This window comes from Rissa tridactyla, chromosome 7 (assembly GCF_028500815.1).
Source record: "Rissa tridactyla isolate bRisTri1 chromosome 7, bRisTri1.patW.cur.20221130, whole genome shotgun sequence".
Classification (NCBI taxonomy): Eukaryota; Metazoa; Chordata; class Aves; order Charadriiformes; family Laridae; genus Rissa; species Rissa tridactyla.
In genome coordinates this window covers 25670834-25815012 of record NC_071472.1, presented here as the reverse complement: position 1 = coordinate 25815012, position 144179 = coordinate 25670834, and the positions used below count along the sequence as shown (strand labels likewise).

The window sequence follows — 144179 nt, the reverse complement described above, 5'->3', positions numbered from 1 at the left end:
GGTCCCTCAGGCCCAGCTCTGCCCTGGAAGTCGTAACCTCTTGGCTCCCCTCGCTGCTGTGCGAACCCGCGGTACCTGCCGAGCGCCCGGGGCAGCCGCCCGTCCCCGTCCCCGTCCCTGTCCCTGTCCCCGTGGGGCGGCGGTGGCGGCGCGGCGAGGGGGGCCGGTGAGCGGGACGCGGCCGGAGCGGCGGCGCGTTCCCGGAGCCAGAGCGCCCCCTGCCGGCAGCTGCCCCCGCCGCCGCCCTGGCTGAGGTGCGGGCGGGCGCCGCCCGTTGCGGGCGCCGCCGACGGGGCGGGGGCGGGGGGATGGAGGGACGGACGGGGTCCGGGCGGCCCCGGCAACCTGGCCCGCGGAGAGAGGGAGGCCCTGCGGAGAAGGAGGCCTCGGGGGAGAGGGAGGCCCCGGGGGAAGAGGCGTGTGCCCTCCGGTTTTGACCCTGGCCGGGGCCGCGGGGCTGGGATGGGACGGCGGCGACCGCTGAGGAGGGTTTCGCCCGGAGATGGGGCGTACGCGGTTCCCCACGCCGGGTCGCACCCCGCCGGCACGGCCGCTGCCGCACACCCGGGGCCGGCGGGGAAACTTTCCCGTGGGCTCTAACCCGCCCCGCATCCCGGAGCCCCACCTCGGGCTCCCGCTTATCGCCAATACCGTCGAGGGTGGCCGGAGCAAAGTCAGCAAAATCAAGGCACGTACTGCACTTTCTCCCGTAGTTGCCATCCGGAGGACAGGGCTGTGGCACGAGCAGAAACCGGTCCCGGAGAGAGGTGACAGACCTGTGGGGCTGGAGGGGACGTGGCCGACTGCCACCGCCGGCGTCCGCCCGCTGAGCCGGGCTCTGTGTCTGGGGAAAGTAAAGGCAGGCATTAACGGGCATACTTCCGTACACTTTTAAATGGCCGCAAATGCACCACTCTTTTTGAGGAATTACATCTTTAGCTGTTTAATAACTCGGCCCCTGCCCCCACCTCCAGCGGTGACCTCTAATCCCGGGTTCCCTGCGAGGCCATGCCAGCGCAGCCGAGCGGCGACACCTCCCACGTGTTCGTGGGAGATAAAACTATTTTGGGTGTGGGGAGGCAAAAAAGCCCTCTCCCTCCCCGCTCTGTGGGGCAGCTTGTGGTTATCACCACCTGCAGCGGTGGCCGCAGCCAGAGGGACCCTTGCCGCCGGATGGAGATGGCAGGCAGGTAGCAGCCAGCACCTACATCTTCACTTCCCAGCCCACGCATGGCCGAGAGGGGTGGCTGGTAGCCCCCATCCTCACCTGAGAACACACTCGCCATCTCACCTCTACCTCCTCCTTCCCCTCAGCCCTGAGCAAGGCAGGCACAGAAAGCTCCCAGCGCCACATGCAGGGGCTTCATCCCCACCCTGTCCCCAAAGGCAGGAGTGAGACAGGCCCTGTACATACATGGCAGCAAACTGTGGGCTCCCCTCTTCCTTCTCCTGGGGCGCCGGTGTCCCTGGCCAGCAGTGGCTTACCTGCCGGCAAGCCCCACGCCGGCCTGCAGCCGTGGCTCTCCGTCCCTGGCTGCCAGCAGCTTCCCACTGTGAGGAGGAAAGGGAAGCATCTGAGGAGGGAAGGGGAACAAAAGGACAAGATCAGAAAAAGGAATAAAAGAAGGAAATGTAGTGAATAGTAAAAACAAGAGGAGGAATTTTCCGGGGCGAGGTGGAAGAGGGAAGTGCCATTTATAAGAGCTTTTTTTTTTTTCCTAAGATTTCTGCAGATATTCTGACAGTGCACGTGCTCGTTTTCCCTTTCCCATCCCACACAGACCTGTTGTTATTTTACTTTCATTATTCCACTTTGTTGCATCAGAAATGCTGAATCATAAAATGGGGGTTAAGGAAAATGGTATTTATCTTACAGGAACGAGCCCCACATTATTTTAAAGATCCCTGCACTGTCACTGTTATTATTATTATCATCATCATCATCATGCATCTTGTCAGGTTGAAAGGTATCTCAGAACAGTAAGAATTCAGCAGTAATTTAACATCCCACAGCAGTACTTTAAAAGCATCAAATAACATTTTGAATTTTAAGTCAGTACAAGTGTAAATAAATGGATGTACTCCCACATGTCTGTTGTTTTTAAACTTGTGATGATCCTAAAATATTTGCCTAACAGCTTCGAGTTGCAACAGAATTTCAGCTCATATATACACATGCCTGTGATATTGAATTAAACCATTTGTCATTCTTTTCCATAAAAGACACGATTTGGCTCTCAGCAAACCATTTGAAATAGAAATTATGATGATGATACCACAGCTCCATTTTATTTTATGGCAGTGTATTGATTGTCAAATAGACAATACATGTATTTTTGTAATGGTCTAAAAGAAGATATTCTGCCTTTTTATTTTACAGTCCTTATGCTATTACTCGCTTTCATTTCAATAAAGAATGGCATTTTTCAGAGATGCTACCATAAATTGCTTCATTTAATAAATTGCTACACAGAAGAATAATGTTACACCAGAGAGCAGCACTTTGTAATTTGGAAGAAATAACATTTTTCTTTTAAAATATTTCGGTCTCCTTATTTTTAAATTAAAATTATCTCTCTGCTGTTTTCTAACTGAAGAATAATTTGATTATTAGAAAATTCATTTATTTTTTTTCTTGCAAGCATCAGAACTTGAGTGTGACATAAAGAGGCTAATTAAAAGGAGAGCAAACTAGATTAATTTCCATGGCTATAAAAGTGTTATAAAAGTCTTGTTCTCAACAATGACTCCATAATAGGACAATTTCATTTATGCCTAAGCAGGTTCCTTATTCTGTCGAGCGAGGATTGCCACCAGTGTCTTGGTGACAGGGTTTTTATTATTTCTTTGACAGTTTGATAGGAAGTCAGTGCTTGCTTCTGGTTTTCCCAGTCTCTTCAAACCTGGATTATGAACGTTACCATAAAAATATGGATGAAATGCTGCCTCCCCAAAGCCCCGTCCATTACGGCCCGCACCCCAACGTGGAGATTGCTTTTGTAATAATAACCGCAACAACGTGCTCCATATGCTATTAGGGCTGCAATTCAAACACTCAGGCACTGGGGAAGGAGTCTCCCAAGCTGTGGAAGACAAGGTCAGTCAAAACATAGAGCAGGCTGCAAATTTGTCACAAGATGGTGTGATGTCTCTGGTTTTATGTTGCTTCCCCCCCCCGCCCCGGCCACCAATTTCAATAGAATTAGATATTTTCATACCTGTTTTTTTTTTTACAGGGGCTCAATCTGAAATTTGTAGTGAGGGATCTCTACGTGAGACAAATATACGCGTTATTTTGCACCTCACAGAAAAAAGATCTTGCTGGAGTGTTACGATATATTAATAGGGTTGGGCCATTTAGGATCCTTTGTCAGGTTGCAAAATGCCATTATTTGCAAACTACGAGGCAGAATTTGCTTTTCTTCCTAACAGCAGGGAATGTTGCTGCACAGGTCTCCCACTCCTTCTCCATTTCACAGGATAAATCCTCCACACCCTTCATCCTATGAGACGAAGGCAGTAGAACTGCTGTCATTGCATTAAGTTAAAATGCACAAAGTTTATAATTCCCTTTGCATTATCGCAGAAGTGGGTGCACGAGACGCCTCATGACAGCATGGTATCTCTGGAAGGTGAAGGCAGGGCCAGATGACATATAGAAAAAAAACCTTTCAGAATAAAGTAAGATCAGATATTTTATCCAAACACTAGCAGAATGCTACTCACATAAACTGATTTGTTTTCCAGAACATGAGAGGCTGGATCTGCTCATCTATGGGGTTCTCTTCAAGAACTTAATTTAGAAGAATTCAACTTCGTATGAGATATATGAAGTTCCCTTGAAGAACTTCATTTAGGACTGAAGATATGGGTGCTTTGCTTTACTAATCTCAGGGGATGCATGGGTTTAAACATAGCATCAGTTTAAACATGGCATCAGCGTAGACGGCAGTAACAGGCGGTTGTGAGTGATACTCGGGGGGCTTTTTTCTGGTTTCATTGATTAAAAAATTGTGCTTTCCTAAACTCCATACTCCAAACATGTAACTTGACTCCATATATCAAATGGTTTATTTTAATTTGTGTGAATAAAATTACCATGAAACTGCTCAGGAGATTAAAATCCTCTCTCTCTGTCTCGATATTAGGAAGCAAAACGCAAGGCCTCGCATTATGGTCTGACTCCTGTTTCAGTGCAGACCCGGAGGTAAAATAGGCACATTCTTCTCTTCTGACATTGCAGAAATTTGGCTCCTCTGTTCCAACTGCTGACAGATCGGGTCACTAGTTTCGGTGTGCGTTCACGCGTGTTTTAGGCAACCCACACGAGAGAACGGAGGCAGCTGCTTGGTACCTCAGGGAGGTGATGCTGAAAACGAACTCTACGTCATCTAGATCCCTGCTGGATAGGTTCAGATCATGTTAAATGATCGACATGTTCAAAGACATCGGTAAGTGGCATTTGAGCATCATTAGGAGATGGCCATTAACTGCGAGTAAAGGTGCAGGAACAGTAACACCCAAGTCCTGATCTCACTGCGCATCTAGTAAGCACAGTGAAGGTAGGTAAAAAGGACACAAGTCTCTCCTCACACATCTTTGTCACTTTTATATAATAATATGCCTCCCGATGCCGACCAAGTGCTGAATAGCAATGTGTAATGTCCTTCACCATACAGGGCCAAATTTTCGTAATATCTAGCAATCTCCAGCAGCGACGTACCTGCTGCACTAACATTTAATACATGTTAAAATCACGGAACTGGGAGACCAAGTAGCTTCTTAGGCATCGCCAGCAATTTACACTGACAATCACAGCATATGCACGCACAGCTGTAGTTAACGCACACCACTCCAAGACTCGACACTGAAAATCTAATTCATAGGGCTAGTTTTTTAGAGGGACCTCCTTTTTCGCCGCCTAGAATTACCTTCCTTTCGGTCTTTAATTCAGAGTAACAAAACATGGGCACTCAAATAGCCATTAGCGTGAGCAAGCCAGCAGAATGGTCGCTTGATTGCGTGTACAATTTTCTGTGGGATATCTGAAAGCAAGTTAGTAATTTGGCCCTTTATCATTTTCTCCCTGCACGTACGCGTAGGTGGGTGCTTCTGTGCGTATGTATATGAATTACTATATTGTATAATTACCTAATGCAATTAGGGTGAATTTAAGAAATACAGAAAACCCAGAACCTACACTCTTGTTTTTCTGACCATTTCCCCTTTTTTAAAAAATAAATGACTCACCCCAGTTGCAAAAGCCAAGATATTCTTTACACTTGACAATTTAGCTACCTTATGTGTTTTTACTGGGGAAAAAAAAGCCCTCTATCATTTATCATGTCATCTTATCACAGTCTCTTTGTGAGACGCAAATAGCACACTAATGTTTTCTTTTGTTAGGGTGAGTTGGCAATCTCCTCAGAGATGGAGCAACTACAGACAGCTCTTTTTTTTGATAATCTTCCTGACACTTGGATGAGACGGGCTTATCCATCAACATACAGTTGCTCAGTGGTAAGTCGCATGCCAACAGTCAATCAGTATGGATGGCGCTTCTCGTCCATCATAAAAAACAGAATAGAAACTAAAGAAATTTTTTGGCAAATATCTCACCTTCCTGTGTAACTCAGAATAGCTTTTTATCATAAACTGATATTACCAGTGTTATGAAAAGCAGAAAGAGCCTTGCATTTACCTTGCCAGTTACTGCAGACTTTGAAAGGTTTCCCTAAAATTTGCATTCCCACTTCTTCCTTGCTTTTTTCCCTCCATCTGCGTGTGCTGATCAAATAGGTTTGGCGACTGGCTCTAGTGCATAGTATCTCCAACTCAGAAGACTTGGTTTCTTGCATCTTTTGGGATGAGAATTTGTAACAATAGAAGGGCACCGCTCTGAGCTCAAGGGTGAAATGGTCACCAGAAGGAGCAGCAATTAACAAAGCAGCTTGCATTAAGAATTTAGAGAAAAGTTTCAGAGCAAGCAGTGAGGCCATCGTGTTTCTGTTCATCTTAATTGAACTCATTTTAAGATGTGTCCACCTGCCTGCTCTCTGTGGCTGCCTTGTAATACCAAAAGCAAAACTGAGAACAGAAAGTGAAAAGCCATCCAATGCCGGCAAATTATTTGCCGACACACATCCAGCTCTCATCGGGAGCCTCCTGAGTAAAGCAAAGAGCCTCTGGCTGATGGTGCTAACCAGGACTGGAGACCTGCCCAAAGGACGGGAAAGCTCTGCCCAACACAAAGACAGGTAGCGCTAGAAGGCAAAGCAAGCCCAGGCTTCTGAGATCAGTTCAGACATCTGAGAGATCAAGAGAGGAAGCAGAAATCTTGTTCAGCAGAGGAGACATTGAGAGAAGCACCAGAGGTACATTGTGGTGAAGATCAATCAGAGCTTTAGGGAATTAAATGCTCTTTTAGCTTCCCTTGATGGAAAACTAAAGCACCATAGAGATACTGCGATGTCTGTGATAAATATATGTCCTGAAGACAGAAAGCGTTGCCTAGGGGATATAATGCAGTAATGCTAAATTACAAGCTGTTTTCCTGAAGGACAACACAGCTGCTTTCTTTAAAAAAAAAACGTATGGGGGAGTCAAGCTGGACCTTATATTCATGTTTGGAGAAAAGAGGGTAAAAGTACCCACTGATTATATAAAAGCTGTCTTGCAGAACTCGTCGGATTTGAGGTGACAGATTATCTTCTGCCATCAGGTGCAAAAATGCAGTGAGTCACTCGGGAGCAAAAACATTGCCAGGAGATGCTGCGTTGTGCAGCTGGGCTGGGAGGCAGCCTCCCTGCCGGAGCAGAGCGGGGCTGGGGAGGGACTGGGGTGAAAGGCGGGGGGGCTGTGACGAGCACGGGAGAGGTTACACATGGACATGACCAGTGGAGCGGCCAGTTCTGCTTGGCCATCGGTCCCTTGGGTCCAGGGAGATAAAAAAAACCCAAAACACAACAAACGCAGACTGAAAACAAGACTTGAATCCCTGTCACATCTAAAAAGCCCGTAGTAATTGTTGTCAGGAGCCACGAGCTTCCCACAGGGAAGGACGTCCGTCGTCTCTCTGCCACCCTGTTCTGCACACCGCAAAGCACGAGAAGGCCTCAGTCATCCTGATAGTTTCATCCTCCCTATTTTTTAAATCCCTCTGTCTCTCATATACCTGCCTGACATGCCACTGTCTGAGACATCAGATAAAAACCTTTGATTTCTAAGCAGATGCCATTTCAAAGGAAGGTGAGATGAGGTGAGGAGGTGAAGGGAAAAAAAATATGCATACATGCACAGTTTAAACATCATGGGCTCAGCAAACGAGTCAGAAACAGCAAGTGCGAGTGATTAAATGAAGGAGATTATGTTAGATCACCTAATAATCTCAGATCTTCAATTTGTCTTCAGGATCCTTTTCCACGTCTCTGAAATGGACATGAATTCTGTTAATGCTTGCCTTTATAAGCTGGCCCTAGATGTCACCTAGTGTTTCACTTTTCTGTGTAGGAGTCGCCTCTTGCCCCTGAGCCAGCAGTCTCCCGTCTCTGGGTTACAGACAGTCAACTATCCCTGGGGCAGAAGATGTGTCTAGCATTTCTTAATAGCAGCTTGTTAGGAAGCAGGAAGCAACACTGAATAGCACCAAAAAAAAAAAAAAAAAAAAGAAGACCTCAGCTAGAAAGGTGGGGATGTGATGCCAGTGATGTTAAACAGGGTAAAAGGAAAAAAAACAAGCCGATGCTTTCTTTTTCAGGCCACAGGAATTCAGAGAAAAATCCAACAGATAGGGAAAAAGAGCGTGGATGGAAGAGAAAGATTGGGAGCTTGTGTCACAGGTCATCCGGCTTTCTGGAAATCTGCCAAAGACCAACAGTGGGATGTCTTAACAGAGGCAAATATGTTTGGGTTCTGGGCTGTGACTGCGTTGGCAGGCAAGTGCTGGACCAGGCTGAGGTGACAGCACGGTGACGGTACATGCCGAGGGGATGAAGTGCAGTGGCTTGTGAGGAGCGGAGGGTAACTGGGGGTGGGCAGGAGCTCACGAAACGTAGAAGCCGCCAGAAGAGGGGATGTTCATTCCCCCTTTGGAAGATATTCATAATACACAGATACAGGCTTAGAAACTCTTCCATGAAAGCTCAGGGTTATGGCACTGACTCCCTTGCAGGCTGGAAAAATACATGCTTGAAAGGAAAAGGCCTTCAGGGTAGGAGGGTTTGTTAGTTGGGGTTTTTAACCAACAGAATCTGCTGCTGACTTGTAAGGTGGGGAGGTATTAACTCCTGAGAAGGAGGAACAAACGGCAGGGATTGCAATCCTGCGAGAAAAAGCAAGGAGCACTGCAAGTAGAGGTGGGCTGGTCCAGAGGGGGGGTGAGGATATTCATCGAGTGCTCTGAGATGAAACATGCTGTGCGTTCGCAAAGGTGCCTGTCAGTCAAGTGGGGGAGCAACATTATGACAACCTCTCTTCCAGGAGCAGCAAAGACCAAGATTTTTTTTTTTTCCCCTGCAAAGCCAGCCAAGAAATTACCAAAACGGTTGTTTTTAACAATCAAAGCTAACTGGGGGAGAACAAAAGAGCTCCAGATGTATGTACACACACGTCCGTCCATCTGCCCATGTCCTCCTATGGCCCCCGATGAGCCAACTTCCACTTAAAGAAAGCCTCTCACATTGGTGAGAAAACAGGCAGCAAATTATTTTGCTGCTGTAAAACTTGAAATGACCTAGGTATCGGGGAGGAGAGTGAAATGGGTGTCACTCGCATGAAAATTTCTGAGGGTACCGTTCAGTCTAATGTGCGTGGAATAGCAGAAAAGCGGTCAGATTTCTTGTGAAGGAGCTGCCCTTGTCTCCTGAACAGCGGCTTTGCTGTCTCACTGGCTACCTCTGGAAGCGCGGCTGCTGCCAGGACTCCTGCAGAGAGGCTCAGGGTCCAGAGGGGCTGATCTCAAAGCCCGCAAGCACACGGCATCGCTGCGCTTGCTGCTATTCGCTTGTTAGTACTTAACTAACAAACACAAATGCAGAGCTGTGCTAAAATCCAAAAAAGATACTTTGGTATGGAAAAGAACTTAATATGAGGAAGTTGCTTGTTAAACAGAAAGGAATTTGTTGTTCAGCTGCACTCAAAACACAAGAAAAGGGGGAAAAAAAACATTAATGTGTGCCAGGGCAAAAGTACCACTGTTTTGGCAAGAAAAAGAAACATTTGCAAGCTTCTGAGCTGGTATTCGAACAATGGGGAAGAAAATGAACTAGAAAAACTGCTTGATGGGCTGCTGAGAAGAATCCTCCTTCCCCCCTACACATGCTGATTTTTGTGTTTTCTTACACCCAGATACGGTGGACTGATGGTACAACAAATAATATCTGACACACAAGTTACACAAAAAGCACGGTATCGAGAACAGAATTCAAAATGGGCTGGACTCCTTCAGTTCAAAGGCAATCAGATAAGTAGCACAAATATAATCAATTACCACTGTTCCTTTCTACCAGAAGCTGTTAAATACTGAAAACAAAACTCCACAAGCTTTTTCACACAGTTGCTATCCAAGTATAGGCTGATACAAAGCAAAAAACAAAACAAAACAAAACACCCAAACCAAACCCCGAATCCCAGGTTGAAGATCAAGGTGGGAAGAAACTGCAAGTCTGGCTGTCACACATCTGAATAACAGTATTTCCAGTGTTTGCTTTGGTCATTTTTCCCTGTAACCGTGATCTTTAGTAAATTACCCCTAATCCTTCATCAGAAGCCTGCCCTTCTCCAGTTTTATCCCTAGTCGGCAACTTCTCAAATGGCCATTAATGTTTTGGAGCTTTCTTCACAAATTGCAGATGAGGGCCAGAGCTCCCCATTGCTAAGCTATTCATTGGTATTTCTTTCTAATCCTATACAGAAGAGCTATCTAAATATTGCCTGTGTCAAAGTAAATATTTTAAAACATGTGTACTTGACTCGGGGCCGGTGGGAGGGGTGGGCTGCAATTGTTTGCAGTCCAGGAGCATCACGTCATTGGTCCAGGAGCATCACATTACTGGATCCCTCCTGGTGCGGCAGGTGCCGGGTCAGAGCGCGTGTGCTCACACCCAGCATCCCGGGAATACGGGGCATATCTAGGTCCCCCCCAGCACCTCTCATTCCTGAGCACCTACTCCCACTTTGCTTCCAAACACTTCCAAAGCAAGGGCACCCTGTTGAAATGCCTGGTGTTTCAGCCTTTGCTAAGCAGTACATTCTATTCGTGAAGGCTTTCGCTGCAGGTTAAAATTCTCAGCCGCAGATCATACAATGCGCTGAGAAGTATCGGCTGGGGGAAAAAAAAAAAAGCCTGTCATACATAGCAGGACTACCGATAATCTGCAGTATATCACACTCCAGCAAAAAAAATGACTAACATCAAAGCTTAACAGGAATGATTTGTATGGTTGAGACAAGCAGGATAAAATATGTATTTTAACTAAATCAGTTTTTAGGAATACAAGGCACAGGTTAATCCTTTATAAATATGTTCACAGAGTACATTAGACACCAGCCCGCCTCCAGAAAATGAATGCAGCACACACTCTGATGTGTTACAGAGGCAGGATAAATGAGGGAACTCTTCTCTGTTTGATCTGGTTCTGCTCTGTAATTCAGAGATACTGGAGATGGGTGGCGAGTTTCTCATTGATCCCAAAAGAACCAATACTGTTGAATCCTGTGAAATGGAAGCTTTGTAGAGGATTGGAGGCTACGCGCGAAGGACATTGTAGCTTTAGGGGCATGTTCTCTTCTCGGGAACGTGTGTAACTGGCATTCACAAGAGTCACACACATCCTGGGGAAACTAGACCCCGTAGCTTAACAACAGTGACAATGCATACCTAGCTCCACAGGCAATTATATCCCTCTCATCGCTACACCGGCACCCAGTTATCAAAGGATGGATTTCCAGCAGATAATAAATGAACCTGGAAACAAACGTCTTGAGAATTTTGAAACAATGCTAAATTTGACACACATCATCGTTTCAAAACGCAGCAAAGTGCATCAATCTAAGCCTAAGATATTTTAGGTAGAAAACACCAGGCTAGCACATAGATGGGGGAATAATCAATTCCAGGGGGCTTTTTTTCCCCATTCTTTCCAGCTTTTTAAACCACTTTCACCAGTCCTTGCTTCTCTGCACTGTATTTTGCATATGGTGGAGGTGTTAATGCACAGTTACTGCACAACGGGGTTGTGAATTTTAGTTAATGAAAGCTTTTAAAGGCGCAATGAAATCCTCGGATGAAAGGCAACAAAGAAGTGCAAAGTGTTATTATAGCCTAGCCTAAGTTTTACTGAGAGCATTCTTATACACGATGGACACAGCATAAATATGTATTATGGATGATAACCTCCCTGTAAATGCTAATTCCCACTCCCAAGGCTGCCAGAGGCAAGGGGTGGCAGTCTTATAAGACTTAATAAAGTCTCATAATGTTTTCATCCTATTCCTACCCCCAGGAGCTAGAAGAGGACGCCTGTATACGTTCTGAATCCTTAACAAATAGCACGGCCGTCCTGGCGTATTGCGTGCACAATTAGATCCCAAGGACTGCAGGCCAAGATGGTTCAGTGAACACTTAGAGGCAGAGGCAAAGATAGGAAGTACAGCAAACGCTGCAGTTGCAGTCACAGCAGCGTGGCACACAGTAAGTTTACAGCAGGTGTTTGGATGCTATCTATGGAAGGGAAGGGACAGAAATCTGCTCGTCATTTTCCTCGGTAATTTTTGCTATAATCCAAGTAATTGTTTGTGCATGGTAACAAAAAAGGAGCAATTAAGACAGTCTGTATTTTGCAAAGGTGAGAAAGGGATAGCTGTCAACGGGATGCAGACGAAAGCTCCAGCAACCCATTTGGAAATGATCTAGCACCAGAATAAATGTACAACGGCTTACCAGGCTGAGAGAGGAGGGGATCTGCTGGTCTGAACGGTGGTTTGATCTGTTACGACGGGAGTGAAGTCTTCGGTTAGAAAAATATTATTCTGCTTCCTGGGTCTGCAAGCGCTAACATTGCTCTAAAGCCTGCGTCCCTCTGATCAGCTGCCCTGTTTCACTGATCACAGTCTAAGTGATCTGCAGCATCCTTCTTTTTCTGCCTCTGTTCAGAGAAAAGATTGCAGCTTCGTTTCAGCTATTATTTGCATGCTTTTTCTTAACAGTTTACTCTCAGCAGCTTCTGATTTAACCTTCCGCGTTCTGAAGTCCAGGAAAATACTAAAAAGAGAATTTTTAGAGCGGCATCTAATATTTTCAAAGTGATAGCAGGCACCTCACGCATACATCTCATGTTCCACCCTTTTTGGTAAATGTATTCTAACACTCTTAACTTACCTGCTTTAAAAGGACTGGCATGTTGAACCAGCTGGCCTTTTTCCACTGCTAGTGCTTTTCATGTTATATTCTGCTGCTCCAATTTCTGTATTTTCCCTGCATTTTGCAAGACAGAATGCAGAAGTTTAAAGGCTCATAATGTTTACGTGACAAAAATCTTACTGCTAAGTACAGTATTACTGACGGATTAGTTTAATGCAATAGCATAATGTAATTTAATTATAGTAATAGTGCACAGCAACAATCTTACTACTTATGTCAGATTGTGAGACATTCTTTCTTAAAAGCTTCATCATTATTATTTAGTTTTTAGGCTTAGTTCCACAGTATCCCACACACGCACATATTAAATTAATTTCATAGGTGTAGAAGAAGAAACATTAGGTAAATTGCTCCCATTTTGCCCCTGTAAGATTCCAAAAGAATTCACACTACTAAATGAAAACCTGTTTTGCATGATGAGACAATAGTCAGCCAGCCTGTGGTGAGAGCTTGTAGCCTTCTGGGCACAAGTCCTCGGACCTGCATGCTGCAGTTCAAAAACTAAAAAAAAAAAAAAAAAGCCCAAGCCAAAAAAAAAAAAAAAGGATCATTCCACCAAATCTACCTTTTCTATTTACCAGACAGCTTTTAACATAGATTGATCTGAATTCCTGTGCCAGGCAGGAACTACCACATTCATGTAAACTATTGTAGTTCAGGGCTCCAGCTTTTTCAGCCCACGGCTTCCACTGATTTCAGCTGTGGCTGACGGCAGTTCAGAAAATCCAACCCACAATAACTCCTATTTCTAAAGTGTTTTCTATCTGAAGACCACAGAATTTTCTATCAGTGTTAATTCAGCCACACAACAGCTCCAGAAACACAGAAAAATGCATCTTCAGCCAGCACAGCTGTATGCAAAGTGAACATCTGTCCATTGCCAAATTCAGTTTAGCTAATAATAAAAAAACCCCACACTTTATTTTCTCTTCCAGACAGGACCAGACTGCAAGGGAAAGCCTGGAGAGGATTTCCATGCTTTAAAAAGGGAAACGGGGAGAGCCTGAATTTCCTAAGGTCACTGAGGAAACGCCTGCCAGCACTAGGAAAAGAACCCGGCACTCGAGCAGCCAAGGTACCATCCTCACAGCCAAAAATGGATGGTTTTAGTCTGCAGTGTGACTGCGTTACCTCTGTCGTGGTGACAGGATGGCACAGACAGAGCAGGCTCTGTGGATTTTGTGGCAATGAAGCTAGGTAAGGGTAATTGCTGGCCTTTCTGCAATTGCATCATGGCAAAAGCTCTTCTTGCCTTATTTCAACAAGAAGCAGCTAGGTAATGAGAATTAGCTAAATCACTGCCAACCACTGCTTTTTAGAGGGGTTAACAAAGGTGCGTACCCTATTTTCTTGAAACTATGGAAACTGCAAAATAGCCCTGCTGCGCGCTGACCTGTTGCTGTTCATTTACTAGCTCGCCCAAGGTTTTGTAGGACCCAATTGTATATATTTTTCAGCATATATATTTATTTAGGTGCGAGGCTAAAGCCACAGAGGGTTTTGGGCTCAGTACTGCAGTGCTTGACTCTTAGGGGCTCTTTCAGCTTTAGAAAGCCATAGCTCCGCAAAAGCCAGCATCTCCCTCTGCACAGAAGCCAGTTGTTTGCAAGGGACTGTCATTTCTGCTTCTTCCAAGCAGAAGGGGTTTGGAAGATGACTCAAGGGTGGATGGACACATTTCTCTCCCCTTTGACTTCACAACACGTACGAGTGCGTGGAAGCATCCGTACCCAATGGCACCTTTTGGTGCGACACACCAGCATAAGGAGGAGATAAATTGTGCTGGGCTTCCCATTTCTTTTCAAGTCTCAACAGTGTATTTAAGAGCAGTTCTGTGATGCGAAAGATTAAAATTCACAGCCATTTTCTGTTTGATGTTTGAACCCTGGATCAATCTTTTGAGCAAATATTTGCTAAAAGCTAGCCTATTCACTCTTTTACAATACCAAAAGCCACCTGTCAAATCTACGACATCTTTGCAAGCTACAGAAAGAAACATAATTATATGCCAATTCACTTCTGCATTAATTTTAGCGTGCAGCAGAACCCCTTTCTCTAGACAGCCCCTGCTACTGCAGCAACACCCTGTACTCAGCAGAAGCCTGGACTTTTGATAGAAGTGGCACCGTTTTTACACCTTTCTGCCTTGGTGTTATTCGTACTGTGTACCCATTTGCTACCAAAAGCCTCTGCATTCCTTAAAGCTTTGTCTCAGAAGAAGAAAGAAATCCGGGTCAAACTCCCTGCATCAAAGCGAGCTGGTGGGGGATTTCAACCTTTGTCTTAGCTCCGCGTCTTAGGTGACTGTTCTGAAGATTTAAGGGCACTAAGGAAACGTTGTCCTCTCTGCCGTGTTTTGCATGAAACTTTATAACAACCAGAAAGCAAGAAGTTGCTCCCAGCCTAAGATCTACTACAGTAAATTAGGTCACCTCAGCTGCTTTTGTAGACAAGAGGATGCACCTACGGCAAAGTCGTCTCTTCCTCCCATCGATAACATTGTTCCCTTGCCTATACGTGTTGGTTTGGAAACGAACCGAGTCTATTTAAAGTGAAACTCCTGATTATGAGTCTCCCTGCTATTCCCCCCCCTGCTTTTTTTTTTTTTTTACCATTCAGGTGCAGTGAACAACTTCCGCGCTGCTGCGAGCTTGACTCCTAGCCTCAAGATCTCACCCTCCCTAGTGTTGTCTGGATATCAGGTTTTTCAACCCCCAGTCCTTCCTCACAGGTAGGAAGCACATCACAACTCATTAGTAATTTACTGCTACAGTAATTTTTATAATTACTGCCAGGAGGCCTCATTAAATTTGATCTAATGAATAAATATTGTATTTTTCAACGTGATTACCAGAACAGCTTAAGCTGAGTGCCATAAACAATTATTTTCTTCAATACGCAGTATGTCAGTGAGTATTGATTTTTATTTTGTAAAGAATTTACTGTATTCCCATCCATGGCTAGTAAGTAATAAATAGCCAGCCCTCTGAGGTGTCAATTGCCACAGAGCAGATGGCAAAACAGAAATTGGGGTATCTGTTGCAAAAAGTAAAATAATGCACATTAGTGAAGATAAATGGTTTGTCTGGAGGTCAAGGAGGAGTGCTGCAATGTGAGTCTCTCCCAGCCCTCAAGAAAGCAGCCTGCTTTAGTCTGGTGTCTCTGATTTGTAATACCAAAAATTGCAATACCAAAAATTGAGTTGTGATACCAAAAAATTTAGGATGTATTAGCAGGATGCAACAAAGCATTTTATCTCAGAGAACCAACACGTGAGCAAACAACGATGCCTTATGTTTCATTTGCTTTTAGACTGATTGATCACATGAAGCATTCTTCTACCAGGTTTAAGAAAAATACAGAATAAAATACGCTGAACGTGAACCTACAGTTCAAATCAAGGCTGCAAATTATATTTACTTTCCAACATCATCTACATCTTTTTCAGCAATTGCAGACTTTAGCATAAAAACCTCTTTGAACTGTAACGAAAGGCATGCATTGGCAATGTCTTGGATATACATCAGAGGAGCCCAGCATCAGGAGAAAACCCTTGACATGTCTGTCATCTAAGAATGTTTCTGCACTCCAGCTATACGGTACCACATCAGATAGAACCAATTCCATAGCTCAAGCACTGCCTAAATAATTTTTAAGTAAATTCACCTACACCAACAAATAGCACTGCTGGCCTGTGCCATCAGGTTTTTTTGTTTCAGCAAGTCTTTCATTTAGGGCAAGTGTGGGTAAACCCTGGGACGCTGAGGGCAATTCATATACCCGAGAGGACTTTTTGCCTACTTAATGGACATTTTTGCATGAGCTGCATTTTCTCCCTTGGTTGTTTAGTTTAAGGAGACCTGGGGAGTCTTGGTAGTTAGCTCAATATCTCCCAGTCAGTCTCCTCGCTGTGGCCAAACCCAATTTCACATTCCAGGGTACACTGCAGTTACTGATTCGTAACCATATTTCATCAGAACAGCTTTTCTGACTCACCAACACGCAACTTTTCACCCTTACACATTACCTCTAAGCAAACAGCAGGCAATTAACTCTACAGAGGACCTTAGGACTAGATCCACTTTAGCTGCTGCTTCACTCCATAGCCTCTGTGTTCCATGAGACTTATCATTTGCTCTCGTGAAGTCCCTTTAGCACCCGAGTTTCTGTTGTGACAGATGCGATGCCACCTCAGTCTCACCAACGCTGGCTGATGAATACCTGTGCTTCCAGATCGGATGTGGAAGAAAACACAACCTCCCTCATCTTACTACCCATGGGATTTGGTGGCACTTCCTGAATGATCCTTGCATGAAGAGCAACTATAAGACAGCTTCTGTTCCTCCTTTGTATTTTTGGTGCTCCTTGTCCCAGAAACACACTAACCACAGCACTGCAGAGCTCGGTACAACTACAGGTAAAAGTAATAGTAACAGCGCCCTGCGCTGCTGTGGTCTGACACCTCCAGTACCTCGCTTCTACTCCAACGACTTTATTTTCTGAGGGATAAGGCCAACACGGTTTAGGTGCCAGGCAAACACCAAGAAAACATGCTCAGAAATTGAGGCAGAAAGAGGTTCAGGCGGTTTTTAACTGCAGGGAGGAGTTGAGTATTTCGTACAAACCAAGCCATTTATCATAGGGACTTCTGAGAATCGCTTTTACAAAATTCCGTGTCTTCTTACGTATTGTACAGCAAGCCATGGCATACCAGAAGGAGCACGGGAGCTCCATCAAGGCTGGCTGTTTCACTAGATAGCAGGGAACCCTAAGATCTGGTAGGAATCACATCTCCTTGTGGATCCCAACATGTTAGAAGCATAATGCCATAGTACAGGGGAAAACAGAAGCTAGATTTCAGCAGTCAGGCTTAATTAGAAAGTCAGCTAAGCCTGGTATCCTCAGAACTGAAAAAAAACCCCAGATGCTAGACATGAGCTTTTGGAAACTGGAAAAACAGGTAGGAAGAAAGAAAATGGTACCCAATAGATTGCAATACTCTCAACTCCCTTGCTTCAGCTATAATGCATAATATACTTAATAGCGAGTATGTCGACGAAATAGACTGACGGTGCTTGCAAGGAGAAAGAGTGTGTATCTCCAGTCTCTGCTTAGAAGGCACACAGGGAAAAAGGAAAAAAAAAAAAAGAAGAAAAAAGCATTATACCTTGCTGAGGGTAAGTCTGCAGGTCTCGATGAAAATTAATCGTAATCATGTTAAGCACATTCAATCGTTAATTTTTTCTAAAGCAGGCTCTAGCTATGTGGGTGAATGGGATTTTGGTCTTAGAGCTGCAGAAAGAGTGACTTGTTTAAGATCACACCAAAAGGCTTTGACAGAACGCCATATCTGTGTGCTGCAACGGGCACACAGATACCATGTACACTGGTATATTTTTATTTACTGGAGATACCTCAGAGCCTTGTAGTGCAGAGGCTGTTTTCTAGCCACAGCAACCATTTAAAAGCTAGAAGTTACTTCTGCCAGAGAAAACTGGGATTACATCAAAGCAGCTCAGTTCCTCACAACAAAACTCTGTGCTTGATTTCCAATCCCAAAATTGTAACATCGCAACTTTTTCGTAAGAATTAAATGGCAACAGAAATAAAGGGGGAAGAAAAGCTTTTACAGTGTTAACTCTCCACGGCAGGAGGAAGCCAGCATGGGCATTGAGCTCGGCACACTCATCCCCTTCTCCCTGCTGAAAGGGACACAAAAAGAACTCTGGCTAAGCATTTATTTTTCTGCTAATGTGAAAGTTTTCTTTTAAAGAGGAAGCAGATTGAACAGAGCACGAGAAAAGAATTTGACTCTGGCTTATTTCCAAAGGGTTTTTTTTTTTTCCTGATGATTCACTATTATCACTTGTATTCACATTACAACTATCCTCAAAAAGAAATACCCAAAACCAAAATGAACTCCCCCCTACACCCAACAACAAAAAACCTGTGCCACAAAAGCACTAAGAAATAGGATCTTTCCTACTGCTAAATTCTGCTAATAAGCTATAGAAGAAGAGACTCACATAAGATAAGAGTGCCTATGCTCATTCACGTTTGAGTAGTAACATAGCTAAGCCTCTAGATCTGGAACTTTAGAGCACATCTAAAGATGGCAAATCTCCGAGGTATTAAGCAAAATGGTTGACACTAATTGAACTTCAGGTTTTACTTCAGCTATATAATAAAATAGAAAACGCCTAAATATGTCTGAAGTCTAAAATGTTTAAATTTTTAGTATCGTCTTTCTAGTCGTTTTATTTTCAAACGGGAGTCTGGATGTTCAGAGAGGAGATATAACTGCCAATTCTCTGAAAACACGAACAAGACGAATTTTTATGTTTGTGGGAGCCCTCTCACCCTCAGCCCCGGTGGCAGTCAATTGTCAATGCCCAGTTTATGTAGCAATTCACCAACGTACCGCTTTTACATGGGCATTCAAGCTAAAAGGAGGTAAAGCACGGCCAAAAGGAGTGCTGGTAGGATTACCTTGTTAGTCTGTACGTGATTAAAAGAAAACGATGCTTGCCATATAGGCTTCTGTTACTTACACCTCGACGCAACCTAGCACACAATTTCATTCTCCCTGCCTGCAATGACATTAACAGACGGGTAAAAATACAAAGCTAACTTGAGCCCAAACACAAATCTATCATTTCAGTAAAGTTTTGTTGCCGTTTTCAGGAGCGGATGTAAGTTTTACCTGCAGACATACTCCGGGGGAAAGGTTGTACGAGTAGAGCTCAACCCAGCAGGATCTACAGTTCAACTGATTTTTTTTCTAGTTGAAGTGATCAGCACAATTACCGCTGCAGTACTACTAATAAAAGACAGTTGCAGTGCCTTCTTACCCCATCCTGATCGTACCATGATTTCTGGCTTATTTTTTTTTTTCACGTAACAGAACCGTCTGCCCTCCTTGCAACCACAGCTGGATCAATCCTAGCTGGAAGAAAGCCTGTACCAAAGAGCAGCAAGCAGATCTTGTTTAATATGACTGTAGCCCTATGCTCTAGACATATTTTCACAAAAAACACAACATCTACAACTTCTTATAAGTATCAGTCATAATAGGATTCCTAATTCCCCCTCACCTCTCAGGACTCCTACCACTAATCATTACATTTTTGGGTTCAAACGTACAATCCCCCTCCCATTTGCCACCCCTACCCCAAAGGGTTTGTGGTTTTTGACACCCATCTAGGAGCCCCAGGCTTATTAACTGGAAGAAGGGCGAGACCCAAGCATGAAAGGGTGATGCTGTCCTCAACATTCGGAGCCCACACACTCATGTACGCCTATGACACAGCCCAGCATTCCCTGATTGCTGGTGTTTAGGACCCCATAGACCGGCCAGCCTATACTTGAGAGAGAAAGGCATATCATTTCACTCACTTTCAGTTGCGAGGCCAAGAACCTGAAAGAACAGCAGGCAGCATTTCCAAAATCTCCACACCAGCTTATGCCATTAGCCATGCAAGAGCTGTGGTAGCAAAAAGCCGAAGAGAACAAACTGGCTTATGCCAGCAGAGGTCAGTGGGTGACTCTCTTGCCAAATGTTTCAGATGCACATTGTGCGTTACAGATAACATCTCAATGTCAGCTATATTCCCTCATCCTGGAACACTGAAAGCCATGCTTTGACCAGATGCAACCATTTTGCCCTTTTTGATCCCGTTAGCCTACCTGAGCAAATGATGCTGTTGCTTTGTTACGTTATTATCTCCTTGCTTTTCTCTTCAAAACAATGTTCTAGGTGTCTGGCAGACAAAATAAAGGTACATTAGCCCATAAGGTTAGGAAGGGAGAGGGGGAAATTCCCAAAGCTAATGCCTATTTTTAAAATTTCCATTGCAGCTCCCTACACTAGCGTAGCTGGTTAAGTGGCTGAGTGTTGCTCTGGAATGTCAACCTGTGAAGCCACACTTCAATGCTATTTTGTTTAGTGGCCAGCCCAGCCCAGCCCAAACCACAACACAGATAGAAGCCATGAGCTCTTTAAATACTTATCAAGTTAACATCAACAGTACTTAAGTAGCCACGGTACAGAGGCTCAGGGGAAAAAGGTGTATTGAGACACCTCAAAAATCATCATGTAAACCATGAACTAACACAGTACACTATTACGTACAAATTTATTCTCACATCGCCAGCACTGGGATGAAAGGCAACGCATCTAAACAAAGCTTTTAGGTGAGAGTAAGGACCTGAGGATTTTAGCAGCAGAGCGTACCTGGGGGCTGATCAGTCACTCTGCTCCATCACTTCTTTCCTGTTTCCTCTCTCGTTACAGGTTGTCTTTGTGTGATCTTCTGCCAGAGTCTCATCTAACTCCTCTCTCTCGACCCAGCTATGCTGATGCCAAAGCAAACAGCCCAAGTATCAAAAACAGTCTTCAGCACTGTCAGCCTGCAATCAGGGCCCCCCACCTAATTCTCTGCTCCAGCACAGAGCTCCCAACTTACAATACATATACAGTGGCAGGCACCTGACTTCAATTTGTCTCAAATGATAATATGCTCCTCATCCTTCTCAGCTCAAGATGTAGGCACCTAGTTTAAAAAAAACTTAGGAAAAAAAAAAAAGCAGAAAGGTAAGCACATAGAACATGCACTTATAGTGTGTATCTGGCCTGAACTCGGCACCTATATACTTCTACCCTCACAGGTTAGTCACCTGGTACCAAACAATTCAATGCAAGCAGCACGAACCTCAGAGCAAGGCTGGTTTGGGGACACACAGCTGGGGAGAGAACGATGTCCCGGTCCCACTGCTCCCCCAGGGAACAACCCGCTCCTTCACTTCACAACAGAAGTTTACCTGAAAGGTGGTAAGGTCAAAGTACAGCTCTAATGAGCTTTTTTAAAAAACAGTGAAGAGGCAGAAATTCTAACCCAGAACATTTTTATTTTCAAAATAAAAAAAAAACTTTATACAGAACATTGTAGATCTGAGTAAATCTAAATACAGCAGTCTCTGTGATAGGACGCGAGGGTTCACTGTTACCACAGTCCTTTCATGCTCTAGCAATCAGAAGGCAAGCCCAGCAATTTGAAAAAAAAATTTTATTTTTATTTTAAAAATTGTTCTTCTCTGTCAGAACATGTATTTCTAGAGTTCCTGCTTCATGAAATGTACCCAGAGGGTAGAACACCCTCCGCCTCACATTGCACAGCTATTCACACTGTAAAACCAGACAAAGAGAGGACAGGAGATTTTCAAGAGAATAGATGATTTATGAAACAGAACTGCAAGTCTGAGACATAAATATCTTTTGTTTCTAAACTCCTCTCTCCGCCCCTCCCACACACACTGATGTCATTCCCAGAAAGGTATAAACTGTGGATCGTTATGCATACACACAGTGCAAATACTGTGCAGAGAAGTCAATAAAATACCAGTGCTCAATAAAAGCAAGTTGATTCTTCTACTATTCAACTGTACATTATTTATAACATCGCATTCTAAATCCTATACAAAACTTATACAGTAGTTTCCATAACCAAACTAAGTGCATTTATACACTTTGTGGTTCGGTTCTCCAGGTGCAATTTTCATGGCACCTTTTTTTCTACAGCACTGAGTACACAAGACCCCATCCACAACACAGCACATTAGAATTCTTCTGCTCCATTTTTGCTGTATTCATGCTTCATTAATGACATCACGCGCAATATCCTTCTACAATCATGCGGAGCCAGATACAGAAATACGGCCGGACAGTTAAGGAGGAGACCACAGCACTAACCACATTTCTAAGTGCTCACAAACTGCTTGCAACCCATTACATCTCCCTTTTTATTTATTTTTAAAAGCCTTTTTGATGAGGCAATCGTTCTTCCTCATCTGTTACTACAACAGGGGTGTTTCTTGAGAACATTATCTATTTACATTTATGCTGCTCTATGCAACTGGAAGAATAATTCTCTTTAAGCTGAACTGGAGCTTAGAAAGCCCTTGTTTTTTTTTTTTTTTTTTTTAAAGTAAAAAAATTCAGGTTTCTGATTCCAGTGACTGTTTCTCATTGCCCTTTTTCTTGATAACCAAATTCAACAAGTTACCATCTTTCACCAACTTGTACTTGGCCAATAGCCACAGGAACTGCTACTCCTCTATGTAACCAGGCCCTGGTCTGGAGGCATCCCTCTTCCCCAGGACCAGCGCCGATTCTGCAAAGCAGCAGTTCTGCAGCTGCAGCAAGAGCAGGGAGAAGAGAACCCACAAAACTAGTAATTTAACAAAGGGTACATTCTGGTTTTGACAGAGTGGTCACTCCACAATGTATACCAGTACGTTCACATCAGTGGCATCACTACGCAATGCTAGTGCTGGTGCTGGGGAAGCTTTCAGCAGTGACCTCCTCATCTGAGAAAAAGTGCCACCCCCACCTGCTTCTGCTGCAGCTTTTAAGTCACTTGGAGAATCTCCCTTGAAATGGCCAATGCGCACTTTGAGTACTCTATAAAACCAAATATTAGTGCTTGGAGACTGCTCAGCTGCAACTAGGGCTTCCTTTTTGAACTTAAGAATGTGTTGTTGTCTTAGATAATTCTTAGCTTCTAAATGATCATTTATAGAAAGAGTCTATACTGCAGCAGAAGTCGGCCTGGAGTTAAGCACATACCTTTCCCTGCTTGGTTCTGCAGGGAACGCCACCTGAATTTTCAGAACTTCTATATCTTTTTGTGATCAACTTCAAACCATAAATACACCTGCAGCACAGATGAATAGAGCATGAATAGAGCATGAATAGAACTCTAATGGCTTAAAGCCCCATCTCCTTTCAGGAAAGAAAAAAAAGTTATTGGCATGAAAGCAAGGACTGATGCTATCTGATTTGCAAAGTTGTTTAAAAAGAAAACAATGGCCTGTGGGCAAAGACCTTCATTAAACAGCTTTCCCAAGTATGATTTGCACTGAGATAAGTGAAAGTTCTTTATCCTTTTTTACCCAAAAGGGGAGAGAAGGAAGGCACTGGCTTTGTGATCTCATTTGATTAAACAATCCACTGTAGGCAGTAATATGACATTAGTGAAAGAGTACGTAATCTAACGGCAGTCACGGCTTCAGTCTTCCATTCCGAGTTCTTGTTTCAGACTGAAAGACAAGTAGAAACACGAGTTAGCTTGTAGCAAAACACTCTTTGGAAACTCTTTAGATAAATTAGCGGAAGCCCTGACAATAAACACAGCTGAAGTTGAGAGCCAAAGACAGAATGGATGTGCCACTTGTTTTGGGCAAGAACCAACACGTCAGAAAAATCATACGGGAAAATCTCAGATTCTAAAGGCAACATGGACTGATCTTGAGATTTACCTGACAAACCCGGATGTGTAAAGCTCCCGTCTCCTAGTTTGGAGCTACTTATCCCCCTTACAGCAAAGCCATGCCACTGACACACCACCATACTTACCTTTTCAAGTAGGCATGGACATTGTCATAGCCATGGTACTTGGCCAGATAGACCAGGACACCTGTAGCACATCGGCCATCTCTCTGTCTGCAGAAGCTACAGTTGCAGATTCCACGACACGGTGGGCACCTCCAGGTCTAAACAAAAGACAGACAACAAGCCTTTGTAACTGAACTGGAATGCCACGTGATTCACACCTGCAACTTAAAAGAAGGTCTGGCTCCACACTGAGTTCTGCAGCAAACATCAGCGCTGCAGAAGCTATCTAAACTTCTGTACAAGAATCAGTACATGAGCACAAATTCTTCAGTCTGTAAGGGACTAAACTCTCCTTCACCTGCCTTGCACGTAGCCACAGGAAGCACTTCACTCTGCCCAACTCCCGCACCACTTCCACAGCCCACAACAGCAGCACTTTGTCCACAATACAGTTCCTTTCCATAGGGCATTAAGCACTAATGCAAGGCAAAAGAAAACACTATTCTGATGCTCAAGTCTGAAAATATTTTGGCAGCTGCTCTGCTCTCACATTTTACCCCTGCAAATAAAGCTCTAGAAGTAGTAACTACAACGAGCTGTACACAACACAAGGTTCTGCGATTCAGTTTGAATCAAACCAGGACTGCGTTATGTACTACAGCGCTGTAAGGAGTTCTGCTGCTAAAACTCTTTTGCTGTGAGTAACCAATGCACCTCTCTGCTCAAGTTAAGCACAATAAAGCCAATCCAGAATTTTCTTACCGGATCCAGCAGCGCCGTTCTGACATCTTCCCCGTACCTATTGCGGAGGCACGGCCCACAGAACTGGCCCCGTACTCCTATACAATCAGGGTTACGACAATTTGTCTTGGTGTCTATGGTTTTTTGGCGGCACTGATGACAGGTGGATCCCTAAAACACAGGGAAAGTAGTTCAGGAAACAGGACATTAAAGATGGCTCTTTAGTTACCAAGAGTGTTTTAACATTGCATCTTCAGTGTCTGTTAATCACTTTCCTCAGCCGGTATCACCTAGGTACTACAGCTGCTCCAGGGTGAAAGCAAGCTAACTGGCTTGGTAAAGACCATTCTATAAATTCAGGGAAACAGAAGAGATGACATTTCAAGATCTCAGGCGTACGTCTCGCCAAAATCACATCCTTCCTCCCAGTGAGAGGGAGTCTGCTCTATTTGATGTTAAACCACAGCCAAGGAATAACAAGAAAACGACTTCACAGAGTATGCATTTCACAAAGTTGGAATATACTTACCATGGCCCTGTTATATACTTTATCTCTTGCAGATCCACAAATATTATTCAGCTCTTCTACTGTTATTTCCCCAACTGGGCGCACAATGTGTGGAAAAGCCATGGCACCACGGTGACCCCTCCTGGGAGTTCGGGCTTCATGCTGAATAATGAAGACACAATACTGTTAGCATTAGTTTCAGCAAAAACTCTACACAAACAAGGTGGGGATCTTCAAAGCAATGCCAAAGTCTCAAATACCCATCACATATTTAAAGAAAAGATACAGATCTGTACAAAGACATACGATACGGATGCAGCTTTAGCATGTTCTCTTGGATCTGTCACCTTCAAGGTGCAGAAATGCTACTGGATCTTGCTTAATTCCTGGCGGAGTGCAAGGAAGTGATTTTTCAAGGATAAGGCGGGAGGAAATGAAGAACACATACAACACGCTATTTTCTGTACTTCTTCCCAGGCCATAGCATACTCAGAATCTCGATGAACTCTATGAATTGCCCTGTATGAATTGCTGTTTTCTTGATGGAATGCAAAAGCACCTCATGATCAACCTGTAACAGGAGAAGTAGAGCCTTAACATACCTCCAGGAGTTCATCAGATATCTTTCTTCTTCTCACTAAGACGTAGCGGTCATCCTCTTCCTCTTCTGGCAAAGGAGTAGGAGGACCTTCAATCAGGGACCTGGATCTTGTGTGAGGCCGAGAACTTTGGTCTGGGTTCCTCCTCAAAGCACTTCTGGGCAATGAACGCCTTGGAAGTCGCTTTGGTCCCTGGTAAAGTTTAAAAGCCCCTAATGAAAACAGGCAAAACCCCAGACAGCTCCTGTCCCTACTATGAATTCCTCTCCCAAAAGATACGCCTTTCTTATGTCTTTCCTCCCCCTGTCCCAAATCACAAAACACAAGGTAAAAACATCTTAGGCAAATTCATCTTGGGCATTCTGCTGGCTGCAGAGAAATAGTGAAAAGCACATTTGTGTCCATGAAGGTTTAAAATACAATAATTCCCCCACGCAGCAGCAGAACCTGCATCTAAGAGGAGTTGTAACTTCTGGTGTTGTTCCCATCTTCACACAGCTAACAGGTAAAGTGGTCGATTCACAACCCAACCTTCTTAAAGGACCTAGTTAGGGCACATGTCCCGGTTTTTTCAAGGCTCCAAACTGACAGAATATTTAGGGTTGCGCTTCAAAGCCTGAGCTGCCCCCTTATCTCCAGCCTTTGTATAAATACATATTTACACAGCACCTTGTTTAGTTTTATTGGCCTGTGGAGACACCTAACTTTTATGAATTAATCTGTTCTGCTTTATACAGTGGCAAATCAAAAGAGAACTGCACAATGAGGACGCCTGTTTTAGAAAGCAATAAAATTCTGAACTGGACTTTGATTTACACGGTTTATTAAGGTGGTTTTTTTTTAATTGAGAGATGTTTTGTAATGTCAGAATTTGACTCTGAGAAATCTGAAGGCAAATATAATAAGTTTATACTTACTTGACTCACAGTTGGCAATGATTTTCTCCCACCAAAGATACCGGAAACATTTTGCAACTCGGCCATTAGTTTTGCAAGCTAACAAGGGAAAGAAAAAGGAAGCAGAGCCTTAAGAGGGTGTTTATGTGCTATTACAGACTATTAGATTAGGGTAATTGGCTAGAAGTACAATTACTTATAGGAAATGCAGTCACTCTTCAACTTTTTACTTTGATGTCTTATTTATGTTCTAGTGACTGCAAGTAATTTGAAAATGCTCAAACTAATATGTTTAAGTCCTATCCTTTAGACTTGCAGCCTATGGATTTTCACATGCCACTGGACATAAAATATCGCATTTAAATATCAGGAATGTAAATTCCTCTTAACGCATTCACATAATTCCCATTAGAGTTAATTTCAACAGCCAAAGAGGTTCCTTAAGAGTCAAGAAGGGAAGAAAGGGGGAACCCCGGGGAAACACTGAGTACTTGCCATTGCTTTGTTTTCCTTTATGTTTAAAGCTCTTTTTTCTAAAAACATAGCACCCTTTTCTTCAGAGTCAGAGTCTGAATCTGGATCAGGCATCAGATTTTCGGGAAGAGGTTCTATCTCATGCTTCCTCCTCTCGGATCTTCGAGGCGGAAACTTCATGGCTACTTTTAGAGGAAGAGCATATTTCTGCCTTCTCTGAGCGGCCTCACTTTCAGCACGTGTATCATTCTCCTCTGAATCCGATTCCAATTTCTGTTAACAAACCAGAATGGAAGCATATAAATCCAAGTGAGTTGCTCTGCAATTAAATACAGTTCAACAATATTTTGTTTGTGAGTGGTTAAAGAGGCTATCTGGCTAAAATCTAGACATCTGAATCTCTGGTCCTAGTGCTCTCACGTATTTCAGAGGGGGTGGGGGGAACATGGTAGAATGAGAGGGGGGCACGGGGATAAAAAACTCTCAGAGAGCGCCACACTCTGTACTCCCGCTCAAAACTCCCGCTGTATTCCCAACACATGCAAGAAAGGAGCTTGGTTTCAGCTGCAGCAGTCTCAGCTGTCGCTTGCAGGTCTAATAGCAAAGCAAGTTTGTGTGCGAATGTGAGAGAGAATTGCCTTCGAAGGGCTTGATTTTGCAACATATTGCATTTGGCTGTAAAAACGCCACTACACAGTTCTCAGCACAGGGCCAAACCCACATCTGTAAGCGGTCAAGGAGAGCCATCTCACAGTATCAATGATACGAAATGAGAACCTCCTTCCTTCTAGAGTCAGTCAATGAAATAATTATGAGTAAAATCCCAATATTTTCTTATCTTTGAATTCGCATGCCTCGCTTACAACTTTCGCAAGAACCAAGGGTTCGGTGAGGACAGAAATTAATTTCTTTAGTTAGAAGCCCATTTTGCAATAGGGTACGACTTTTAGGTTTAGACTCAATGAGAGAGTCTTATTTTGGTCAAAGGTAACAACAGGCTTCCTGCTTCATATACACAGACCAATCTCAAACGGTAATCCTTATTTGCACAGGGCTTTTATTAAACCAGGTATGTGGTTCTGGCTGCCCATTATGTGTAGTTATTGATTCCTTTTTCTTACATATCTATCCAGCTTTGTCTCCTACTTAATCTTTTTACTGTTGGGTATTATTTAACTTGGACACCTCCTCTTCCTATCAGACTTTTTTTTTTTCCTAGTTATTCCTCAGCACGTTCTGAAGTTACAACAAACCTATTTATGCCAAACATGGTATTACTTCTGTTGGTCTTTTTAAGCAATAAAACTGCTCTTGCACTGATGTCAAGGAAAAGCAGGAAAGCAGATTTCACCACCTATCACTATTTCTTTACTGCTGAAGAAGTACAGCATTTCCTGTTACACTGTCAGAGGGCAGGTCTGACGGCATGTCAATATACACAGAAATTTTTCTCGGGTTTGCCGGAGTCCATGGGCTAGCGTAACATTTCATGTTAGAGTCTAACAGAGTACCATCCAGCAAGGACGGTTTTAAGAGGTATTATATTTCAAAATCCTTAAGGCAGATTTTATTCTCAACTTGTAAAGCTCAGGACCTTGGGGGCTTTTTACAGAGACAAAAAGAAAATGAAACTATGGCTACTTAGACTGTACATTAAATAGTGTGCTGTACGTTACTGTATATGTACTGTACATTAAATAATGGACCATACATAAAATGATGCTTCTTCCTGACAACATTCGACTGAAGCTGCCATTATTTTTCAATTAATAGTGTCTAAGAATTTAAACTTAAAATTGCAAACTAAAATCAACTGTCTTACCAATGCATCTTGAATCTCATTTTCTGAAAAGCCACAGAAGGACTCATCATCAGAGGCTTCGTGAAAAATTTTTGCCAGTTCTTCTCTAATATCCGACCTAAACTTGCATTTCTATGAAGAATAAAATATCCTTTAACTGAAGTTGTACAGAAAATGACTCACATTTACAAGTGCAGTATAAGCAAATAGCTTTTTTAATAAAGAAAAAAAAAATAGTTAAGGCATTTAACAAGGGGTTTCAGAACCGCAGTTGCAAATTATCAGGCATGTTAGGTTAGGTGACATTTCAAAGGCTAGAATAAATAGCTAATCTGTTTCCAACAATTACCACCTAGAAGCACAAGCAAAGAGTGAAATGAAATTACAGCATATAGCATAGATTTATAACTACTATACAAAAACACAAGCAGAGCGAGCAGTTTTAATCGTGCACAAAACATTTACTAGCTTTACATTTTTGCAAGCTCTACTAGCACTGCACATTCAGTTTTATTTGGTCTTGTACTGTACTTACTGTGTTTGCAAAATTATCAGAACCAAAACTGTCACAACTGTCATCGGAGGATGAGGATGTTTCCATAGGAATCAGTTTCGTATTTCGGAACGCTGTTAAGTTTTTCCTTCCTGAAGAAGCTCGGCGCTGCAAATAGGACAATGGCAACACCATTAATAAGAGACCTACTGCAGCATACTAGCCTGTAAGAACATGCCTAAATTGAAGTTTAGGAGGTTTGATCATTTTAGGATGTTTAACTCTCTTGAATACAAGTCAGCAGAATTATCATCAGCCTTGAAATAATTCCCAAAGTTAGAAATGGGAATAGTTTCTGCTCTGGTACATTTCTGATCATTGTTATAGGTGAGTTTTGTTCAGTATTTAGAAATACTTGTTTTATGGAAACAGCCAAGTGGAAATATACACAAAAATGGTATCCTTCCCCACTCATTATAGACAATGCTGGGAAAAAAAGTACAAGTTCACAAATAGTACTAAGAAATCTGCTTTGATTTATTAATTATTTTTAGTTTGAGGCAAACACTGAATACGCTGCAGCTGTTAGGGAAAGGACTAAGGATCATACCCACGCAAAAGAGGAGCTTTGAAACAACTGCTGCAGACACAACAGCTTGCTGCTTTGTTAATTTTATTACCAGGTTGATCTACCTTTGTCGATGGGCTTCGGGTTTTCATTTCCCAGGGAATGTCTCTACCGGCCACGGCCCGTTTTACCTCCCCGGGGTGCCCCGAGGGCCAGGCCCGCTGCACCCACACCGGGACACTGCCCAGGCCGGGCACTCTAACCGCTGCCACCTCACGGGCCGAGACAAACCTTTTATAAATACGGTTTAAACAGCAACTAGCCAGAGCAGTTTGAGGACCTCCTACCCCCCCGCCCCAGCACGGTTCACCTCGTCGCTTCCCGCTGGGGCGGCACGGCAGCGCCCCGGGCCTTACCCCGGCTCCGCGGCCGCTGGCGAGGAACAGAACAAACGGCCCGGCCCGGCCACAGACACAAAAGGGGCCGTTCCTGGCCGCGGCTGGGGGAGCGCCCGGCCGGAGGAAGCCCGCCAGCACTGGGAAGCCCAGGCCGACACACCCGGGCTCGCCATCGCCACGCCAACATGCCGTCGCCCCCCTCCTCGGAAGCGGCCTCCGGCGGGCCCCAAACCCGGCCCGGGGTGGCTCTCCCCGCCTCCCGCTGAGGTGGGGCCGCCCCCTCCCCTCCACACACACCCCCACGCCCCGCGGGGCCGCCCCGCGGCCACCCACCTCCGCCCCGCTCCCCCGGGCTCCACGGCCACCAACCCCCGGCCGCGAAGTACCTTCCTCCCGGCCCAACGGCCGCCCTCGCGCCCTCCCCCCGGTCCCAACGGCGGCCAAGGCAGCTGCCAGGTGGAGCGCGGGGGCGCTGGGAGGATGGCGCCGGGCCCCCCGCCGAGCGCGGCTCCGAAGCTGGGCCCCCTGTCCCAGACAGGCGGGCGCGGGGGAGACCCGCCACCGCGGCGGGGCAGGAAGCCCGGGGCTGCCGGCCCAAGTGGCGGGGCTGCCCCCACATCGCTCCCCCTGGGTCGCCCGGCGAACCGCAGCCCCAAAGACTCGCCACGCCCGATCCCACCGGCCTCCCCGCAGCCCGGCTTGCCCCGTCCGTGAGACCTCCGCCACCCGGGAAAGCGCAGCCGCCCCCCCCCATCCCTGGGTCGCCAGAAGCGACCCACGAGGGTGCCGCGCCCCCGGGGACCCCTCCGCCCACGGCGGGCAGCGCTCACCTGCGGGCGCGACAGACCCATGCTGGCGGCGGCGAGGCGAGCACCCGGGAACTGAAGGTTCGCGCCAAAGCGGCTGGGACAGCGGGGGGCGGGGCCCGGCGGCGCCTTTCCCGCGCTGGCGCCCGCGTCCTGGCAGATGCAGCTGACACCCCCGCGGGACCGGGCACCCACCGTGCCCGGCTGGCGCCCGCTCCCCCACCTCTGCTGAGGATCTCGATCTCTCTCCCATGTTTCCCCCGGAGGGCTAGTGCGGGGCCCCCATTTTTATTTTTATTTTTTTCCTTTTGGCGGTGCGGAGTTTGTGGAGCTGCAAGGGCCTGGCCCTGTGGCGCGAAAACCTCCCGGCCGGAACGCCGCGGGGCTCGCGTGCCAGAGGGGAGGGGCGTGCGGGGGGCGTGGGGGGGCAGGGACCCCCGAGCGGAGGAGCCCACGTAGTCGCTTAACTCCTTCTTTTTAATTTATTTTTTTTTTAATTTTACATGCCGATCCTGGATTTGCGTCCGCCCCTCTGAAGCAGAACCCCAAAACGTGCCGGTTTTCGGGGGCGGGGAGGAGGGGAAGGGCGAAGGGGGGTTCTCCACGAAGGAGAAGCCCCCCCGGTCTGGGGCAGCCCCCGCGTACCCCCGCGACACCCCGCGCCCCGTGGGACCCCGCGTTTAGCAGCGGCTGCCGCGCAGTGTAGTGAAAGTGCACTTCATTAAAAGGAGAGTGAAAGTGCGGTTCGTTACCAGCTCCCCCGCAGGCCGCTCCCGGCGCGGGGCCGGCAGCCGTGGGGCCGCAGGTGGCACCGGTGCCCGCCGCCCCCTCGGGGCGCCCGGCGGCGCGACGGGTTTCAGCGAGAAGTTGTGGCGCGTTGCTCGTCGCAGAACGAAATAGGACTCGAAGGGGGGCCAGAAGAAGACAGGTCGTCGGCCATTGTAAACCGTTTTATGTAACGTTGGTAATAACGCATTAAATCACATACAGCCATTAAACACAGCAAAATAACCGCTGCGCCACCAGCATTTGGCAGCAATAGGAGCGGGAGCAATAATTCGGCAGCACTAGGAACGGGAGAAGCTCTGAAGAAGCTATATGGGATTTGTGGCCGGGGCGTTTGCTACGATGGCCCCTTTATCCTGCGGTTCGAGGGCTCGGTACCAGTGCGACCGTAGCTGCTCAGCGTTCCCACATGCCTCCCCGACAGCCGGCCGGTCCCGGTTGTGATGGGCAGGAGGGAGAGAGGCCCCACACACGCAGCTGCCGGAGGACCCGCGCCCCTGTAAAGGAAACCACAAATCATCCCTAAGCCAAAGCCTGTGAACGTGCTGCAGCACAATACAGTACAAGAGGCCTCGTGGAGGTTTTCTGTTTTCGGTGGGCGTTATTCTTCCTGCACGTGCTGCAATCTGCCGTGTAAAAGAATCTCCATTTTAAATAAGCCCGTAATTACATACTTACCTGCACCACCGGCTTCTCGGCGCACACACAAAAGCAGATGAACTAAACCCGGTTCTCTGGAGGCCAGACCACACTCAATTCCTCTCAATCCGCATTAGTGGAGAATTGCCACCCAGATGGTTTCCCACTGAGACAGCTCAGTTGGGAAGAGGGGGATATTTCTTGAATTTTGATGTAGTTTTACTTCATTCAGAAAAAAAAAAAATCTACAAATACTAGTTTACTTACATGGAAGAAGAGGTCCAGTTTCTCAACAGTAACAGCCCTTAACATCTTGAATCGTGATTATCAGGATTTTACTAGAAAAGTAGCCAACCTTCACAGCTTTTAAAAGCATCGCATGAAATGTGATGGAGTACTGATGGGGCTAGCTGAATCCATGCTTCATACTGCAGTTAATTTTCCATTTCATGCTTAATGGAACAGCATTCTTCAAACAACATATGTAGTCAAATTCCTTTAAAATTAATAGGCCAGAGCAGGGACTGTGTGGGGAAACCAGACAGGACATTTTAAAGCCATTTCGTGAACTGTATTTTGAGCTTTTTTTTTTTAATATGTGACAAGGAAATAATTTATTGAAAATTGTGTATGTCATCTCACTTATCTTACAGAGGGTTGGGGGAAAGAGGGCAGGAAAGGGAGAAGAGAAATGGGAAGTATGTGAAGGGCAGGGACTTCCCTTCCTAAGGTAGAGTGCAGGGTACCAGAAGATGAAGGTTTTGTCACTCGGGAGATGGCTGTTGTGACCTGTGCCCCTGCCATTTCCCCAGTTTTCATCTTCATGCCCTTTGCGCCCCTATTCTACCCCTGCAGGGCCCCGATGCCCCCAGTGGGTGGGCAGAACACACTTACTGACCGGCTTTACCATGACGGAAAAACTTTCTTGATGTTTGCGGAGATATCGGCATCACCACTGTCCTACATCCAGCTATTTACGATAGCTGAGGGCACGCAAAGCTGAACCCAGGTGAGCATCGCATTTTCAGCCACGCTTAACTCCAATTAGGCTAATGTGAGCGGAAGAAAACATCCCTGCCCATTCAGTCCCCCGCTCCAGGTCCTGCATGGCCTGTCCCATGCTACCAGCCTCTCTGTCTCCCCTGCTGCCCGGCTGTGGGGTGAGGTCACCCCTCAGGGCTCACGTGTCAGCAAAGATTGTATTTTATCAGCCGCTCCCAAGAAAATAGTCTCTTGAATTCTTGGCTTTCCCTGAAATGAGTTGTCAATACATGGTAGCGGCCCTGGGAAGACCCGCTAAGGGAATCGGCTGAAATTACAGAGGGGCGTGCAGTAGATTGAGCATGCGACACTTTCCACATCCGTCTAGGGGAATCAAAGTTGTTTACAAATCAGGAGCTTCAACCAGTAGCAAGAACACGGACCTCCAACAACAATAGCTCCATTGTCAGAAACAGTAAATGTGACATTTAGTTCCCCGGGACAAAGGACAAGCGCTGTCCTCCACGTCACCCCACAGATTTCGGCTGTCGGCATTGCAACGCAGCCTTTCTCTCTGGAAGAGGGACTCCTGCTGCCCCATCCCTGGCTCTCCTACACCCTTCCTATCTTAACTATGGACAACACAGTTTATGCTCTAGTTTCCCTTTTTTTAAAAAATAAATAAATAAATAAACCTTTCTACCTGCCTAAAATAGCATGTGGATACCTTAATTAATGTTTGTGTGATGCTAGTAATTATTGAGATGGGACTTGCACAGTAACACAGATGTATAGATTCAAGTATTTCAGTGGAAAGGGAGAGTTTGGATTCTCACAACCACAGAGTACCTGTAGCACGATGCAATAACACGTATCTTAGCTCCATAGAAAAGAATAAGATTGCAGCCACTAATGACAGTAATTAAAAATTTCTGTAAGAGCTGTCCAATCACCTCTTCATCTGAGCAAATTATAGTGTGTTATTGAAACCGTTAGTGCAGTAAAATGAAGCTAAAAACATTTTGCATTAAAATAATCAGACATTGATTTATGATGTAAATGGTAAATCGGTAACCTATAACACACACTAATTGTTTTTCTCTCCCTTGAAAGGTGTGTTTCTGTAAAAGATCTGATCAAGCATATGTATTTGTTCGCATGTCACCCTCCAGTGGCTAACGCTACTACACAAGACATAATAAGGTGTATAATAAGGGAACCTGCTATTGATTGCAACCCAGAAAGGACAGTTGTTCTTATACAGAAGCAGGAGGATGGCCACTTGGGGAGATTTAAGTAGAGTTAGATCTCTACAGGTTTGCTGGACACTAATTTTTATGAAGTACTTTTTTACTGTAAATACTTTGTCATTGTGCTCTGATAGGTAGAACCAGAGTTTGTACCATAAGTGTAAATACAAATATTTTGCATGGATAATCAGTTTATAGCTAAGACCAACTGTACCAGCTCCACAAAGCAATTAGTATCTTTTTCCTTTTTTCTCTCTCCAAGGAAAGATATATTTTCCCCTTTGAATTTAACAGGTTCGTGCTTTGTTCTAAGTTCCTTATTAATAAAGGCTGGGTGCAAATGCATCCTGCGTGTGGCATTGAAGGTGGTCATGTCTGATCCTATTTGATACCATGTTTCTTTGACAGACACTGGTGAGACCATAAAAATGGAAAGAATAAGAGAAGGAAAACCAAAGAAATAAACACAGCCCAGGGAGAGAAAAAGTGCGGTTGATAAATGCCTCTAGAAACCTATATTCATCAGCACACTAAGAGAATGGCTGAAATGTGGTCAGTTTTGATAGAAATCTTAATGATTATTCCAAGTATACGTCGTAGGAGATCATTTGGAGCCCAGAGCATTGTGATGCACATTATGGGAGTGTAATTATAATGCTCATTTGAGTGTCCTGTAGCCATTCCACAAAATGCGTAGCAAACAATGTTGATCAAAAGTAGCTGTTGTTGATATGCAGTAGCCACTTTTAAAAGCTCAAGATCCCAGCCCTTTCATTCTTGGGCTTTGATTTATATTTCCCTTTGAGAACACAAAATAGATTAAGTCACGTCATAAAGAAATTGCTTACAAAATTTTCTGCAAATGCATAGCTGTGGGAAACAGGAGGCTATCAGAAAATAATCAAAAATGCTTACTGTGGTCTGTTTTTTTGCCCTTTTATATAAGCTTTGCCACTCACTGCTTCTTTCTGAATGTTGATTTGCATTGCCTCCACCAGCCTTCGGCGAGATGGGGATGCTGGGAGAGGATGGGAGCGGGGGTACAGGCGGTGGCTTAATCTTCTCCCCAGGGACCCGTCTCCTGGCAGCTCCCTCAGGAGGGAGGGAGGGAGTGGGTGAGACAGGTAGAAAGCCTCCCCCGGAGCTTGCTACTTCTTGCCGGGGGCGTCCCCAGGGCACATCTCAAAGTTTCAGGTCCTTCTTGTGTTTTTTCACAGCATGAAAATGCCCGCTCTCTGATGCAGTGAGCTCTCACCTTGCTTGCAAAGGCAGGAAAATAAACGTTTATGTTGAAACCCAAGTATTTTAAGCCACTTCATTCTACATGGCCCAATGTTCGTGTCCATAGTGCAATGGCATCTGCAAAAACGCCTCATGTACCTTCTAGGAGGAGGCACCGACCCTCGGGGCAGGCGGGCGGCCGGGGCAGGAGCGGTGGGATGCGGCCGGGGGAGCATAGCTGATGCTGGGGTGGGAGCTGCGGAGAGAGGCCACAGGCTTTACCCCCGGCTCGCAGCCACCTGGGGCTGCTGCTGCCTCCCAGCGCTGTTCCTCTGGCCTCTGAGACGTTCATCTCAAATGCCCTGTATTTACACGTACTCAAACGTGATCCTGGGAGACCCTTATTAGTGTTATTGCCGTAATAGACTTCTCCTCCATAACCTCTAACTTTTTGCAACAAACTGGCTTGAACTGCTAAGCTTTGGCACTTCATTAGATAAGAAAATTATGTAAAAACCCTTCTATGGTGGACACATATACAGAATATAATTCTGTCAGATGTAATTTTCAGAGGTAGCACAGCTATTTGGTTCCATTTTAGTGATGTGAGATGTCAGGAGGTCTCTCAGTTTGGGGTTTTTCCACAATTACAAAAGCAACTGCCCGTCTTTCCCAGCCTAAAGTAATAATAATAATAATAATTAGGTCAAAGCTCATTCTCTAGCACAATGAAAAAAATCAAGTGCTTATCTTTGATGCACAGTCCAGTATTCTTGGCAGCAAGTTTATAGAAAATCTTAAAATACTTGGAGTTTAAGCCTCAGCAGCATCGGCAGAGCTGGAGAGGAGGACAGTGGTAAGGGGTGCCCCAGCCGGGGGCTGTTGCTCTGAGCAAGGAGGGAGGGGGCATGCAGAGGGTTTGGGCAACTTCTACTCCTTAAATGAGCTCAGCAAGCTGCCAGATTGTGGTCAGCGTATGGGGTTTTGTTGTTGCTGTCAGACGTGGCCAACTGCTAGAAAATAATCAGTGGGAGCAGGTCAAAAAGAGCAAAACTGCGGTAGCAAATATTTTCTTTAAAAACTAAACAATGTCCAAAACCACCCATCCCTGTTTCACGCCGATGCCAATGGCAGCGCCTGGGGGGAGGCATGACCGGGTGCTCTCCCCTCCCAGCTGAACAGGAACTGGGTTTGCTTTCTCTAGCATTTCACGGAAATAATCAACCAGCAGCAACGACACCCATGAAACCCAGCCCTGAAAACCACCATTCCTGCGGGCACGGCAGGGTTTTTTCCACTGGTATGGTGTCACTGAGATCCGTGTGCAGATGGGGAGACAGCGGGGCCACTGGCGTCCCTTTTGGTACAGGCAGGTCACAGCAGCATCAGCGCAGAATGACCAGGTCCCATGGTCACCCCACCACACCTGGTTGGTATGACCAGGTCCCCCCCAGCACAGGTGTACAGCGCACCGTGGTGGCAGTCGGACTGGCTGAATCCCTGGCAGCCGCATTCCACAGCGAAAGGGGGTCAGACGGCCTCCCCATCTCCCCTCTCTGACCGTTACTTCTGTTTATCTTCCCGATGAGCACGGTGCAGGCGTAATGTTTCAGCGCGTGCTTTGAAATCAATATATGAGGCCAAAGCAACAACTAGAAATGTTGCAAGAGAGAGATTACAGCGCTGCCCGAGTCAGTCACTGAGCTGGGTGAAATTCCTGCCCAGGCCATAAAAAGTGACCTCTGCAGCTCCGGGATGGATTGACGGTTTACTCATGTCACAAAGGGTTAGGCTGAGGAACAGCCTGGGGTTGTTTATGATTTTGGGCCCCCTTGGACTGTTCAGTGGGCTGTCACCTCTGCAACAGTCATCCTGCTGTGAATTTGCAAAAGGCTGTGTGGGAAAAGAAGAGGCTTGTGCAAGGTCTTGAGCTGGCACATGGGTTACTCTGCCATTTCATCCTCTCCCCACCTGGGCAAAAGCCCTCTGAGCATCCCTCCCCCTTTCGGAGATGCCGTTGGCTCTGCCGAGCCAGCTGCATGCGGGCAGCCCCCCCTCAAGCCCTGGCTGCATGTGAACAAAAGCAGTCTGTGTTTGCTGAACCAGGCAATGTTTTTGCTCCAGGGAGTCTTATATTCACATGCTGCCTGCTATGCTCAGGAGCAGTGTCACAGGCGCTGGAAATGCTGGCTGGTTTGCTGCAGAGCAGCACGCGTGTCCCTGACCCGCAGGACACAGGGAACACGCGCCCGAAGAGCACGGTTGCTTGGCCCCTTCCCCGTGCAGCACCGTGCCAGGCTGCTGGGCTGGCTGTTGGTCCCCAGGACACTTGCCTCTTACGACCAGTCCCTCTGATGGTAGCGGGACTTCCCCAGCACTGCTGTGGAAATTTGTGTACTTAGGAAACCAATATCCACCAGGATCAGACCCAGCTCTGAGACACCTTGCCAAACTAAAGAAGAATGATTGCTTAACCTCGGTGTTAAGTGCCTGCTCTTCATCTGCCTGTTCTTCTCTTCTCTTCTCTTCTCTTCTCTTCTCTTCTCTTCTCTTCTCTTCTCTTCTCTTCTCTTCTCTTCTCTTCTCTTCTCTTCTCTTCTCTTCTCTTCTCTTCTCTTCTCTTCTCTTCTCTTCTCTTCTCTTCTCTTCTCTTCTCTTCTCTTCTCTTCTCCTCTCCTCTCCTCTCCTCTCCTCTCCTCTCCTCTCCTCTCCTCTCCTCTCCTCTCCTCTCCTCTCCTCCTCTCCTCCTCTCCCCTCCCCTCCCCTCCCCTCCCCTCCCTTCTTTTCTTTTCTTTCTCTTTTCTTTCTTTTCTTTTCTTTTCTTTTCTTTTCTTTTCTTTTCTTTTCTTTTCTTTTCTTTTCTTTTCTTTTCTTTTCTTTTCTTTTCTTTTCTTTTCTTTTCTTTTCTCTTCTCTTTTCTTTTCTTTTCTTTTCTTTTCTCATCCTTAGGTAGATCAGAAAAACAAAAAACAAGCTTAAAAAAATTGAACCACACATTTTCTTGGCAGACAAAGAAAGACATCTCAGCCTCATTTTTGCTCATGCCATGAGGACATCAGCTGCATGGGGAAGCTGGTAAGGTTTCAGAAAACCAAGGACTGTAATGCTGAGGTTAATCTGCTCTTCCTGCCGGAGCTGAGCACCGCTTCCTCCCTCCCAGCCCATCGGTGGGGTTAAGTGCTAACGGCTGGAGAGAGATGCTGCTGTTCACCCTGAAACCTCTTCTGCCAACGTCAGGCATCCAGAGGGAGATGGGCAACTCCTGTGGTTCCCACAAGATCCGGAGTAAAATATCGCCAAATGAACGAACAGATTCTGTGTAAGCTCTGACAGTCAGAGTCTCGCATTTTAATTTAAATTAAAAAAAAATTTAAAAATTTGTATCCGATTTTGTAAACATTCTCCCCATTGGGTGCAAATACTCACTCACTTTGGACGTCCAGTTCTGAATTTCCCTTCACAAGTTCTCTGCTATTTTTCATCATCTATTCCAGCAGCCACCCCAGAGCTGGCTTCTTATAATTCAGAGCATCTTAAACTGTGGGGAACGAAAATGCGGGTACCTTTTGGGGATTAAGAAATCAGCAACATCAGTGCATGGAGATATAAAAACCAAGAGAAGGGAGAGCCAGGAAAACAAGGGGCAGCTCTACAGCAGTGGTATTTTATGCCGCTTGCAGGGTCAGTGGTGGAGGGAGAGCGTGGCGCTGCCGAGGATACGTGCGTGGATGGAGGGCAGCGCATCCAGCTCCTAGTGAGCAAATCTAGACATACTGATACTTAAATATGACTGGCTTCTACAGACTTGTAAGAAACCATAAAGAAAACACAGCACGGCTCCTTTCTGAAGAGCAGACATTTGCTGTGGTGCAGTTGCCCAAGGCAGTTTGGTTTTCCACATTGCTGTGCACGGCCTTTTAGCCAGCGGCGGCTGCGTGTTGGTAAAACACAAAAATAAATTGCTCGGCTTTGTAAAGTACTGGGGGGTGAAAATATAAGCACATTTTGACTTATAATGAGTTATTACCAAGACAGGGAGTAGCCACATTAAGGTGGATAAAAAAAAGAGATGGAAAACTAGATCTTGATGAGACTTTTACCTTTTTTTTGACAAGTTCACTCGCTTTTGCTTTAACCAGCAGTGCTGGTGCAGCAAGAGGATTTCTAATCAGTCGCTATTGCAGGATTGTTTAATTTTAATAGGCGTGATCAATACCATCCGTTCCTCCTTTAAATGCTAATGAACACTTTAATACAACAGATGCGGACAGACAGTACATTGCAGATTAAAATTAGGCACAACATTAAATTGCTTACAAACAGCAGAGGAATCCTTCTGGACATCTTGATAATCAACCACAGGCAGCTGATAAATCTTGAATTGCCACCACCAGCCCACAGTGTCTGCTGGGCAGGGCCTTGTTTGCAGGCTCGTACAACTACACTGCCATCCTCATCACCCTGGAAGACAAATGTACCCTTCCAAACTCTTGTGATTTTTTTCTAGAATTTGTGCAAGCCCAAGCGTGAAGATCTCACTTCCTGAGATAAATATCCAAATTTTAATAACACAAACACATTTCTAGCAAGTGCTCCCAGGTGCGGTTACTATCAGCTGGTGTCCTCCAGCCCATTTTGGTCATGGCAAGGAATGTTAGGGAAGGATCCCCAACCTAGACAAAATGCCAGCCTCCCGCTACGTTGTGACAGCGAAACATCCAGTGGTGGATTGTCCACATCCCCCAAATTAGTTGTCAGGTTCAGTAAACCAGGGTCAGAAGCTGGCTTACTTACTAGCTTTCAACCAGTTTGAAGCCACGAGAGAGCGTCAAGCTTTGTTATCACAGAGCTTCACGTGCAGCTTCCACTCACTTCTAGGTACGGCTTCTTAATATTTTTCCTGCTCTTTTGTCAGAGGAAAAGGTGCTTAAACAAGAGAGATCCAGTTCCTGCCACCTGGTACCAGTTGTGTCCTACGCCATTGGTTTTGGTGGACCCTGTCCCGAGTTCATAAAATGTGAGTCCCAGTTCACTCTGGTAGGCATTGAGAAACCCACCACGGGGCTCAGCCTGGGAATTTACATGTCATTTTGAACATCCAGCGATGGGGCTATGGTGATGGGGGTCATCGAGGGGGTGATGTGCCAGCAGCTCCTCCAGCATTGTTCAGAACTGCGTGCCAGCGAGCACTGCTTGGCATGGATGGTATGTAGCATTCTAATTTACAGTTTCGTAGCTTTCAGAGGGTACTTTGTGTTGCTTTGGGTTCAGCTTCCTTTATGTGTTTCTTCCTTTTTTTTTTTTCCTCTTGCATCTTGGGAAACACTAACTTTTTTTTTTTTTTTTTCCTTTTTAATTGTGTGAAATCAACTTGGAGTGAAAAGGCCAAGAAGAAACTTTCAGACGACGAGTGAGTCTACAGCTGTGTCTTTGTTCTCAGTGGAGCTAAAGACCACATTAATCAGAAACTTCGCTGACCTTGTCTTTACTACCTGAAGACTGAAAGACAAAAGTGACACAGTCTGGCCACATTTAAAATTTCAATTAAAAAATGCCTGCTGCCCAGGGATAAACATTATCATAGCCCTCAGTGAGGCTAGATGTAACTATGGTAAAGGCAATGCCTTTTTCTGCCTCTATTTTTATTTTTTTCCCCAAAAGAATAAAGCCTAGTTTTTGTTTCTCTTTCTGATGATGACACTGTGTATGTGACAGAGTGTGCTCAGTGGTGTCAGGCAGCTGGCGTCAGGGCTTTTAGTAAAGAATCATAGCATAGTTTGGGTTGGAAGGGACATTTAAAGGTCATGTAGTCCAACCCCCCCTGCGATGAGTGGGGACATCTGCAACTAGACCGGCTTGCTCAGAGCTCCGTCCAGCCTGACCTTGAATGTTTCCAGGGATGGGGCATCTACCACCTCTCTGGGCAACCTGTGCCAGTGTCTCACCACCCTCAACATAAAGAATTTCTTCCTTAAATCTAGTTTAAATCTATCCTCTTTTAGTTTAAAACCATTACCCCTTGTCCTATCACTGCAGGACCTGCTAAAAAGTTTGTGCCCATCTTTCTTATAAGCTCCCTTTAAGTACTAGAAGGCCACGATAAGGTCTCCCTGGAGCCTTCTCTTCTCCAGGCTGAACAACCCCAAATCTCTCAGCCTGTCCTCACAGTAGAGGTGCTCCAGCCCTCTGATCATTTTTGTGGCCCTCCTCTGGAATCCCTCCAACAGGTCCATGTCTTTCCTGTGCTGATGGCTCCAGAGCTGGATGCAGTACTCCAGGTGGGGCCCCACAAGAGCAGAGCAGATGGGCAGAATCACCTCCCTCACCCTGCTGGCCATGCTTCTCTTGATGCAGCCCAGGATACAGTTGGCCTCTGGGCTGCGAGGGCAAATTGCCAGCTCATGTCCAGCTTTTCATCCACCAGTACCCCCAAGTCTTTCTTGCAGGGCTGCTCTCAATCCCTCCATCCCTCACCCCAGTATTGATACCAGGGGTTGCCTCAACCCAGGTACAGGACCCCGCACTTGGCCTTGTTGAACCTCATGAGGTTCACATGGGCCCACTTCTCAAGCTTGTCCAGGTCCCTCTGGATGGCATCCCGTCCCTCAGGCGTGTCAACCGCACCACTCAGCTTGGTATTGTCCGCAAACTTGCTGACGGTGCACTCAGTGCCACTATGTCATTGATGAAGACATTAAACTGTACCGGTCCCAGTACAGACCCCTGAGGGACACCACTTGTGACTGATCTCCGTCTGGACATTGAGCCGTTGACCACTGGATGTGACCATCCAACCAATTCGCCATCCACCAAATAGTCTACCCATCAAATCCGTATCTGTCCAATTTATAGAGAAGGATGTTGTGGGGGACTGTTGTCAAAGGCCTTAGAAAAGTCCAGATAGACAACATCAGTAGCTCTTCCTTTGTCCACTGATGTAGTCACTCCATCATAGAAGGCCCCTGGGCTGGTCAGGCAGAACCTGCCCTTTGTGAAGCCATGATGGCTGTCCCAAATCACCTCCCTGTCCTCCATGTGCCTTAGCATAGCTTCTAGGAGGATCTGTTCCATCATCTTCCCAGGCACAGACGTGCGGCTGACAGGTCGGTAGTTCCCAGGGTCCTCCTTTCTACCCTTTTTTAAAATGAGTGCAATGTTTCCCCATTTCCAGTCACTGGGGGCTTCACCTGACTGCCATGACTTTTCAAATATCATGGAGAGTGACTTGGCAACTACATCAGCCAATTCCCTCAGGACTCTGGGATGCATCTCATCAGGTCCCATAGATTTCTGTATATTCAGGTTCCTCAGGTGGTCGCGAACCTGATCTTCTCTTACAGCTGGAGGGACTTTTCTCCCCCAGTCCCTGCCCTGCTGTCCATCCACTCGAGAGGTGTGGGAAGAGAGGCTGACACTGAAGACTGAGGCAAAAAAGTTGAGCACTTCAGCCTTCTCTTCGTCCGTTGTTACCAGTTTGCCAGTCTTGCTTATCGGGGGTGTGGGGGGGTATTCTTTCTTTGACCCTTCTTATTGTTCTTCGCGCCCCTTGACAAGTTCGGCTTCAGCTGTGCCTTTGTCTTCCTGACCCCATCCCTACCCAACTGGGCAGCATCCCTACACTCTTCCCAGGATACCTGGCTCTGCTTCCACTGCCTGTGCATTTCCTTCTTGCCCTTTAGTTTGACCAGCAGGTCTCAACTCAGCCATGCTGGTCTCTTGCCTTCCTTTCCTGATTTTTTACACCTGGGCATCAAGAGCTCTTGCACTCTGTGGGAAGCATCCTTAAAGATCTGCCAGCTCTGTTCTGCTCGCTTGTCCCTGAGGGCAGTTTCCCAGGGGGTCCTGTTGACTAACTCCTTGAAGAGCTGTAAGTTTCCTGTCCTAAAAATTCAGGGTCCTGACTTTACTCCTTGCCTGATCCATATTCAGTGAGAACTCCAGCAGTGCATGATCACTGCAGCCCAGGCTACCTCCAATCTTGATGTCACTGATTAGCTCACTTGTGTTGGTGACCAACAGGTCCAGTCTCGCATCCCCTCTGGTATGGCTGTCTATTACCTGCCTTAAGCAGTTAACCTCAATGCACTCCAGGAGTCTCCCGGATTGCCTGCAGCTCGCCATGCTACTTTTCCAGCAGATGTCAGCCTGTTTGAAGTCCCCCAGTGAGATGGGAGCCTGCAAGTGCGATGCCTCCTGTAGCTGGGGTAAGAAGCAATCTTTGTCAATAGGCTCCCCTTGATCGGGCAGCCTGTAGTAGACACCAACCACAAGGTTCCCTTTGTCGCCTCAGTCTCTTCATTCTTACCCATAAGCTTTCAACCTGCTCGTGGCTATTCTTCAGAGACAGCTCTTCGTGCTCTATCCATTTCTTGATGTAGAGGGCAATGCCGTCACCCCTCCTTTCTCGCCTGTTCCTTCTGAACAGCCTGTAGCCATTGATAGCTGCACTCCAGCCATGGGATTCATCCCACCAAGTTTCAGTAATGGCAACTACGTTGTAGCTTTCTAGCAGCATGGTGGCTCCCAACTCCTGTTTGTTGCCCATGGTGCGTGCATTGGTGTAGAGGCACTTCATCTGGGCTGTTGGTCGTGTCACCTTCTTAGAGGCACACCTCTTAATTCCCTTGAGGTATTTCACTGGGGTTTCTCTCTTGGTTCCTATTACCTCAGGAGCCTCTGGCTCAACTCCATAAGACTTCAAGTGTGCTTCAGTGTACCCAGCACATCTCAGAGCAACAGGCTGAGGGCTCTCACTAGCACCCTGTCCCTCTAACCTCGGTGTGTCATCCCACAGCTTGTCATGGCCAAGCCTGATATTGTCCACCTCCCACTTCAAGCTTAGTTTAAAGCCCTGTCAATGAGCCCCACTAGCTTATGAGCAAAGACCCTCTTCTCCCTTTCAGAAAGGCGAATTCCATCTGAGACCTGCAAGCCTAGTGCCGTGTAGGCCATCCCATTATCGAAAAAGTCAAAATTGTGTCAGGGACACCAACCACAGAGCCATGTATTAACAGACTGGGCCCATCTGTTTCTTCCAATGTTGCTGTCCACAACTGTTAGGAGAGAGGAAAAAATAACCTCTGCTGCAGATTCCCTTAGCAGCCATCCACTGGTAAGGAATGGACATGAGACCGTTGTAAGAGTGAGGTGAGAAATTCCTGAGAGGGGATGGAAGCTGGAAGTGGAGAAGTGAAACTACTGGAGTGGACCTGAAGCAAAATCTCCCCGTGTTCCTTTTTTCTCAGCCTACACTGTTCTGATAAAAATACTGCCTCTTCCTATAGCCCTGAACGAGGGGTGAGGAGATCCCGCACAGAGCCAGGCTCAGTGTCTGCAGCCATAAGCGAGGCGAGGGGGGATGTAGCAGCACAACTCTTTCCCTAAGGATGAAACAGAGAACCTTTTGTTACGGCACCCTGGCCGTGCCTTACTGATTTTATTATTGAAACATTAAGCAAATCAGTGGATATCCAGTCAGCTGAGAACACGAGCAGCCAAACGGAGGGGAGAAAATCAAATGGAATCCCTCGACGCTGACCATGGCAGGAGGAGAGGCGGCCAGCTCCTCCCTTCCACTGGCCAGCCCCAGGCCACGCTGGCCAGCAAGGGAGGTGGTGTCCCGGCTTCGGTGCGGCGAATTAAATAGGAGCAGGCGTATCTTCTCAAGGTTGAATGTTCAGTTAAATAAAGGGGCAAATAATTCCTCCCTCAGAACATCCTCCGGCCCCGCCAGCTCCCCCTGGGCCTCTCCCTCCCTGGCTTGCCGGCGGTCTGCCTGTGGGGCTTCTTCGTGTGCTGCACCTTTATCCACCCCCCCTCGCTGACCCTGCCCTCCCCTTCACCCCTCCGGGGCTCGCTCTCGCCCTGCGGGGGCATGCCCGGGATCGCCTTGGGCTGGGGGGTGCTTCGGGGGTACCTGCGGTGCTGGGAGGCCGGGGGGGCTGCCGGCGGGGAAGTCCTGCAGGCTCTCCCCGAGTGCTGGGGGGGCACCGGGGAGCTGGTCCCACTGCGGCGCCCGTCCGAGGAGCTGCGGGAGTTACCGCTGTGCGAGGTGTTCCTGCCTTTGCCGGCAGACCTGTCCCTCTCCGAAGGGGTGTCGGAGGCCGTGCTGGAGGTGCTGCTGCCCTTCGAGTTTATGTGCAGGTTCGAGAGGTTCCTCATCAAGCTGTGCGAGAGGGGAGAGGAGTTTCTGGAGTGGTTGATGGACGTGAAGTGGTAACTGACGGGACCCCGCGTCCTCCTCACGGCAGCGGCGTAGGAATCCTGGCTGTGAAGGTAGGGCAGGTAGTGGGTGACGGTGGTCGGGCTGTGGGGGTGGCCGTGCTGCAGAGAAATGGCTTTGGCAATTTGGTGCATCCGCAGTGTCTGCATCCACTGGCTGTCGATGCCTGGCGGGGAAATGGAAAAGGAGTCAACGTTCTGTGAATTGGTGGAAAAACCTGCTCTCCGGTTTACCAAAGGTGTGAGGTTAGGCACCAGGGTTTGCCTTGGAAGAACCTCAACATATCTCAAGCCACCCTTTCCCTCCCAGCCTTGCAGCAAATAGTCCTAGGTTTCAGTATGTTCACTGTTACGGTTGAACATAATATTTGACTCTAAAAATAGCAAGTGATGCTAATATTTCTGATGCCAGTGCAGATTATGAAGGTTAGACTAGAAGACACTTACTGAACTACCCATTTGGCTGTTCAGGTGGGCTCCCACTCCCAAGCGCCTCCCAGTGTTTTTAACCCAACCTGGTTTTAAACATTTCCTGTAATGTTCTTGCCATCCTCAGCAGATTTTTTCCATGGCTTTCATTGCAAAAGAGCCAGGAACCTCCAAAAGGACATGGAGTGGGCACCTCAAGGTGCTGGCACTGCTGCAGCATCGCCCTCCTCCTGTGTCTCTCCCAGGTCACGCCGGTCGCAGCCAAGCACAGAGACGGAGGCAGTGCAGACCCCAGTGCAAATCCCTGCTGCGGCAGCCCGTCTCACCTCTTCTCCCTCCATCTTCTCCTCAAACTGCTACACACCACAACAACCAGAGCCACTTCAGTAGCTGTTATTAGTACGAATGCAGATGTCAATCCACTTTACATGCTCCAGATACTGAGTCTAAGCCCCAGCTACACCGCTCTGTCTGGCTTCATGCAGAAAATCACCTCTGTTTGTGGAAAAGCCGATGAGCTTCAGCCTGGATAGCTCAGACTGCGCTTAACTGTGGGTGACTCAGGGCATTACAGTTCCCTCACACCTACTGTCACAGCCCTGGGGTCATACACAAAAGTTGTAGCTCCCAGGGACCAGACTGAAGCACTTTTGAAAGTCAGTCTTGTGGTTTGCACAAAAGCCTATAGCAAATACAACAGTCGTAAATTTTTCATTTGAACTGTGAGGGCTGCCTGGTTTGCTACTTTATGGGTAGAGCAGAGACCAGGAATTCCTCTTACCCCAGGCCACAGCACTGGCCAAAAACCCATGGGGAGCAGCTTAAATAATTTTTCTCTAGAGAGATTTGAATGATTTGTCCTTAAAGATTGCTAATATAATTCCAACAGGAAAGCATAACCCTGCCAGCTTGAAGCAGCATAAGTGTGACTGAAATGTTCTTATCTTCAGCAGAGGACCCCAGCTCCTCTTTCACCTTTTGCTGGTTTTCCAGGGAAAGAGTCCCTATGCCGTGAGCCCTCTGCCTCTTGCTGCAACACTGCATCGGCGCCATGGGGAGTTTTGTGGGAGCTGGGTAGCAGCTCTGTACTCATTAGGATTGCTCCTGTTAAGATGTAATGGATGGTCTCTTCCATTCTTCCTTTCCCCAGACTTTGCTTGAATCCCGAGAGATTGAAATCACTTCAACTTAATGTCAAATATGTCAAAAGGAAACTGTCTTTCCTATCAAAGTGCGAGTGTGACACCGCCACAGCAGATAGCTCCAGCTGCACTGAGAGATGAACCTCCTTTCACAGAAAGACAGATGAGAATTGCCTTCTCTGCTTCTTAACCTCCGTGAAAGTCACGGTTTTAAAAGAAACATGCATGCTGAAATGTACTTGCTAGACACCATCTCCTCTGCCATTCCCCCATGCCCTCCTACTGAGGCTGTGGATGTAAAACATAGACGTCATAAACCTGAAAGCAAGCAGGCGCAGGACTTGAGTTTGAGTCTTTGTTTGTTATCAGCTCTCAGGTGGCCACCACATTCCCTGTGGGACCAGTGCCAATGCTGTCTTGAACAAGGGGCTTCCTTCAATGCCTTCAGGCTGTTCGGTCCCTGCTCCTTATGGCCAGCCGCAGTCACCAGCCCAGGGACCAGCCCCAGTGTGCCCTGTGGGGCTGCCTCTCACCTCTCGGGGGCTGGGGGGCTTCTCCCTCATATGGTCTCTGAGCCACCAACTCCCTACACTGAATTAAATGCTCTATGTGGCAGCCCACAGAGGTAGAATCATAGAATCATAGAATCTCCATGGTTGGAAAGGACCTTTGAGATCATCGAGTCCAACCAAGCAACCTACAATCTCAGCCACTAGAGCATGCCCTGAAGTGCCACATCTAGATGTTTCTTAAACACCTCTAGGGATGGTGACTCAACCACCTCCCTGGGCAGGCTGTTCCAGTGCCTGACCAGTCTTTCACTGCTGGTTATTGTAGCCTCTTAGACAGGTATTACCCTTACCTTTGTGCTTGGATTTGGTGGTGTTTTAAACCCGGGGTAGGTGGTCTGGTAAAGAAGACAGGCCAGAAGGTTTGCTAGAGCTGAGGTGCAGTTTTCACGCTGGCTGGTAACCCACCTCCTCTGAACTGTGCCTATTCACTTGGGTGCTGACTATACATTAGTGCCTTCATGTAACTCCGCCATGTGCCAGAGGGACAGACAAGCTCTCCCACTGCTCACCGCAAAAAAATGAAAGCAGCTCGGCTTACTGCAGCAGAGCCAACCTGTGGAGATACAACACCACACTTTGGTATGGCTTTATGTCTCATCAGCCCGAAACCAGGGTAACCTCCATCAGCAGAGCTAATCTGCAGTTAAGATGTATTTTTAGAACATGTTATAGGTTACAAAACGCAGTTGTGTTGCAAATGGATCACAAATGCTTAGGTATAAGAGCACCCATTTTAGATGTATCTGTAGTCCAAACCCAGCACCTCTCAATTCACGAGGCCGCCCTTCTACGTTTGGCAGTAGTGCTACATATTCGGAGAAGTTCACACTCCACTGACTGGTATCTTGTTCCAGCTCTTGTGCTGCCCCTCAGCTGTCCCAACCCTGCAGCCCTACCGTGAACTCAATCAGAAAACCAGCTCTAACAACCTTTACAAAAAGAACAGCAGAGCTTAAAGGCAGAACTGTGCCAGAGTCAACTGAGTTGAGTTTGACTGTGTCAGCGGCAACGTTTAGCTAGGAAATGAAGAGTGCAGTGTAGAGCCCACTGTATTATTGAATGTATCTCACTGAACAAGTCAAGCCTCAGAAGCCATAACAAACACTATTCCAGTGATGAACAGGCTGTCCTGAAGGGGCAGGCTGAGCTGTGGAAGAAGAGTGCAGTGGGAAGATTTCCACTCTTCCTCCCAGCAGAGCAGGCCATCAGGAGCACCTATGGGGTCTGCCAGGCTGGCAGCATGTCCTTGTCAAAACAGCGTATCGCCCACAGGGGACTCTTTGCCATCCCACATGCTGCTTCTGTGGCTACTGCCTTGGTATGTGTGTCCCCTGCGAGAGCGCTGGCCAGAGCAAGAGCAATCTGCACCCACACATCTCTTCCAGGAGGTGCCCTGTGTCTGAGCACATCTGTGCAAAGCTGCCTGCGCGCTGGGTGGCCAAGAGGAGGAGGTACGAGCTGGCCGAAGCACTCCTGCTCAGTTTGGGTTGCAGGGAGAGAAAGCCAGGATAAAAGCTGCTGAAAGCCCTGGCTCCCCAAATCCTCAAAACAACTGTGGAAAACTCCATTATTCCCAACAGATAGAGGGTAGAGATGTGTGAGATTGTCTTCTTTCCCAGCAGATGCCTTCCTGACATTGTCTCCTTTCCCAGCCCATGCCTTCCTGACATCCTGGATGAGAAACACATCTTCACCCCAGGCTCTGCACGCTTTCTGTGGGCACTATAATTCAGTCCAAATCCTTTTGCTATGCCAATACACTTGACTCCACAAAGCCGAGCACTCTCTTGTCTTGGTGAAGAGATTTGGACAGGAAGGGCAGATTTGCCGGCTGATCTCACGATCCAGCTTCCACAGACTTTGGAGAAAAGTAGGCCTGCCATCGTGGAAAGTCTACCATGGATATGTACACATATGCCAACAGAGAGGGGAAGAATCATAGAATCACAGAATGCTTTAGGTTGGAAGGGACCTTAAAGATCGTCTAGTTCCAACCCCCCTGCCATGGGCAGGGACACCTCCCGCTAGACCAGGCTGCTCAAAGCCCCATCCAGCCTGGCCTTGAACACCTCCAGGGATGGAGCAGCCACAGCTTCCCTGGGCAACCTGTTCCAGTGTCTCACCACCCTCATAGTGAAGACTGGACCGTAGGCAGAAACACCGCTCCCAATGGCCTTCTGCACTGGAGGGGATTGAAAGGTTGACCCAAGGCTGATCCAAGGAAGGGGTTTGTTGTGGTTTAACCCCAGCTGGCAACTAAGCACCACACAGCTGCTTGCTCACTCCCCCCATGGTGGGATGGGGAAGAGAATCAGAACAGTAAAAGTGACAAAACTCGTGGGTTGAGATAAAGATGGTTTCATAAGCAAAGCAAAGGCTGCGCATGCAAGCAAAGCAAAAAAAGGAATTCATTCACTACTTCCCATCGACAGGGAGATGTTCAGCCATCTACAGGAAAGCAGGGCTCCATCACATGTAATGGTTACTTGGGAAGACAAACACTGTAACTTCAAACTCCCCCCCTTTCCTTCTTCTTCCCCAGCTTTATATGCTGAGCATGACGCCATATGGCACGGAATATTCCTTTGGTCAGTTGGGGTCAGCTGTCCCAGCTGTGTCCTCTCCCAACTTTTTGTGCACCCCCAGCCCAGTCGCTGGTGGTATGGTGTGGGGAGCAGAAAAGGCCTTGACTGCTTAGCAAAACCAAAAAAACATCAGTGCGCTATCAACACCGCTCTCATCCTGAATCCAAAACATATCCCCACACCAGCTGCTAGCAAGAAAATGAACTCCATCCCAGCTGAAACCACGACAGGGTTGAAAAAGTGTCTGTATTTAAGGCTGCTTACGAGGAAGATGTGAAGCATTCAGGGGTTTGGAGCAGAAGGATCTGAGCTCTGTGTCAGCTGTTGATGTGCAACTGCAAGTGACTACATTAGACCAAAGATTTGTAGCTAATTGCCATGGAGTGCTTCCAGCATGCTTCCTAGAGGAGCACACAGGTCATCCCCCCATCCTGGTTTCAGCTGGGATAGAGTTAATTTTCTTTCTAGCTGTTGTGGTTTGGGTTTGGCATGAGAATGATGCTGATAATGCATATTGTTTTAATTGTTGCCAGGTGATGTTTTACATTAGTCAAGGACTTTTTCAGCTTCCCGTAGAAGCTGAGAGGGAGCACAGACAGAACAAGCTGGCCAAAGGAAAATTCCATACCATAGATGTCATGCTTAGTATATACATGGGGGTAGGCTGGGGGGGCAGGGATCTGCAATCACTGCTCGGGATGGGATGGGATGGGCAACCAATCACCAGGTGGTGAGAGGGACTTATGTTGTATTACTTTATTTTGTATATTCTTTTACCATTATTATTATTATTACCCTTTTCCGTTATTGTTCTATTAAACTGTCTTTATCTCAACCCATGAGTTTTGGGTTTTTTTTCCTTTCCCCTCCTTTTCTCCCTCTTCTCCCTGCCCTCTTGGGGGAGAAGTGAGCGAGCGGCTGCATGGTCCTAGTTACCAGCTGGGATTAAACCATGACATCCCCCTAAATCACATTGTGATAAAGAAGATGTTATGACCCAAAGTTTAGCCTTTCAGCTGTCAGACATGCCAGGGAGCTCCTGCGTGCATCTACAAAGACATGACAGGGACCACAATGCCAGCTGATGCTGCAAGATGGTGCTGCTCGCTCTGTTGTTGGAACAGAATAGTGGCATTGACTTTTTGCTATTCCCCCTGAATATGGCTTACCCACGTCAGCAATAAAGTTCTGTAAATTACTGTACTGACTTACTTGAGTCGGATCTCCTCCGTGAATTCCCCTCCGAGTTGGGGAGCGAGGTCTGTATCATGAGCTGGACTGTCTCGACCTCGTCCTGCGCTTTCACCTTGCTCCAGCAGATAGCTTGTATGTGCCTGGTGCTTTTGGGAGCTCTAACGTCACTCTGCTCGGGCAGGACACAACACACATGAGGACACAACGCAGACGAGGACATAACACCACACAACCCACTAAGCTCTCCTATGAGGGAACTTCCACTAGTGCCTGGGCGGCAGCAGCGTTTGCAATATAGAGTCTGCTTTGCAAAACCACTTAGCCAGTTCTCAAGTATTTTTAGACTCTAGATAATTTTGGCTGGCATTTTGTGATTATGCTAAAAATGTGGTAGTGAATAACTGCCTCAATTTATGTACCAAGTGGAGGAAAGATCTGAAGGCCTTCCTCTACAAACACAAAAATGTATTTTACTAGTTATATTAATGTGAGCATCAAATGGGGCGTTTTCTGCTAAAAGATGTAGCATTAAGCAGGTATTTTTTGCAGGGGGACCCTCCACAAAACTTTCCTGGAGGATCACGCTCTTCAGTTTGCTCTTAAGGGCCTCTGACTCCTGTGAGAAACTTCAGGCTGAAAGAAACTACTGTTCTTCATTTCTGAGACAGGCAAGCAAGATGCAGGGTTTCCCTGTCTCTCCATCACTGCTCGAGCCCTTGCTCAGGACAGAGCCAGAATCTCAATTATTCGCCTCCTTGTGACGCACAGCATTGCTTTTTATTAAAACGCTTTTGTAAGTAACTGCAAACTCTTTTTACAAAGGCTCGTTTCTATCGCGTTGCATTGTCTCCCAGGTTTTATTTTACCCTATTTTACTCTTGACTTCTCTTTTTTTTTTTTTCTTCTCCTGTTGCTTCTCAGCTCTCCTAATTAGCACTTCATTGAAAAGGTAAAAAACCCAGTCTCTTCAAGTAAGGCAAACAACACTGACCATTACACTTCAAGCAAAAGGAGTTTTCCTCCTCGAGAAAAAGAGCTGTCCCAGGCAACAGCCCGAGGACACTGTCTCTGTAAACCTCATTCAGCTTTTGCTCTGAACTTTAGATTTGACAATTAATTACACGCTGCTGAGACGTGATTATAGGATATAACAAAGCCAGAGGATGCTATTTCCACACCTCCCGTGTAGGCTTTATCTTGGATAAACAATTTTTTTTATTTGTTTCTTAGAGCTTACCTCATACGTAACAATACATTCTACAGACTGGTGTTCTTCTATCCCCACAATCCATTTCTCCATTACAAACGGTGGCTGAAAAAAACATGGTGGGAGTTTTATAAGGTGCTCTTCATCTCCTGACTTGTTTCTGCAACACCCCAAAGATATTTTCAACGTTTGCCTTTTTTCATCTGCTTCCACATTGTTAACATCAATACTTTTCTTAAAAATCTTAGGAGACAAAGCAATATATTTTGGAATTATTTACTTCCTTGGTTAAAGAAGGAAATTGAGAAGAGATTTCTATAAATAACAGACAGTAGGTAAGACAACATGGAATGTTTTCACGGGGCCATAAACCTTTTTCATTTTTGTGCACACACAGTTTTTTTCTGCTAGACTGACAGAGGCCGGCAAGAATAAATATCTGGAGATTCTCAGAGATATTCCCTGACAGACATAAAAATGCTGACTTACATGAAAAGTTAATGTTATTGTATCTGGTTATTAGTTTATTTAACTTTAAGCCCCTTTTTTTTAAAGGAAAAAATTAAACTGTCCAAGATGAAAATTAAACAGAAAACTATTTTGCAACAAAATAATACCAATTTTAAAAAATCACAAGTGTTGTTCCAGAAATCACTAACTATAAAAACAGTATTAGTGTGAATTAAATACGAGAATCCTTTTTGGCAAATAGTCATATTTTCATATTTTCCTTAAAATTCCGACTGTTGAGAATCTGATTTTCAGTTTTTGCTTTAGAAAAAAAATAACCAAAGTTTCCCCCACAATTTTGCCCCAAAAATTCATGGTTAAAAGCATTCAGGAGCTTGGGGATTTTTACCAGTGCACATTAGAGCAGCATTCTCATAGGTAATCAAGCCGTATATTTTTTCATTTGGAAATTTATTTTGTTAGCAATTATCAAGTGCAGCATATTAATAAAAACAATTAAGAGCAAACAGAATGCCCTCTGCATTAACAAAGCTTCTGTTGCTTATGGTAAAAGGAGTCTAAATACTGGCTGGTAAATATTTACAGGCAGGTTCTGAAATAAGGTAAAAAGCCCAGTGACGGTGAATTGCAGATGTTCAGTGCTGTACTGTCTGCTGACGGGTTTCGGTCTTTGCAACCCATCATTGCATGAAAGAGGGAGTTTTAGAACCCTGTAAAAGTTCTAAAACCATGTCAAAAAAAAAAAAAAAAAGAAAAAGAGAGAGGAAAAAAAAACCCCAGACAAATCACATGAAGTTTCAAACTGGAACATTTAAATCACTTTCTTCTCTTGAAAAGGAAAGTAATTTTTTGAACATTCTTTTCTTTAAAAGGGGTAATAAATTCAGAGGATATAACATGGAATTAAAACAAGAAAATATAAATTAGTTCCTTCTCTTATTTTTCTATTGTTAACATTATTGTCAGCTTAAAAGAGAACCAAAATACCTAACTCCTATTATGATACAAATCTGTTTAAAATGTGCATTTTATTTAAAAGCTGTCAAGAGATTGAGCTTCTGCAAGCACAAAAGTCGACTGCTGTGGTATTTTAATGTCTTTGTTTGAGATCTGTGAATTCGTGAAAGCTTTAAGGCTGTAAATACCTTTGTCATCTTTAAAATCTCTACATCAGGTAGGTTAGTGTTGAATGTCACATCTTTTATGTAGGTTATTGCAATTTCATCCCCGTCCATCTCCATGTACATTTTCCATTTACAATCCTATGAATAATAAAAAAAGAACGCTGGATCGATAGAATACAAATAAAAAAAGCCCAAAATGAAACAAAAACGAAAGCTAAAACAACCAAAACCTAATATATCAGGGGAAAAAATAACCCAATGACAAAGATAAGGAACACAGACGTATTTTAGGATATGCACGTTTTCCAGTAAAGGTGTTGATAATGGAAAACCCTCGGGTTCTCTTGTTTGCTCTCCTCTCAGCTCACCCTGAGAGACAGTCGCCACGTTGACGGGTCAGGATGTCTTCAGAAGGGTGGGTCCCCCTGATGGACCCCAGGAGGATGGTGGCTTCACCCACCGGGGTGGACAGCCCTTTGCAGGGTCAGCGCGGGAGCTCTGCACACCCGCGTGGCGGCCGAGGCACAGGACAACGGCGGGAACCATCACCCAGGGTCACGGCCAGCCCCGGGGACATCTTGCCAGTCTCACATGTTTCACAGAGGGTCTGTGAAACACCATTAAGACAGTCGCTCAAATAACGGGCAAGAGGTTGAGCTGGTTATTACAGCTCAATTATTTCAGATACCGTGTGCCCAGTGAGGCACTGAGCATCCTCAACTCCGCTCACCTCCAGTTGTGCTACTAATTATAAGCAAGATCAGCTTAGAAAACGATCATAGTGAGTCTAACAGACCTAAGCAATAAAAAGTATCCTTAAATAATCCCATGAGCTGGACATAGGGCCAACATCCAACTCCCGCAAGAGACTGGCAGCTCCGGCAGCATCCTGCGGGACATCCCATGTGGGCTGAGTGCTGGGACTGGGGTCTGTGCCTGTGGCCAGGGAGGCTCCCGCTGGGGACCAGGGACTGCCCGTCCGTGGTGCAAACCAGCCAACATTTGCTGGTGTGCCCGGCAGGTGCTTTGGGGATTAAATACTGTCTGGTGGACTGAGCTCCTCCAAAAATCCATCCCCTGAGGGACAACAGGGCTGCAGTGAAGCAGAGTGTCTCCATCTCCGTGCAGGCAGGAGGGGATCACCCCTTCACAGCCAGGAGCTCCTCCAGATGTGCCAGGGGTTCAGGAGGGTCTGTGTCCACCGCGCGCCACTGGCCGAGCAGGTGTGGTCTCGGCGTTGGCGGGAGACAGTCTTCCCCTCAATTCTGCTCACAATATGCAAAAACTTTCAATGGGGACACAGATGGCCGCTGAGGGCCAAGGGCTTGCATAAGCAGTTATTTGCACACACAAATGTACCGCAGCCTAAAAAGTATCCGTTCGCACATGCGATTATCTGCTAGTGTTTGCACGTGCATCTCTCATAAATGTAACGTAGGAGCTCAGCCCTCAGAAGTCTCAAAGCTTTCAATCAGGCATTGAATTGGCAATTCCAAGATAAAAGAAAACTGGAGTATAATCATTTCCGAACCGCAACAACAAATTATGCTTAGGAAAGCACTTGGCCCTGCGTGTCCATCTGTCCCCATTGAAAGCTTCTGCGTTTTACGAGCAGAGTGGACGTGCGAGTTGGTTTCCGCATCGCCCCGGTGCGAGTTTGAGGGATGGGAACCACGGTCCAGCGGTCAGGGCACTGCAGCGAGGCTGGCAGCCACCGAGTAGTTCAGTTTCCAGTTCTGCCACTGGCTTCCTGAGCAACCTGAGAAGGTGCTGGAGTTGCCCTGTGCCTCCGTTTCCTCATCATGGACTGTCTGTCTTTGCATGTCCTGTTTCGAGTTGTCAGCTAACCAGGGGTTCCGCCTGTCTCTTCCCAGGTAGGTACAGTGCGATGCATCAGCCCTGACGTTGGCTGAGGACCATATGTGCTATGTACCTGAACAACAACTGCGAAGCCAGTTGTCTTTTGACTCCTCCTCGCCTCTCAACCTGCGCTCCTCTCCATCCCACACCATCCATGTGGCCAGACTTTTTTGCAGGACTTCCTAAAGTCACGCTACCTGGATTCCCTGTTGCAGATCGAACCTGAGGCTAGAGACAAGATGCTTTATGACATTTCTAAGTTTTATAAAACCACTTGAGGCAAGGAAAGAACAAAACGTTGACATAAAATACTATCCTCCAGTTAATTCAGTGCATCTCCTGCCGCGAGACCAGTGCCAAGCACCCAAGAGCCAGAGCTGCACCTTGTGCCTTCACTACTCAGGATCTTGTGCTGTTCACTCACATCTCCCCACAGACCACATCTGACAAACGTGAACGCGTTTCAATGAACAACATAAATCAAACAACCGTCTCTAAAGAGGCAGCTGACAAGCTGTGTGCGCCCAGGGGCCGGCAGGCGGTGGGCACCTGCCAGCGCCCAGCCCCTCGCCGGATCCGCCGCGCACACCGGAGCCCTCTCCGCGCGGAAATGCATCGGGCTGCCCCACGCAGCCCTGGATGCATGAGCCCTGCACAAACACCACCTTCCCCGGCTCCGAACTACCACTTCCCAGAAAGAAATATGCTCTCCTGTCCTCCACATCCAGCCCCCAAACCGCCGGTCCTCCTTGGAGTCCTCTCCAGCCACACCGCGCAGACACCAAAAGGGCAAATTACCACGCTCAACGTACCCTCTCTGGTCACTCAAAAACACGTCTTGTTTTATTTGGAAAGGTTTTCATTTTGTGCTATTGTAAAATCATCAGTGGAAAGGGGAAAGAGAGAGAGAGAGAAAGACGGGGAAATAAATAGAGGAGAGAAAGGGAAGGAGAGGCTGGGAGAAAATGAGAAAAGATAGAAAAGAGAAAGAAACAGAGAAGGAAGAAAGGAAGGAAAAGGAAGGAAAAAAGACAGCATCCAGGTGACTTTTGAATCAAGGCACTTGGGAAATATCTAAGATAAGTAGATGGCTACTTGTCTTACAAATTTGGTAACCATTTAATTCAGGCACACAGTGAATAATGTGAGATTTGTGTGCTGCAAAAAGGGACTCATTTCCCCATTTTCCCATTGAGTTTAAGGTTCTTATTTAGCAACGAATGGAGAGAAATGCTCAGCCACTTAAGCAGAAATTTGGGGAGAACATGTACATCAATTCTTTGATGAATTGGAGCCATAAGATTCCTTGGACCGAGACTACATTTAGTGCCAGACGTATGGGAGAAAACAACTTGGGAATGGCTTGTTCCAAATGTCTGGTTGATAAATATACTTACACAAGTCCTTCAAAGAGATTTCCCTGGACATCTTATAATTCAAGCATTAAAATACCTCCCAATATTTATCTGCTTGATTTTGATTTAAATAAATAATTCCAGCTTTTGGGGTTTTTTTAAAAAACAAATCTAGTTTCAGAGGCACAACCAGTAAAACTTTGTGTGAAAGACATTTCCGAATAGCACCTTGACAAAGCCAATAAATCGGCAGCCTCCGCAAATGACTGTAGAAAGGAAAAGCAAATCACACGTGTATTTTGAGCCACTTCTCCTCGGCTTCAAAACAGAAAATAAGAACACTCTAAAAATTAAGTCTCCTGCTCTCTGTGGTTACAATATTCCTTTAACCCCATACACACTAACGTCTGCAACAAAAACCAAAAGGGAAATGAAAAAGATGAGACACAGGCTTTAAACAACAAACATTTCAAGCAACAACAGCTTCAAACTCTTGCTGGGGAGACACCTCATTTTTCAAGGAGGCCCAAAGCCAGGATTCGTTTTAAAATCAGCGGTTGCAATAAACTTTTTTTTTTTTTAAGATTGAAGAAAAATTGGAACTGGCATTGTAGCAGGCAACTGGATATTAGAAGAAAAGTAAGATGTAACACAAGATGAAAAAAATATGAAAAAAAATGTTGGTCATGCTGGTTCTAAAAGTAGTAGCATGTTGATGATTTAGGTCCCCAGAAGCTCCTTTACATTCTTAGCTATTATCTACCTCAGCTGCTGAAACCTGCTGTTTTAAAGGCATTAGAGTTGAACATCTAGTGACAGCACTTGGGTTATTTATCATTATGTATCACCCTGCTACACTATATTTTATTATTCTGGATTTAAAGGAAGATAACACAATTATGGTTAATTTGCTTCTCTTCTTTATATATATAGTGTCATGACCCACCACGGCTTTGTCCCATGAGATATTTTTAACCAAAAAGAAAGCCACAAGAAACTCTCCCTAAAAATTCCATTAATAACCTCTTGTAGCGTGTATAGGTTGCAGGGTCTGGAACTAAGAATGTTTTAATCTCTTCAGCAAAACAATGTCTCATAATGATGTACAGGACTATTGCTGCACTGATGAAGAATCATACATAATTCAGCACCTTTCACTTGGCACCACTGTGATATCCTCATTAGCAGTGGCTCACAGTGGCTGTCAGATGGTGTCCATGCGAATGCAGGCATTATATTGTCTTTGAGATGTGCAGCTGCTTCCATGACACTGCCAGTATATAAAAACATGACGCCAGTTTGTTTTATTTAGTGCTAAACCTTCCAGTTTGTAAAAACAAGGCTGACACAGAGCCTGACATGAGGCAGTGAAAATAATTAGCTCTCATTTTCTCAGCCTCCTATTTCCTTCTCCCCGCTGTGTTCTCTTTCCACTAAACCACCACATGTCAGTCGAAATGGGAGGCAATTAGTGGGCTCATTTCAGTCCCCACAACTGTGCTGAAAAGAAAGTATTTATGATGGCACAATGAACAGCTGAAAGATTAAATAACATTTGCCTTTTGAAAAGAAAATGACTTCTAGCTAAATGGGCAATTTTTGATTATTCTCAAACAAGCTTAGAGTAGTTGGTTTTTAAAATACAAGAAAGGAAAATGAGTCATTTTTAGGTGAAAGAATCAAATAAAACTTGACACAGTAATGCAAATAACTGATGTTTTATTGCAAAATATGTAAATGTGTTATACCCTTAACAATGGCTGGTGTCTCAGGTCAGGGCAGGCTGTTGCCAGCCAGGCTCCAGCGAGAGAAGGTGGCTCCACCGCCGGTTTTGTTTCAGCTGTGCAGGCGGAAAAAAACAGGGGCGGAGGGGAGGCCTTCCAAGAGAGATGGTCTTAAAACGTACAGAAACAAAGCGAGCCAAAGATATATTTATGTTATCAGCTGCCTGGGTGCCTCCTCTGAAAGCCGGAGCCCTTACTCCTCTGCGAGGCAACAGGCACCGGCTGGCTGGAGCTTCGCCTGGAGATCCACAAGGCCCTTTTAACACCTACACAGACCACCCGGCGGCACCAAAAATATCTGTCCCCTGACAGCGCCTTTCTTTAACATCCAGCGCTGTGAAGCTCTGTGCCGCCATGGAGGGGAACGTCATGGTAAATACCGGGCGCCGCTACGTGCTGGGGGGCTGCTGGTGCCTCGAGAAGAGCAGCAGCCGAGACGGAGAGCTCTGCCGTGACAGCGGTGCCGAGCCTTGCCCTAGCGTCTACCAAAAGCTGCCCTTGCCATGTGATCAGACGCCATCGAGGGATATTGCCAACAGGGATTGCTGCGGTTGCAGGCATCATCATCCACACGAGCATCCTGCTTGCGACAGCAGGACTGCGAAGGTGGAAGGGTGGAAAAGACGGGTCCCTTCCCAGAGCGCAGCACGGGTGCCTTCCCCAGCTGTCCAGCCAGCCCTGTCCTCTGGTGGCGTCTCCCACGCACCACTCGAGGGAACAATGCACTGCAGCCGGGCAGCCACCATGTCCCCACCGATGGCAGGGTGGTATGCGGAGGCTACAGCTCGCACACAAGGGCTGTCAGCCCTGACGGATGTTGGCCATGGAGAGGTGGGAGCGCAGGAGCTCAGGAAAGGCACGGTAGTGCCTCTGGAATTGTCCTGTGCAGGCTGGGGACAGAGGCTCCTCTTCCAGGCTTTTGCCTGGAGAGGACACGTGCCAAGTCTACAGACAACTGGGAACCTGTCTGTGCTTCTGGAGATGTATCCATGGCCGAGGCTGTACACACAAGAGACAACATGTGGAAGGCAGCAAGGCAATTCAGAGTAGCCAGGGTACAAAAATAAAGCTTCAGATTAAAAAGTCGAGAAAGTCAAGTGAGCAAATTACCTAGCTGGAAAGCCTATATGCCTCTTCAGGATTATGGAAAAATCGATCATTTCTGATGGGAATCCCTGGCTCGGCACTGCTGACACAAGGATTTTAAAAGGTGTTGGCTGGAGTTTGACCTCAGTTACACACGGACGCTACAGCTGGAGCAATCCCAGCGGAGGTGAAGGAGTTTTACCAGCTCCATCTCGTGTCAAAACAACACGCGGCCCAGAAAAGCCTCTTTGAAAGAAAATACAAGGAGCTCAGATCACTTGCGCTAAACTTCTAATACCCTACCACTGATCCACCTCCTCAGCTGACTACACGAACCAGTTCTTAACGGTGTTGGTTATATTTAAAGGTGGCCGTGTTTTTGTTTTACACCTTAGGTATTGGCTTTTTTCCTTCAGAAGGTATTTACCCCTTTACTGACTACTTATTAGAATAGGCGCAAATCTATGAAAATGGCACACAAACACAGCTGCTCTGATTCTTGCATTAACTATTAGCCTTTAGTAGTGAAAGCATTGTGCTTTGAGATGGAATTAAAGAGAGAAGCTTTAGAAGATGAGGTTTTGAGATAAGGTTAAATAACCCCGCATTAGAAAGTCCAGCGACTTGCAAGTATCTTGCAAAGTAACAGTCAAATAAAACCAATTTCTCTACCAGCTTTACTTACTGAAGTGGGTTAAAATACCTCCAGAGCACGGGGAATATGTACAACAGAGAAACTACAAAATCGGAATTTTCAATTTTAGACCTCAGCCCTTGCTTTATTTTTTTGCCACATTTCTGACGTGAGGAGTACCTTAGGCGGCACATTAAAGTGGTGATGTTATATCACGTCCGTCAGAATAAATAGGAATTATTTTTAAGAAAGTAAAGAACAGTTTTGTCAATGCTGATGAAGTGGGAGGGTGAAGAGGAAGAAGCAGCAGAAATGGTCTCAAGCACTTGGGAACCTGCATTCCAGTTACAACAAATATTTTAGTACCATTTTATCTGGTACTGCCTGCATTTTGCCAGACCGTGTTTCTCCACATGAAGAGTTGGTCACAATGTCTCTCCAAAGTAGCCTTAATATTACATTCACTTTTGCACTACACATTCAAATAACGGCATTAAAATATATCCCACTTTGGATATCCGAGGCTAGAAAATACTTCAGACAGTTAGCAGATGGTTTTGAAGAGGGTCTGCTCCTTACTTCGTCAAATGGAAGGAGAGGTAACGGGGGGAAAAGAAGGCAAAATGGTGAGCCAACTTCAAGGCTTTGTGTTTGGATATAGGTCAGAATGTGCCACGCTCGGTAAAAAATGAAAACATTCAAAGGCATGGTGAAATCTGCCCTTTTGAGGACCAAAACGAAAGAATGCATCAACAGGAGACAAAAAGACTGTGAACCATCCTTCTTAAGGGGTTGGGTGATTCATCAGTGCGGAGCCGACACAGCTCAGACATCTTTCCCTGATTGGGAAATTTTAATGAGCCACCTAGGATGAGAAAGCCATTGAAAATTCCCTCTGCAGTTCTGCGGATCAGCTCAAGCCACAATTGCCAGGGTTTGTTTTTTTACCCTCTTTGGTATCTTGGAGTTAATTGGCATCCCCCCTTTTTTTTTAATTTGTGGTGAAAAAAAAAATCATATAAAATGTCTAAATCTATCACCTTTCAGCTCAGTGGGAATTGTGTACAGAAAGGTCATTAAAAGGAAGTGAATGGAAGTAACCACATAACTCGAGCTACAAGAGTTGGAAAAGAAACCTCTAAAAACCAGGTTAGCTTTGCAGCGCTCACCCCTGGTGCATTCGGAGAGCACGAAGGTCAACTGAGCTTTCATCACCTCCAAAGATGCAGCTAAAAAGGGAAGGAAACCCTAATGAAATGACTGCATCTATCAGATGGTGGAAACCAACATAATCCCACTAGAAGATGCAGTTTAAATTAGATAACAAACCCGAGGCCGGTAAAGTCGCGTGCTGGGAAGTCAACATTTCAGTCAGCGCACAGACACGGCTAAACATTCAAATGCCATCCCAAAGTATATTTTTCAGGATCCTTGCTAAAAGGCACTGCCAATCCTAAGGCCCTTAAGTTTCTGCCTGCTCATGGAGAAGGAGCACTGGTTGTGCCGTTGGATTCGGTGCAGCACCAGGGAGAGGACATCTGTGCCCCGAGGAACCATCTCCACACCTCAGAGTGTGCTGTGGTCTGACCAGCCAACCCATTTCAGTTAACCCGCACCCCTCAAAGGGTTTCTGAGTCATGGACCAGCTCATCCAGCACTTTTATGCCCTGTGGCATTGTGGTATAGAATCACAGAATGGTTTGGGTTGGAAGGGAACTTAAAGATCACCTAGTTCCAACCCTCTGCCCTGGGCAGGGACACCTCCCACTAGACCAGGCTGCTCAAAGCCCCATCCAGCCTGGCCTTGGAACACCTCCAGGGATGGGGCAGCCACAGCTTCCCTGGGCAACCTGTTCCAGTGCCTCACCACCCTCACAGTAAAGAATTTCTTCCTGATATCCATCTAAATCTAGGCTCTTTCAGTTTGAAACCGTTACCCCGTGTCCTATCATCATACTCCCTGATAAAGAGTCCCTCCCCATCTCTCCTGTAGGCCCCCTTTAGGTACTAGAAGGCCACTATAAGGTCTCCCCGGAGCCTTCTCTTCTCCAGGCTGAACAACCCCAACTCTCTCAGCCTGTCCTCACAGCATAGTATGTCACGCTGCCCACCGAGGCTGTGCCCACACCAGAGCTGTAGTTCGCATCAGGAGCGTGTGTTTGTCCCACGTGTGTGTCCTGTCCCATGCTTTGGCAGAGCCACCTCCGAGCGCGTGGACCAGCTTGCTTCCAGGTGCGGTTACACCAGAAGATGAACTACCAGCACTAACGGGAGCTCAGCCCAGGAGACCACAGCAGAGCCAGCCTGGGGTAAAACCCCCAGCATGAACGGCTCCCCGGCTCCGAGCCCTTCCTCTGGCGCCACACCAGCTCCCAGCTGAGCCCCATAACCTCCCTTGACATACACAGGTCTATCAGCCTACACATCACCCGGGGAACACACCTTCTCAACTCGTAACCCAGATTTGAGCTTACTGCCTCTTCTTCCTCATGGCTAAAACAGGAGAAATGCTTCTTAGCTAGGCAGCCGGTCACAGGGACTGATGAGGGGAAAGTTCCTTTGAGGAATTTATTTTTATACTGATGTAGGCCAGCTTTTTAGCTATGAAGATGGTGGAAGGTATGATCTCAAGTGTTTCTGCTGACCCAGTTTTATAAAAACAGGCACCACTCTTTTACAAAGATGGAACAGTAAAAGAAATTTAAACCCTTCGATCCCGGTTTACCCGGTATCTCCAGTTCATTTTGGAACAAACCTGGATGGCAGCAGTAGTTGGCTTAAAGCAGCCTCTAGGGGAGCTAGAAGATTGTATCCAGGGATTTTCAAAGAAGCAAGCTAGCCAAATTTTCTGTACTGTATGTGCCACACCAGTCTTTGTTAGTGTTAATGTTTAATGCAGTTTATGTTGCTCATCCTGCCCGAAAGCTCAGTCAATCTTCTCCTTCCAGTCCACTTTTAAAAAAGGGCTTAGCCGCAACAGCTTTAAAGGCAGCTATGAGTTATTAAACAGACCCTGGACAGAAGCTTCCAGCCCAGACAAACTCAGGTGACAAATGGCACATCCCCTGGAATGGCATGAGGGACGCAGGCGCTGTGGCGTGGTGGACACCAGCGCAGGCATCCCTGGCACGTCCTCGTGGCTGCGGAGGGAACGGCTTCCTTAGGAAGCATCCCAACAGCACACAGAGGACAGAGGACCAAATAGGAGGTCATGGGGAAGGAAGGACCAAAAAACCCAAGGGGTTCTCAGTTGGCACGTCAGAAACCCGCAAAGGTTATGGCAGCACAACGCAGGCCCATCAAACTAGCCCCGTCCTCTTGTAACAATTCAGCTTCTGTCCCATAGACTTTGGGACACTCTCTCATTTGCAAATTTTGCCATCATGGCTAAAACATCCACTTGTCCTCAAACTTAGTAGGCGTTAGCGCGACCTGAGTTTCCTTCCAACACTCAGAGGTCTATTCGCTCCACCTCTCGCTCTTTCCCAGGGAAGACTGCCCACCTCCTTGTGCTAGGGCTCACAACCCGTATTGGAAATGGAAGGGAGATATGAGTTATTTCATGGACTTTTAGTTCCTTGGAGCATTGCACATGGAGAGGAAAGATGCACACACAAAAAAGCAGCTGTACAGCATCATAAGCTACATGTTCTTGAATAAGAACACTGAGACAGTCTAAGTAATTCACGTAGTCATAAAGAAGATTTTCGTAGGGAAAAAAAAGTGCTTAGGATAAAAGAAACAAACAAAAAAAAAGGAAATATCCAGACAAAAAGCTAAAAAGCTTTTTCAAATTGATGAAATGATTTCAGTATGAGTCCAAGTTCCTACCAAGTACAAACCTAAATGCTTTCTCTGCAAGCACCACCAAGTACAGAAATCAAGAGACTTCTGCAAACAATATGCCCTGAAAGCAAAGCAGCCAGATAACACGAGATGAAAGTCAGCCACCCACAAGTTTAGGGTGGACACATAATGCAGATTTGTCAAGCACAAAAGGAAACAAATCCTGCTGTCACAACCCCTGACTCTAACTCAGAAATGCTTTGCGCACCATTTCCACACAGATGACTAATTCTAAAACCCTTGAACTCCGAGTCCACGGCAGGCTGGATAAAGAAAACAAAAAGCATGGGACAAACCTCACTCTCGAGAAAAGACAACCTGGTGGAAATGCTTTGCTGGAACATCTGGACTCGTCAACGCTCCCGTTACTCAGGGCGTGACGAGAGATCCTTGAACCAGCTCGGCTTGGAGCTGCGGTTTGATTAGGATGTGGCACGCTGCTAATTGCCTTCCACCAGCCCCTGCACAGTAGTTTTGCCGTCACAATGTGCCGCACCTTCCCCTCCTGCCTTCCCCAGGACCCTGAGGGAACACAGTCGCCATCGGGACGAGTCCCGTCCCCCGCAGCCGGCAGCCACGCATGCTGCGTATTTTCCAAACTCCTCTCGGTTGCATGAAGTGACACCACCTCTCTGTCGAGACAAAAGTAACAGCTGTCCGCTGACATGAGGCGTACATCACTGCTCAACTCTCCCTTGGAATCAAAGACCGCCCTTTGAATGGGTTTTTCTGCATACCTGGATTGTTATTTCACACCCATGGGGATAAAAGGAACAAAGTAAAAGCCTGAATTACAAAAATTATGGTTAAAAAAATTGATCATGAGGAAAAAAACCTTTCAGTCAAAGCTTTCTGTGCCACTCTTTTCTTCCTCACCTGCTCTGGGGTGCAGTTCCCCGTCATCGATGCAGCCCCAAGTGTCACACTGACATTTGGTCAGCCCTTTCCAAGAGAGGATTGTCACTGCAAATTATATTTTTGTGTCCAGAAGATACTGGACCCTCTGGGCAGTGTCTCTAAAGGCAACCAAATCAACCGATCCAGCGCTCCCAGCTTACCTTTGGACCATTTCCTGGCTTCAAGTGATAACCAAAAACAAGTTCGAGATTCACTACTTTCTCTATGTTTTCTTCAGCTCCACCTGCAGAATCCTGCCAAAAAAAAGGCAAGGTGAGACTTCACATCTACCACAACCCCCTGGGAGACAGCAGCAAGACCTTTGGTGGCAGCAGGATTTGCCTTCAGGGCAGCGGGAAGGAGCCATCGCTCCGATCACGCCGCTCCAAGAGGGGCCAGGGCTTCTGGGTGGGTTTATGGTGGGCAGTGGATGGCACCTGGGAGATGCTGAGCGATTTCTGCTGCTGGCCGAGCTGCTCCGACGCAGCGCTGTGCTGCTGCGAGCATCGTGGCAGGCACTGCCATTGGAATTGCAGCTGGCACGGCCCGACATGGCGGCGAAGCCCTGACTTCCCTTTTCCCCTTCGGGGAAAGCGGTTTCACTGCATGCAAATTCACTTTAAGTGGATTTCACTCTATAGCTGTGCAATAAATAATGAGTAAAAAAGCTACTTCAGGCTTTGGGGTCTAGAATTGCTTGATTAGCTCACCGAATTAAATCAGGCAAATATCTGCTCTGGCAACCCCAAGGTTTCCAAACACTCTCTCCCTTTTGCATGGTTCTTGTTACTGCTATCAGAAACCCAAGAGGTTAACACGAGGGTGACCAGACATTATAAATCATCCTTCTCTCCTGTAACATTAACAAACGGAGGAACGATCAGCTCATCTGGGCCGGGGGTCTGCCATCCTTCAGTGGTGAGCAGTCCGTGGCGCCAGTTACAGGAATGGCTCTTAAGAGTAATTTCTGATTAACGAGAGCGAAGGAATCACAACCAGTAGCCTTTTAATTTAATACTACCAGTTCCAAGACAAAATCTTAGTGTCTCCTTTTATTATCCTATTACCTGTTCTGATGTGACCCATCGCTGCTGTAAACCCTCGCGTTTGTCACAATGCAGAGCTTTGTGCTCCCCCCCCCAACAAACGGCAGGGAAGTTGAGACACGAGAACAGTAAAATACTCCTACCAACACGAGAAGCACTTCTTATATAAACAAGGAGACTTGCCTTAATTAATGGTGGAAAATGAAACAGATTTAGGTAGTCATGGGTTAACTTCTCAATAGCAGTCTAGGAAAAAAAAATAAAAATAAATCAACAAAATCAGATGAGAGTTATTCAGTATCTCGTACTGCAAATACCAGCATGAAAACCAGCGCAACTCCATGCGCAGCGCTGTGTTTTCCACTGTGGATACGTTAAGGCATGTGAGAAGAGTTTAAAACACAGCCCTGCTCTGGAAACTGTCGCAGCAGATCAGCCCCATTTCGCATTCAGGATCAGATCTGCTCAATCGGAGAAAAGAGATGTTTGGGGGGTTGTTTTGGTTGTTTTTATTTACGCTCAATCAACCCAGGAAGCTGAAATCTTTCATTTTGGGCATTATTGACTTTATTAAGTTTCAATAATTTTCCCTGTAGGAAATGTAAATTAAATATATCAGTAATGGTGTGTGGCATGGAAAAAATGAGCAAAGAGGGAATAAATCTGTGTGACCTATGAAGCTAAATTTGCAGGACTAGCAATTAGGATGCAAGTATCTCTTTACTAGTAAATTGTGGTATAAAATCATTGAGACCCAACAGAATTATAGATGCTGCTTTTAGAGAAATCCTTTTCCAAAGCCGACTGCCAGGAAAGTGCTCTCTCTCCTGTGGCTACGGTATTAATACTGTTATTGCTGTCATGATTGTGTTTTCCAGACCGCGATTTTCTTAACTCAATACAAGTATTATATATTTAAAACACGATGAGACAAAGCTTTAAGAGCGAAGCAACCTGGCTGTCAACAAACCACCTTTAAAGTTGTCTAACGGAGTTTTGTTAGTCAAGAGATGTGGAAGTTTAGAAGTTCACCAATTTCAGTTCAAACAACTGTTTTCATATCTGCTCCTCCCTCAGCTAAGGAGAAACCTTCAGGGAGAACTCTCTCTGAAGATATCCAAGGCTTTCTGCCGGGCAAATGGCTCTCCTAGGTGAATCTTTAGCAGTACTGATAGTCCAGCCCACCAGGAAACCAAGAACTGCAGAGGAGTATCAAGGCCACAGCACATTTTCATGCCTCATAAACCGCTCAGGTTGCTTTGGGTTCGAGAGCCATATGAACCTGTAACTCTCAGGTTTTTTTATACCAAATATGTTCTCGATTTGGCCTTACAATTTGTCGTTAATACTACTGAAAACCAATATAGACTCCTTCTTAATATTCACACTACAACCCATTGCAGCATTCAACATATGCTCTTAAATACCTTTAAATGGATGATGTGTCCCCTGGAAACAATTCCCATTTCCTTTAAATCCTCTTCTTCTAGAAGAAGCAATCGTTTCCCAGTGATATGGTGTTCCTTAAACAAGCTAGCATATACATTCATTTCCCCAGAAGTATCGCCTTAAGATAAGAGAGGTTATTCAGAAATCCATAAGGTGCGTTACTGGAGGGAGAAAAAAGGATGAGCAAATGTACAGATATTCAGAAGTGCGAATATGAAGGTACATACGAACAGCTTTTACCTTTTCTAGTAAGTTGTTGCATCCAGAAAAACTGCAAAAAAAGAGGAATCAGTCTTGAAGTTCACATTATCAACATCTTATATTACAGTTACTTGGAGTTTACAAGTAACCATTCTTGTTTAAAACTAAATATAAAAATATCTCTAACTTTATGGATTAAAGGACTCAAGATTACTTTTATTCAGCTTTTAAAAACTGCCTTCTATTTTGCAGCCACCTTCCTCAGTTTATTGTTACAAAGAACAAGAGAAACGACCGAAACAGCAGCTCGGCGATCTGTCACGTGCTAGAAGGGCTGAAATTTCTTGTTTAGCCTTTTAACTGAAGAAAAGGGTAAAAAAGACCCAATGCCGTTCTTTTGTATGAAAGAGAGATTCCACATAAAAAAATTTGTATGAAATTTATGCAAAAAAATGAATTTCATACAAAAAAATTTGTATGAAAGAGAGAATCCACTTTAAAAAACCCTGAACTTTCTTTCAGTTAATTGCCATCCTGGTGGCACACAGTGGGATAAAACCTTCGAACACATTTTGTCCTGTCCAGGACAGGTCTTGGGACACTTCCACGCTCCTTAAACGTTGACTCCGGAACGCCCTCCCGGCTGCCGATGGCTCCCAGCACAGATTATTTTCCGGACATTGGAGAATGTGGCTATTTTAAGAAGGTCGCTGGAGTCCTTAATTTACTCAGGGTCATTTTAAAGCCTTTCTGGGACACAAGTTTCACCCAACAAATATGAGTAAAATCTCACCTAGGTATTCTGATCCGGCTTTCCCTCCCTCCGAACCCACTGCAATTTGTTAGAGAGCTCCAGCAGCGCAATGTCGGCCACGTTAACACAAAATACTCACCACATCTTCTTCGGTCCACGCACAAATATCAAAGGAGGGCAGCAACTGTGTGAGAGAGATGAATTAAAAAGAAAACCGTCTGACCATTTTTCTCCCCTTCACCCAAATTTTACTCTGGTGGCTGATTTTATTCGGTTCCTTCTCCCCTGCAAAGGGCAGGAGTTTAGGCTGCGACTCTTGTACTAAACCCTTGGATTCATGCTGGCTCCAGCAGCACAGTGGTGGTGCTAAATCGATCCCATCGCTTTATGTAGATAAAATTATCAGCAAGTCTCCGACAGAAAGAATTTAGGAAGCAAAAGTAAACCGTCGGAGGGCGACGGACTCTCTAGCTGCCTCTCCTCTGGCTCTGACACTACGGGAAGGTTCTCGCTTTTGCTATGGCTTTGGAACCACCCGCTTTCTGCTGAAAATAATGCTGTGATTACTGCTCTCTCCCAAAGGATGGGTATTTTCTGCCAAAGGAAGGCAAACTGTAACTAGACAGCAGTGAACGCAGAATGTGGAGCTGGGCCACTGTGGCTAGTCTTCCTCTACAGAGAAGTCTCTTTTGGTTTCTGCCAACGCTTGGTAACTGCTCCCCAGAGGCTGGGGGAGTGCGGCGCTTCCAGCCTCCCCCCGAACTGCAGCTTGCGCGGGGCACTTGGTTGAACGCAAGACGGTGTTAGCTCTTGAAGCACAAGGAAACCACGCCGGATGCACAGGAGGGTGGCTGCATTAAGTGGAATTCTGGGAAGATTTGAAAACCGACACAAGAGAAGATGTCACCATAGCACTGACTGCCATTTTACTCATTCAAGCAGATGGTAGCCTGAGCTTCACCATCTTGGCATTTTTATCCTGCTAAAGGGTTAACATTGATCGGTATGTATGTATTTGGACTGTCGGCGTCTCCCACAGGCTCAATACCATGATGTAGTTGCAAACTTACTCGATGTACGTAACATTGACTCAGGCGAGACTCAGCTGGGTTACCCACCAGCCTCCAAGGCTTTGTGACCTCCTCCAGAGAGCCCTGCCACCCACAAGTTCTCCACCCCCCCGGCAGGCGCTCAGCACTGCCTACATCCACTTGGACACCGAGCCATGGGGCAGAGTTGCCCATTAGGTGCCAGCCTGAGCGCTTCCCTGGCTCTCCAGGCACAAGACCAGGGTCTAGTGTAACCCACCCACAACTTCCAGCTTTTGCAGCATCCACATGAAACTCCCACTGAAGCTCTTGTGACTGCCCAACACCCTTTGATTTCTGCCTCCACATCTATGACTCTTTGCTGCTCACCCCACTCTGAGGACTCTTCAGACCTTCTTTCTCCTCCACCAATGTCTCAGCCAAACCTTGCTGGGCACAAGCTATCCATGCAACCAGCTGAAGCCACCTCTGTGAGGAGGACCTAGCAGACCCTCAAACCCACCCCTCTGCTCACTGCTTCCCTGAAAGGGACAGAGCCAAAGGCACGAGGGTGAAGTGGCAGATGGCAAGACGCGTCTGCCAGAGAAAGAGAGACCTTCTTGACGATTTCTCTCTACTACACCATACTTCCAGCCAACATACTCAACCTACCCACTGTTAAGTCCGGCATTCCCTATGCTAGTGGTCACCCCCAGCCTGGGCAGGAGGCTGTGGGCCAAAAGTAGTGCTGGGGGCAACACCTGAGCACACAGGAGGGCATGTGGCAACTGTAAACATCCTTAGGAAGACAGAGGGTTGTGCCTTTTGTAGGCACTTACAAAGTGGCTGGTGCTGCAGAAGGAGCCTGGTAGGATTATTTGTACAACTGAATTGTCTACTGCAGAAGTGCAATATTGCATTTTTAGTTGCACAAGAGATTTTTTTCAGCTTTTCCCATGTTTAAATATAACCAGTGGCAGAATATGTTCTGTATTATTTTGATATTTTTTTTTTAAAAATAGGAGAATAAAGGAGAAATGTCACACAGTGAGTAATACAAGAAGTAACTTAAACCAGCAGACAATAAGGAATCTCTTGTAATACCAGCATTTTACACAGGGACACAGATGCATAAAATTTACTGTCAAAATGTTTATTGCAAAATAGAAGTTCGGAACAAAGAGAAGCAAAGGAAAAAGTTCACATCAAAAGAAAGTTTATGACACCAATTGAGGAAAATGAATACATTCCATGACTTCTTTTTGTTTGTTTGCTTTGGTTTTACACTGGAAAATCAAATCCACAGTGTGAATAAAACAAGACATCATATGTCAAGTGCAATAAAGAGAATAACTGACGCTGCAAGGTTTTCCCACACAGAAGTGTAACATCGCATGTTCCACACAAATGATATATTCAGTTTACAGCACAAGAGTTTTGGCACAGGCGTTGCGCTCAGCATTGGTTTTTTTTTCAGAAGGGAGGATAAAGTTTTCTAACACTGTGAAAATATTTTCTATTCAAATCTCATCGGTTCACACTCGGAAGTGTAAGTAGCATTGACTCCTAGTATTCAGTACAAAACTTTTTCAGTAGTGCAAAAGCAAGAAATGCAGTGGACTATATCTGACTTTAAAAGGCATATGAATATTTAGCACACAATATAAAATGTTTAAAGAAGGCTGCTGGTTCTACAGTTTTAAACTTAAATCTTCACACATCAGAAATCTCTGTGCAGATTTTACAGTGTACACTAAGTCGAAGTCTGGGGGGAAAGGGAAAGGTCTCTCCTCCAGATTCCTACCAGTGCATTTTAAGGGCTGTGAAAATTACTAAATGAACTTATTTTTCTACCTGAACGTTCTACCTAGGACCGTAGTTAAAACTTCTGTCAAGTTAGAGGTCTTATTAAAAACCTGTAAAAGCTGCCTGATTACAGAAAAAGGAACTACAGTGCTAAAGACACACAGTAACGCTGCTGAATACTGAACAGCTATATGCACACTACAGATTTACCGTTGTTGCATCAAATATTTAACTCAGAAAAACCACTTTAAAACCCAGGAGGAAAGAGAATCAACATCTACACAAAACCGCTGGAACGATAAACAAACGCCAAGTGAAGAACGTGACTGTGTGACAAGGAGCTGCTCCAGACCTCACCTCCTGGAAGTCCTTCATGTCCAGAGGAGACAAACTCCATGCCAGGCAGCACGCAACCAGCTGGGGATGCAGCACACCGACACACCGTGCCTTAGGACACTTCCTATTCCAAGGAATTAGTGGTGTGATCATCACAAAAACGACTAGATCAAATTTTTACTCCATTAACTCCCCTCTCCGTTTTTTTCTCCACTGCTGAAGGAAAAGAAAACGGAGTTGGGCATCCTGTCTTGGTCCCAGCGCACCCCATATCTTTAAGAAGCCAAAAGCCAATCCTCACCATTCTTCTCTCAGGGCATTTAGCCATCTGAGTCAACTGTTGGCAATACAACAGCCTGGTAAAAATCAGAAGTTCAGGCCTGGTTCTTACCTTTCCCCTCTTGCCAAAAGCAGCAATATTATTTTACTGCAGATAATTCCAGGGCGTTATGGAAAGTGGAGAAAGCTGTGATCCCAAAAGGCCTGTTGGGGACTAGTGTGCTGAGAGGTGTACGAGGCATGGGAAGGCTTTTGGTGGTTTTGCCCACAGCCCAGAGCAGCCAGAGAAACACCTTGTGAGTTTGGTTAATGCTTTCATAAGCTGACACGCTATATGGCTGTGGATTGCTGTGGAGATCTGGATACCTCGGTGATAATACAGGTAGAAGACAGACTGGGTTGCACTGCAGAGCAAAATCAGGTGTGGAAGATGAAATACTCTGACCTCCTCCAACCAACATACCTGCCCACCACAGCCACTTTCAAAATCTTTATCTAGTGAGAAGCATATCAGAGGCAGAAACCAAAACAGCTTGATTCTCACATATGATTTTTTGGCTTGTGAACTGGAGACATTTGGTATGAAAGTCATCACAGGAAAGTAAAAATGCAATCAATACTTTTTTTTCTTTTTTTTAAATAAGCATAGCTAATATCCTAACTATCACACTATTGCAAGGGAATTGCACCAGAAGAGTCTGTCATGTTACCACCTTCTCTAAAATTCAGGAACCATTGCTACTTTGAACGCACAGGTAAGTTTTACAGGAGTTTAAATTTTTCCTTAAAATAGCTTAATTTGCTTTGACAAAGAATGTATGGGGAAAGAAAAGGGAAGGGGAAAAAAATCCATCTTTGTGTCATTAAAAAATACTGGAACTAAGTAGACAGCTGAAACTCCTATGGGCATGCTACCAAATTCTGATGATATTTTGCTGAAATAAGATACACGCCTGGGTAAGCACAAAACCTTGATGACAGACTTAAATCTTGTGATTTTGCAACTATGAAACCCTGTGTCATACTACTTAAGGATTATTTTTATTTTTGTAAAGATGAAGGAGTAGATTTACAAATTGAGCTAAAACCCATGCAAATATAAATGTGCACGAAGTGCTCTGAGATTGTCAGATGCTAAAAAAGCGCAAAACATCAATGCTAGCGACAGATTTTTTTGTTTTTTTGAATATTAAATGTACTGAACCAAATTTCATTTTCAGTTAAAGCTGTACAACCCTACACCGCTTACGTGGTACAGTAATTTATGCACAATGACACACATCTTAAAATCTAAAGTGCACGTATTAGATTACACAAATCCATCAAATTTTCCTGGGTGCAAAGTGGCAGTTACAAAAATAGTATCATTGCTGTGGGTGCTAGCAGACATAGACTTACAAAAATAGTACAAATCTGAACTGGAAACAGCCTATTTGCTCTTATTTCCATTTAATTGTTTGCCCTTCAATGTCCCTTTTCCTCCCTAAAATCGGGTTGCTTTGATGGACCTAAGAAGCCACCCCTACCAGCGCTGAAGGAGCAAGTTTCTCCTTGGGATACTCCATAGTCTTATTACATCATTTAAATTACAAATCTCTCGTGAGAAAAGCTGCCTGATACAAGAGGGTTAACATCAAGCCAATGGATTTCAACCATCAGGAAGAAGGTGGAATGTAGGAACCACATCCTACAGAAACGAAGCATCTTGGAGGGTCTAATTCTGTGTGAAGTGAGAGGAGCGGGCAAGCTCGAAGCGCAGCACTCGCTGCCTTGCAGGTTACCAGACCAGTGCTGATGCTTAAGGATAAAACAATTCTCTCTCACAACCCGAAGAGGTGCCCGCTCATCACTCTAGAAAAACTCCTTCAAAGAACTTTCTCTTTTCTTGAGTGAACATGTAATGATTTCAGGCCTGCTGTTATCTAATGTATCCATTTTTCTGTAAGCTATCTACAAAAACACTCGCCATAATATGTAGGTTAGAGCTGTGTAACAGGCAAGCCTATAATTAAAGAAGCCACTCAAAAACAGAAGTTTTCATAAAAGAAACCCCTCCAGTAATTGAGAACGGAATTTTGATGGCTTATTCCCACTACAGCTGAACTAGACAGTAACGTTTTCCTTTTGAAATGCTGCCCTTCTTCCTTGGGCAAATATTTTACATCATCTTCCTTTCTAACCTGCATTTGTGTTAGCGCTGGTTTCCCTCCCTCCTTCTGCATCACCACTAAAGGGGTCATCAGGAGAAACGTACTCACTGCTCTCAACATAAGTGCCTGGCAGGCAATTATTGCAGCAGATTGTTACACACTGAGTTTTATGGTAAGTCGTAACAGCGGTGGCAATACCTTAAAAGTGATTTAGCTGCAAAAAAACAGGTACGCAGAGACTAGTAAATATTCCTCGCATTACCGCCATCATGGAGAATTTCACGTAAGCCACAGTTGCAGGACCCAAGCTGAAATGTCATTGTGGCTTCTCTTTGTCCTTTCATAAGGGTAGCACACACGGTTTAGGAGATGCAACAGAAGCAAAATTTACTAACACCGATTTTTACTCTCAGGTACCAGAATAAGTCCATCAAAGTTAATGAGGCTTCCTGAATTTACATCAACATAACCGAAAATTAGCTTCTAGATCACAATATCTGATAATAGATGCAGAGGTCTGATTGCAGTTCGCTTTGCTGGAGTGAATTATATACACATGCATACACATGTGAGGGGGGAAAAAACATCATCTACTAAAAGGGATTATCTGGATTCTGCTGCTATTCAGTTTTTAAACTGTGTATTTAACTAACCCCTCTCTTCCCCTCAACCAAGCTTATCTCTTCCTAGAAACCTATTTGTGACTTCCCACAATGTCGCCTTGAAAAAGGCTTTAAATTAGAAACACAGCAAACCCCTTCACTGCAACAGTAAAAAAGAACGGACTACAGAGAACAGCAAATCTGGAAGTACAAGTATATTCGTATGATTGACAATGAAAGGGGTAAGGGAAATGACAAAAAACACAAAAGAAAAATGTGAAGTACATTAATTGCATTAAAGGCATTGAAGTTTCCCCCAGTGTAGTCAGATCTGAAGTTTATCAAGCCATAGTTTCTGTAATCAGGCATCAAGAATTATAATCACGGTTCTTAAAATAATAATAATCTCAATTAGTTCGGAAAGTTTAGTTCCAAATTTCATCAAAGCAGAAATAAGTCAGCACAATCTAAACAAAAACAACATGTCTTTCTACACACAAACATGCTCAGCCTGGAAAACGTCTCGCTTTTTTTTTTTTTTCTTTTACAGGATTTAAACAGACCAAACTGACAGGATTCTCATTCTAAAACTTTATTGTTTTGCTTTACTAAAACCGATTTCAGGGTTAATTCTATAACTGATTTCATTCGCTGCTATCATCTGTGTCATCAAAATAATCATCATCATCATCGTCATCTGACCAGTCGAATTCACTGAAACCCAAAGCCATGTTGATTTTCTTTCCTTTTCTCATAGAGGTGGTTTTAGAAGAATTCTTTTTGGCTTGCATGTTTATCTGCATTCCAGACTGCAGGACAGATCCTGCTTGGTTCAGAGAGAAGATATCCCCAAAGCCCGTCATCATCAAGGCCTTCAGACTTTGGTTCATGCCAGCTACCTCCCCGTTACTTGTTGCTGTGATCTGACATGACATCTCTGCACTGTTTGACTCCTCTGTTTTAGATTCAAAGTAAGACTCCTCAGACATTCTTGCAGCAAGAGGTAAGAAAAACTATTTAGAGGAGGAAAGGACAGAGCAAAAGTGAAAGTTAGAACCAATTTAAAAATCAAGGAAAAAAGACACCACCAGATTAGTTGGCAATCAACAGAAAGCACAACGATTAGTGAATCTAAACACAGAGAATTCATTTAACCAGACAGCTTCATTCTGGGGTCATTGTTCTTAAACAAAAGTGCAAAATCACTGAGTCGCATGGCAAGAACCACAGGTAGCAGAGCTTTCGTGACAAAAGATTCAAACTCTTCAATCCTTCATTTTGTACAGTGTAAAACCGCACGTGACATTTCCCAGCCAGGGGGACTTGCTCCCAGGGCAATGCGGGTACAACAAAAGCCTGACTGAGTTGCTTAATTGAACCTTTCAGGATTGAGGAATAAATCACGTTAAGATCAGAGAACCCCAACAAGCTCCCGAAGTTTGGTGCAGAAGTAGCAGCCCTCTAACATCAGAGCTAACAGCAGCAGTATTATTTGTGCAGAGGCCGGTTTGGGGCGTATGCTCAGAAGGAGAGGAAGGGGTCACCCTGCCACGGCCGCAATCAGAAACAAGCCTCTCACCAGTGCAAAGGACACAGGAACTGGCCTCCAGCCCGCACCAGCACCTTGCTTCTGGAAGCTGTCCCCAGGAGGAGCAGGCAGGGAAAGAGGAGCTGTTTGGTCAGCTGGTCAGCTTCTTCAGCTCGGGTGCCTTTTTTTTTCCCCCCATTTCTTTATATTTTTTTTTAAGTGATATCAATAGGTATCAATAGATACACACCATTTGGTTGTACATCATATTAAATCCCTACTGATTTAATTTTCACCTACAGATAATGGCATTTTCCTGACCCAATCTGTTTGTAATAACAAATGGAATGTGCCCTCTCCAGCTAAATAACGATCAATGCCTCTTTAGAGTGGCCGGGCTAGTACCATCTGTGACAGGCTTGCCTGTTCTTCTCAGGGAGTAAAAACTCAGGAGTTTCACCCCAAATTAAACTACCTACTAAAGCAAGAGCAGGGGAGCTGTGTGCAGACACCTGAACTGGCCTTTCTTTCAAAAGCTGTTTGCAAAACTACCTGCCCAAAATCCATGGTTTTCCACATCTTTTTTAACCTAATCAGAAAACTGGCGGAAGAGTCAACGGCGGTTGGTCCCAACGAGTTACAGGGGTCATTACAGTGATGCCCTGGTCCGTAACATAGGAGGCTTCCTGGCCAGGCTGCTCAAAGAGTGCCTGTTTGTTGTCAAAGCCACTTACATTGGCAAATTGTCTGTCGTTAAAAAGGGCAATATCCGTGTTTTGTTCCTCTCAAGTTTTCCCTACTTATATAGGCTTTCCATTTGTGTCGTGGTTAACAAAAGCTAGTGGCTAAAGCTTAAGAAATAAAAATAAAATTAAGAAGTCAGGGAGATGGGGTGCCCTAAATACTCTTCATGTGTCCTATGGTTAAGTGATGAAGGAACCTGCAGCTAAGCTTCTGTACACCTGGCTGTACGGGACAAAACCACACCATCACCAGAGCATTACTCGGATCAAGGACACCAAAAGCTCCTACTGATAAAGAGAAGGAATATTTTAAAAACATGATCTAGCCACGGAAACAAGATGCCCAGCATAAATGATTCATCGCCAGGTAGTTCTTCCGTCAGCTATTGGCGTTTCAGTCACTTTAGATCCATGGAAACCCACCCACTGGGAAGAATTCCCCATAAAAATCAATAAAGCTGCATAACAGCTTTCCCCTAAAACACGTTTCTGGGTCAGTGTTTGTGCAATACCTGGCAGTGGGTAAGCTGTGAATGGGCCATGACTGTGGCTCATTTTGTGAGTTATAATCACCTTACTACCTCCTTATTTTGTCCTCTCGTTATCTGGAGAGCAGAACCTTTGCGACTGGACCTGCCTTTGTCGCATTGCATATGACAACTATCGTGAAGAGACTTTTATAGATGGCTAGGATCCCCAATCTCTGTGCAAGCCACTGTTCTTAAACGACCACCTGCAGGGGCATGGCACCACATGTGAGCATCTGGATGGATTTCATGTCTTGCTGACTGTCTTCCTCTAGATATGAGCTTCAGCTTAGCTACCTACACTCTCTTCTTAAAAGTCAGGTCCTCTTTCAAAAGAAGTCTCCCATTTCACTACAGCCGTGGATATATTTTATTCCCCCAAAAGGCTCCGTATCCCCTTGTGCAAGAGGCTCTTGGAGATCTGCACAAAGGGAATTTGCAAGGATCAGACTCAAAGGTGTCTGTTGTATGAGACACAGCAGAAACAGGGTCAAAACAAGAGCAGGGAGAAACACTACTTTCACTGAAGTGTTTCTAAAGATTGGCCTCATCCTTCTCTCATGCTGATGTGTGTAAAGCTATAGTTTATTCTTTGGAGTGGGAGCAGCCTGCCACTCATAGCTACCTACCACGCAGGATGAAGCTTCTACCAACCCTAAAACACTGGAGAAACAAGTCACAGAGACAGCTTTCGCTGTCCTCCTTCCACTTGGTTTGAGTTTCTCCTCCTGGACACCACTTTAACAGTATCTACTGGCCTCTGGTCTTTGCTGCAGAGTGAAACGAGGAAGTGACTGTGAAGTGCAGAGCGGGGATGACAGTACCAGCTAAGACACAACAAGGCCTAGCATTGGTTAAGAACCAGGTATAAGCCTAGTTGGCTTGTGTTATTAGCTCTGGTTGCCGTATCCTTACTACTATTCTTACAGCCAAGGTAGCTTAAAATCGCGCAGAGCACCTCCCTGTTGCAATCCTCCAGTTTGACGCCGGTGAGCGGACGTACCCTGAATGAACCAAGGGAGGGAGGGAGACACTTGACTCCAAGGATTACAGCTTGCAAACAGAACGCCGGGGGGTATTTTGCAAATGGTTTACAGCTATGAGTTTAAAATATAGCTGTATTTGTAGAACTTCATTTGCTATGAAAAAAACAATCCTGCTTGAACAAGCCAATTTTTGTCAGTATGTCAATTTTTTTTTCCAACAAAACAGCGCTTTTTTAAAGCCGTTCCATGTTAACAGTTCACTAAAGATCTATGGGAAAAACAAATCTATATTTCTCTATTAGAGGAAATTGCATTTAAATGCCATAGGAGAGTTGGGTTAATGTTATGCAGAAAGATAGTTCATGCTTAGCACAATAGGCCTTAGCACAATGCTTTATTCTTCCAGCAATGCCAGCACTAAGTGAAAAGTAGAAGTCATAAGCAAGTACAGCATAAAAAAAAAAAAAAACAAAACCCTAGGGTCTTGCTCGTGAAAAGATTTGCTCATTAAGGCTGTGTCTCATGCTGTGCTCAGGATAGATGACGGCCCACAGCTCAGTTACTGGAAGTTTGCAAGCGTTAAAGCAGGCATACAGATATCTGCTGAGAACATACAGTATCTGCACATAGGAAAACATTCATTCTTCATGATTTCATTACTGCGTATGTTCACAGCTGGAACATGAATGCAACTTAATTCAAACAATAGCAATAAGCTTAAACACAAGTTGTATGTAAATGGGTCTGGTTGGAATGAAGGTTGTAAGTAGGATAAAATTGGGCATAAAAAAATCATATGTGACTGCAATCTCAATTTGGTATTTGTTTTATCTAGTGCTTTAAAAACAAGTAGGTAATGCGGTATTTTTTTTCTTAACAACAATTCTGTTGTAGTATGTCTAGCCATGCACCAACCCTGTGGTCCTCCCTCTGCCAATCAGTAGTCAAAAGCATCACATTTCGTTAAGAAACTCAGGATAATCCAAAGAAGGTTTTTTGTTCAATTTATTAATAGAAATGTGGCAATCCTAACAGCTAATAACTGGACAGTACAAGAATGTTAACTATGGTTATGAACAAAGCCCTAAATTAACACATCAAATTTTGACCCCCTTTTTCACAGAATGGAAATTTGCTTCTCCTCCAAGAAAAAGAACAAAATAAATAAATAAAAAATCCACATAAGTTTCTCAAGCCGCCTTCTGCAAGAAACAAATGATTCTTACATTTAAGACCAAATCCTGCATCCATTAAAGTCAACAACTTTCTAGTTGAAAAATGAATTTATTGAATGCAATCAACCTTCAAAGCTGAGAACTGTAATTAAATCAAGGTGAAACTACTTAAGTGCCCATGGCACAATATGAACTATCAGCAATATCTGATATCTAATGTATTAGATGAAATTTTTAAAAATAGTATAGCTATTTGCAGTGATGTAATAAATAAGACTTTAATTGGCCCAAAGGAACAACTAAAGAAAATAGGGGCACTATTTCCTCGGTGTGTCTTTAGATTTACATAGACAAAGCTCCAATTACTTTCTGAAGAAAGATGAAAGGTTGAATTATTGTCTACTTACAGGAGTATTGGACTGTTCAGTTAACTTCTGCTCCCACATCCTCAAACGTCGCTCCCGTTCCTTTAGTTCCTGCTCTTTAAAGCTCAGATCACGCTCCAGTTTCTTTAGTCTCTCTAAGGTTGCCTCAATTTCACATCTGCACAGAGACAATTTGTTACGTCTTGTCTTTTCCTGACAGATATAAATTGTTCATAATTCCCACTTGAATGTTAATTAAATGTGAAAGGCTGAAAAGTACAATACTAACTCAAGCAGTTCATTTAATTACCAAATGCAAAGCCTTTCAGAGCTTTAAGAACTGGCAATGTTTATACTTGAGAATACCACAATACCTTCAGTTGAAGAAAAATAACATTTGAAAGAGTAAAACGCCATATAATAACAACATTTTAAAAACTAAAATGCTGTCTTTTCCCTCAACATCGTGAAACATGATCTTAATCATAAAGAAACTGCACTAAGAACTAGTAACAGGTCAATCATTAGCAACACAACACGGGCAGTCTAAGAGGCCCCGCTGCCTGGGTTTATAACTTGGCTATAAATATTATTTGGACTTATACTCAAAATACACAGAACCAGCACTAGGCTGTTCTTCCCACTTACCTTCCTGTTTCTCTAGGTGAGGATAAAAGAACAAGAATATAAACCATGATACGACCCAGCCCTGCAAAAGGCTACAAATACAAGCTTCTCAAGTCTGGCATAGTTAATAAAAGGATTTGGTACTTTCCTCTGCTTCTCACCATACATGCAAAGGTGTGAAAAATAAGAAAGGCAGGAAATGAGGGCAGTACTCTAAGAAGCTTCAAGATACTGTCTTTATTGGCTTGCACTGCATGTGCCTCATCCCCTAAGAAAGCGATTTCCTTTGACATGCTTCCTGACAGGCAGTATCTTTTAAATACACGAACTGAACTGAACTCTTGGAAAAGAGTTGAACAAGTTTTGCGCTGCAAATGCATGGGTGAATACTAGAAAGTACACAAAAGTAATTCTGCCACTAAATTCAGCCACATTTTTTGCTTGTGGGATAACCAAAGAAAAACCTCCCATTTGGATCAGAGGTTGCATTTGCATTTAACAAACCGTTTCTGTGACTGTTTGGGAGACTGTGCACTGCCTGCCACCTGTGTCCTGACCAGTACTTCAACTGTTCCCTATTCACAGCGTGGGAATCATCAACTGCAGCGTTTCATTTTCCTCCTGGAGAGAGCACGCTCCTAAGGAGACAAGAGATCCTAAAGAGAGCTCTGAAGATAGCTACTGAGACTCTGCAATGCCAAATCTTCTGCTCAAACTTTCACAACTTCTTCCCTTCATAAACACGCCATAAACAAAATCTCCTCCTTCTGATGTTTTCAAAAAGAAAATAAAAGGACTAACAGAGTTAGTTTTCATTTCTATTGGGGGGATGGGGGTGGGGAGATAATAGGAAAAAAGTGAGTATTTCTTCCTGTAAATATCCTGCCCTAGCATGGCATGATTAAGTTCTCCAGTATCAACCTAAAGGAGTTCAGCCTCTCAATGTGGGAAAATGCATACACAAATTTTAAGTCAATGAAACAACTTAAATATTCCAAATCTTATAGATTTTTTTTATTTTAGTAACACACCTCTGTCAGAGAGTAAAGCTCACAAAGTACAGTGAAAGGATTCAGGGGTGGGAGAACGAGCAAACTCTACGACCACGCTTAATTCTACTGCAAAAATCAGCCACCTGGGGCAAGGGCATTTATCACACTTAAATCCCGCTGAGCGAGCTCTTCGATGTAGTGGTCAGAACAAATGCCCCTCGCAATTATTATGCTTCAGATTTCAAGCAAAACCCTCTCCCATATTTAGGCATGCAAAGGTGAGGGGCTGATCCCGGTGCTGGGGGGAAAGTGGTCACACATCCTAATGAAGGAAAAAACATCCATCCTAATAAAGGAACAAAACAAAAACGCTCTAGATAAAAGGTCAGAAAGTGACTCCAAGCGTGCATTTCCCTTTGTAAAACCCTTCTGCCAGGTGCAATATATACTATGCAATCTACTGCGGGGGAGGATAGTTGCAAGTGCTGCTTTCCTTAGTTTGTCTCTCAACTTCACTACTACTTACACACAACTCTGTAATTTTTAAAATATGTAAATTAAGGTTCTCTTTTAAATAACATTCTGCACTAGGAAAGTCCTGGTAACAATAGCTTTCTATATGTCAAAAGTCTATTTTGTGTGGTAATTACCTCTCTTCATTAGACAGAAACTTCTCTTATAATAAAAGGTCAGCCTGTGAAAACAGTTGCATTCTGAGAAATAATTCCACTGTATAATAAAACTGTGTAATTAAAGAGAGAGCTACCGTACATTGCCCAGTTAATGAGTCTTACTTCATAAATGAAGCAGCTTGAAACATTATACATGGTAGAGCATGTGGATTTGTTTGCTCCTGTAGTTCTGCAGTCTGAGCACACTGTCTTTTCTAGAATAATCTCATTCTGTGACACTGAGGAATGTATACTGTACTGTTAGAAATTATAATGATGAACACTCACAGATTAAAAATAATGACTGGCATTTGTTTATATGTCTTGAATTGCTACTGATACACTAATATAAGTATCCCTAATAGACTATTTTAATCATTAGAACAGCCGCTCGTGGGGAGAGGGTAGAAGGAGAAATGCAGTTAGTATATATGACTAAATGCAGACAAATGTGATGTCTCACTGAATTGGAACATCATTACTTCAATAGTAATTTTTTCCTACTGTAATAAAAGTGACTTGAGAAAGACATGAAGGCAGACCCGTGCAACTGAGCCGTAAGATAGGGCTGCTATTTGATAAAATAATAAAAATGTGAAGGGTAGAACAGTTAGGAAATAAAATACTGACTTATTTTAAGGAAACGACAGAACAGGCAGATTAATGTATTAATTATTATTAATGTATTATTAACAGAAACATCAAGACCAGTAAATATTGCAAATAAGACCACACTAAAGATAGGTCAAAGTGTCATTTATCTTGTCACCTCTGTGAGTCCTGCATAAACTGAGCCCACTCTCAGTTTTCAAGTCAGCCAGTCAGAGAGGCTGAAGACTGGTTACCTGCTGTTACAGATGCATTTTTTGCACGTCTCTACACAAAACAAACCTGCTCTTTTTTTGAGTGGGAAAAAATGTAATCCAGCTTGTCTGAGCTTTGATTTGCTTTGATAAGAGCAGTATCCTTGTGAAAGTGCGGTATGTGGATCACTAATTTGGATGTCCCTCAAAGAACAAGCGTCACCTTCACTTTTCCCAAGCCCATCCTTCTCCAGGGCTCTGACAGCCAGGCTTCATTAAAATTCCCTATTTCTTGGTAATACATCTCATTCTTTCCCTACTGCTGGTCCAACTATCTCTTTGCAAATCACTACAGGATAAAAAATAAAATAATTAAAAAAAAGAGCAATGAGTAAAAAGCAAACATTTTTCAATGCAGAAGTTAAACCACATTGAACTTCTGCGCAACCGTTCTCAGAAATGGTCTTAGTCTGCTTTTGTTTATCCCTTGGGATCACTTTATGTATACAACTCCTTCATCTACTCTAACTTGCATATTTTTTGAATACTTTCTATTAATTTGGCTTAACCTTCATGAGTGTTTCCGTACAGACATGGCTTTTGCATCAGGGAAGGCAGCCGTTACCAGAACTGACGTATGAGAGTGTCGCTCTCACCCAGCTCCTGAGCAAGTCCCCACACGACTTGGGATCTTTCTGCACTTTGTGTTTCATTTCGGCTTAATTCAGAAATCAACTTTGCTTTCAGGCAAATCATGCCCTATCATGAAATCATTTTTTCTCTCTCATAGTTCCTTGTCTCCAAGTTATTTATTCTTAAAAAAAAAAAAAAAAAAAAAAAAAAAGAGACCCACCAAATTTACCTTTAACACAAGTCTCCATGGTAAGACGTTTTCCCATGACTCGGTAGTGCCAAAGAACTTTTTGTTTCTCCATGGCTTTTAATTAACACCTTGTTAGCCACTCCTCATCTGAACAATTCAGGTCCATCAAAATAAAATTTGCAAGAAATACTTGGGCTACTTGAGTCACACTCCAAGAAATTAATCAGTTTAGTAAGAAAAGAGAAGTTTAATGTAACCAAATGTCAATTAGCATGGCTTTTATTCTGCTATATTAGCAAGATTTAAGTAGTTATTTGCTTCTTCTAGAGGAATTTGAGTACTTGCTCATCTTTTAAATAATTATTTTTACTATCCAGGAGTGTATAAGAAACCCCTCCCTGGGGGATATTTTTCTTCCAACACTCCTTGTATTCTATTCCATCTGCTACCAAAACCACAATGTCCAGAGTCTACATAATTAATGGTAACCAAGAAATATGTTTTTATACTCTAAATACCTGAAATTTGTCCCGAGCCTTAGAATATGGATTGGGGGCTGGGGAGAGAGCATCCTGATGGCTCGTAAAAGCACCACCACGGATAAAATCAGTGACCGAGCACATCCCACGGGACCACTCCGGGGGTTGGAAGGGGGCGTCCACCCCTCGCAGCCCCCTCCGCAGGGGAGCGCGGCCCGGGCCCCGCCGCCCCGGTGGCGGTGCGGGTGCCGCAGGTCGCGGCTGTCGCCAGGAGGTGGCGCGCCGCCGCCGTCGCCGCTGAGTCAGGGCAGGAGCGGCCCCGGCCCGGGCTATTTATAATAACTCCCACCATGTGATCGCCAGCTCACTTTTTCCACTCGCCCGATTAAAACGATACGTCGCGATTTGCCTTGGTTGGAAGTCCGCGGAGGAAACGTGGGATGCTGGTTTTGAGACAAGCCCCGTCTCCGTGGGCTCTGCCCACCCCCGTCCTCCATCCACCCACAGCCCTGCTCCAGGGGTTCTTCGATTCCCGGCCCCGGCTGCAGGCAGGGAATCTTTTCAATATCTCTGCTCCCAGCTTACCTGGAGCGGGGCCAGCGCCGCTTAATATAGACTGAGGCACGATCGTCTGGTAAAAATCTCCTGCCCATGCAGATCTGTTTTCAAATTTTCTTTTCCAAACAGAAGGATGTACTGCGAATCAGCAAGCTTTCTGCCTGACAAATAAGCTTCAGGGACAGGCTTGCCTTTTTTTTTTTTTTTTTTAAGAAGTTTTTGGCACATGACGAAAATAGGCTGGAACTTTTACTGTAAAACTGTGTCATGTAATAAAATTTTCTCGGCTCTCATCTCTGTTTATAATCACTTATGAATAAAAATTCCAGCCAGCAACGGGTAAAGTCACATGCTCAGGCAATGCGGGTGCACTACGCAAAACTAGGGCTGGCCTGGGCATATGCTGAATGCGGGGACACAGGTTAATACAAAGGAGAGAATGCAGAAAAAATGGCAGAACATATACAAGCAAAGACAAATGGAGGCATGGTTTGAAAGTGTATCCTTTTATGCCCTTTATCCCTTTTTTTTTTTTTAAATATAAACATATGCCTATACATTTTCTATGAAAATTGCATCAGACAGACATTGTTTCACCCTCGTATTATTGACTGAAAAACGCATAATTGGTTTTAAGATGTGCATCACAAACCCATAAATACCATGATACCTAAACCAGTGTAATAATAAATACAGGGTACAGCTAAGTGTATTGGCTCCTAATACAAGTTTCACAACATTCTGGGCATTCCTGAAAAAAAAACAAGGTAAGTTACGTTCTAAAAATACCACAACACAGATATTTTCTACTAATACATCACCGGAGTCTGATGTCCTTCTGAAGAATATGGACTCACACCATTTCAAAGGAAAACCACGTTCTTTCATTTTTGGGATGAAGGAAACTTACCTCCACTCCGCCTTGTTATGCAGGAATGAGTTACACTGGTCTGGAAGGTTGCTGTCATTTGACATGGATTCCAGGATTGAAATGATCTGCTTGAAAGATGGCCTTTTCTGAAGACAAAAAACAAAAAAAGAAAAACACCAAAACAAAACACAGCGTTTGCATTCATATACAACTATGTAAAATTAGTTGCAGGAATTTTTCAACTGGAAGACTGCAAGCAACAGCAATTGGGATGCTGCTTTCTGAATACAGCATCCTGTGTATTTGTAAATTTGTGAGGTTTTTTTTGTTCTTCCCGTTGAAGAAAAGGTCAGTTTGGGAAGAGTCACATAAAGTACCAGGACTCAAGCCTTAGCTTGGTCTCCCATATCTACCAGTAAAACCTTTTGGTACTCAATAAGAGTGTTAAACGACATTAGTAGCATCAATAACCATGAAGATTCTTAACTCTAAATAATAAAGTTTTCCTCAAGCTAAGAAGGAAATACTGCCAAAAAGAGAAGGTCAGACCCATTAGCAACTGGTAATTAGACAGATGCCCTTTTACAGGTAAGTAACCCAAACTCTTTATTGTGTGAACAAGCTATTTAGCTGCCCATCAAAAATGGGTTTCTGGCTTGCAGAGAAGGACTGACTTTCTACAAAACCCTCTCCCTTAGCTACTCAGGAGCAGCCAGGGAAGGAGGTAAGACTGAGGCTAGACAAGGACGTCTCGCCTGGCAGCCAAGCTCGTGTCACTGGTGCCTGGGGTCTTCTGTCCTGGCCTCATTTACTGAACTTTCTGTTCCTGGGCTCTCCATCCAGCACCCACTGTGCTCACTGGTCACAGAGAGCGGTTAAAACTTATCTGTATTTTCTACTTTCCCCTTAGTCCCAAAAGGAAGCTATGAAGTATGATAATAACTGAAAACTGAAAAAGCCAGAGTTAAATGTGTTTCTTGAAAGAGCGCTGACTCTGTTAGTCTGTTTGACAGACCCCAGACAAGGTTGAGACAAAAGGTTGAAACAAAATGTAGATACATAATAAGGGGATGATGCACATTCTCTCTCTATCGCGCCTGTAATTATACCATTTCTGCTAAAATTACAGATGCCACAATTAAAACGTGCATTTTAATTTGGGAGCACAAAAACAATTAGGAACAATGCTGAGGTGTCTCTCCCAGGAAGATCCAAGTGATTTCCACATTATAAAAGAAAGACAATTTCTTTATTTTAAATGTCAAACAGCATGAAAAAGTGTCAAATGCATAACAAAAAAAAAAAAAAAAAAAAAGACAAGCTCTCTCATACTGCAATGCTGCGCTATTTGGCTGTAACTGGAGGCTTTGTCTGTCATTTTTTGGTCCATCTCCATGATTTCAGGCAGCGGGCAGTTGGATGAGCGATGCAGATTTTCTTTGCAGCGCTTGCCCCCACCACCATGTGCTTCTGGCCCCCAGCCTGGCATCCACAGAGTGGCAACCCAGGCATGTCAAGCAGCATGGCAGCAGGGGCCTACCCAGCATCTAGTCCCAGTGTGGAAGCCCAACGGGTCCCCCTGCATTTACAGGGCGGCTGGGGGAGGCAGCAGTTGTCCCCCTACGTGCAATGATGCTGCTAAGACCTGCCATGGCTGAGCAGAGCCCCTGAACATGCCCGGGAAGAGCTCCAATCTCCCCAGTCAGGGAGCATGTTGCAGGAGGGGGTACAAAGCACTAAATGCACCACTGGCACCAACCGGGGCAACACAACTCTGGTGCAGTTTTGGGTAAGGAGAACTTTCCAACAGCCCTCACAGCCTTCTTGCTGCTACAGCTGCATCTCTTGTAACCACCCCAGTGGGTGTGACCTGTTGAGGGGATTAAAGAGCTTCCCAAATGGTGAGGAAGCTGCCAGACAGGAGATCGTGGCTCCCCACCAATACACCAGGGTCCTGCTGCTGCTACGTACAGTCCATAGACTGGCAGGTGCATAACGTGCCTTTACTAAACTAATTCTGTTTTCAGAAAGAGACAAAGGGCAAACATCCCCATGCTGCATTGATTACAATATTTTATGGCTTATGTAGGATTCTTTTACAAAACACTTCCACGAGTTTTCCTTGGTCCTTCTTCTGGAGCCCCTCTGCTGTGAGGACAAGCTGAGGGAGCTGGGGTTGTTCAGCCTGGAGAAGGCGCCAGGGAGACCTTTAGATGCTTTCCAGTACCTAAAGGGGGCCCACAGGAAAGATGTGGAGGGACTCTATCAGGGAGTGTAATGATAGGACATGGGGTAACGGTTTTAAACTGAAAGAGAGTAGATTTAGATTGGATATCAGGAAGAAATTCTTTACCGTGAGGGTGGTGAGGCACTGGAACAAGTTGCCCAGGGAGGTTGTGGATGCTTCATCCCTGGAAGTGTTCAACACCAGGCTGGATGGGGCTTTGCACAACCTCGTCTAGTGGGAGGTGTCCCTGCCCATGGCAAGGGGGGGTGGAACAAGATGATCTTTAAGATCCCTTCCAACCCAAACCATTCTATGATTCTTTCTCAAGAGTATGCCAGGAAGTACAGGGCAGGGCTGACACCAAGTGAGCACAGTCAACACTACTGTCAGGCCTGCCTGGAGTAACTGGAGTGGAGACAATGACAGAGAACAGGGCTTTACTAAGGGCAGGTGAAAGCACCGACTGACTGATTTGGAAAGAGCAGCAACATACGCTCTTTGGGTCCTACACTACAGGCAAAGGAGCTGTTGAGTCGTGCAACTAGAGCTGGACCAAACGCACAGTCGTACAGTACTGACAAAGCTTGTACATCTCTGGCTGTGCCATTTCTGTGACCAGCCACCAGCTACCCTGCCACATTTACAGGTACCAGCTTTCCCAGGAGGCAAAGCTGTCAGGAAGGCACAAGTCTACACTGCCATGTGGTGGTTTCTTCCCCCTAGACAAGAATAATTTCAGATTTAATAAATGCACTCTAAGTGCAGACTGATACCTGGTTAAAACTGGCAATTAGTGATTGTTGAAACTGGAAGCCCAAGCTAAGAAGCTTTTTTTTTTAAAAAAATCTTCTTCTGAGTGGATGACTGCTTAGCGCTTTCGAGAAAATCAGGCATCTCAAGTCATTCCTCATAAGAGATTCTTAAAATATCGAGGCACGAGTCGCCTTTGAAAATTGCTTCCCTTTATATCCGTGATGTCTCATACAAAAATCTTTAAAATATATGCCCCTCTAGAAATAATTCTGGCTAATGTTTTCACTGTTTCCTTCCACTCAGTATTTCTTACTAAACAGGTCTGCATAAAACCAGGATATTTAACCCATATGGCTTTTCTTTCTTGCTGCTTCTCTGTTCCTAGGTTTCTGGTTTCCATTAAAATGTCCAGTAATTTATAAACATCTTTGATGTTAAAGTGGGGATAAACTGAAGGAACAGATGAAATGAGAAAGAACCACTCACCTGTGTCTCAAAAGCCAGTATCCCCAGTAAACAAAGGCATCAGTGATGAGCAACCTTGTTTGTACAATTATCTAGTACCCAGGCAAAAGCAGCTGGTTTGGTAGGGATTTTAACATGTGGAAGTAGTTATTTAAGAGACTTAGTTAAGACAGATATTATTCTTTAATAAGTACTAACTTAAAATAATTAATAATTAGCATTTTAGTAAAACGCTTTGAACCCACTAGGGACTGTTTCAACTACCACAGTTTAAACTTTATAAAGACTACCATTACAAATATCACGTGGAGCAATGCACTGCAGACATTTTTCTCCATGTATGAAGAAATTCTTAAGAATTCAAAGCAAAGTTAATAACTCTGTCCATTCCCATGAGGAAGTTGCACTGCCTGAGCAGAGTCTGACACTCCAGCTGCTCTGCAGCAGCTCTCCAAGTGTATTCCTTAGCTCCACAGTAAATGCACATCCCTCTTTCCTCAGCAGTAAGCCACCTACAGATACCTTGTGCTTTCTGTGGGCTGAAAGTATGCACGTTAGCAATTGCTTTTGAGCAGCCGACATCCTCAAGCTCACCCCCACTTGACCTTCAGTAACTTGTTCACGCATCCACTATCTGATTTTCTAAAACTAATCCTGGCAAAGAGGGAATGTTACAGAGAGCAGTATTTTAGAGGAGTGTGCTCCATCTTTTGGCTCGTGTAGGCCACACAGCCTTTTATCAAGGCATTTTTGAGAGCTGTAAGTAGCGATCCTTTCCCAACACGTGACTGAATAAGGTAGTCACATGCCCAAACTGTGACCAGAGATTACTCCATTTCAGCCACGTGAACAAAGCATTTATAATTGCTTAACAGAAGAGAAGCTGCATGAAAAAAGTAGCAAAGAGCAGACTGTCAAAAAACCCATCTAACCTGAGATTCACTCTTTGCACAGATCAGAGGTGCCTCTGGGAACAACGCTCCTAGGAACCAGCCCAAACCCAGGTGAATTGCTCACGCAGACAGAACTCAGCCCGATGGCTGGGCACCCTTCTTTTACAACATGCAGATCCCTCCCTCTCCTCTGTACACTTATATACAGCCAGAGTGCGAGCTGAGCTAGTATGTGCGGCAATTACAGAAAAGAAGCTCCAATAGTTCTTATTCTGTGGCATTTGGTAGTGATGCTGATGCTTGGGAGTAGTTATTAGAGAAACGTTAATTCCCACTGGAAAGTGCTCTTCAGTAATTACTGACCTAGAACTTAAACAGTCTACTTGTAGATTAAAAGACTCAAAGCATTTTTCTCCCCTCCCTTCTGTGGAAAGAATAAAGAGGGAGATATTGTGAATAGCATTTAAATGGGTGTTTATGCAGAAACCACACACTGATGATGGATCTCAGGCTTCCAGATTTATTCTGTAGGAAAGCAACTCCTTGCTTAAAATTAAAAAAAAAAAAAAAAAAAAAAAAAAGGAAGCCAGGAAGGGATATCTCCTTTCTCATATTGCTATTGCTCTTCTGTGGCTACTCTCTGGGAGTAAATTCTCGCTTTAGAGCACCTAAGTGCTATAATTCACCTTGGAATTAATCTTAGTCTCTCTGAAGTAGTAGTTAACTTTCTTCTGAGTTTAAAGGACCAAAGTTCTTCCTGGTGCCTTGACTTGAGAAAAAGAGCATAATTTCCTTTCCTTAACTATCTTTCCCTCTCTCAAATTCCTTCATAGGCAAAGGAAATGTATGCTAATACTTGGTAATAAAGCTAGCTTGCCCACAGGCTCTTTCCAGCCAGTTTTATGTACAACAGGATGGTAGCAGAGTCAATTTAAAGAAGGTAACACCTGCAACCTACAAAATCTTTCACTGAGTAAACACTCTCTTTGATTTCCCTTTTAGTTTATTCTCAGAGGGGCAGATTAACAGTGACAACGGTTTGGCTCTAACCTGTATTTTTACTCTGTTTTCGTGCTTAAGCAGTATATACTACAATACTTCTATTATTATATTATTACAGTATAATAATTATAAGCTCATCATACAAAGTCCTAAGGGAAAAGATTAGGAAAGGTTTAACATTAATTTAGAATATGTTGCTGCCTTTCCTACCCACATTTTATGGATTAACTTATTCTTTACAGGTTTTCAACACAAGGAAGGCATACACATACATCCGAGAAAGATTAAATATTAACTACTGAAAGAAAATAGATAAGAACAATTTTTCACTTGTTCCAAAATGGCTACTATCTCACCCTATTTACAGGCATTGTCTTCAGTAGACAGGTAAATTAGGGATTAAAAGGGAAAGAGAGACATTTAGGTACAAATATGTAAACACATTTAAAAAAAGACACTCTTGGTTGTCTTTGTGAAGAAATGTGTCTACTGTCATGCAGCAATGGTGTTAGCTGGGACTTGTCCCCCAAAGAAACAGTAACACACTTAGCCAAACAAGGCCGGGGAGGGATGGGGTGGTGTAGAAATCAAACACAAATTAAATTACCTTTGAATCAGCATCCCAACATTGGTGCATCAGTTCTGCAAAACTTCTGGGACAACTGCTTGGAATGGTTAATCTCTAAAGGAGAGAGAATGTACCAGTTACTGGAAGCATTTCCCTTTAAGCTGCTACTAATAGATCCCCTATAACAGCAACACAACTACAAGAAGTAAAACAGACTCTTGTTTCATTTAAACACAATATAAGAACTAAGGATTGAGCTATGAAAAAGAAAAGTCAAAATTATTAACGCTAGCAATATGTACAAATTAATAGACCTATAAAAAAGGAATGGAACAAATGCACAAATGGAGTTGCTTAAGAAAGCTTGGAGACAAGGAAGCGAAAACAAGGCAAACTACTTTTAATACTAAAACATAACAGTTTGTGGAGGTTACTGCATGGTATTCTAAGATGCTTGTCAAGATAGGTATAATGTACAGCCTGCCTTAATTCCTTTCTCCCACACAGATGATCCAGCTGTACAATACTACTTTTGATACAACAAATGGCTGAAATGTAGATTACATTAAGTGAGTTGAAAAGAGTTAAGTGAAGCTCTACATGACACAAGAGACGTTTCACGAGCCTGTGGTCAGAAGGATTAATGAGGACACACAGATCTCAGAAAGCACTCACAGAGCACAGTGAACTCATATAAATATTTCCTGATGACTGAAGACAAGGAGTTGCTGGTTATAGGCCAGGACCGCTAACTACAGAGAATTAGTTTGAAGCTCGTTTGATTTCCTTTACTGAGAGTTTTAAACCACGAAAAGATTCCCTCTGTCAGTCTTAGAGGATTTTTAGTTTAAAGACTCTGCCTCCACACTGGAAAGCCTAAAAGCAAATCTGTTCTCATATACACACACCTGGATAGCAAAGCCTCTCCAGTTGAGATTAATGCTGTGCATCCCAACAACACTACACATATAAGGAGATGCCTCTGCTCTCGCTAAGGCAGTTAACTGACTTCAGATGTTTCATACTAAATTAAAAAAAAACATACACAAAAAACAGTTCCTCAGTGAAAACGGGTCCAAATATAAGAGGGGTCAAGCTGGAAAAAGGGTTCCTTGTCTTGCAACAGGTGAGAACCAGATCCTACAGTCTTGTTCAGACCAACCTGCCAGGAAGACCCCTTGATCTGTCCTACTCTTGGCATTTCAGAAGCAAAGCAGAGCAAGTTATGTCAAATTGTACCATTACATTACTGCAACGTGACCTGCCCAGCCTTACAAACCCCATCAGCCAAACTAAATTCTGCTGCACAAGCATTTGAACACCATGAAAACTGGAAATATGAGATACAGAGCCAGGGCACTTTGGAGTTTAATTATTAAAATAATGTAATACCTTAAGGTGCAAAGCTTTCGCTGCGAGAAATACACAGAAATTTGTACAATGCATAAACAAACTGTACTGGTGCTTGATCTCTGGTTGAGTCATTAGCCTAAAAATACACTGGCTAGTCTTGCTACAGTATTTGCCTGTAACCCTCACTGTTCCAGGAGGTGGAAAATCAGTTGTAATCACCATTTATATGTCTCGCTTGTGCAGGATGTTATCTGTCATGTAATAAAGAAGTAGTAGGTTCCAAAAGTGTCGTATTATAATAAAGATGACGTTTCTCAGTGGTAATTTATTATGAGATCATGCCTAGCATAATCTGAACTCTCATGTTTTTATTTTCTGGATTAAAAAAATATATATATAATTATATAGAAACTCTACCAGAATAAAAATAATGCTGTGAAATTATGCAGAGTTGGAAAAGACTCATACAGAATAATTAAAATCCACTTCATTTGTTGGGCTCAGGCTTTGCAAAGGGAGATTTTTAACCCTACGCATTTACGCTTTGGCCTCAGTCCCACACTGATTTTAACAAGAGACTTGCAGCGCAAAAAATGAAGGACTGGCTCAACAGTGATTCAATTCTGTTGTGAACGGGAACCACGCAACCCCACTGATGTCAACAGAGCAAAGTGAGAGCAGAACCTGACCCTCCCACTTGCTTTGGGACATAGAAACTCTGAAGAAAAGTAGCACAAGCTGACTTTTACAAGGCTTATGCCGGGCACGTTCCCTAAATCATGGCCAGAAAAAATAAAAACCATCTAAGCAAGCGTTAACGCCCTCTAAGCTCCCTGGCACCCTTCCAGAGAAGATGGTAGCAACAGGCTAGTGGTACCTGGCAGACAAACAGCTGGCTCTGAAAATGTCACCCCTGAGGTTTCTTCAGCCATGAGTAAAATAAGTGTCATGTCACATTTTGTTCATACTGTGTTTTACACAGTTCCTTGCTCTGGAAAACTGTAGAGAAATGTGTGTTGTACCCTCTGCCAACTTTCTGCAAATGACGACATCTCTTCACAACATTCCCAATGCCACTGTGTAGCCCTTACATAAAACTGCATGTGGTAGGCAGAGGAAAGAAATACAGTTGATGGAAGGAAGGCTTTTTGGTTCAGTCCTTCAAAATGATGTACGAAGCTTTTCCTAAGGAGAAAGAGTCTCTTTGTGCCTCCTGCTCTGATAAACACTGTAGAAGGCCACATTCATAATCTTCACACTGTTAGTGTAGCATTTCCAACTAATCGGTATATCACAGTATCACTCACTGGAATTAATCCAGTCCTCAAATAGAAGAAAAAAAAAAAAAAGAGAGGGGAAAAAAAAAAACACCAACAAAAAATATTAAACTATGAGGAGGAAACTCCTCTGTTTAAAGCATTTTGAGAAACAGTTTATGTAGAATAATAGGTATCTGTATTGTACAGCTACTGCCTCGCCATTGTAATGTTTCCCAAGCTTCCGCTGTGTCTAGATAGAGGAGGTTTCATCTTTGTGGAGGATTTCCATGCTTGTCTGTGTGTGGTACAGTCACAACTTTAAATGTTTTTTAAATGTAGTTACTGTCTTTGATATCAAGGGACTATGTGTTCAGATATACGCTCACATGTCCAACTAACTGAAAGCCTCAATTTGTGAGAAGAAGAAAAGCGAGGCTGGGGACACTGTACAAACGGTGTTTACACCACTGAAGTGCTTTTGAAATGGAAAGACTCTGCGTGAGGAGGCTTGCAGCTATGCCACAGCCTTGCCGATACCAGTGAGGAGCTCATCTTCAATGTAGTGTTGAACGTAGGTGGCAAAACTGTAATTTCTCTCTTTTTTTAAAACTATTTTTTCTTCTTTTATTTTTGAAATTTTCATCTAAGCGGCAGTTTCTTGTACTATAGTGACTCCTGCTGGGAGAGTTAAGTTGAAGTAGCTGAAGGTCTCTTACAGATATATCAACTCCCGGCCAGTAAAAAGATGTCCTAAACGCAGGAGATGGAGTTAAACTGTTCCCCTACCTTGGACGCAATGGCTTCTTTCATCACTAAGAACAAACCCCTAGGTTTTACAATTGAGACTGAGAAACTAGTACAGTACTTGTACAATTTTTGATCTACAGCATCACGACGTGAAGCTGCAACAATTAGATGTAAAGGGTCCATTCATGAGGAATAACATCACTTTGACCCTTTGTGTTAGCTCCTACTGCTAATCTTTCCATACGCGTGAACTTACTTTCAATTTGAAGAAGATGAAAAAGTCTTTTGCAAAACCCCAATACTGTTTTCTGATCTATGTACCTGAATGTAGAAACGTAGTCTTACCTCGTTTTTTTCCACTACAAGCCAAGCTACTTGTAATCCTTCCAAGCCTTTAAAGGGGACCTCCCTTGTTAGCATCTCCCAGAGAACCTGGAACAGAAAAAAAGAAAAGAATTTTTATTTCTGTACTTTGTATTTTAAATACATTATTAAACCTTGATACAGCCCTATTCTGTATCCAATTATCAGGCAACCAGTTTCCATTTGCAGAACTTGGACCAGTGTTTGTGTGCAAGATCCTCTCACTAAATTAATTTGAATGTTTCTGCTTTTTCCTCTACAGAAAAGCCCAGACGAAAAACTGGGTTGTGTGGGATCTAATGCCTACAATTTTGCAAGAGCCATGGAAAACGCTTTTTACTTTCTTTGTACACTATAAAGTTCACATTTGGCAGTTGAGACTTGGGAAGACAATGAACTCCTCTCCTTCTCAGCCCCAACTAGACACATCTTTGCTTTGCAGTCATTTTGCACTTAAAAATATTTCTGTACGATTGCAACTAGTGCTTCCCCATAGTCAGAATACAATCCAAAAGCTATTTTCCTCCTATGATATGCCTATGAAAATATTAAATACAATTTTTCAATCAAAACTGTAATTGTTCATCTCCAAGTATGCGATTATGTTAAACTAAACACTATACAGCATATAGAAAATTACTTTGTTCTCCTCGATATCTTATAGATGCACTGTCCTTCGATATAGAAAGATCTCATTTTGCGTGCTTTTAGCATTTTGGTGACACAATACCCAACAATCCAAGCTACTCTGTAGAAAAGAGTTTGGCATCACCAAAAAGGCTTCAAGTTCAATGAATCCAACTTGCTTTTCTGCCATTGGGACCACATATTGGAGTTCAACCAAATTAACAGGCACTTTGTACCTTCACTTGTATGTGTCTCTTTTTTTTTTTTTCCTCTCTCATTTTTTTAAAATTAGAACCTTCATATACGTATCTTGTTACAAATATATACATGCAAACTTTTTCTTCTGCTCACATACCCAGCATATCAACAAAAAACCCCATCATTTATGTAGGATCTGACCAAATGCATTAAGATCCTTATGCAAGTCTCTATATCCTCACTATTGGAGTTAGTACCCAGGCTTATTCCAGCTACATCATTTTGAATGGACTCTGGCCAGCTATGAAGGTAATTAGAAAGTAAATGCAAGAATATTGGCAGACGCTGCTCAAGCAGAACAAAAAGCATTGCAGCAGAGTTGGGCCTTTAATCAAGTGAACGGGGTACTCCATCAATAGACCTATTTGAATAATTCTGCTTGAGTCAGAAGACTGATTAGTAAAGGTAAGGGTATCTTGGAAAAATAAGTAAAAGGACAGTTTTCCTGACAATAAGAAATATATGGGGAAAGCTATCATAGAGGTATTCAACTCTCCCGTTTGCGTCAATTCATTCCTTTTAGAAGAAAAAGAAAAAAAGGCACCTCAATTTGTAATTCCAATTATCACCTCTCTACTGGTAGAGAAAGAAAATTAACTGTGAGAGAAGAAAGTAATTTAGCAGTACCGTGTACTTCAGACCACAAAGCAGTGTACAAAACAGCCAGCTGTAAACAAAAGCCCCTGGACCAAATCAAACGTGCAGTTGAGCAGCCTTGTAGAACCACTTCATCTGTACGGCTGCTCCAGGAAAACACAGAGAAGAAACTCAAGTTTGGACATCAGTTTGGATGTCCAAACATCAAGTTTGGACAAACTCTACTGCTCTGCTACCTTTCTTTCAGAAGATTGAATTGTAAGGGTTGTCTTGTTTCGTTCATGCACATTAATTTTGTGCAGAACATTTTGCGCAGAATTCCTTTATCATGACACCTTTATAGTGTTTATTTCCACTGCCTGTAAGGATCACTGCCTTCTTAAACCAACAGTGCTGGCTTCAAACACTTCAAGAGAAAAACAGTATAACATCTGACACAATATGGAGAATTTTTCTTAATGCCTTATTATTTACTAATAGTATAAGAAAGTAAAAGATACAAAGGGGGATATCAGAAATCCTTGTATTTATTTACACAGGTTTAGAAAATGTTCTAACAACAATGCAAATTTCACATTCAGGCCAATGGTGTAGATAAAGCCTTTCCTTCCAATGGTGACGTGTCTCTGTCTTCAGTTTTATAGGAGCCTTCAACCCTGTCTCATGAATTAGCTACCCTGAATCATCAGCCAAGGTGAATGATTGCACTATCAGTCTTTTAAAAAGCAGCAAATAGGTATCTTCTGCATTTTTATTTGTCTCTTCCTGCCCCCAGGGTCATTCAGCACCAGAAAAAGCACCTCAACCTGACTTACCCCAGCCTCTTTATTGCAAGGTACGCTATGTTCACGTTCAGAACTGGCTCCCCAGCTCACCTCATGTGCAAATCAACCTATCTTCCATTTCTCTTGTAATTTAATTGATACTGACATGGTTCACTTCCCCTCCCATCTCTGATGGTGAGGATCATCTGCTTTCCTGAGGACCTCACGTCTCTGTGATGATGGACAACAGGCGCTCAGAGAAACAGCCACGCTAGACACAACGATGGAAAACAAAGCAAGATCATTTAACGTAGTGGTTTGTAAGCTGTGGCCTCTGAAGATCATAGAATCATAGAATTGTAGAATGATTCTATTGAATGAGTCAATAGAATGATCTAGAATGATTCAAGATGCTGAGCTCTTCTTTGCACACAGAGAAACAGAAAGGAGAGACACATGTATGAATGTTCATCCTCTGCATGAAGCTGAGAATAAGAATTATACCATCTCCAGAAAAAGCTGACACACTTCTGTCAGCTCAGCTGTGTGTTTCAATTTTTATCTTCTCAACTATGTGACAACAACCAAACGGAAAAAAAAAAACCAAAACCCTCACATCCCCGCCCCAGTGCAAAGCCAACAAAGACTCAAAGTGCCATATAGGATAGGGAACATCCAAATGAGTAATTTGAGAAAAAACAAACACTCTGAACACCTTCACTGAAAAAAAATAAGTGTTTTCTCTTGGTAGCAAAGTGTTCCCAGATGAGGGTCAGGAGCCACGATCAGCAGAAGTACAGCGTGAGCAGAACGTGTTGTACTCTCAGAGGTGCTGCCCTTAGGCATGAAAATTAGGTCAGTCTGCTCTGCATTGATCCAAGTGAAAGTTAAAGATCTCATAATTTTTTTCAAAAAGAGCAAGGGATAACCCCTGGAGCTGGCCAACATTCCCTCTATAAATAACGTATGTTCTCATAGCTAAAGCAATGTATGAATTATTGCTAGGAGCGTAACAGCTGCTACATTTAACGGCAGCCTCCATGCTACCAATAGCCAATTAATGCTTTTACTTTTTTGTTCTTGTGTTAAAATAATTCAGCTACATGGCATAAGCTTTGTATGATTAAACATTTATACTGATACACACACACTGCAGTGTACTACAAACAATTTTTGCATGATAATATATTCTGAGCATGTATCTTCATGATTTCAAAACAGCTTTTAGAGTGAACATTGTCATCCCATATACACTTTCATATCTGGAAGAGAAGCACGGAATCATTTTTGAGCAACACACACAATCATAGATTCATTTCTGGGTTGATCACTTGTAACACTTGGTATCTGTTGTTCAATGTATGGATTTGGAAATGGATTAGAAAAGAGAATCACAACGTGGCTGAAGGAAAGTGCAAGATCTGGCTTTGTGTTGTAGTAAGTCTCCTGGAACATTTAGCTTTAGCATTTCATGGCAGTATTATGAATTATTTACTATATATCTCAACGAGACTATATGGACCTATTTAACCATCCATGAAGAGCAGGACAAACTAATCTGAACATTAGCTATAAATATGTATGCAACTGGTCACAAAGAAGAAAATTCATTTTAGCTGAGGAGCAACACAGGCCTGTATGGTTGCAGAAAGACTTTGACACCTGATGGAAAAAAGCTCTCAAACACCTTAAGCGGAATATTTAAAATCACAGACTGGTTGGAAGAAAAAAAATAGCATAAAAGAAATTAAAGAAAACCATGGGGAAGGCGACAAATATTGCAAACAGAATCAAACAGAACATCTATTCCTAGCATCTACTAGTTTACATTTGAAAGGATTCTGTTCTTCGTTAACAGGACTTTAACTGAAGAAAAGCAGATTTGTCTCTCTAGCACAAAAGCTGCTGGTAAGTGTTACACTTTGAGAAGGGATTCTTTAAATTTTGTTTTTATAGATGATAATCATTTGAAGAGACAAAAATACCCTTTCTAAGATTTTTTTGTTTGTTTGTTTTCAGTCTCTAATTAATTCTCTGATTCCTATAACTTATTATAAGGAGATTCCAACTTTCCATATTATATTCGGACAATTCCTTGTTGGTATAACCCCATTATGTCAGTAATTGCATGAACAGGTAACTTGGGCCAGTGCCATTCCTCATTTTTACCCCCGCATCTCCTCTGAAAACAACAGTTTTCCAAGACTAGAGTTATAAAAACACAAATTCATTCCTAAGTGCTTATGAATTCATAAGCTTCTACCCACAGTAGGACACATTAGTTCAAAAAAAATATATTAGAAAATGTGGGTCAAATATTCTTAGGCATACTAAAGTAGCACTATACATCCGCAACCACATTAAAATACTCTAGCAACACCGAACTGCTTTCGTATGGAGGGTAGTTGAGTTTTACCTCCAAGCACAGAACTATCAAAGGAGCTTTACTTTTTGGATGAGGAAAAATAAACTACCCGTGACATACTGATCCCAAGGCTCTGGTAATAGTTGACATGATAAGATATTAAGTAATTTCTTACCTTCTCCCACTTCTAGAACATTATTTAAAGTCAATTCACACCAAGATGACTATGTGGGTAGTCTGAGCTATAAGACCATTTTTGGAATTTCTCCTCTAACATTTTTGCTTTGTTTTGAAACTGGAATGTTTCCCTTCAGTGGATAATATGCCATGGCTTCCAGTAACAGTTTACATTAACATTTACATTTGTTAGCTTATGTTCTCTTACTGTTTGTGACCTAGTTCAGTTAAGCAAGCAAGGATTTTGAGTCTGCCAATATAGGCTTTTTCTCCCTCCTTGCAAACCTTCAATCTTTAATTTGTAAGCGACGCCACATCATCTCGTATCTTATTTTCACTGTAAACAACTGTTTGGCAAAACGTTTAAGTCATCTTCCATTGGGACATCAGCTTTGCTACGTATTGTCATAGGTGCTAGCTTAAAACAATAGTGCCTCCCTCACATCTGCCTCCTCCCATCCCTCAAAGAGAAAGAGGCAATACTTGACAGGTACTGAAAGAATTCCTCATTCTGCCACCCACTGGTTGAATTCAAACCCAAAAATGGTTAATACACAGATATGCCTTTGTCCCCCCAAAGTATTCATTATTGTTCTCTGTCAGAGAAAGGCACACAATTGGCTATTTCTAGCCTATTCTGTATTGCAGAGCAAAACCAAATTAGAGTTTAACTGTGGACAGGGTGAAATAATTCACATTATGGTACCTGCAAACCTGACACTGTGATGAACCATAACGGATTGTTCCCCCTTCAGAAAAATGGCAAAGCCATGCTGGCCTTTGCTAAATGTTTAGATGCGGACTCTACCACCACAAGAGGCACAGTCTTCTGTTCTCACAGCTAATGACAGCAGGGTCTTTCAAACAATTAAGCATGGAGAAGTGGCTTACTTTTTAATATAAAATCAGTGACACTCCATTTTATGGAAAGTGGAATCCTAATGAGTTCATCCTGTTACACACCTATTGCAACACAACCTTTTTCTCTTCCATTCCACTAAAAAACACAAGCAGAGATTCATGATGCAGATTGTTCGGTGGCTCTTGCAAGCCTTCAGACATACACCGAATACTTGTGGTAAAGCACGCGCTTCCCACGCTGGCACACTGCTAATCTAATCAGATAAGGATCTTACTAAACATGCAAGACACTGTTCTTCCTATCATTTTCAAGCATGTAATCATAAATTATGGGTCAGTCAGAAAAAAAAGTGTGATGCTTTTTGTCGTCCTTATTTAGAATTGCTGTTCCTGCATCACATGAGTTCTGTCACACTAGAGATCTGCTACTACACGTAGGGAAGTGAGAAGCACTCACCACTCCATACGAGTATGTGTCACATGTTTCAGACACTGGGAGACTTTGGATAACTTCTGGGGCCATCCATGGAAAAGTGCCCACTAATGACATGTGTGTTGTATGGGAGTGAAACCTTGAGGCACCAAAATCACAGATCTGGCAAAAATAAATAAAAAATAAACAGATATTAGAGTATCAACCTTATTCACTAGGCATCAAAACATCAAGTCAAGCAGCGGCAGCTCTCTACAAATAATTAAAGTGTTCATACCTTTAACACACCATCAGCGGCTATAACAACTGAAAATGAAAAAGCAACAGGTTACAAGAATGCTATTAAAAATAAGCACAATACATTTTCACAGCAAAAGACTTTGCATTTTATCAAGAAAAATGATCATACAGTGAGGCAGCACCTGAACATGCATACACCCACGATTGTCCTGGTTTCTTTGTGAAGCTTTAGAGAACATCTGTTGAATACCTGCAAGCCTCTGAACAAATGCAAACCCTTTCAGGCCTTACCGAGTTCAAAGACAGCAACGCAACTATAGCTAAAATACAGATAAACTCCATTCTCCCCAATGTAGTTAGGCTTAACAAGAAGTGCTCTGAAAGATTCATTAAAAAAAAGGAGAAAACTTAAAACTGAGGTGAGATCTATATTTTTTTGACTATTATCTCCCTACGTGCGTTTTTAAAATCTGTGTCCCTCCTATCCCACTATTAGTAGTGAAAGTTTCATTTAAAAGGCAATGTTCAGCTAATTTTGTAAATGGTTGTCAACTGCCAAATACAGACTAACCAGAGCAGCTCGACACTGAGCACACATTACTCAAAAGCATGAATATCTGTCAAACCTCAAAACAGGCCACAGTAAAGACAAGATTTTCAGATAAGAAATAATAGGCCTTATCCAGTCTATTGCGTCTGGTGTCTGCCAGCCTTTCCTGGTACTCAACCTTTCCCAATAGAAAAAGGAAGCAAGGAGCTTCCAGGCAATGTCTGACAGATGATAAGATGGGTACAATCATGGTCAGCAAGACACAACTTGAAAGAGCCCTCCACAGTGCTCTAAATGATGCCAGGGACCGTAACAAAGCTCAGACGGGCTCGGGATGGGGAGGAGGGAACAGGCTTTTCTGTGCTTCAACAACTCCTAGTGCAGCCTCATGACAAACAAGGCGTGCGTTAGTTCTGCACGTTTACAAAGCTCAGGTACGGATTTAAACGCTACATTAACAGGTAACAGTAAATGAAGTGCGCTTCAGTGTTTTGCTACTTTACCATTCCTGGACTTCAGATCCCTATGGATTACTTTGACTGGAGCTTCCATGTGTAAGTAGTGCATTCCTACACAAAACAAGGGAACAATCCAGTTAGGCAGGCTGATCACCTATCAGCAGTCATGTTTTCTGGTACCCATTAATTGTCCTCATTATGAGTTGGCATATCTGTATGCCATATTGATACGCTGCAGAAGTAAAGCTTCCCATAATCTATTTTGAGTAAAAAACACTAAGCAAAACTCATAAATCTCTCAGAGCATCTATATGGGTATGTTAATGCTTTTATGTTGTATTTGGTTATTTTCTCTAAGGTATTGTCTACACAGGGAAGCTAAGACATGAATTCACTGTTCGTTCTTTAGTTTACACTAATTCTTTTGTGTTCACAGAGAACACAAAGGACAAAACAGCTTGTTGTGAATTATTATATGAAGAATTTCAGTATGTTTGCTGAGAATAAGCCCTTAGCTTCCTTAAATGTCCCAATTCAAATTATGCGCTTTACTTCATAACTACTCTACATCAGCAAAATTATCTTCTTGGGACTTAGGGGCAAACCAGCAGTAAAACTGGCTCACAGAAGCCATTTTCACTCCAGAAATTATTTTGGATTCACAACAAGCAAGGAACATATTAAAAACCACAGTGAATGGGGTTTGAGTTTTTTTTGTTTGGGGGAGTTTTGTTTGGTTTCTTTTTTTGTTTGGGGTTGGGTTTTGTTGTTGGTGGTTTTTTTTCACAACTTGAATAAGGAAATATAGGAAGGCTTTCCTGACTTCATAGGGAAAGCATCTCCAGCTGTACACGTTGCTGGCTGTGTAGGATAGTAACACACCACTCGTCTTGCTTACCTTTAGCTATGTCAGTTGCCCAGGTCATGATATGATCCATATCCATCTCTTCGCTTTTGTTACTATTAATGTAATCAAACAGTGAGCCAGCAGAAGCATACTCTGTTAAAAAACAACAACAAACTCACATGACATTTTTGAACATTGCATCTAAACTGAAAGGTCTCATGGAAACTTCGCCAGTTCCAGAAAGCAGTCAACCTCTACCTTAATGACAAAGCATTTGGGTTCAGCAGCTAACATTATTACTAGTGTAGTAGTAGAATGGCAGTTCAATCAGTAAGTAAAATCGTACATAACAGCAGGAATTAAAATGAGAAGACATTACAAAGGTTCAGCATCAAGAAAGCTCAGGCAAAGCAGTTCAAATTCCAGAAGAAAAGGTTTTGGATGCGCCTTCTTCAGGATCAACAGACCTTTTTCATAACTTCTCTCAACTACACCTACAGAAATCCATATGGGTACAAACAAGAGCTTTTTTGGCCCATTGATGTTTGCAAGTGTGGCAGATGGAATCCAGTCCGACCGTCAGAGCTCGCAGGACTGAGAGCTGGAATAACAAGCTAGTTACACCTACACACATTTAGGTGTGAAACTGGAGACAACTGAAACCTCCACAGCGCCACTTTTATATAACTTGAAATTCTTACATATTTAAACAGTGAAATTGCCGCTCCTGATCAGAAGAGCAATTAATGGATGAGTTTGGTGGTATCGTTTCCAAAGACACACTGGTGAGCAGAACTGCTTATAAAAGATGCGCCATAACAAAGGATATATTTTTAAATTTTTATTATTTTTTTAAAGTAAACCCAGATGTTAAATATACAATGTTCTGTTAGGAAGAAAGTGTTTGCAATAGAAAGGTAAATTGAAATTTTATTTTCCTATTTCCCCATGGAGGAACAGAATAGCAGATCAAATCATTTGTTCATGAAAAAAATGGAAGGATGAATCTAGAGGTCTAGACCTGAGACAAGCAGGCCAGGTTTCCATGTGCTGCAGGTCACGTTCAACAGTCTAAAGGCTGTAGCTCCTCTGCTTAGTATTTATTAAATAAGCTGTATACTTATTTAGTATTCATTCATGTTTCACCAAAAACATAACAGGAGGTTCGCGAGTTGAAGCAGCTGATACATCTTCTTCCACCTGGCTGCCAAGACAGAGTGGGCACGTGCCACCCCGTGTAGCCCAAGTAGCACAAAGACCAGGGAGACGCAAGAAGCAACTTCAAGCCTTCCCTCCCTCTCTCCCAAGGCCATTCAGTGTGCTTCTCGGGCAGAATTTAATACCTACTTACAAGACTCCCAAAATCGTCATACCTAAGGTGGCAAACCAGCTGGTATACAACTGAAATGCTTAATTTCAGTCATTTCAAAGCAGCCACAAAATCATTGCTAAGACTACATCAGATATATCTGAACTGTTGTTAATAATAATATTAATCAATGAATGATACATGATAGGCTAAATGTATAAAAAATAAACATTGTTCTTCATCAAGGAAATCAAAGCCACTGGGAGATCACTGCGTGAGGAAGGAAACTCACTGACAAGACTGAATCTGCAACCTAGAACATGGCAGGCCATATGAAAAGATTCCAGCTCTAAATGAAAGAGGGAGAAAACAGAAGTCCACTGAAAGTAAACACTCAAGTGGCAAATTAGTTCTGGATCATTCCTGCAGGACCTCCCGCTGAAAGAAGCCTCTGCAGGAGACAGAAGCATTGCTTCTGATGTCACCGAAAGAGGAGTAAGCTGCTGACCTGCACATTTCCTCAATTAAAACATACGCTTTTTTTACCCATGATGTCATCAGCTGTCTTATAAATGGATTCTTCAGGAATAGGTTGGCTGCATGCTTTGCATGCCTTTACAAGGCATAATTTGATCCACCAGGGTCAGAGACAACTCAGCTCCCCGAGCCCTTTGCCACTGTGTGAATGGAGGGAAGCAAGGTTCAATAACAAAGCTCGATCCTTTAGTATTTCTTCTATAAATGTATTGTGCCACAGGTTATTACTAGGAGCTTATGGATCTGGAAATCATATTGTGAGGATCATTTTCTGTCAATAATGGAGAAGAGGTATTTGGTTTAGAAAGAAAAGGTCTGAATGCCTGACTGGACCCACCCTGTGATGGGCTGTGGGATACACCGTACGTTTCTGTGCGGACGAGGGGCACAAGCTCCGATAACCTTTTGGGAAGAAGCAGCTGTGGTCAAAAACCAGATCTGCAAGCTAGGCATTGAGACCACTGTTGACAGAGAAGGCCAGTGACATCTAGAATGATGTGATCCATGTCAGCAGCTCACCGGGCAGGATGATCAGTTGTAACGCTGACATACATCCCAGCAGGGAAACGTGTCTTGACTGTAGATGTAGCCTTTCTCAGAGAACTCTGACAATCCCACACGAGACGTTACGTGCAGCTAATGCTCAGTATGTGCCAATGCTTGGCTGAATGCCCTCATCTCCATCACTCTGAAGAAACATCAGTTTCTCAGGATTTCGTCTTGTTTGGGATTTTCCCTCATAAGAAATGGATCTCTGACTAAACACAGGATTAAGTCTGCAACACTGAAGGCCATCCAGAAGATCAGAGTGAAAATCCCGCTAAAAGATATTTCAAGTGCAATTAACATTTCTTTTCTCAGTAGCCATTCTCTCATTTGAAAATGTGTGGGGAAATGGAGCCTTGCTTCCCCTCCAACCCACAGGATTCCGGTCTCCTTGGAAGCTGCAGGGAGAACCAATGCAGTTTATTTAAAAAAGCTTTTTTCTTTAGCCAGGGTGGAATCGGAGCTCCCCGAGTAACAAAGTGGTTGGACTGCGCAGCATAGTCTCTTTCTCACAGATGGTTCAAGAGTCCCCATTCCCAATGACATAAGGAACTACTTTGTCCTGTGACTGGCAAGCAGGTCAAATGTCCTCCAAACGCTGACCTTTTGTGAGATCAAACTGCGGACTTGCTGATCCAGACATCATCCCGAGTTGTTGATTACACATCTCCTTTGTTACTCTGCTTGCTGGTTTATGCTTATTACACTTATGCTTTAAATTATCGTAAAATTACATTACTTGATTGATTAGCTTTCTATTATTTTTGTTGCTTCAAGAAGGTATTCAAGTTCCTGTCTCTATGCTATCATCAGTGTATCCTCTGAGCCATGCAGACTGTGGTCACCCCCATGCACCTCCGGAGCACTGGTTGCAATGCCGCGACTTACAGTAGGCTGATATTCCTCTAAGTAAAGCTCCCCCTGCTCTGAACACTGCTGTATCTCAAACGTGCTCCCACCAGATTACACTGCCATCTACTGTGATAATTGGATGTCTAGGAGACAGGTAGAAACAACTGAATTTTCCAGGTTTTGTCCACCGTCTGAGAACCAAGAAAAACCTGAATGGCTGTGTTTCAAACTGGTATTAGACTGTGCCACATGCAAAGACTACTCTTCACATCAAACTCTCTGAAGTGTTACAGATATGCCAAAACATGCCTCCTAATCCATGCTTTCATGGTTTTTACCTGTCCAAACGTTGTTTCAGCACATTGTAGATTTGCTTGCTACTACTATCCTCCCTAGTTTCTCCCATACAGGAATGGGAGAAATTACATTATCTGTAATGTAATTTTCTATCTGGACCAACTCCCAAGATAAGGGATGGAAAGTTAAAGTGGTGATCAAAAAAACCCTCAAAACCACAAAACCCAACCTCTGCATAATTCTAGGAATGCCAGAATGAATGAAACCTAGGTTCCATTGAATAAAGGCATTTGTCTTATGGTGTCTAACAAACCCTTGACTATTTTTCAAGCGCTTCCCATGGCTGTGAATTTCCCAATGCAGATTCTCCTGTTTTCAATACAGGCACAATTCACGGTGCAGACTCTCAGCCTTCCCTTTTCACAGAACTTGCCAGAACTTCGTATCATGAAAACCTCTGCTTCTCCCACACATCAGTTAAAATGGATAAGCAATTCACAGAACAGGATGAAAGTTTCTATTTAAAGGAGTGCTGAGTTTGTGCATTAAGAACGCCCCAGGCTCCAACTGCCCCTGTGCTGCTCCCAGCACTGCTCCCAACCATGTTCCTACCTCCAGCACTCCCATTTACGTTGAGGCAGGCAGTGCCGAGCACTCTAACGTTCACAGGCAACCAGAACAATTAGAAAAACACTGAAATTGGGTAAAGCTAATACCTTGTAACATTGGAGTTTTACAGAATCAAGACAGAGATCAGACAAAAATCCTTACCTGTAACTATGCCATAATTTGGAGGTTCGATGACAGCTCCGTAGAACTGAATGATGTTTTTGTGACTGAGCATGCTGAGTATTTCTGCCTGTTGAAAACAAAAAAAAAAGTTCAACAATTAAAAGTAGGGCATTTATTGTAATAGTTTATTTTATATCCAAGCGGGCATACACATACATATATATAAACACACAGGTATCTAGGACAGACTGTCCAAAAATGCTTGGCATTTGAAAACCTCATGAGGCAGTTTGGCAGATGAATGCTTAGTATGGTTGGGGGGGGGGGGGGAATAAATAAAAATTTTCAGACTATTCTTTCATGGCCAAGGCACAGATGTAGAAGCTAAGCCCTTGGAAAAACTGAAAGCCTTGGAAAACTTTGTTCAAAGAAAGATCTGGGATTTTTGGCAGAGCTGCGGCAGTCCTATCCAGAATTTGTGTTTATGCACAAAGTACTATGGGTTCAGCAAGTCCAGCGCTTCAGGCTGTTAGAGCATACCATGAACACACAGCTCCATCCAATGTTTACTGGAAACATGGAGTTTCCAGGCATGCGCGGTACGGTCTGATTGAATATGCACAGCAAGCACACTTGAGATTGCCAGACAGCCAGCAGCGCAATTGAACCTGCTTCTCAGAGCAGGCTGCAGATGTTTGGAAATTCTGGATAAATATAACAAAACCTTCAGATTCCACTTGAACAATACTTCTAGGTTTGAGAAAGAGACTGCAAGAGAATAAGAACGTATCCACAGAAATTAAGACATACAGTCCTTGTGGTTTTTCAGAGAAGAGAAGGCCAGACATCTCTTTTAAGGTGTCTCAACAGTTTGGCCTCTGTAGTATATTAAAATAAATACTCAAGAGACTTTAGACAGAAGTTTTTACACAAGTATGTGTATTATGCAAATACAGATACATACTATCATGTATTTTTCTCTACGCAATGCATTACCTAAGGCTCTGAGATTATGTTAACTCTATACCAGTCAAGAGCGTCTGAAAGGAACAAAATCACAATTAATTCCTCCGAATTTATCAAAAGTATCTGATCTGACAGATCCCTTCTCAGATCCACTGTCTGGCTGGAGGAGTGCTGCTGTTTACCTTCATGAGTCTTCCACATTTGCTTAGATAGCTGACAATTAAATTATTTTGCAGCCTTGTAGTGAATCTACAAGATTCACTGAAAACAGGAAGACTATATATAGCAGCTTTGATGCAGAAAACCATGGTACCCAGCTAGTGTTACTGTAATAAATGTATAGGCATAGCAAAACAGTATTTTTTTTGGCCTACGTTTTATAGCTTGTACCATGATACATGTGCATAACTGCATGATTACAGACAAAGGTGTCAGATGGCTCAGTCTTTTGCTGTTGCTGTTCAAAGCCTTTTCTGAGTAACTTCAAAACAGTTTTGAATTAAGACCTTTATCTTTAGCTAAGGCACCGACATTTACACGTATTCAATTAAATCTTTAACTATAGCTTTGAACTTAACTTGGGTTGCACTAGTTCTTCATGCTGCTTAGCCTGCTCAGCAAGGGCCAATGTTACCGCGAAATGAGTCATCTTTTTTCGCAATACCAGAAAAGTAATTTTTTAAATGTACGCTGTTTTCAGCAAATTGTACTGCAGACTGACTCATCTACAAGTCCACAAAATAATTTAATTGGCAGCTGCCTGAGCAAATGTGGGAAGACTCACCTGCAGGTAATCAGCAACTCTCCTCCAGCCAGTCAACAGATCCAAGAAGGGATCTGTCAGATCAGCAAGGGATCTGTTGGCAGAAGGAGCTTTGCCGTCCAGCTGCAGCCCCACGGGCCTCCCAGGACAGGAGACTCCAGCAGCAGCAGTGCTGCCCATTTCACAACCTGCACCTCCAACCTCCTTCAGTAGCCTGGAGGATGCAGGTGACAGCCTGGTCATTCAAAACTCCATCTCCATGGGGTGGCAAACGCAAGACCCCTATACTTCAAAAAACTTTTCTACTAATGATTTTATCTTCTTTAGGAAATGTTAAATTGGGGAATGTCCTCTAATTCCTATCAGCATTACTGCTGGATAACCAGGAGAACTAATACCCCTTGACTGCCTATCCGAATACTGTTAGAAATGAGACGGGAATATCAAACCACAAGTAACATTAGATAAACTATCTAGACCATCTTTTCCTGAACACCTTGGTCAAGAGGAGTGGAATAAAATTACCTTCTTGTACAGTACTTAAAAATCCACGTCTTCAAATCACTGTGCACACCACCTGCTGGTGTTTACAATACATGTACCTCAACTGGTCATTAGAATTAAATTGACTGGTCTTGCATTTAACTTTCCCATGGCATAATGTATTTAAGTCCTGGCTACAGAAGCTGTACTATAGATGAATCTTTTTAGAGAATCATCAAATTGCCACATGATGAACACATCCAAGGGCCACAGCTCCCTATTCCATTGCAGCAATGCGCAAAACCCAGTGACTGTCCTCTGTCTCACACAAGATGCTGCTGGATCCGTCAAAAGCCCACCAGAGTCTCTGGACAACAGGAGGGGCTGCACTGCAGCCACACCACCAGCAAAACCCAGGCCTACCACAGAATCACAGAATGGTAGGGGTTGGAAGGGACCTCTGGAGATCATCTGGTCCAACACCCTGCCAAAGCAGGTTCACCTAGAGCACGTTGCAATTGCCCAATGCTACATGAAACAGACGACAAGCAAGACAGGATCACCAGGCTAAAAGGACGAGTCCTTTGCTGCCACAGGCATACTGACGCACAGTGCTTTTATTATTTGGAGATTCAAAAGTAATTATTTTCTAATATTCTCTTATTTACAGTATATTACACATTAAGGTCATCTTCCAGAAATATGAAGATATGCTGTGCCGACCGTGGGTAATACCATCATCTTCACATTGATGTTCATACTCTAAACTGGGATTTAACAGACACCAAAGCAAGCTTCCATCCAAGAACAGGGAAAGGCACCTACTAATTGCCCACAGATATCCCAAATTAAGAACTGGGGGAGGGGAGGAGGGAATTGCAAATGCTTTCTAAGGACCATTATTCTGAAACAAATCCTTTCTAAACACTATTAATACTCTGCTGTTGTTGGCACTAGTGATTGAGACTATTCCTTTCATGTTTTGCTCTTTTCAGTTGCTGTAGATCAGCTGTGAACTCTATTAGCCAATTTAAAGACACTTATTCCTTACAGTGAGAACCAGATGCAAGTCAATCCACATCTTTGAAGCTTTTGTACTTTTTTTTGACAAGAAGGTGCCATATTTCAATGAAAGACTGACTTTCAGATAGCAAATTAGAAAGCGGTGGTTAAAGATCGGTATTTCAAAGGTCTCTTAGGCACTTACATGAATATTTAGAATCACCTTTAAGCATCAAACTCATACTTAAATCCAAAGTTCCTAAATGCTCGGAAGAAAATCCTGCCATGCATCTGTCTGCCTAATAGCCACTGAAGCAGCCAGACCCACTGGCTTGGACAACACACACTTGCTTCCCTCGGTAAAGCTGCGATCTATCTTACCCAGCGTAACTGAACATCAATTTCCTTCCTAAAGCCATGGTGATTATAAGTACCAAGTCTTCAGTTATTTCATTGTATTACTTTTTTGGGGTGAAAGACAGATTTGTTTTGTTTTAAATGTTGGATCGAAGCAGAACTAGAAGGAGCTCTGCTGAAGGAAAGGCACAACCCAAACATGTAAATACAAACGCCTTGGATATAACACAGTGTCAGACACACAAGGTGACTGCAGTGGAGTCGAATATTACACTTAGTCCCATGATAAGCTTAGTAACAGCCCGGTACTGATCATCAAACCATGCTAAAACCATTCACCCTGTACTTACACCGCAGGTATGGGTGAAATTACGTCCCTCTCTTGAGTCCTGCTGAAGGGAATTACAGACTAGATGCCATTTCGTGAAGGCAGAGGGATTCGGAAGTCTAAACAAACCTAATCCACTGTTTACGTAATTCAACCACTATCGTGAAATCCAAGGTCAGAGCAAATTACACTAAAAACACTTTAATTCTCACTGGCTCCTGTAGTGTTACTGTAAACCAAACCAGATTCTTAAGACAATTATACTGTAAGACTCAGGAACTCAGGTAATCCCTCAGTGTACAAACTAATTGTGTCTTATGAACCGGGGTCTAGATCACAATGCTTAAGGACTAATTTATTTTTATGCCTGTTTAATCTCTGCTTATTGACATACATGAAAATGTCGATTATGTCAGCTATGACTGAGATCACCCCCCAGTTGTCTCTAGGCCCGCTAGTTCTGCTCTGAACCTCCTCTTACAAACAACTGTACACGAATACTCACATCCTCAGTATTTTCAGCAGGTAAGAACAAGGTCCTCCTCTAGGTCTAGCATCTAGCAACTGCTGAACAGAAACAGGTAAGATTTTGAGTGTGGCCAGCAGCAGATGAGGGGACGAAGGCGGCATGGTCTCGTTACAGGCAGCACAAGCCTGAGCTCCCTGGGATGAGACAAGTCCCAAAACGCTTGGACGAGATCTTCAAGGTCAGCGCCGATTGCAGATGTGGGCAACGGCCACCTGATGCTGAGCTGGCATGACTCGGGAACGCAGACAAGGCCCTATCATCAGGTCTTTAATTGCAGCCGCAAAGGCAGCGAGGATGTGGACGGAGGCACTTTGCGTACAGCTGTGTTCTTGCCTGCCAGCTACTCACACCAGCCGCAGCTGCTCCTCTTAGAGCTCCCTATCCCAAGGCAGCTAAAGTTAGCAAAGACCAAGCAACTCAGCGTATTTTAGTCACTCTGGTCCTCCTTGGAAATACGTTAGAAAATTGTTACGCTCACACTCGTAGTCAAGAGAAGGGATCAAGGGTTTGGACTAGCAGCCTATTCCAGCAGCACAGCTGGATCTGCAAAACATCCATCCACAGAGTTTTTTCGGTATCAAAAAGACTTTTTTGCTTGGATCCGGGCAAACTGGGCCCACAGCAACTTAATCCCCATTTCTTCCAGATCCCTTTGGAGCGCTGGTCGGAGAGGACAGAGTACAGCCGTCCTCCCACCCTGGTCTGAGCAGGCTGGTTTACGATTAACACGGGCAATAGCTGCAGCCCCTTGCGAGACCATCAGGTCAGCCAGCAGCCACCAACTCTCCTGCCAATAAAGCAGTTAATGGCACAGCAAGAGGCACCTTCGCTCCATGCAAAACTACAGGGTTAGACACAGTTAGCTACTTAAGGAATCTGATTAATACAACTCCCTCAACTGCCTTCTAATACTTATTATTACCTTGTGCAATAGTTTGGTTATTTATTTTTCCAAATAAATGTTTGCCGTGTTTATTAAGGAGGTATTTAGACACACTTAAGGCAGCTTTGAAAAGGTATTTTTTCCTAAGTCTTGTAGCATCTTAAAGGCTTTGACCTTTGTCATGTTCTTGGGAGAGTTGCAACTTGGCTACTCTCAGGGGGTTTTACAGTCTAATAAAAGGGCAGCTGGAAGAGGCCAGCTGATATTTTATTAAAATTGTTCTATTTACTGACAACCACATAGAAAAAAAGCTATAGAATGCTAACACAAAATCAATCCCAAACCTTTATTTCCAGATTCCTGCTCAAAAATACATTCAGTCTGTGTCCATTGCTGGTGTCTCAGGAATGCTCTCCTGTGAATTCACCAACCTCTAGTAAGGGCTGTTGTCTCCTATAATACACTAGTTTCTCTACGTAAATGAGCCCACATTATTTTACAGATGCAATACTAAAACAATGAGCATCTAAAGTTACAGTTCAGCTACAAAACACTAGTCAAAACACGCACCTTAGAGTCCTAGTGGCTTACGATTTTTTTTAACGTAACACTGACAAATCATTAAACCAAAAAAAACCTGCATACTTTTTCAAAAGATATTCATATGTTTTACATGGTTTAACATAAATATTATACAGCCTCATGACCGTTCTTTTAAAATCACATTAAGGTTTTGATAAAAGCCAGAAATTACTCACAGCAAAAAATTTTTACTACTTCATTGTTTCTGTCCTTTCAAAGTTAAGCTGAATGCAATTCTTAATGAGCGGGATATAGAAATGGTTTATGTAATTTAGCTTTTTCTGGATTATCATCATGCCATAGTCTTAGACAACTGATGTTCTATCATTGCTCACAAATGTTCTTCTCAATATGCAAAAAATAAAGGGATACATAAAGAACTTTAGAAATATAAAACTAGTAGGAAAAAAATCTACAGCAGGGATGTTATGCAATTATTACAGTTTTTGACATTAAAAAGAAAATCAAGCAGATACAAAATAAAAACTTAGGACTTTGCCTACTGTTTTGTCTGTTCTCGTAAATTTTTGTAAGAAAAAAAAAATATATATGAAGGTTTTCTGCTTTGGGGTCCCCAAGAAGAAAGCTATTAATAAGCAAAGCACACCGATTACCCAGTTCGGAGCATGTTTGTTAAACCTACTAAACCGTCTTTGATAATAACAAAGCAAGAGGAAAACCACATGAACATGGCAAAGCCAAAGAATCCTCAGCAAGATTTTTTTAACTGCAAATAAGCAGAGTTACCACATGCTTTGATGAGTGCTGTGGGCACCCTTCCAACACAAATACGTTACCAACCCTTTCAAAAGGCAGTCACATTTCTTAAAACTATGGCTGCATATCACTTAAAGCTGTGTGACTTTGGGGTTCTTTTTTAGTATTCATTTAGACGATCACTTATGTGAATTAAAGCTATTTTCTGTAGCCCATTAACAAGTTAACTCTGTCAGCATTTGTTATGTCTTAGAAGACAGCCATGTATTCGATGCTGTAGGGATACAATTTCACAAACCACACAGACAAGAAGGGTTAAATTACATTCTCAGATTGATGCCACCAGCACTTCTGTAAACAACAGCATTAAATTCTCGTGAGTACATCCACAATGAGGTACATTACATGTATTTAAAAACATTTTGATTGAGCAAATGTTTCAAAGTATCAAATTTGCCTCCAAAATTATGTCCTACACTGTTCTAAGTCCCAGAGATTAAAAGTGGAAATATAAAGGAAATTAATAAATTCCCATTGCTATAGAACCAGCTTACCATTTTTTTTAAATCCATTGTTTTATATCACCACACATTTCTCATTTGTGGAAATACCGTGGTAGAAACACACACTTTAAATACTTTGTATTGGCTTTTATGTTGCAATCTTGAAGAAAGAAAGAAAAAAAAAAAAAAGCACATTACCAAGATACCTCGGTTCTGTTACTGTCATAACATACTGTGCTGAAGGAATACAGACATAAATTTATTATGTGCTGTTACAGGTTCACCCCATCGTATGTAATTTACTTTAAAATATTTCATTTGCACCATCACCAAACGTGTATCAGCATTTTTGGAGGTAAGTAACACCGTAGGACCTGTTAGTAGTAAAATATATTGGATATTGGCCATTTGAAAGGAAAACTGAGTTTTATAATCTATAACTTTTTGCAGCAGCCTTTGCACATAACTTGGCAGTTTTCAGGATAATTTGAAGGCTATGGGACTAGGGGTACTACCCAGTGAATTCAGAACATGCCTGTCAAAACACTCCAAAGGCTTGCTCAGCTCATGGAAAGCAGGTTGGTCCCTCCAAAAATCACGGGGAGATCCATCCTTGTGATGTGGCAGCAGGACCTCCTGCCTTACGCAGAAAGAGGGAATTAGACCAAGATACCTGGGTCAGTCCTGCCACATACATCAGCCCAGCACGATAACCACACGGAGCACACCCACCAGTAACCCAGCAATTGCAGGATCGTGGTGTTGGTCTTCCTCATGATGGGGGATGAAAAACTTGCTATCAATGAGAGAAGAGGCTGTTAGCAGAAGCTGCAGCATTTAGGATAAAACTAAGCAAGGGCACTTTCTGCACAAAATCCTTACAGAAGGTTTAACAAGCTTGAAAATTACATTTTGAGTTACAATTACACTGCCATTTACCAAAAAAAAAAAAAAAAAAAAAAAAGAAAGAAAAGGAAAAAAAAGAAAAAAGCACAAAGATCATGGACAAATAACCCATTTTCACACAGATTTCAACTAGAAATCCAAAACATCCACACATATCCCACAGGAGCGTTACATTTTGCAGCATGCAGCTTGAGATTGTATCAGCATTTAATATTAAGGTACCTGGTAAAGGGAGATCTGCCAAGAGCAAGAAGAGTAGTTTGGATTTCACTAATGTTATTCACAGTTAGTCAAACCCTACAAAACATGCATAAACTATGTATTTGTAATGGTGTAAGAGTTTAGAAATGAGCAACATCCTGCAATATTATAAATATTTCAATCAGGCAGATTTCGAGTAAGAAGCTGCCTCCAGCTGCAAAGCAATACCAGCAATTGAATAGAAACAATAGATGAGTGGACTAAACAGCAGGTTGGAAATACCTGACCTCCCATAGAGCAGTTTTCAGCAATCATCATTTCTCTTCTCAGTGTTGGGAAATTTTCCCATTTACCCGCAATCATTTTGAACACAAAACTGCTTTGACTATAGAGTACAGCAACAAAACCCATGGCATCTCTAAAATACAAGGGAATAACGAAACATGAAACTTTCTGACTCCCTGCTTGCTCCACAGGTGAGCAGGTATCGTGACTAATATGGAACACCCGAATCTTTCCAGACCCAACAAATGGAAAAACATCCAAGGAAATTCTTTCTGAGATCAAAGTCACTTTAAGTCTCATGAGCGCCTTGTTGGAGAGACGTTACGGTATGACAAGGGATGGGCAAAACCCATCCCCTCTCAAGGAGTCTCTTGCAGTGTTTAGGAGCAACAGAAGAGGAAAATATGTCAAAGAAGTGGTATCTGGAGAAAGGGCACATCCATACATATCCAGCTAGAGCAGATAATTTATATTAGCAGAAAATTAATGATTTTTCTGAGCTCTGCAGATACAGAATCTGGATACGATAATTTAGAAGAACAAGTCTAATCTTGTTTCACAGTGGCTTTTGCTGAACAATTAGCACAGACTCAACGGAGACAGCAGCTATACTCATGGATCCCAATCGTCTCCTCTAAAGCAGCCACGACCTTTCCACTGAAGTATTTTCTCAAATTTGATCACAAAAACTGTAATTTAACCAAGGAAAAAAATTATCATGTTTTCACGGACTCACTTGAAGCCTGTCTTAGAGTAGATAAACCCGACCTACTGTAGCTAATGATAGGGACAGCACTTGATGGGGAACCCTTTTTCTGGAATTATAACAATCACTGGAATTCCAATAAATGATCCTCAACCAGACAGGCTGAGGCCACCCTCACGAAAACAGCACATCACAAGATGTGTTACCTCTCTGTTATATGTTAACAGCAACTGCTGGGAAGCCACGTGGGGTTTTGCTTCCCACATGAGCTATCAGAGCTCTGTAGAAGGCTCTCCTCGGTCGTCACGCAAAAATGACCTGCCCCTGCAGAAAAGCAAAGAATCACTCCCTACCCAGAGACGACCTACTTTAAAAAGACACAAAACTTTCCACACAGAAATTCTGGCTGTGACCAGTTGGCATAAGAAAAAGGAGAGAAAGTGGTTGCCAACTACAGATGTTCTTCTGCTCAAGCATCTGAGAATGCTCCGTGGATGAGAAGCGTTTTTCATGCTACATTTACCTATGCCATAACACAAGCTCACAAAATCTGGGGTTTTCAAGAAAATGAGTTTTCACCCTAATCTGAATCTCTGACTGCTCTGCATTTTCTGAATACTTTATCTGAATGACAGACATCATGATTTTATGTGCAACTGTCCAAATAATCCATCATGAATCATGGTGAAGACTTCTGCTTCCAGTGAATCTTTTTATTTCCTATCAGAAATAAGTATCTTCTGCTTCCACGGTGAATCTGCTTCCAGTTTTGGTTTTACCATGTATTAGCAACAGATCACCTTCCTTCCTGAATCCAGAACAGCAAGCTGCCTCTGTGATATCACAGAATGGCAGGGGTTGGAAGGGACCTCTGGAGATCATCTAGTCCAACCCCCTGCCAGAGCAGGGTCACCCAGAGCAGGTTGCACAGGAACGCGTCCAGGCGGGTTTGGAATGTCTCCTGAAATGGAAACTCCACCACCTCTCTGGGCAGCCTGTGCCAGTGCTCTGCCACCCTCTAAGTAAAGAAGTTCCTCCTCATGTTGGAACTTCCTATGTTCAAGTTTGTGCCTGAATTTGAAAGAAGACTTGCCAAGTCTTCTTTCTCTTTACCATGACTTAAGCAGTAAGCATCCCGCCGCAGGTTACAGTCACATCTCCCTTTCACCTTGCTGAGACTGGCAAGAACATAAGCAAGAACAGTGTCTGGGAACACAGGACTCTCAACTCCACCAAAATCTGACTTCTCCAACTGACTGCCCTTCAGCCAGGACCATGACATCAAGCAACAGCCAGAAGAGCAGATTTCACAGCAGCTCTCTAGCTGTGTCCACACTACCACCTAGACCATTATGGATCAGTCTCCATTCCCAGCAAAAATGAAGTTTCAGGACATAAATTCCTTACCTGCTTTTCAGAAACATTTCTCCTCTTTGCGTAAGATTCAAAACTGTATTTTACTTAGAAACTTGGCTCAAACGCTACCCCTACTGAGTAGCAATGGTCAAAAAATGAAACTAGACAAGACTCCTGAAATTTCAAGCTTTTACCTTTATGCAAAGTAGGTCCACTGTTCATTTCTTCTTGGGATTCTTCAGGCTACCTTTACAGTAGCTCAATCTTTTTCCATTAAGACTAAAAAATTTCAAATAAAACAATGCCGAAGATAAAAACCTTAGAGGAAAACTAGCAATATTTAAAAATTTGTTTTAGTGTCATAAAACCACAGTTACTAGTATTACCATACTGTATATTTCTGACATGTAACTTCTGCTTTTCCCCTACTTCCCTTTGACTACTTTCTCATACGCAGAAGTCCTTATCTTATCTAGACTTCTTTATAGCTATCTGCTTACATAGATATGTCAACAACAATTATTTCATTTCTAATCCTTCTTACGAAGAAATTGTTTTCAGAAAAAAAACCCTTTTTTTAAAAAAAATTATTTTGGCATCATATCTATATAAGAATGCAAGTGGTCAGCCTCAAAATAACTTGTTTAAAAAGGCAATAACCTGAATACCAATATCCCTGAACTCTATAGAAAGTGGAAATCTACAAGAACCTACCTAGAAGAGTGATAGAGACTAATTACAGAGTGACCTGGTATCCTGTGAAGGCAGTGGCTTCAAGTTTTATGAACAGCAGATTACAAGGGGCAGAAAACTCACACAGTCTTTGTACCACCACAGGATACCAAATTAAGCCAAAAGTCTAACTTTCTCTAACTACCTCTTCTCCAACCAACAGCAATATCCCGAGCCAGTTCCTTCCCCAAAGTTATGACAGAATGACCAGAGGTACCGTAACGTCTACCCGTGTCTGTGCTGCAACCTCAGCTCTGCAGTTCCAACCCACCAGAAAGAGCAAAACTGAACAATAAGCCAAACCGAGAACACAAAGCCTAAAACCTACTCCAACTCCTTTGTGATGGTTTGGTGGAACAGTGCACATGCAAGCCAGGAGCATGTCCTCTAAGGAGAGTTGGAAACGTGGAAAAATCACAGCATCACGTGTGCCATTAATTCTCATTCTCCAAGGTGTACAAAATGTTTCTAAGAACTGCTCTAACCCACACACATGAACAGACCAAAGTTTCTAAAAGAACACAGATGTAGGAAAAAGTGGTCAATAGAAGACAGTTGAATCAAAAATAACAGTACTGCAATAATACTCCACAATGTAACCACAGTACATTTTAGGGTAAACATGTAAAGGGAAAGAACATCTTGCAACCACATTCAGCTTTGGCATTTCTCCATTTGTGAGTTTCTACTTCTACACCAGTGATCCGGACCTTCAGACTTCATTTGAATTTTCTCTTTCAATGTTTTATTAGAAAAATTCCAGACATATCAGAAATAAATACGCACACATACCCCAATGGGGGACTAAGAATGTTTAAAAGGCCAGTTAGAAAATGGAGATCATCTATTTTGTGGTTACAAAACAACTGACTTGTGCTACTTCCTCCATCGTCCTGCATGGTGCTTCCCGAGGACCTGCAACAAATGAAAACAACAAAGAGGAAGCGGGAACGCTGCATTACATGAGCCCACAGGATTTCACGACCGGGGTCACGTCGTGCAGCGTAGCAATGAAACCTCTTTCCCACGGGCTCTACCTGAAAAGCCGAAGAGAAGGCAACATGCTGCAGCAAATGATAATTCCAGTCTGAATCTGAGCACAGCAAAAAAGAATTGGCATTTCTCTTCCTATCCTAGCAACGCCCATAGTCCTGGCATGATTACTAACCGCCTGGTGTTTCTGCTCCAAGTACGACAAGGATTAGACTGGCGAAGTTCACTGCAATGAACTGAGCTCACAAGCTGGATCCAGGGCCCGGGAGCTCCATGCTGTTTTGGTGGCACAAAGCACATTCAAACCTGCAACAACTCCTTTGCTGTGGAAGAATAACGGCATCACATATACCACAGCTTCCCATTTTCCAATGCCAGAGGTATGCAAAAACTCTGAGGACTATTCTAATTTACATACAGGAAGAAGTCAAGTCCCATCAAGGATCAGACATGAGCCAATGTAATTTTCCATGCCGCCTTGAGGTCAAGCAAGGTTGGGATGACTTTAAGCATTCTCCTTCATCCAAACAAAATTCATCCTCTAGCAATACTGATCACAAAGCATCGCTGCCTGAGACACATCTCTCTGGAGGGCACAGCCAGAACTCTTTTCCACCCTGTCGGAGTGCTGTATTTCACCTCCCTCTCCTTGTGCGCTGATGTTGTGCCATGCACTTGCACCACCACTGGCCTACTGAGGGTGTTCACTTCCAGGAGACAACTCCCTTACTCCAGGGAAAGTCCTTCCTTCCGCCCAGAAAAAAAAAAAAAAAAAAAACAAAAAAAAAAAACAAAAAACAAAAAAACCCCACAAAACGGAGCTTCAGAAGGCCACCTCTTGTAAGAAAGATGCAGTATTGGCAGGAAAAAACCACCCAGAGAAACATTTCTTCTTCCCTTCAAGTAGAGCTAGCGGTATCTTATTGTAAGTACTCAGTGTTACTGTCAAGAGGGTTTGGCTGATCCTGTATATCCGGAAGGCAGTCATAACCCTTCTGCCTTTTTTCCTTCTTGAGTTTGAATTGTTGGAGTTCGGAGGACTTCACGACTTCTCATCAAGGCCAATTTCATCAATTTTCTCTGTCTTTATCAAATCTGGATATAATTACTGTAGTTGGCTCTAATAGACAACTTGCAGATTACTGTTGTGCAGAGCAAGTGTGATGGTCCCGCATACCATTGCAAACCTTGCAAATACTATTTATTAATATTTCAACCATATTGTATCATCAGGGAAAGCACCTTGTTGTTAGTTTCAAAGATGGTTTGGAAAGGAAGAATAATTTTTAATTTTAGCTAGGTAAAGATTAGATACCTATCTTTAGCACTTTCGTGACAGACAATTTAGCGATGAATGCTCATAACTCTTGCTAAAAATCTAACTACATTTTTTTCGCTAATAAACTGTTTGAGAAATAAAGACATCTCCTACAGATCAAAAATAAAATTACACTCCACTTTGCCAAAATTTGGAGAAAATTGAGCATTTTAATTGCCCCGTTACTCCCAAACCACCAAAAAAACCTTAAGGAAGAGAGATCTTAAGCCTGTAGAAGTGTCCTGCATCTTCTCCTATGTCCCCACTGTTTAGTTTAGACTAACATGCCTGTATTATTGTGTATGTACAAAAAGAAAGCACGAAGTGTAACAGCCTTCTGAAAATATTGCTTTTTTCTGTTCAAACTCTCTATTGAATTCAGAATTTTGATGAGTTGAAGTAAATGGTGGTGCTAGAGTAATACTGAAGTTGTAGAATTCTGATCTTAATTCTTCCAAATATATATTTGAAGATATACAGCTTCTTTAAAATGAGAGGAAGTAAAATTCATCATTCTTTTTAAAAGCTATGTATAGGGATGGATTTTGACAACGATGAACTGCCTAATCAGGGTGAAGAATCCTCAACTGAAAGCTCACAAAGAGACCCCTCTATACCTTCTCCATTTTTGTATTTCCACTTTTCTCTTGAAAGGGGTGTCTCACTGGAGAACCTGAAGAGAGAAAGATTTTAAAGTATAGGACTGAAATCCATCAAACCCAGGATTGTGGACCAAACCCAACCAGCTGTCAAACCTAGAGGTATGAATGTATGCTCACTACTGCCTAATAAAATTTGAATCAAACACTTTGCATCTGATTCTCCATGTGAGCTTTTATGCAAACTTCTAAAGTGCAAGGAATCCTGGGGTGGAAGAGCTATTCTGAGAGCTTTCACATAGTTCATGTAATTAGGGAAACCACTTCCTTTGATTGTAAGTGTTCAAAACAGCTGAATTTCTTCTTTCAAAGGAACTCTGTGATTTGGGTCATCTCTTTTACTTGCTCTTTCATGTTTCTCAAGATGAGAGGTGAGACTGTAGAGCACATTATTTAGAAAAAAAAAAAGATTCCACTTTTTGTTTTAGGGATTGAACTTGGACTATTCAAAAGGTTGTCATTTGGAAATCTATCTTTCTTTCCCTCCCTCTGTTTCCTTCCTTTTCTGATAAGCTCTTCAGTGGCTCCAGCGAACATAGTCCAAAATGCCAATTTAAACCTAAGGGAAAACTGAAATACGGTACATAAAGGAAAAGGGACTCTCATTTTCCTTTGTACGGTTGTAGCTGAATATGTAATTATAAAGGAGCTCTAGCTGCAGGATCTCAGTCCCCATGTCACGTTTACTTTTTTAATGGTTCTAAACACTGACCAAGCAAAAAGGCAGACATACAGATTTTAAAAGCCAAACAAAGCAGCTGCCCTGGTCTTTGAAATGGGTCTGCGGGTTTTTTTGTTTCCCAAAAAGGGACCTCAGGTCACAGTTTCAAGGCAACAACCATGTCACTAGAGCTAAAAGACGATGCCAGTGTCGTTACAGAATCAAGTGTCACTTGCCCTGAATTTCTTGAGCCAGACACCCTGTTAGTGCTATTACTCCATGTTCATCTTGGTAACAGCTGTAACAGGCAGGGAATCTCTCCCTTCTCACAGTATAGCACAGAAACACAGTAATGAAAAGGCAGGAGGTTTCATACTGCAGATTTCAAACTTAGTAAGTAACAACAGTATGCTTGTTTACCCCGGGAGGACCAAGATTTATTCCCAGTCAGGGAAAAACTGCAGGACTCCTTCCAGAATTGTAGCGCTAACAGGGAAGCGGTTTGCAATGGGAACAGAGCAAGCCACTTGGGACACAATGCCAGAAACTACATTACTGCCAACTTCTGCACAGGATAGATGAGACACTGGCTTGGAGAGGCAACTTTACAATAATGACTTTGGTAATAATACATAAACCACCGAAAAGGTAAAAGTTAAAAGCAGAACTCCAAAATGCTTGGTCCTAACGAGTGGGGTTCTGGATCTCGTATTTGCCTTTAGGGCCCTTGCAAACTCTTACAGGGGGTACTAGCAAGGTGACATCCAAAAGGAAGAGCAATTCAACAGCTCTGAATTTTATCCATCAGTTGCTGCACACTCAGATCACACGCAGCACCTCAGAATGCACAGACACAACACAGAGGTCAAGGTAAAAAGCCTTTTCCTTGGTTTAAGAGATTAAAAGTAGAGTTCACCAAAAAGGAAACCCACCGATCACTACTTATAAGCCATCACTGTTGATAGGATTGTCTCAAATGCATATGACATTACTAAAATTAAGGTTATTATACGATTAGACAAAAAGTGATTTCTATGCTTTTCCCCTGCTAGCTGCATACAGGCACACACAACGTTTTCTCTGCTCTGCGATTCATCCAAGGAAGAGGAAAAGATATCCTCTTGGAAAATGTCACTCACTCAAGGGTGCTACAACTAGATTACTTTAGCAAGTTTCCAGAATAACAACCTACTCACCTCTCCTATTCTGCCTCTGCCAGATAAAAATGTATAGAGAGCCTTAGCTTGCACAGAAAAGCCGACATCCGCCCAGCCAGCATATGCCTGCCTTTTGCTTTTTCCACCTTCCAATGATGAACTTTGCACAAAGCAACTACATGTTGTCTTCTTGCACCTATCAAGAGCTTCCTCGCTTCTCCTACAGCAGCTCAAGGGTTTTTACAAACCATGCTTATTTTTGATGCAGCTACTGGAAACTCACGTGCCTGATGCACAAAACCCACACCTATTTGGTCAGGTGCGTATCATGACACGATTTCTTCTCTCCCCTGCTTACGACATTTAGCCATAAGGAACCTCAATTTTCAGCAGCTTTGGAGTAAAATAAATGAGTAACCAGAGGCAGAAGAGAAGACATGTGGCACTGTCCCCTTCCAGTGACATCCAGGGGCCGGGCACTACTTTGCTGAGGAGTTGCTGCTGTAGGGACCCTGCTGTGTGCGAGAGGCTGGCCTGCTCTCCTGGCATCGGGCAGCCGAGCTGCAGAGGGGAGCGAGGAGCCACAGAAGTCACTGTGGTCACTTTTACTCCAGTCACCTAGTTTCCCAGCGGGGCCAGCTTTCTTAAATACAAGTTATGCAAACGCAGATTCACTGAACATTAATCTCATAAAGGAACATGTATTTGCATATGGGTATCTTCCCCAGCAGCTGAACTGTAACAGATGAAACACATTTAAAAAGTCAAACGAGGTAGTTTGGATCAGAAGAGCGGCTCCGTGTTTGCTCTTATTGGCCTCCCCAGTGCGTTAGCATAATTAATTGAGTATGAGAGAAAGAGTTAACGCTGAAGCTGTTCTCTGGGCTCCTCTGCAGCCTCCAGCTAACATAAACAGGTCGGAATGTTTCCTCCTCACTGTTTATATTGTCCTCTTAAAAAGGAAACTTTCTCTATCAGCACCTTAATAAGTGGCAATAGGTAAATGCGAAATAACTTTTGCAGTCCTAGTTGCATCATTACGATTAAAAAGATTGATTTTGAGGCTTCCCTTAAAGTTAAGATATGTTTTTAGATATAATTTTTCTTCAATTTTGTTTTCAATAAAATTTTGTGTCCCAGACCCTTATACAACTCGTGCAGCCAGTCAAAAATTAAGGACAAAAAAAAAAAAAAGGCAAGTAAAGAAGGGCATGTCTAGTCCTATCGAGTGTTTTACTGCCCTCTTAACAGGACAAAACATGTTCAAAATTCCATTGCTACCATGTGCATGGCAGGTAGTTTGGAGTCCCCAACCAAAGACTGTGGTCCTGGTGCTTAGCTGGGAATACACCTGTGAAAAACGCCTCCAGGAGACCGACGGTCCCAGACCCAGATCACATCAACTCCAGCACAGATCCCTGACTTCATTTGAACCAGCAGACGGGGATGCAACACACCAGAAACTGTGCTAGAGACAAACAAGACTTCCACACACCTCAACAGCAGCTTTGGTGTTATCAGAAACAATAATTTGTCATTCCACTTCCTGCAGTGAGTGTAAATTATTTAATTAGAGTCTCCAGGGACTGCAACACCAACAGATTGCAATGCAGATCAGAGACATTTAAGTTGCCAGCTGTCCCTCAAAGCATTTGAGACTCAAACATTTAATCACCTACTCTAAAGTTACCACTAGATCTCACCTGCCATGCAATTTTGTACAGTAACCTTGTTTTAAGAAAACTATGTAGTTAAGAGAAATACAGAGATAAGGCTAACTTGAACCAATGCTCAATTGCTTGAGCCTGCAACAGCCTAAAACACTACCTTGAGAGAAAAGGATCTCTTCCGTGTCCCTGAGATTTCTCCAGCAAAGCTTCAGGACAGCTTAGACATCCAAAAATACCATTTTGCAGCTGATCACTTCAACAGAAGCTTGGGGTCAGAGAATGTCGTGGGAGGGGAAACAAAAGAACTGCCATTTGCTGTCAAGGGTTGCCGGCATGGAGAAATAAGCAACACAACCTCTACTCCAAATTATAAATAATAACTGAGCCCATGCAAAAAGAAAATGAAAAAGGGAGAAACAGACCTAGAGCAAAATTTAAAAAATAAAATGAGGAAAAATACCCTTAATTGCAGTTAAGTGTCTACTGGCAACCTGAGCAACCCACTGTCAAACAAAAATTGACAGATTGACAGAATAATTTTTAAGACAATATATGATGGAATTAAACTAATCATGAAACTAAAGAATATTTAATAATATCCTAACAGGCTGCATATTGTGGATAGCAGAAAGGATAAGAAAGAGCGCTTTCTAAATAACCAGAGACAGATTTTCTCTCTATTCTAAACAACATTTATTTATAATTAGTAGGAAACCAGCATAAGAACTTGTACACCTGTAGATGTTGCACATTCTGAGGAAAAGAAAATTAAAGATAATTGAGGTTAAAGGGTCCAAACCTCACAGAGATGGTCCTAACCCAGGAATCAGGCACACAGTAAGTTCCTATGCCTCAACCAAGCTATGGCAACTGCATGTGTATTCTTGACTAGCAGCACACAGAAGGTAATTTTGCTTCACGCTGACAAAGTTTAGGACAATTCAAGACAGTCAAGTGAAAGGAAGTAGCAAGCAAATCTGGTGTATCTTAGCTTATTAATTTACCTGTATATCAAGTTTGTTTATGTAGTAACTGTTCAAAGCTGCCCACCAGTCAACAGAAGGACATGGGCACTTAATCCTTTATCATTTCAGTACAAAATCCGGTGGTTTAGCTAATAAAAAAAAAAGGATAGGGTAACTTCTTAAATATGGCTACACAAAGATTCCCAGCACTTGTGAAATTGCTTTTCATTTATTGCGAGCTAAGATGACAACACTGACAGTCACTATGTCTCAACTGACCCAAAATAACTTCTTAAACCACAGATTACCAGTCTGGGCCCTGACGTGCCAGTTTCATTGAAACTGATGTCTAAATCAAATTAAGCCATAATTGGCTTGATTTAAAAGAATTAAGAGTGTATACACAAGCCTGTGTAAGTAAGAATCTCAAATTAAGCTGGGTCAAAAAACCTCAGTAAGCCACAAAACTCGTATTACAAATACTCATTATTTACATGAAGCAACTCTGGAAGTCATTACTCATCTAATGGAAAACTTAGTATAAAAATGGTTAAATACCCAAGTAAAAAAAATCTACTACAATAAAATGTAGCAAAATACAAACACGTTTCTGTGCCTGGATTGCTACACTTCTGAGATGGTTTTGGGGAGCAGAGATGAAGACGAATGAAGTTTCTTCTTAAGACAGGCAAAATGAAACCAAAGCCTATTCTTCCCAAGAATAATTGTATTCTGGCAATGCTACACCATCTTTCATTATACTGCTATCTCCCAAATACCAATGGGGTCTTGATACCATATTGGTTGCAACACATATGCCACTCGACACTTACGATACAGTCTCATCCAAAGCAACCACTAAGAAAATCTAATGCAGTGACTTTCTTTACACCTGAAAACGTGATATTCATTTACAAAATAAAGTCCTCCAGAAAATCTCTCTTGAATGAAAGCCAAGAGTAGGGCAAACTCAGAAGCAGTCAGATTTATTGCAGAAGTCTCTCCTCCTATCCAAAACAATTTATTCTGCAAGATACAGAATATACAACAGCTTCCACGTTGTGACAACTTCCACATTCTAGAAAGGGTACCGAGTATCCTCTCAATAGCTTTTGACAATACCCTAGTCAGCATGAAAAGGAGTGCTCTAAACCATTTCCTACACCAAAACATAAAAAAGAAACAGAAAAGCCTGCAAAATAACCACTCAGTAAAACACAAAGATATTTTAAGACACCCTTCTGGTATAATAAATACAGTTTTATTTCCTTTTAGCTGTTAACAAGATAACAGCAGTATTTCTTTAAGTGAATATGAGGCTGGAAGGGTTCCCATGAGGTCACTTACTCTAGGGATATACAACCTTTCTTTTTTTGCGAACTACGTAATTTTCCAATATAGGCACACAGATCTCTGGAAAGTTCATATATTTGACTCCTACACCTTACGTACCTTTATATAGCCCACACTCTCACCCTTCATTAGCAATAGCACCCTCAACAAAGAACCATGGGTTGCAAACACGGGGTTTGTCATCCCCCTGCTCCGAGTTGGAACCAGGTAAATCCAGCCTTTTCCTGGCAAATGTTACCTTGAATCACCCTCAATACTTGCCGACTCAGTCATGAGAGGGGCAAGGGAGTAGGAGCTCCTAGAAAGAGTTAATAAAATAATAAAAAAGGCATCAAAGTTGCCCTTCATTTCAGCTAGGTCCCAGTGTGGAGAGTCATTCAAGGCTGGCACCCAAGCACCCATACCAGCTATAAACTGCAAGCAAAAAGAACATCTGCTATTTTTAGTCCTGTCAGGGCTAAGTATCAATTTCAGTTTGGTTTGGTTTGTTTTACTCTATTTCACTCTGTTGTTTTTCTCTTGTTACTCTTGAAAGTCATTCCCAGTCCTTACTCTCATGACCCACATTAAAATTACCACATGTTCTCTTTTAGGACTACAAACATGAGTGAGGTAAGCCCAGTGACACGCATGTGGTTATACTTAACTCATCCCCTTCGGAAGGTACAGGCACAATCCATGTTTTCTGGACAGTCCCTTCCAGAAGCGGATCATTAACAAAAAAAAAAAAAAAAAAAAAAAAAATCAAAAAAGTGAACAAGCTGCCTTATATTCCACATGAAAAGTTTTATGAAGCATTAGAAGATCCCCTAAAGCTCACTGCACATGTATTACATACAAGAAAACCTGACAATATAAAATTAATTTCCATGGTAGTCAGACTCACAGGAATACAGCATTGAAACTAGTAAAAACACGTTTTTATTTTTGAACCTCATAAAACTCAAATGCATTGCACAGACATGACTGAACAAAGCATGCACAGTTAATCCCACTCAATTTAACATCTTTTATCCACAAGTTAGTTTTGTTAGCTCACCAGAATTATTTCCCAATAAGATTACAGTTACATTTTACTGGGTTTTTTTTTTCCACCTCTCTCCTGCAGTTCACATAGATAACCACCAGCATTTTGAAGGAATCCAGGAACATCTGTACTGCATGAAATCAAACAATCTTCTACCTATATACTGTGCTTGTCACTGCTGAAGCAAGCAAATCAGATGCAATACTGCTGTCCCTCAATAGTACAGAGACAGTTCATGGATCACAGAATACTTCCAAAGAGCAGTGACATTAAAATTAAATTCAAATTTCAGGTAAAAATTCCAGCAGTAAAAAGTCTCCTGGTGCAGAACCACACTCGAGATCAGATGCCAGCTGCCCAAAAGCAGCCACCAAAAGCACAGCCTTCAAAAGTAGTGACAAATAACAGGGGAAAGTCAGAGACGTACAGACAACTGAAGGAGGTGCTATTCCGTGAAAATGTAACGTGGCGAGGCATAAAACAACAGGTTGTAACATTTTGCTCCAGCTCAAGACAATGGAGTCAAAAGAACTGCCAGCAATTCGCAGAATAAGGCCTTTGGGCCCAATCTCTCCCATTCATTTCAGTGGGAGCCAAATCATGGGCTTATCCAATAATTTGTATAAATCATTCACAAAAATAGCAAATAACTTCCTAAGTATTAAGTGTGCGATTTTCTTCAATGAGCGCACATAATTATCACTTAGGGCAAAAGGAGCAAGCACACATCCTACTACATTTCTACTCCCCCCACGTGCATCATAAACATCATGCTGATAGTTTGATTTTCCATGAAACAATTCACAAGGAACTCCTTGCTTAAAAACTAAAACTGCTAAATGCTTGGTCTAGATGGTAAAACAGCAATTTAATTTTGTTTTTGCTGTTATTTAATCACTCAGGACACACTCCTATGGCTTAATCAGCAGAAGTCTTGTACAGAGTTTCAGATCTGATACTCTAATCAAGGTCTTGCAACATATTTGTTTTTCTCAGCACACCTATTTAGCTGCATTTAGCTACATTTTATTCACATAAACACACGCCTCTTCCAGCACAGTCACATTTTACCGCCTGTTTGTGAAAAGTTAATGCCTTGCCGAGGTCTTCCCATTTCTCAAATTTTAAAGAGTTTTAAAGAAATCTGCCTGAGCAACACCCTTCCACGTACTTAAAAGTTTTTCTGAGCACATATTTTAGTACGATATGCTGCTATATACTGGAACAAAAATCGCTTTGTTTCACATGTTAGGACTTGTTAGCCAGTTGGCTAATATAAAGCCTTCAAGATCTTTGTTGGTTTTGATTGGCTTGTTTAATAAAATGAAACACAGATACAACATATTTGCAGAATGATACCACAGCTCTATTGACTTGGCTTGTGCCCTTGTACTTGGCTAGCACGAAATTCCTCTGAGCAAGCTTTTCCCAACTCTCCTCTGTTTTCTTTTTAATCAGTTGTTATGGATTACTGGCAGCAGTTAACAGAAATACAAGACAATCAGTCATGAAGTTAAAAGGACACTTCCTTTCAAACAAACCAGAAAGGGTACCAATTAGTTTTCTGGATTAAACACAAACCATCCAAACACCTACTAAACACAGATATATTACAGTTACGGCAAGTTATTTTTCTATTCCTATCAGAAAAGCCATTGACCCACCATTGACTTTCAGCACAGTTCAGTCACAGATGTTCCTTACTGTTATCACTACAGACAAACATCCTGCATACTTTGTATGCGAAGAGACTGACAGCCTTTAGGGTCAGGAGAGACCTTCAGGTCACTGAGGTTGGCCTCTGGGACATCGCAGGCCACTACACCAGCAAGCTGCTCTCACATTGAGCTTAACAACTTGACCAAAAAGAATTGTGCAAAAAGACATCTCAATGTCAAGACATGGAAGAGATGGAAAGGATTCTTCATCTTTGCTCCTTCCCTTTGTAGTCTGCTCCAAGCGTTACTCATCCTCACTCCTTATAATTTGTGCTTTATTTCCCATTCTAATTTGCCTGGCTTCAGATCGCAACCATTAGTTCTTGTAATAACTTTTTGCACTAGATTAAACGAGCCCAGTATTTTCTCCACATGAAAATGCAGTTTTTGTAAACAAGCTCTCATTTTTTAATTCTCTAGGGTTTTTGACCAACAAGTTCTGGCAAAACTCGCTAAACCTATTTAAGGCATCAACACTTGCCTCTGCTGCCTCCCCAGAAAACTTTTAGGAGAAGGTGCGCACACTCAGCTGCTCCCAACTATAACCTGTCTTGTTAGTTTAAACTGCAAATGATGGCCAGTCTGAAGGAAAATAAACAATTTTGGGCTGGAAAGCACTTTCCTCCTCTTCTGTCAACTCATCCTGATGGATAATGTCCATCAGCCCCTTCTGACACACACTCCCCTACAGCCCCTCTACTTTCCACTCTTTGAGGGTGTTTTGCAGTCCCCACTTGGGCTGCCCCTCCAGTTCATTTACATTCTTTTAAACATGACAGAACCGGGCCTGCACCTACTGCCTGACACTCACTTCCCCAGTGCCACATACCAAGATAAAGCACGCCTGGTTCTTAGAAATGACTTGATCCTCATTTGGATATGCAAGAGCATTAAACTAATTTGCCTAACAGCACCATGATATGAGCTCTTAATGAGTTGCGAGTCTTCATTAATCCCTAAATAAACCCTTAAATCACACTAAATTCTTTCCAGCACAGAGTTTCCTTTTCCTAGTGTGCAACCTGTGTTCCTCATTACTACAAGCTGAACACTGTATTTCGATGGTTTAAAAAAAATATTTTTGTTGAATGGTCCAACTGTGTCAATCAATACATATGACTGTCCTACCTTCTCCATCATTTCCCATTCCACGAGGGTTTAATGCCACCACAAGAGGTAGTAATATTGTTTTTAAATTTTCTTCCAAAAACGCTTGAAGTACCTAGCAACGCATCTAGCAGAGTCCTGTGTAATCCCACCAGAAACACATCTATTCAACAGATACTTCACTGACAACTACTGAGATCAGCGAACCAGTTGATTTTTAAGAAGCGCACGGCTGATACTGCATAGCATCCATTTTACTTGTCTATCTTTTGATATTAACAAATAGTAGAAATAGAAGAGAACAGTACAAACTGACATTGGACAGAAGGTGTACATCTCCCACCATCCTGGAAAAAATCATGAGATCCTTCCATGTTATTTCAGACAGCAACTTGCTTAATCATGACCAAACATGCTTATCACATCGCTAAGCATGATATAATGACACAAACTTGGTTGCTGCAGCAGTGTATGAACTTTGGTGTCTCATTATTTACCAAGCATATTATCCCTGGTGCTGCTCTGCTGTCCTCCAGGTTATAACTGTCTTCCTAGAATACTTTGAGGATATTGTATACAAGTTAGATATGATCACACTGGAACAGCAGTGCAATAACTGTGCTGTCCATCACTACACCAGTGTGTCCTCACTGCTGCATCAGCAGTGGTGACCAGTAGGCAGACTGAAGCACTGTGACAATCACATACACTGTCTCTCTGCTGGGACTGCACAAAGCTGAGGGCCAAGAGGATTTTTAGGTAAACCTAAAAATCTTTTTAAAAAAAACTCTCAAACCAACCTTAGTTGGTAAAGGTGCAGTAAGTTAATTCTGCTTTCTCCGATTGCCAAGGACCTGTCCACCTTTCCAGGTGCACAGGATGCTGCGAGGGAAGGCGGCTCATTAGGCTTAAACCTCACTGCAAGATGAGACCAAGCCCAAGTGTGGCTGTGACTAACTCAGAGCTAGTGGGGCCCCAGATTAAAGCCTGTAGCAAGCAGGGAAGGGACAATGCTGAGCAACACACACTAAGCCTACACCGAACACACAGACGCGAACCACAGCACTTAAGAGACCAGATGTAAAGAGGAGAAAACAGAAGTGGGAAAGACAGTGAACATCACCTCTTTCTAACTAGCAACATGCCCAGCAGTACCAAAGGGAAATTACTAGCTCCACAGGTGCAGCTAGCTAGCTCTCCTCTCCTCAGGGCCAGGGCAGAGAGGAGCTGCTAAACAAGAAAAGTGGGGGAGGACAGTAAACAGTAAAACAATAATGCTTTAAATCAGAGACAGCCTTGGCTGGGGCCCCCTCAGTATGTCTTTATTGTAACGTCATCCAGTTTTGTAATTAAACAGACAAAAAGCTCAAGGTAGTTTGCCTCAATTAGCTAGAGAATGGAAGACACTAGAAAAGAATTTAAGTGAATGAAAAATAAACTCTTACCTCTTTTTCTATTTTGAGCAGCTTCTTTACAGCCACCTCCTTGTCCTGAGAAATCCATCGGGCTCGGTAGACACTCCCGAAACTCCCTCCACCGCAGTTCTCAAAAAACTGCAAGTCATCAAATCTAATTTGCACAAATGAAGCACTGGTAGACGACATCTCATAATGACAAAATATACCACAGCAAAACCTGTGAAGAGAAAAGCTTTCATTAACACATATGCTTTGCAGATTTATGGACTTTCTTACCCATGCTCAGACACCCCAAAACCAGAATAGTTGCCATGAACACGCCAGAGTAAAATCCACGGGGCACGGGAGAAGAGCCTGGGAACTCCCACTCCAACAGGCTGTGCAAATGTTTGCATAATTTGCACGAGTTATTAGGAGCAGCTGGGAAGATAGAAATGACTAAAAATATTCCTCAGAGCAATACTGACGTTTCCCCAAACACCTTGGAAGCAGCTCTGCGAAAGGCAGGCGCGCTGCCTCCCTCCCCGAGGCGAGCAAAGCACGCCGGCGGCTGGGAAGCGCGTTCTCCACTGGGAGCTTGCCTGGGAGCTGAGGCATGCCAGGCACGCCGGCTCTGCCGCCGCCAGGCCGCCCCTCGGCACGCACCGCGCAGGCTGCCGGTGCTCGGGGCGAGGCAACAGTCCACGGCGCAAGGATGTGGGAAAACCTGGCCAGGGCCGACGTCTCTGCCCGAGTGACTCAGTTCTGTTCGCGTGTTACAACAAAGCGCAAGGACAGGGTAATTCATCTGGGTTACAATACGTGAAATTCTGCAGCCTGTGCCAGGGTTGGTGTCGGCAGTTTCAGGAGATGATCCCATGTTGGCTGCCAGGGGAACAGAACGTCCTCCTCGGAGATTTCACAGTGATTAAGCTTATGCAAGTAGTGAATTTCAAGAAACATTATCACCTAAATGCATGAACAATGACTAACTTCAGGTGGTTTTTTTTTTTAATGGTGTAAGATTCGGAAGGTTTAGGTCCTTAGTGGGAGGGACTGCAGGACACAGCATCCTCCAGAACCATCGGCAAGCCTGCTGCAGGAATGGTTCAGATGCACCAGTTAAAACAAAGCAGTTTTAATTATCAGCAAAAGTTACTATACTTGCAATTAATGAAAGTAAACTTATCAGCATAAAATGAAAGAGATGGGTTTGAATAAAACAAGCCAAAAAAAGACACAGAGACTTTGGGTTGCTGGTGAAAATCACACCTCCAATTATACCAGTCTAACTATAGTATCAAAACATACTGTGGCTTCTGGGAGCCTCCAATCCATAGGGCTTTTTGAGATGGAATCCACACATTATGTGCTGTCCGAGGCTGGGAAATGCACCTGTAATACACCTAGCTCTGCTGACTGCCGAACCCTCTTCATCCCAGTCCCATCTGTTACAAGCACAAAGACATAATTTCTCCCCCCCCAGCTCTCTCCTGATCATGCAGCTAATCTGATGAAAATTTTGAGGTATCATTTGACTACAAATTTCTGGCACCGTTTGGTTGCAGCTATTCTCCAAATGAGATGAAGATACTGACATTTTTTTCTACATACTGCATAAGATAACATATAGCCTTTTCTGAAACTGCCTGCTTCGTTTTAAATCTCTTCACCACCCATAAGGGTAGAGGCAAGCGCTCACCACACCATGACAACTTTATTATGTTTACAGACGGCATCCTGTTTAGGAGGGAGCAGGCTCCAAGCACGCCTTTTGCCGACAGTCAGCCTGAAAAGCTCTCAGTGAGGGAACACGAGCGCTCTTTCCCCAGCTCTGCGAGTCAGAGCAGGGGTTACCCGTGGGACGTGAAATAAAGTCCATTCATCCAGTACCCTGCCAGCTCCTTCCCCAATATGAGTGCCTGAACTCTTCTGCTGACCTTTTGTTCTTGTTATAACCTTGTCACTGTTGTCGTTAGGTTTCCTGCCATCTCAGAGTCATCTTTTGCACCGCCCTGCATGCATGTTCTTTAGAGAAAGCTCAAGGGAAAGGACATTGGTTACTCCTGCAAATCAGGAGGGTAGCGAAGGCAGTTTTAACTTTTTGCTTCTTTGCCCGTGCTGCTTAATTAGCAGGTCTTCAGAAAAAAAAGCTCATTTGCCTCATTTACCTCATTTACTCCAGCAGTTGCTCCAAGCTAATGCTGTGTACACAGTGTCTCAAGCATATTGACATTTCATAGACAAATAAACCAGGTCAGCCTCCCAACCCAGAGACTTCACGATTTAAGGCCACAGCCCTGCACACGTTTATGCACAGGGATAATTATGCTCCACTGAATAATCTCTTTACTGACAAGAGAATTATTCAGAAGAGTAATGTTACTCATAGGCAAAAGCATATACACCGACTGGACCATAAATTTAACAGGAAAGTGTGAACAGCTGATAACAGATGGTTGCATTTGGGATGGCAGAAGGAACAGAAAATCAAGCAAAAAGAGAAATACATCAAAAGAAACAAATATTTCTGGCCTTCACTATGTGAATTCAATAGTTCTGAAGAGCTGTCAAACTATTTTGAACTATTGTTCACCCAGAAGAACTAAATCATTCACATAAACAAGTGAATTATTTGACTTCTGAAAGTTACGCTAACATAGAACAAGATGCTATTCCAAGATTCCACAGAAAACAGACCTCGAGATGGTACACCATGCACACCGGACACTTGGCAACGACAAGCGAGTACTTTTCTGACGTGTCCTCCTTGCTGCTTAAAACTTTACCTAAACATTTATACAATCCCAACGCAGTGCCCAGCACAGCATTCGCAGAAGCTACTGTTCGTTCTTTTAACACTTCCCTAATTTCAAATTTGTCTGCAGCGCTCAATCAGCTGCAGATGCTATAGGCACCAGCATACAATAAAGTAATATAATTTAAAGAATGATTCATTGGGTTGTATGAAGTTCTTCCACATGCTTTTTTCCAGAGAAAACAGAGGAGATTTACATGGGGCACTCTTTTATTTAGAGATATGTAATTAATGACAGCCTAAGTTAGGTATACAGTTTTCTCCTTCTAGATGAAAGAACAGACCTGTTTAAATATTACTGCATGTTTTGGGATGCAAGGTAGTTAATCCTCAATTAGACAGATCAATCCCTTTGTTATGTTTGAGAAAACAACTGTTTAGAGTAACAACTGCATGTGACAAATCCACACACAGTTATTAACTTGTCATCCTGTTTTAAAAGATACTTAACAATCTGAGTTTACACCATTGGTTAAGGGGAAAAAAAATAAATCAGGTATTTCATTAAACTCCATAGAGTTAGACGTGCATCTGAAATAAGTGCATCATTCCAACAATGTGTGGCACTTCTTTGCATCTTACACTTTCGCAGCCAAGAGAGCAATCCTCTGCAACAGGGTCTCCAGCCTTGGGGCTGGGGGCATTACAGCAATTCCCCCCACATGCAGCGTAACAAAGGTTTGTCACCAGCACCCTCCTTCCCTGCTAACACAGTTCCCAGTGTTTAACCACTATCATGGTGTAGGAGTGGGCAACGCTACAGCGACTGACTTTGTTGCTTGTTGTCGATGAAATGAAAATGTGACAGTTCAGAAAGGGTGAATGACAGGTATTCGAAGAAATAATTCAACTGCTGGTTGTTTCAGTTATTCCTATGGGATCTTGGGGCAAGGTGGGGGGGAAACTTTCTCCTTCTGTTTTATTTCTAATGGTTAACACGAGCTTGTAATCATGCAAGAACTTAGATGTGTGAGGTTTTTTTTTTTCCTCATAATAACTTATTTGAGCGTGATATTAGAAGCTGTTCATTTCACACTAAAAAAACAGATCTGATCCCCATTTGGCAGTATTTAACACGTCGGGTTACTATTTAACATTATTTAACATTAGTATTTAACATGTCAAGTCTCTATTATGCAGAGTCACTTTGCAGCAAGCTATTAAGCCACAAGCAGCCTAATTCAGTACGGTAATAAGTGCTCGGTGTAGGAAACCATCCACCATCACTGGCTTGTTGTGATTACAGCATTTTGGGGGAGCAACCGGCGCGGGGGCCCCTCCCCAGGACCCTGCTGGGGTCCCACACCTGCTGCTCCCCGCAGACCCTCCCAAGGGGAGGGAATCCCCAAGTTGCAAACTGACCCCGCTGCAGGCTGCCCAGCATCCTAGCCCAGCGACCCTGGAAGAACCCGACATGTTCACTCCTACACTCCAGCTCCCCAGAAACAGCCTGCACCCTTGGGGAAGTGCTGCCGTGCCAACTCTCTGCTTCACACGATGTACAAGCCAGAAGACCCCACTACTCATCATTCAGCTACTGCTCCCGGAGTACAGAGAGCTTCCACTCAGGGACTTGCAAGTTAGAGGCAGGAAAGAATTTAGCACAAATTGCACAGTAACTGCAACTCATATTTTGCTCGGTGCGTGGCTGCAGAACTGAAAATTGCATCCCTCACCTTGCACGTGCACCTGACGCTGCTTAAACATTCGATTACTTCAGGATTTGTAATTTATTAAAGGGAACAAGCACGCAACATGCCACCCTCACTTCATTGTGTGGTTCCACAAAGCAGGATTCTGTGCTTCTTTCAGGAAGGCCTGCTGCCAACATATTGCCAATAAAGTAGTAGCACACTACACTTGTGCTATCTTAAAATACACAGCAGATTGTGCCAAGTTTCCTTATTTGGCAAAAGAGCCCATTTGCTTTCAAGATCTTTGACCATCCATTTTTAGACCCAAATCATCCTTTGTATCCAACAAGGCCTACAGTCCTTGAGCATGACAACCTGGACTTTTTGCAGCAGCAGCATATTTATCTAGCACCTTTTTTAAAAAAAGAAAAAACAACAGCAAAAAAACACTGAAACCCCAAAACAGGGTTAACCGCCCTCTTGTCTAAACAGACAAGGAGTTACACTGATATCGAGCTACGAGAGATAATGCAGAAAGAAATTTTTATAAATAAAAGATCCCTTAATCATATCATGAACTGCTGATGGATAAGATGCAAACAAACTCCAAGCACACATCCAAATTAAATATATCCTAATCTTCTAATCTCCCAGTAAATTAAAATGAAGTCAACAACCCCTACAGTTGCCTAAACTTTCACAATCGGACTGAGCAGCAGCCCTGCAGAGGGTGAGGCTGGAAGCATGGCTCTGCCTACCTTAGTTACAGAAGCAACAACATTTGAGCCTGCCCTTTGTCAGAACCTAAGAATTCTGCATACCTTCCATTAATAACATTTCTAATTTTATTTGAATTTATATAACCATCAGTGCTACGGAAAAAGAGCTCAACTCAGCCTAAACAGTTTGAGCACTTCAGGAAAAGAACTATTTTCAACCCAAGATGTGTCAATGGCAGGGACTGAAGGGTTTAAAGGCTTCACTTTAAACAGAAAACATTTTATCTCGGAGAAACCATCAACTGCTCACTTCGCTTACATTATACCTTACAGCTTGTCAGTGACGTCTGCCAGGAGTACGCATGCAACAACGTGCATGAAGGACAAGGTGGCTACACCTGCACCCTGGCCCGTGGAGCCTCTCGGTCCCACACAGGCACCACGGCAGGATCCGGGCCTTGGTTTGTCAACGGTTCTGTCGTCTCCTCCGTGGGCAAGCCGGGCTCTCCAGGGTTACCATTATTCACACGCTGCCACCGGTATGCAAAGCACATTACTGGCAGATAAAACAAGTAGGCTTCTGAGGACTTACGATTTCAGGGCAAAGTCCTGAAAACATCTAACCGCATGCCTCCAGCGGAAAGCTATGATGTTTTCAGGCAGTGACCCAGTTAATCCAGTGCTTTCAAATTATTTCTGCTTCTGGAATTTAGAAAAAGTAATGATCCAGGGCTTTCCTGGTGGCTCTGTCACTAAAACCCACAGCAAAGCAGGCTGAATAGAGCGGTAATGGGATGGCTCACACACACGCACGCTGAAAAAAAAGGAGTACTGGTGGAAAGGAATGAACTTGAGCGAACACAGAAAAAAAAACCAAAAGAATGCCAGTTCACTTATAAAAATGAGGGGGAAAAGGAAAAAACGGAGGGGAAGGAAAGTCACACCTCAAAGTCCAACCTGAGAGATTTTATGCCCAAAACGCCAGGAAAACGCAGCAGGTGCAGGCGCAGCGAACTCGTTTGAAACACCGTGAGAGGAGCGGGGGGGCGGGAGAGGGTCCCCGTCCCGCCGCCACCCGCTCGGAAGTGCACCCTTCCCGCCTGCGGCCCTCCCCGCCCCGCCGCCCCCCAACCTTCCGGCTGCCCCTCGGCGGACACCACCGGGCACGGCCCAGCCCCCGGCCCCGGCGGGACCCCCGCCCCACCGCTGCCTCCCGCCGTGGGGGGGGATTTGGCCCAGGCGGTGGCTGCTGCTCGGGGCGACGCAAGGTCAGGCCGCGCCGCCGGGGCGGCCGAGCGCCTCCCCCCCCCCGCCCAAGGACTTTCAAAGTTGCTTCAGCGGGTGGGAAACGTCAAACCTGGCGGAGACACCCGCGGCCCGGCCCCGTTCTCCACCGGCCGCCCGCCGCCTCCCAGCCAAACACGCACCTCGCCGCCTCCCGCGCTGCCCCTCCTGCCCGGCCGCCTGCCCCTCCTCACCTTCCCCGAGGGACTCCGGGCTGGCGGGACCCGAACGGCGCCGATCCCGCAGCCGCCGAGGGAGGCTGGAACCGGCGCAACCGCGTCTCCCGCTCCGTCCCCCGCGCTTCCGGTTGGTGCCGGGGAGCTGGAGCCGCCGCCGCCGCCCCCGCGCCGCCTCGCACCGGCGCCACCCCGCGCCGAGCCCCGCGGGGGAGGCGAGGCCGCCGCCGGCGCCTGAGGGGAGCGGGCAGCGCGGCCGCCCCGCCTGCAGGGGGCGCGGTGCCGGGGCGGGGCGGGCAGGCTTGAGGCCTGCGGTGGCTGGTGCCGCTGACGAGCGCTATAGATAAATTTATCTAAGATTATTACCAGAATGGCCAGGTGGTGGTAATTTTAAAAAAAAAAAAATCTGCTTCGTTGTTCTCGTGCCACCAGGGCTGGGGTGGTGTTACCACGAGCAAGTGCTGGGTGCCACCTGGGGTTGGCAGGCTGCCGTGGGTGTGGGTCGATGAGAGGGGTCTGGAGGTCCCCAGGAAAAGGCTGTGCCGCTATAGCCAGTCCTCCTTCTAGGAATGTGGAAGAAGAGGAGGACTTGGCCCTTGTGGCCAAGAAGGCCAATGGTCTCCTGGGGTACATTAAAAAGAGCGTGGACAGCAGGTCAAGGGTGCTCATCGTCCCCCTCTACTCTGCCCTGGTGAGGTCACATCTGGAGTACTGTGTCCAGTTGAGCTCTTCAGTTCAAGAAAGACAGGGAACTACTGGAGAGAGTCCAGCGGAAGGCTACAAAGATGATCAAGGGACTGGAGCACCTCTTTTGAGAAAAGGCTGAGAGACTTGGGGCTGTTTAGCCTGGAGAAGACTGAGGGGGGATGTCATCAATGCTGATCAATATCTGAAGGGCAATATCTAAAGAGGATGGGGCCAGACTCTTTGCAGTGGTGCCTGATGACAGGACAAGGGGCAACAGGCACAAGCTGGAACACAGGAAATTCCATCTCAACATGAGGAGGATCTTCTTTACTGTGAGGGTGGCAGAGCCCTGGCACAGGCTGCCCAGAGAGGTGGTGGAGTCTCTGTCTCTGGAGACATTCCAAACCTGCCTGGATGCGTTCCTGTGCCACCTGCTCTGGGTGACCCTGCTCTGGCAGGGGGGTTGGACTAGATGATCTTCGAAGATCCCTTCCAACCCTTGCCATTCTGTGATTCTGTGACTTGATTGGCAAGTGCAGCTCACCCCGTCCCCTGTCCGTGTTCCCCGGCTGTCCTCAGGAGGGTCATCTCAGGTCAGGAAGAAAACAGACAATCTACCTCCACCCTCTGAAGCCACACAGACCCTTCCTTATCTAAACGTTTTGATGTCAGTGAGGTACTCTGCTGTTGCAGAAAACTTTTTGCAAATTGAAAATAAGCAGTCACGCTTAAAGGAAGTGACTCAAAAGACTGGGGGGCAAACAATTTTTCTACTGAGGCAAACGCATCACATGGCTGTGACAACATTTTTTGGATCAGGATCATGCAAGATTCGATGCCCATCATTGCTCCGCACCACTCTCCCCAGCTCATCTACTGGTGTCTGTGGTTTTGCATTCACTGGAGAGCCTCGGCTCCTCGTTACCTCTCCTTTTTGACTATCGTGGTATGTATGTGTGGATCTGCCATATAAAAATCAGTCGTGTAGCACAATGAATCACAGAAAGGTGTGCAGCGTCACACTGAATCATACACGTTAATTGTACGTCACAAAGATGTATGGTATCAAGGTGAGTCATGGAAGAACACATTACTGATCAATCAAATCATAGAATGGTTCAGATTGGAACGGACCTTAAAGACCATCTAGTTCCAACCCCCCTGCCCTGGGCAGGGACACCTCCCACTAGACCAGGCTGCTCAAAGCCCCGTCCAGCCTGGCCTTGAACACCTCCAGGGATGGGGCAGCCACAACCTCCCTGGGCAACCTGTTCCAGTGCCTCACCACCCTCAGAGTAAAGAATTTCTTCCTAATATCCAATCTAAATCTACCCTCCTTCAGTTTGAAACCATTACCCCTCGTCCTATCATTACACTCCTTGACAAAAAGTCCCTCCCCATCCTTCCTCTAAGCCCCCTTTAAGTACTGGAAGGCTGCTGTAAGGTCTCCCCGGAGCCCACGGTGTGTTATTTTGGCATGAGGGAGGGTAAAAAAAAACTTAAAACAGTGTAGCACAAGTATACATTTCTGGGCATAAAGTAAGATGTATTATATCATAATAACTAACTGGAGTGAAGTCCAGCAAGATCTGAAGCACTCGGGGCAGTAAATACACGAAGAGGCTAAGAAAGTCAAAAAGCAGGCGCTGTTGACCCCCTTCGCCCACCTGGCGGGTTCAGCATTGCCCAGACAGGCAGTGGAGGAGGGTGGGCAGGAGGAGGTGGATTTCTGCCTGATCTGAGAGCGCTTGTGCTTTCTTGTGAACTGATCTGCTGGGTGAGCCTGGAGAATTCTCCAGACAAAGTCAATCAAAGGTGCCACTTTTTAAAAGAAAGCACAAATATCAAATGCAAATCACATGAAACTCATGCTCTGGAGGAGGAGAGATGCCACATACTTAGTCTCTTAAACGCTGTGACTAACGTGTTTATCCTTCCTGTCTGAGGCAATTGCCAATTAGTCAAATGATTTTAAAATCTATTTAAATGTTAAATCACTCAATTCATAGGCATTTGCTTCAGCGAGTGAAGTACTTGCATTCAGAGGTCTTTTGCCTAGGGCACTTTGTCCAGGTGTGTTGTCCAGGGCAGTGCCTCTGCAGAGCTGAGATTTATCATGTCTGTCTTGAGGCCCGGTTGCAGAAAGAAATAAACCATTCCAGTAGCACATGAGAAACGAGGGGGTGGTTAATATTTCCTACTCCAAGAGTAGGAGTGCAAGCCTGCATCAGGCACTGCGTTAACATGCCACTCTTTAAAACACGTAATTGCACTTGCTTT

The 144179-nt window shown here is 43.8% G+C and overlaps 2 protein-coding genes across 7 annotated transcripts; both read right to left on the bottom strand.

Moving 5' to 3' along the window:
- Positions 1-21305: 21305 nt before the first annotated feature.
- Positions 21306-31199, bottom strand: CDCA7 (cell division cycle associated 7). Of its 2 annotated transcripts, none has more exons than XM_054210224.1 (10): positions 31119-31199; positions 29365-29490; positions 28851-28961; positions 27050-27301; positions 26576-26653; positions 25662-25850; positions 25081-25221; positions 24573-24722; positions 23832-23968; positions 21306-23515 (listed from the first exon to the last, which is right to left on the bottom strand). In XM_054210224.1, exons 1-10 carry the CDS (start codon positions 31137-31139, stop codon positions 23485-23487), a joined length of 1236 nt encoding a protein of 411 aa, XP_054066199.1. In that variant the 5' UTR covers positions 31140-31199; the 3' UTR covers positions 21306-23484. The 2 variants fall into 2 exon arrangements, with proteins under 2 accessions (XP_054066199.1, XP_054066200.1); XM_054210225.1 differs by lacking the exon at positions 31119-31199 and adding an exon at positions 30307-30472.
- Positions 31200-45367: 14168 nt separating this feature from the next.
- On the bottom strand, positions 45368-141429 carry MAP3K20 (mitogen-activated protein kinase kinase kinase 20). 5 transcript variants are annotated; one of them, XM_054207725.1, is made up of 20 exons: positions 141180-141294; positions 134630-134819; positions 109297-109384; positions 105036-105137; positions 104183-104248; positions 103167-103195; positions 102914-103051; positions 96790-96876; positions 93125-93199; positions 87217-87323; positions 81396-81531; positions 69968-70012; positions 69114-69144; positions 68852-68991; positions 67608-67670; positions 66540-66632; positions 54938-55054; positions 53352-53426; positions 52133-52283; positions 45376-46359 (listed from the first exon to the last, which is right to left on the bottom strand). In XM_054207725.1, exons 2-20 carry the CDS (start codon positions 134786-134788, stop codon positions 45680-45682), a joined length of 2382 nt encoding a protein of 793 aa, XP_054063700.1. In that variant the 5' UTR covers positions 134789-134819; positions 141180-141294; the 3' UTR covers positions 45376-45679. The 5 variants fall into 5 exon arrangements, with proteins under 5 accessions (XP_054063702.1, XP_054063700.1, XP_054063699.1 ...); XM_054207724.1 differs by lacking the exon at positions 141180-141294 and adding an exon at positions 140697-140834; XM_054207728.1 differs by having other exon boundaries at positions 45379-46359; positions 141231-141429.
- Between the last annotated feature and the right edge of the window lie 2750 nt (positions 141430-144179).

Bases quoted from the DNA above. Each gene is read 5' to 3' on its own strand.
- CDCA7 (XM_054210224.1), bottom strand. From the start codon at position 31,139: ATGGGTCTGTCGCGCCCGCAG. The intron at 25,851-26,575 runs GTAAGTATAAAC...AAACTTTACCAG, and splicing joins CATTGCCAACTGTGAGTCAA to GGACCAAAGCGACTTCCAAG. The intron at 24,723-25,080 runs GTAAGTATATTC...CCTGTGTTTTAG, and splicing joins AAGTATATAACAGGGCCATG to GGATCCACCTGTCATCAGTG.
- MAP3K20 (XM_054207728.1), bottom strand. From the start codon at position 134,788: ATGTCGTCTACCAGTGCTTCATTTGTGCAAATTAGATTTGATGACTTG. The intron at 103,052-103,166 runs GTATGAACACTT...TATTTTTGCCAG, and splicing joins CCGCTGATGGTGTGTTAAAG to ATCTGTGATTTTGGTGCCTC. The intron at 55,055-66,539 runs GTAAGCTGGGAG...TATTATTCATAG, and splicing joins AGCCAGGAAATGGTCCAAAG to GATTGTAAATGGAAAATGTA.